The 132373-nt window shown below is 39.4% G+C and overlaps 3 protein-coding genes and 2 pseudogenes across 3 annotated transcripts; 2 read left to right on the top strand and 3 right to left on the bottom strand.

Annotated features, from left to right (window-relative positions):
* The first annotated feature begins 14688 nt into the window (after window positions 1-14688).
* On the top strand, window positions 14689-17139 carry LOC103661189 (disintegrin and metalloproteinase domain-containing protein 1a-like). Its single transcript, XM_008688896.2, has one exon. The coding sequence runs from the start codon at window positions 14689-14691 to the stop codon at window positions 17137-17139; it is 2451 nt and encodes an 816-aa protein (XP_008687118.2).
* A 17802-nt stretch (window positions 17140-34941) lies between these two features.
* LOC103661285 (disintegrin and metalloproteinase domain-containing protein 1a-like) lies at window positions 34942-37422 on the top strand. The gene has a single exon (XM_008688995.2). The coding sequence runs from the start codon at window positions 34942-34944 to the stop codon at window positions 37420-37422; it is 2481 nt and encodes an 826-aa protein (XP_008687217.2).
* A 23954-nt stretch (window positions 37423-61376) lies between these two features.
* Window positions 61377-123082, bottom strand: TMEM116 (transmembrane protein 116). The gene is made up of 10 exons (XM_008688996.2): window positions 123069-123082; window positions 122565-122628; window positions 115588-115719; window positions 68577-68681; window positions 66970-67019; window positions 66007-66090; window positions 65511-65646; window positions 63482-63626; window positions 62620-62693; window positions 61377-61625 (listed from the first exon to the last, which is right to left on the bottom strand). The coding sequence occupies exons 1-10, from the start codon at window positions 123080-123082 to the stop codon at window positions 61377-61379; spliced, it is 1053 nt and encodes a 350-aa protein (XP_008687218.1).
* On the bottom strand, window positions 84825-85617 carry LOC103661191 (annotated as a pseudogene).
* On the bottom strand, window positions 122745-122844 carry LOC121100066 (annotated as a pseudogene).
* Window positions 123083-132373: the final 9291 nt, after the last annotated feature.

Here is a 132373-nt window from a genome sequence, read left to right as displayed (position 1 = left end):
GATGCTAAGAGCATGAGAGCTGCATAAGCTTGGAGTCTTGTGTTCTCCTAGCCTAACAAAACCAACCAGAGAGGATTTTCTGAGAGTAAATAATAACCTTTCTAAAAAGAAGACAGTCACCTTTCTTCTGAGTGAGGGGGCTTTCATCTTCCCTGTCCCTAAATCCCAGGTGCTACTTTCTGGCTGATTGGTCTTACACACCGAAATTCAATTCCTTGGGCCTAGGTTTCTGCCTCAGTAAGACGGCCACACAAAGGGCACTTCTCACAGACTGGTTGAGAGATTAAGTTACGTAATGCGTGTGCCGGTATCGAGTGCACAGCTTGGCATACAGCAGGTGCTCAGATCAACACTGAGAAGATCTAAAATCAACTGTGTCGAAGGATGTAAGATTATATAAATTGTAGGCTGTTGAGCAATGGTAAGATCTGCCACTACCGAGTCACAATACCGAATTTCCTTTATACCTATGGCATTCTGATCCATCATATATATGGTCATTGCAAACACATTCTACTTCCCCTGCTAAACTGAAAATCTCTGGGGGTGAGAAGGAGTGGGATTTGGTTAATGTGGCAATCACTGCTTTAGGCCCAGTTACAGGTAAGACTGGTAAGGACTTTCTTTCTTTCCTTAGAGACCCTCTCCAGACCATGGTGGCATTAAAAGCAATCTTGCTGCTTGGATCCTAAGTCAAGGATTCTAGCTTTCTCCCTCTTCTGACTGTATCCTTAGTCCTTAATGTGCAAATGGCTCAGGACAGGCCCACTTGCATATTCAAGGCTTGCTGTCCAACGTTGGTGCTTTTTACAGAAGTCTAATTTGACTGTGAGGCTGACACATGTCACCTCTCCCCATTCATTCATTCATCCATCCATTCATTCATTCATTCATTCATTCATTCATTCATTCCACCACTGTTGAATCCTTACCTATGAACTGTTGTACTAGTACTACGGACATGGTAGAAAATAAGACGAAGCCCCCGATCCCAGGAAAATTAAAAAAAAAAACTACAAACCTGACACACAAAAAAGATAACTACGTGATGTGCCAGGATGTAATCTGTGCGATGGAACAGAACGAAGCAGTGCAAGGGGAACAAGAGTGATGTTAGGGTGGAGTGCTATTTGCAGCCAGTGGTCAGAGGAGGGAAGAGCAAACCAGGGAGAGGGAAGTCTAAGTGGGAGGGTCCTGAGATGGGAGCATGCTTGGCATGTTTGAAGTTCAGCAAGGAGGTCAGCATTATCTGGACAGAGTGGGCATCGTGGAGTAGCAGTTGAGGGCTGTGGGTGGAGACAGGTCACATGAAGACTTGGTAAGGATCGGTAAGGAATTCTGATTCTATTTCAGCGGAGACGGGAAGCACAGAAGGGTTTTAGCAAGGGAATGACCAGAGCTGAGAAGTCCTGAAGGATCACTCCACCTGCTACATGATCAAAGAACAGACAGGGGTAGGGCGATGGGCCACTGCATAAGCAGAGAATCCTTAGAGATCTTGTCATGTGCCAAGTGGAAGATGTCGGAAGCTTTTAGGAGGGTGGCTGAAGTGGAAGTGGTGAGAAGAGGCTAGAATCTGGGTATACTGTGAGGTAGAGCTCAAAGGATTTGCTGACAGAGCAAGGCAGAGAAAGGCAGCAAGGAAGGACTCCAGTGGCTCTGCCCTGAGCAACTGCAAGAACAGAGTTGCCATTCACTGAGGTGTAGATGAGTGTGGAAAGAGCAGGAGTTGGACGTGTTTAGCCTGAGACGGCTATTAAACACCCATGTGGGCATGCCAGCTAGGCAGGAAGATGACTGAGTCTGGAATTCAGGAGAGAGGTCAGCCACAGATGTCTATCTGAGAATTGCCCGTCTGGAGATGATATCCAAGCCACGGACCGGCTGCCTCTGCCTAGGGAGCAGAGCCACCAGCTAGAGAAAGGAACAGATCGAGGACTGGGTGTGAGGACTTAAGCTCCAGGGCATTCCCTGGGTAGGTGTTGATAAGATGAGGACTCAGGAAAGAAGTGGGAGAAGGAGTGGCCGGCATGGTAGGGGTACCACCAGGAGAGAGCATTGTCCTGCAAACCAAGACAGAAAGTGTTTCTAGAAGAGCCTTACACCACAAAGCCAGTCCATCTGCAAATTCGCTTGGCTCTACCTTCAACATATATTCAGAATGTGACCTCGTATCACCACTGCCCCCGACCCCCACTCTCCAGTGCACTGCAAGCCATCATTCCTCTTCTCTTCTCCAACCTCAGAAGTCTCTTCCCTGGTTTCTCTGCTTCCACCCTGGCTCTCCCAATAGCCTAATTTCCAGCCAGCGGGCAGAGCGATTATTTTCAAAGTTTAAGTCAGAACATACCGATCATCTTTTAAGTGTAGCCAGTAGGTCCAAGGTGAGGACCGAGTGATGATCATTTGGTTTGACAACGGAGAGTTAGTCATTGGTATCCTGGAGCAGAGCAGTTTGGATGGACGGGTGGGAATGACAGCTTATTCTCCTGGAGTCAAAATGTAAAGGATGAGCCAGACAAACCTCTGTGAGGGTGTTCAATGCCATCGGTATTCAGAGAAATACAGATTACATAGCCACAAAGAGATGTCGCTACACACCCACAAGACCGGCTATACGAAACTGAAAATGCCTGGCACTGCTGTGGAACAGCAGAAGCTCTCCTAAACTGCTTCAGAAACCTAAAGCGGCATGCCACTTTGAAATAGCACTTTTAATTTTCTAGTTACATTTATTTTCTCAAGTACCCCATAACTTAGCTCTTTTACTCTTAGGCAAATGCCCTAGAAATTTCTGCTTATTTGCTTCATGTTCCTGAACAATAATGGTCATAAGCAGCACTCTTCATAGTATTCCAAAAGAAAAGACCCCTGTGTTCACAGATAATGCGATGAATGTTGTGACTGATCCACACAGAGAAATACAAGTGTAGAACAACGTGGCAAGGAACGCACTATGGCAGCACCCAAACAGAGTTAAGTGGAAACTTAAATACCATGTGGAACAAAAGAGGCCACACTGCATTCGTGTGGATTCATAGGAAGTTAAGAGGTGAAATGGGAAGCACTCCCAAAATGTTAAATAAGGTCCTCCAGAAATCCCCTCCTCCATAAAAACTGTTACAACACAGGCAAAAAAAGAGTCAAAATGCACGTTTTGGAGGTGTGGGAATTAATCCAAGACACAGAACCAGTGAAGCTTGTTTGTTCAAAAATAGGAACAATGAAACGGCTGAATCTTGGTAAGAGCAGCGAGCTATGTGAGGTTTTAATTGCCCTAGTCCCATATCCCTCTCCCTCAGGTCCCCACTAGCCTCGAAAAACCGCATCATAGCAACTAGGGTAGCTGTGAAAACAGGCAGCCTAGCACCCAGTGGAATGGGCAGAACAGTCTAGAGCCTCCTCAAAAGCACCGTGGCCATAGAACTGTTACTGATTTTATGCCTGGCAGTTCCCCAGAAAACCCCCCTTCATAGGACTTGCCTTGCTATAAACTCATAGAAGAAAACATAAGGCAAATGTTTCACGGCACTGGATTTGGCAAAGATCCCTCTGATGCATGACACCAAAGGCACAGGTAACAAAAACAACAACAAAAAGACAAAATGGACTTAAAGAAACTTTAAAAATTGTATGCATCAAAAAATGCTCTGACACAGTAAAAAGGCTACCCACAGAATGGGAGAAAATATTTGCAAATCAAGTGTCTGTCTGATAAGGGATTAATATCCAGAATATACAGAGACACATCTACAACTCAACAACGACAACAACAACAACAAAAGAAACGACCGGATTAAAGACAATGGGCAGAGACATTTCTGCAAAGAAGATCAAATATGGCCTATGAGCACATAAAAAGATGCTCCACATCACTCATCATGAGGGAAATGCAAACCAAAACTACGATGAGATACCACCTCCCACCCACGAGGATGGCTACTGTCAAAAACACCCCAAAACAAAACAGAAAATAAGACATCCTGTGTTGGAGAGGACCTGGAGGAAATTGGAACCCATGTGTGCTGCCAGTGAAAACGTAAAATGCTACAGCCACTGCGGAATGTCCTGGTTCCTCCAAAGATCAAACATAGACTTCCCATATGATCCGGCAACCCCACCTCTGGGTATACACCCCAAAGAACTGAAAGCAGGGTCTTGAAGAGCCGTTTGTATGTCCATGTTCACAGCAGCACTCTTCACAATAGCTGAAACGCGGAAGCAACCTTAGTGTCCATCGATGGACGACCAATGGAGAAGCAAAATGTGGTATATACTTATAATGAAACGCTATTCACCCTCAGAAAGAAAAGAAATCCTGACATGTGCCACAACATGGATGGACCTTGAAGACGCTATGCCAAGTGAAATAAGCCAGCCCCCAAAAGACAAATCTTCTATGATTCCGTTCACAGGAGGCACCCAGAGTAGTCACAATCCTAGAGAGAGAAAGTAGAATGGTGGTTGCTAGTGGCTAGAGGCAAGCAGGCAATGGGGATTTACAGTTTAATGGCTATAGAGTTTCAGTTATAAGTTATAAGATGAAAAGGAGTCCTGGAGATCCATAGTGGTGACGGTGGCACAACATTATGAACAGATTTATTGCCACGGAAGCGTACACTTAAAAATGGTTACGATGGTAAGTTTTAGGCTATGTGTGTTTTAACTCAATAAAATGATTGGAAGGAAAAGTGAAATACTTCTCACTCTGAGAGAAACACAGCACTGAGAATGTGAAAAGACAGCCCACAGGATGGGAGAAATATTAGTGGATCATATATCTGGTGGGGACTAGTACCCAGAAAACATTAAGAACTCTTACAACCCAACCAGAAAAAGATGTCCAATTTTAAAAGGGCACAGGATGTGCACTGACATTTCTCCAAATAAGAAATAAAAGATCAGTAAGAATATGGAAGGATTGCAATATCATGAATTACCAGAAAACTACGATGAGATACCATTTTACATTCACTGGGATGGCTAGAATCAAAAAGACAGGCAGTATCGAATGGCAGTGAGGATGTGGAGAAGTTGGAATCCTCATCACTGCTGGCAGGAATGTAAAACTATGTAGCTGGTTTAGAGAACAGTTGAGCAGTTCCTCAAAAGGCTAATCATAGAGTTAACACATGACCGAGCACTTCCACTCCCAAGCACCTACCCAAGGGAAATGAAAACATAGGTCTAAGGAACAACGTACCCGAATGTCTACGGCAGTATTATTCACGATAGCCAAAAAGTGGAAACAACCAAAATGGTCATCCACTGATGGGTCAAAAAAAAATGTGGCATATTCCTTCATTCAAAAAGAATCTATTATTTGGCCCAAAGGAAACGAAGTCCTGACACGTGCTACAACATGGCTCATCCTTGAAAACACGCGAGGTGAAGTAAGTCAGTCACAGAAGACGACAACTTGTAGGAGTCCATTGCTATGAAATACCCGGAACAGACAAAGCCCTAGAGCTAGAAAGTACACTGGTGGTGGCCAGGGACTCTGGGGAGCGGGGAAATGAAGAGGGAATGCTAATGAAGAGGAGAGTTTTCTTTAGACGGTGAGGAAAATGTTCTAAAATCGAATGCCATGACGGTTGCATAATTTTCTGAACGTACCACAAACCACCGAACTGGACTCCTTATTTTTTTTTAAGATTTTATTTATTTACTTGACAGAGAGAGAGAGTACAAGCAGGGGGAGTGGCAGGGAGAGGGAGAAGCAGGCTCCCGCTAAGCAGAGAGCTGGATGCGGGGCTCGATCCCGGGACCCTGGGATCGTGACCTGAGCCAAAGGCGGGTGCTTAACCGACTGAGCCACCCAGGGGCCCCTGAACTGGACTCTTTAAACGAAGAATATCATGGCATGTGAATTGTATCTCAATAAAGGTGTTATTAAAAGACAAGTAAAATAAGATTACCCAATTACACTGGGATGCATATTTAGGAAGCAAAACAAATTTTTTAAGAAGTGAGAAAGTAGTTACCATAAGAGACAGGATCATGATTATCTCTGAGGTAGGAGGATTTCTGATTGGCAATGGCACATGGGTGACTTCTGTGGAGCTAAAACTGTTGATTACTTCACTGGGGTTGTATCTACACAATTGTTTCCCACCCTCAGTAAAATATACATAACATAAAATTAACCATCATAACCATTTTTTAAGTGTACAGTTTGGTGGCATTAAGTATATTCACACTGTTGTGCAGCCTTCACCACCATCCATTTCCAGAACTTGTCATCACCCCAAAACTGAAACTCTGTACCCACTAGACAATAACAACTCCCCGTTACTCTTTTCCCCAGCTCCTGGTCAACTCTATTCTATCTTCTCTCTCTATGAACTTGACTTTTGAGGAACCTCATCTAAATGAAATCACAGAGGAGGAGTTAGGATGGCGCGGGAGTACGGGATCCTAATTTCGTCCGGTCCCTGGAATTCAGCTAGATAGTTACCAAATCATTCTGAACACCTGCAAGATCAGTTGGCGATCTGAGAAAAGAATTGCTACAATTCTACAAATAGAAAAGTGACCACTTTTTGGAAGGTAGGAGGTGTGGAGACGTGAATCTGGGGCAATATATGGGAAGATAGGGCGGAGGGGAGGGAGCTTCGGAGCACAAAATTGGAACTTCTAGAAGTCTGCTACAGTGGGGGACGTCCCTGGCTTAAAGATGCCCAGGGGGCAAAGTGGGATGGAATCCCATGTGGGATAGTGTGGCCCCAGGATCCCCAGGGTCACAAGAAGAAGGGGTGTGTGTGTGTGCCAGAGTGTGGCAGAGTTTCCAGGCATCACAGACCGGAAGCCAGCTGAAAACAGCAAGTCTAGGAGCCAGCTTTCTGCTCCCTGTTGCCATGAACTGTGAATTGCTGCATGGTTGCACGACTGCTCTCTGGGCAGGGGCCAGCAAAACACAGAAGCACAGCGAGACAACCTCTCGCTCCCCTGGAAGGATCGGCTTGGGTCCGCACCCCAGGAGTCTGTAAAGTTTGGAGACTCGCAACCAGGTGGGGTGGCTGAGATAAAAAAAAAACTCGGTCACAAGCCCGGTCACAAAGAGGATGGTCGGAAACCAGGGAGACAAGAGTGATTGACTGCATTTCTGTGTGGGCTCCCTGAAGAGTGGGGGGCGTAGACTAGAGATTGGTGCACGGCCATATCCATACCCCTCCACCCCATCAGTGCTGAAAGCCTTCAGAGAACAAAACAGTGTGCAGCAAAGTGCAATCTGGAGCTGCCTGCACTGAGCCCCGTCCCTTGATAAGGGGAGTGCAATTCCATCTGGCAAGGCACCTGAGAATCACCGCAACAGACCCCTCTTCTGGAAGACCAGCTGGAACAACTCGCTAGCACCAAGGTTACCGATCATAGAGAACTGCAAAACTTCAGCTTTTGGGAAAAACAGTATATAGCATTCGCGTGGGTTTTTTTATTATTTTTTTAGTCGTCCAGTTTTATTTTTTTCAGGTATTTTCTTATTTTTTTAATTCTTTTTTTCTTACAAAAATTTTAATATATACATACTTTATTTTCCTTCTATTTTATTTTATTGTATTTTTGTATTATTATTATATTTATATAAAAGTTTATATATATTTATATATAAATTAGATATTATATTTATCATATGTTTATACATAGAAGTTTTTCATTCTTTCTTATTTTGAGATCTAGTTTCTTTTAACAAACAAACCAAAATACACTCAGGATCTACTTTAAAAGACAAGTAAAATAAGATTGTTTTGTTCTCTTTTACTTCTTGTTTGATTTCTTCTCATTTTTGTTTGTTTCTGTTTTCTATTTTTTTAAAGATATTTTATTTATTTATGTGACAGAGAGACAGCCAGCGAGAGACGGAACACATCAGGGGGAGTGGGAAAGGAAGAAGCAGGCTCCCAGCGGAGAAGCCCTATGTGGGACTCCATCCCGGAACGCCGGGATCGCTCCCTGAGCCGAAGGCAGAAGCTTAACAACTGTGCTACCCAGGCGCCCCTGTTTCTGTTTTCTTCTGGTTAGTTTTGTTTGTATTTTTCGGTGTTGTTGTTATTTTTGTCTTTTCTCTCTTTCTTCTATTCTTGTCTGGACATAATGATGAGACGGAGAAAGACACACCGAAAGAAAGAACAGGAGGAAGTACTACTCACTGCCAGGGATTTAATCAATATGGATATAAGTAAGATGTCACAACTAGAATTCAAAACAATTATAAAAAAATATGCTTGGAAAAAAAAGCATAGAAGATACTAGAGAAACATTACTGTAGAAACAAAAGAGCTAAAATCTAATTAGGTGAAAATTAAAAATGCGATTACAGAGATGCAGTCAAAATTGGAGGCTCAACAGCTTGGATAAATGAGGCAGAAGAGAGAGTCAGTGATACACAAGAGAAAATGATGGAAAACAGGGAAGCTGAGAAAGAGAGAATAAAACAACTACTGGATGATGAAGGGAGACATTGAGAAATCAGTGATACCATAAGGTGAAATAATATTCGAATAATAGGGGTCCCAGAAGATGAAGAGGGGTGCAGAGGTCTATTTGAACTAATTATAGCTGAGCACTCCCCTAATCTGGGGAAGGAAAGAGGCATTCAAGTCCTGGAGGCACACAGAAACCCCCTGAAAATCAATAAAAATAGGTCAACATCTCGACATATGATAGTGAAGCTTGCAAATTTCAGAGATAAAGAGAAAATCTTGAAAGCAGCTCAGGACAGAAGGTCTGTAACCTACAAGGGTAGAAACATAAGGCTGGCAGCAGACCTGTCCACAGAGACCTGGCAGGCCAGAAAGGACTGGCATGATATATTCGATGTGCTAAATGGGAAAAAGATGCAGTCAAGAATCCTTTATCCAGCAAGGCTGTCACTCAGAATAGAAGGCAAGATTAAGAGTTTCCAGGACAAACAAAATCTAAAGGAATTCCTAAATGCCACACCAGCCCTGCAAGAAATATTAAAGGGCATCCTTTGAGTGAAGAGAGAGCCTAAAAGTAACAAAGATCAGGAAGCAACAGAGACAATCTATAGAAACAGCGATTTTACAGGAAATACAATGGCACTTAATATCTTTCAATAATTACTCTGAATGTAAATGGACTGAATGCTCCAATCAAAAGACACACAGTATCAGACTGGATAAAAAAAACAAGACCCATCGATATACTGTCTACAAGAGACTCATTTTAGACCCAAAGTCACCTCCAGATTGACAGTGAGGGGGTGGAGAACCATTTTGCATGCTAATGGACATCAAAAGAAAGCTGGAGTAGCAATCTTTATGTCAGACAAACTAGATTTTAAACCAAAGGCTGTAATAAGAGACAAAGAAGGACACTATATCATAATGAAAGGGTCTATCCAACTAGAAGATCCAACAACTGTAAATATTTATTCCCCTAAGTTGGGAGCGGCCAACTATATAAACCAATTAATAACAAAATTAAGGAAACACAATGATAATAGTACAATCATAGTAGGGGACTTTAACACCCTACTCACAGCAACGGACAGATCATCTAAGCAGAAGATAAACAAGGAAACAAGGGCTTTGAATGACACACTGCACCAGATGGCCTTCACAGACCTATTCAGAGCATTTCATCCTAAAGCAACAGAATACACATTCTTCTCAAGTGCACATGGAATATTCTCCAGAATAGATCACACAATGGGTCACACAGATCAGGTCTCAAGTGGTACAAAAAGAGCGAGATCATACCATGCATGTTTTCAGACCACAATGCTTTGAAACTGGAACTCAATCACAAGAGGAGAGTGGGAAGGAACACAAATACATGGAGGTGAAAGAGCATCTTACCAAAGAATGAATGGGTCAACTGGGAAATTAAAGAAGAATTTAAAAAATACATGGAAACAAATGAAAATGAAAACATAACAGTTCAGAACCTTTGGGATGCACCAGAGGCAGTCTGAAGAGCGAAGTATATAACAATATAAACCTTTCTCAAGAAACAAGAAAAGTCTCAAATACACAACCTAACCTTACACCTAAAGGAGCTGGAAAAAGAACAGCAAATAAAGCCTAAATCCAGCAGGAGAAGAGCAATAATAAAGATTAGAGCAGAAATCAATGACATAGAAATTAAAAAAAAACCCCAAACAGTAAAGAACAGATCACAAGGAAACTAGAAGCTGGTTCTTTGAAAGAATTAATGAGATCGATAAACCCCTAGCCAGGCTTAGCATAAAGAAAAAAGAACCAAATAAACAAAATCATGAATGAAAGAGGAGAAATCACAACCAACAACGAAGAAACACAAACAATTACAAGAGAATATTATGAGCAATTATACGGCAACAAATTAGGCAATCTGGAAGAAATGGATGTATTCCTAGAAACATATAAACTACCAAAACTGAAACAAAAAGAAATAGAAAACCTGAACAGACCCATAACCAGCAAACAAACTGAAGCAGTAATCAAAAACCTCCCAATGAACAAGAGCCAGGGCCAAACGCCCTGGCCTCCCAGTGGACTTCTACCAAGCATTTAAAGAAGAATTAATTTCTATTCTTCTGAAGCTGTTTCAAAAAATCGAAATGGAAGGAAAACTTCCAAACTCATTCCGTGACGCCAGCATTACCTTGATCCCAAAGCAGACAAAGACCCCACCAAAGAGCAGAATTACAGAGCAATATCCCTGATGAACATGGATGCAAAAATTCGCTCCAAGATACTAGCTAATAGGATCTAAGAGTACATTAAAAGGATTATTCACCACAACCAAGTGGGATTTACTCCTGGGCTGCAGGGTGGTTCAACATTTATTGACTTCCAACAATAGCTTCATTGATGCATAACTCACACTGGACAGCCACATGCCGAAGAATGAAACCGGACCACATTCTTAAACCATACACAAGAATAAACTCAAAATGGATGAAAGACCTAAAAGTGAGACAGGAGTCCACCAAAATCCTAGAGGAGAACACAGGCAGCAACCTCTCGGACCTCGGCTGCAGCAACTTCTTCTTCGACACGCCTTCAAAGGCAAGGGACACAAAAGCAAAAGTGAACTATTGGGACTCGATCAAGATAGAAAAGTTTTGCACAGCAAAGGAAATGGTCAACAAAACTAAAAGGCAACCTACAGAATGGGAGAAGATATTTACAAATGACATATCAGATAAAGGGCTAGTATCCAAAATCTATAAAGAACTTCTCAAACTCAACACTTAAAAAAACAAACAATCTGCTACTAGATATTTAACCCCAATGATACAGATGCAGTAAAAAGAAGGGGTACCTGCACCCCAATGTTCATAGCAGCAATGTCCACAACAGCCAAAGTGTGGAAGGAACCGAGATGCCCTTCAACAGAAAAATAGATAAAGAAGATGTGGTCCATATATACAATGGAATATTACTCACCCATCAGAAAGGATGAATACTCACCATTTGCATCGACATGGATGGAACTGGAGGGAATTATGATAAGTGGAGTCAGTCAAGCAGAGAAAGACAATTATCATATGGTTTCACTCATATGTGGAACATAAGGAATAGAGCAGAGGACCACAGGGGAAGGGAGGGAAACTGAATGGGAAGAAATCAGAGAGGGACACAAACCATGAGAGACTATGGACTCTGGGAAACAAACTGAGGGTTACAGAAGGGAGGGGTGGAGGGATGGGGTGACCAAGTGAGGGGTATTAAGGAGGGCACGTGTTGGGGTGAGCACTGGGTATTACACGCAACTAATGAATCGTTGAACACTACAACAAAAACTTATGATGTACTGTATGTTGGCTAACTGAACATAATAAAAAAAAAAACCCAGTCAAGAAATGAGCAGAAGGCATGAATAGACATTTCTCCAAAGAAGACATGCAAATGGCTAAACGACACATGAAAAAATGCTCAACATCACTCAGCATCAGCGGAATACGCATCAAAACCACAATGAGAGACCACCTCACACCAGTCAGAATAGCTAAAGTTAATACTCAGGAAACAACAGATGTTGGCGAGGATGTGGAGAAAGGGGAACCTTCGAACACTGTTGCTGGGAATGCAAACTGGTACAGGCACTCTGGAAAATAGTACGGAGATTGTTCAGAAAGTTAAAAATAGAGATGCCCTATGGCCCAGCAATTGCACTACTAGGTATTTATCCAAAGGATACAAATGTAGTGATCTGAAGGGCACATGCACCCCAGTGTTTATAGCACTGATGTCCACAATAGCCAAAAAATGGAAAGAATCCCAGATGTCCATCAACAGATGAATGAATAAAGAAGATGAGAGACATATGTAGATATAGATATAGATAGATACAGATATAGATATATAGTGGAATATTACTCAGCCATAAGAAAAGAATGAAATCCTGATATTTGCAATGATTTGGGTGGAACTAGAAGGTATTATGCTAAGCGAAATAAGACAGAGAAAGACAAATATCATATGATTTTACTCACATGGAGTCGAAGAAACAAAACAGGTAGAGAGGAAGGGAAGGAAAAATAAAATAAGATGGAAACAGGGAGACAAACCATAAGAGACTCAACCATAGGAATCAAACTGAGGGTTGCTGGAGTGGAGGTAGGGGGAATGGGGTAACTGAGTGATGGCCACTAAGGAGGGTACTTGATGGAAAGAGCCCTGGGTGTTATATGCAACTGATGAATCCCTAAATTCTACCTCTGAAACTAATAATACACTATATGTTAATTAAATTGCACTTAAATAAAAACATTTTAAAAATAAATGAGATCATAAAATATTTGTCCTTTTGGGTCTGGCTCAGCTGTTCTCTTTTTAATAATTCACTGTAAAATACATTTCTGTTTTACGCATGTTGTGTGTTTCTGCTGTGATTCAAAGTTAAACATTTCAGAAAAGAACAAAGTAGTGATGCAGACTGGAACAAGAATGTTTATACACTCTTTCAAAGGGTTTCATTATGAAACAGAGAAGAGAAGCCGCATGCGACTGCAGAGTGATAAGGGCTGAAAAAGATGATTTCATAAAGGTGAGATATTACCATATATAATGAGACTGGATCTAACAGACAAACAGATGTTTAAGATGGAAAAGGGAAGGGACAACTGGAAAAGCAAACAAAGTCCACGAGAAACTGAAAGGGAAGGAGACATACAAGCAGAGGGACTGGCCTTAGATTGGAGCATGCACAACTTATCCACTACAGCAGGAGGAAAATCTAGATACAGGTGGGCTCACCTGGCACCTACATATGGAAGTACTCTTTGGATTGCTTCTGTTTTTCTCAGCCAAAGGTGAGGCCAGAAGAAATCAGGAGAGTGGACTGCTGGCTAAATGTAGGAAGGGGTACATATCGAGATCACAAATGTGCCATTAGTCAGCATGGTTGTGGGTTTTCCTGAAGACATTTTTAGCCTTTCAGGGCAGGCATCAAGCAAGTACAAACAAATAACATACAACAGATAAGACATCACAGCACTCATAACCTGGGAGTCATTTCTTCGCTCGATAATGATTCTTGTTCATCTACTCTTGGACAAGCACTCTTCTAGACCTGACGGTATAAAGATGAACAGACAGAAGTAGTCACCGAATACATGGAGGCCGTATTCTAACACGGAGAGACTTTTAGGATACCTAGTTTACAACGGGCATCATCTTAGCACACCAGGAGGTCAGGGCCATCCTGAGAAGAGTGTGGGCCCAGACTCACCCACCAACATGCCCATGATACTCACGCATAAGAGGAGGCCACTCTATCGGCATCCCCATACACAAGTTTGGACAGTGTTATAAACAGAACTTGAGAGACCGAACTCTGATGATGTTAAAACATAGGGGTATTGACCTTGCCCCATGAGTCACCATCCATTCGAGTCTATCTTGTGGCACAGGGCTGCCACTCCATTTGCCTTATCTAACAGACTGGCCTGTGAGATGTGCATATCACTATAATGCCATCCAGGGATAAAGAACAATCCGTGTTATGATGTCCATGTGTTACAGAGCAGGAGTTTTATTATTTTATTTTATTTTTTTAAAAGATTTTATTCATTTATGTGACAGAGAGAGACAGCCGTCAAGAGAGGGAACACAAGCAGGAGGAGCGGGAGAGGAAGAAGCAGGCTCCCAGCGGAGGAGCCTGATGTGGGGCTCGATCCTAGAACGCTAGGATCACGCCCTGAATCAAAGGCAGACGCTTAACGACTGCACCACCCAGGCGCCCCAGAGCAGGAGTTTTAAAGGAGGGGAATCAAGCAACAGAGTGTACCCTCCAAAGATGTCTAAGCCTCCTGGTCTGGAACACTTGGGAGTTAGCCAAGCAACGGACGACAGGAGGGATGGGGGTGGGGCATTCCACGTGGCACAGTTGAGAAGGCATGGAGGTTTTGTTTCCACTCTCAAGGTAGGGTCTTGCGTTTTAGCGTTTGCAGTCCTTCAAGATTACATCAGTCCATGATGTCAAAAGGACTTTAGCCAAGGAGCACTGAAGCTGATGCTGTGGAAGGAACTCACATAGAAAGGACACTATCTGAAGGATAACACATCAGAGAGACTGGAAAGGACACAGCCAGAGGCTATGACTCTCACGGGCAGGCAGTAGCCGCCCTTTATGCAGCCAGCATAGATCTGGAGCTCATGCCTGAAGGTCTGTGTGTCAGGGAGAGCTGCTGCTGATGGACACCAGCCACACACCATCAACTGATTCACAATGGCCATGTCAGTGGAGGCTGCTTTGAGACACTCTGCCTCCTCCTTGTCCTCTCTACAGAAATACCAAGTGGTTACCTATGAGGCTGGCAGAGTGCTTCAGACTTGGGCTTCACGAAGGAAGGGCTCAAGGCGGGCACTAGCAGCACCAGGACCTTCGTGTGTCAGGTTGGGGATCATGCTAGTGTTGATACTGATTTTCCTGCCAAGCTTGAACTGTGACCCTCGCTCTGTATATTACTCTTCTTATGAAACAGTCATCCCCAAGAGTCTGACGGTCAAGGGAAGGGAAGACCCAGGGGAAAAGGCATCCTATACGCTATTAATGCAGGGCCAGAAACAGGTGATTCACCTGAGGGTGAAGAGAGACTATTTTGTGAATAACTTTCCAGTCTTCAGCTACCACAATGGTGTCCTGGGGCAAGAAATGCCTTTCGTCTCCCATGACTGTCACTATGAAGGCTACATAGAAGGAGTCCCAGGTTCTTTTGTTTCTCTCAACACCTGTTCAGGCCTCAGGGGCTTCCTGATTAAGGAGGGGAAACCCTATGGCATTGAGCCCATGGACACTTCAAAACGGTTTGAACATGTGTTGTACACCATGGCACACCAAGCTCGAGTCTCCTGTAGTGTCACTTCCAAAGGCAGCCAAGCGGTGTCCACCAGCCGGCAACAAGGGAGCAGGAAGCCTCGCAGTCTACAGGCACTGTCCTCCTTTTGGTCACACACCAAGTACGTGGAGATGTTCGTCGTGGTCAACAACCAGCGGTTCCAAATGTGGGGCAGTAACGTCAATGAGACAGTCCAGAGAGTAATGGACATCACCGCTCTGGCCAACATCTTCACTAGGGGAATAAACACCGAGCTGGTGCTGGCTGGAATGGAGATTTGGACCGAGGGGGACCTCATAGAAGTCCCAGCGGACTTGCGAGTTACACTCAGGAATTTCAATAGCTGGCGACAGGAGAAGCTCTTCCATCGTGTGAAGCACGATGTTGCCCACATGATCGTGGGACATCATCCTGGAGAGGATGTGGGACAGGCGTTTCTCAATGGTGCCTGTTCAAGAGGCTTTGCAGCAGCTGTTGAATCCTTCCATCATGAAGATGTCCTCCTGTTTGCAGCGCTCATGGTCCACGAGCTTGGGCACAACTTGGGTATTCAGCACGACCACTCGGCCTGCATTTGTAAAGATAGACGCTTTTGCCTCATGCATGAGAATATCACTAAAGAAAGTGGCTTCAGCAACTGCAGCTCTGACCACTTTTACCAGTTCCTCCGGGAACACAAAGGGGCCTGCCTATTTAACAAGCCTCGGCCCAAAGGTCGCCTGCGTAGGCAAGCCACCTGTGGAAATGGCGTGTTGGAGCAGAATGAGGAGTGTGACTGTGGACCCGACTGTGGTGGTAACCCATGCTGTGACCAAACATGTAGGCTGAAGGAGCATGCCCAGTGTAGTGAAGGACTATGCTGTTTTAATTGCCGGTTGAGACATAAAGGATTCATGTGTCGCTCTGCTTCTGGAGAGTGTGACCTCCCAGAGTATTGTGATGGTACTTCTGGAGTATGCCCCAGAGACCACTATAAGCAAGATGGTACAGCGTGTGATGTAATTCACTATTGTTTTATGGGCCGGTGTAAGAACCCTGATACTCAGTGCATGGATATATATGGGTTCCCTGCAAGGTCTGCCCCAGAAGACTGTTATATTTCCATGAACACCAGAGGGGACCGGTTTGGCAACTGTGGCTTTGGGGCTTCACCTCATTCAAAATATGTTAAGTGTTCTGATGAGAATATATTTTGTGGGAAACTTGTATGTACAAATATTAGACAGATACCAGCAATCAAACGCCACCATACAGTGATCCAGGTCCCTCATGAAAAAGACTTCTGCTGGAGCATGGATGCCTATAACCTTACTGATATCCCTGATGATGGAGATGTGGACACTGGTACCCTTTGTGCCCCATACAAAGTCTGCATGAATTACTCCTGCATTGATCATGCCGTGTTTAGGTACGACTGTGAACCAAAAGAAATGTGTAATGGGAGAGGAGTTTGCAACGATTTAAGGCACTGCCACTGTGAGGAGGGCTATGCCCCCCCTGACTGCAAAGCTCCAGGAAATGGGGGTAGTGTGGACAGTGGTCCCCCCAGCAAGCCAGATGATGGAAATCCAAGTGAAGATGAAAGTAGAAGTCTTAGTTTTGATCGTGGTAATTTTGGCAGAGTAGGTGAGAATAAAGATGAAGCCAAAAGCCTTGGCAAGATAGTGTACATGTTTCCCTTATTGCTTGTAGCAATATTTTTAAGTCTGGTTATTGGTGCCAGTGTTGGGGCTGGAAAGGAAATATCACAGTGCTCACAAGAGGCTCCAGAAGAAACTGAAGAAGAAGCTGTAGAAGAAAAGGAAGTAGGCAGAGTAGAGGAAGAAGTAGAGGGAAAAAATGAGTAGTGACAGGAAGAAGTCTAATACAGCAAATACCCAAAACACTGGGTGGAATGGAGGTTCAATGAAGCAAACATGAAGTGCAAACTGATGGTACCAGTGGCCCTAATAGGGACTCTACAGTCTGTAGAAATGTACAACTCTGCAAGGAGGGCTTTTCTTCTCCAGTGTAGTCATTGATTATGTATACATACATAAAATCATTTATAAAAATATTTTAATATTTTCATTATCACATTTTATGAAACATTTAAATTAAACTTTTCTCATGAAACATTCAGCTCAGTATCTTGTGTTAGTAGGTCCAGTTTTGAGTTATCTGTTTTTTAGGGAATGTCATCTTTCATCTACTTTGTTGGATGTACAGTATTATATATCCCTATATATATTGGGGTCCAGGTTTTCACCCCACTTATAACTACACATTACATTAGGAAAGTTGTTTCTATGTTTGTTGTTCTAATTGCTCTGTGAAGTGTCTCCATGAAATGAAAAGATTTTAAATTAAAAAGTAAATAAATATCTGTTTTCAAACAAATAGCACTTTAGGCTTTATGTGGCCTATTACCTGGGTCTCCTTCCATTTTGCGGTTCTCTTGAAGGGCTCCATTTAATTCAGGGTGGTATGATCACCCTGGTTCGGGGTGAAAGGGGCAGGGGTGGGCAACCTGGCCAAGAGGTGATCTTGACTACTGCTCATTTTACTTTCTTCTATTTTCTACTTTGTTAATTCTATTTAATTTTCAATTTTTTATTAAGTTAATATACTATTGAGTGACTATCCAAAGGACCAGAGCTTTAGAGGGCAGTTCATTATAAAGACAGCACAAGTACCTATATAATCGCATGACCCATTCAGAGCAAGATGCTGTGTTAAACACTTTACATTCATTGTCTTAATTTTATCCTCCAGTCCATCCTATGAGACCTCCCATCTACATGAGGAAACAGACCCCGAAGAGTTCTGCTCTAGAGCTAGTAACCTTTGTCTTGTTCAAGGTACAACTGAATCTACATTCCCCACTGCCCCGTGAGCCCTTCCTTCAGTTAAAAAAGTGACCAGACAATCAAAATGTCCTTTACGTGTCCAGGTAGTGGCTTCTTGCTCAGTGACTCTACCAAAGCGAAAGCCTTACAGATGCATGCCTTACTGCTACCATGAACCTACCACACTGTGTAGTCATTACCGATGGAAGTGCCTTTTCCCCTATTACATTCTGACATCATGGAGTGGTAAGTTTATCTTATTTAGCTCTGAGGCCCCGGCTCATTGTGGGTGCTCAGTAAATGTTGATCAAGTGAAGGACTTAACTAGAGCCAACCTTAAAATAGGAGGGTAACTTCTATGGATGCCACTTGCTAAAACCTTGCTCGGGTGCAGTGTTGCTACAGGTTGAGTGTTCTGAATCTCGGGGAAGTTCCTGAGCATCAGTCCCTGACCATACATTTGCTGAGTCCTTCTTCTAACTGCCTGACCTACATGACAGAAAAGAACAGAAAAAAGAATGATAAGACCTGATTTCTGCCTTCAAGAAGCTTATATTAATTACTTTTGCTGGAACAAAACTAAACTTCAGAGCAAAATCCAAACTCAGGACTTCAGTTATGTAAGATTCCAGGTCATGAGATTTACTGGGAACCAAATCTCAAAGCGTTCTATGCCAGAAGGTGAAAACACACCATTAGATGGTAGTCAGCGAGAGCAGTGATAATAACGGTAGAACTGGGTAAGTGAAGGCCTCCACGTGTAAATTTTTGATTAGAGACTCTTGAAAAAGATGTGGAGGATTTCTGCTGAGAAGCACTTCAGTGGAGAACAGGAGGGGGTGACCTTCCTAACTGCATGTGATGGTGACTATGCTAAAAGCTAAAAAGCATCACACAGTTTTACTAGCTTCTCAAGTATAAGGGAATCAAGATTTAGGTAGGGGGTGATTATGCTTAGCTAATTTAATTGCATTCTTTAAAGACTAAAAGTCAGATAGATAATTGGGAATCAATCAATAAAACCTATTTAAAACTTCACAACAGGGGCACCTGGGTGGCTCAGTCAGTTAAGGGTCTGCCTTTGGCTCAGGTCACGATCTCAGGGATAGAGATATCTCTGAGATAAGGCCTCAAGTCACACTACCTGCTCAGTGGGGAATCTGCTTCTCCCTCTCCCTCTCCCCTCCCTGCCCATCCCCGCACTCATGCTCTCTCTCTTGCTCAATAAGTAAATAAAATCTTTAAAACAAAAAACGAAAACTTTATGATATTTCACAACAAAGTTTACAAAAATTTAGCAAATACACAAGTTGGAAGTTGAATAGACTTCTTTTTAATTTTTAGTTGCTGTCCTTATGATTGTAAGACAAGGTTGAAGACAGGAAACAAAAGTCAGGACAGGCTATTTGAATGAACTTCCTCTGAAAAACTGATAGAAAACTGGACATACTTATAAACTGTCAAGTAAATCTTAAAATGTGTGGAAACCCCAAATCCTAGGGATTGGTTGAAGTTCTTTAGCATCTGCTATAGAAGGGAGGGGACCAATTTTAATGTGGGCAAAAAAAGAGAGGTAGTGTAAGTCGGGTTCGAGGTTCAACCTTCTGCATTCGTGTGACTGCTTCTACAAAGCACACTTTTTTGCCTGATTCCTTCCCCCCATTATGTTTGGGGGATTCTGAGGTGTGCTTGCTTACATGTTCCATGATCTGTGTGGGTAGTCACTCATGACCCAAGCAGTTGCAGCCCCAAGAGATTCTGACAATGACTCTTTGCCAAGCTTTACTGCCCTTCCCTGGGTGGCAATGTCCTCTCTGTGGTCCCTAAGGCTGTTGGAGACTGAGGCCCTTTCCTTACTTTCCCAAATCATAGCCAAGTCTAGGCTCTAGACTTTTATCCAGAGTTAGAGGGAACAAAGAGAAACTACAATGTGGAAAAGAATGCATTTGGGTGTGTCCAATATTAATGTTTCTGGAGTCCAGAGGTCATGTCCCTCCCTGGGAGACTTGGATAGGTCCTCTCTTTCCTTGGACGTCCCCACCCTGACATCTTTTCCTATCCACGTAGGAGTACTTTGGGAATGTCCTCAAAACTTGGAGCCAGACGCCAACCTCCCCTCTGGGGTTCAGTTGAAGGAAAAAGAAAAGATTTACGTTAAACACAGGTGACATTATCAACCTCATAGGGATGCAATTCTGCACTAACTAAAGTTTTGCACTAGTCTGCAAAATTTCTTGACACTGTATTAAAAATTAAAATAAAAACTTCCAGTGTTTACAAACTTAACTTCAGAAGTCAATTTTGGTGTTTCTTTGGGCAAACATGGTTACTGAAATGTTTTCTCAAAACCAAAAGCAGACTTCCTCCAAGAATGTTTGCAAAATGCTGACTCTTTAAAATTAATATTCTGCCTCCTTCTGGACATTAAGCTGTAAAACTTTTTGGACCAGGGAAGAATAGGGGGAAAAAAGTCCAATACTGCTTTTGCTAGTTAATAAAATCATGGCAGTCTTACCTAAGGAGGTCATGATACAGTGAAATGCATGAGGATAATGAAGGTGTTGGATTAGTTTGTGAAGGACAAAGCCACGGTGACTCTTGTCACAGTTAGAAAACAATTTTCTAAATATTTACAAAGGAAACATCAGAGATGGAATCACGATTGACCAAGTATTTGCAAACCAATGCCCATTTTACTGCTGGAAACTACCTAACTGGGCTCTGTAATGACCTTCCCAAGGTTCTCCAGACACTGATCTTGTCACTCCAGTCTGGAGTTCAGGAACGTCCACTGCTCTCTCATTAGCTAGAGCAGAAGATGTAAACTTGGTGTGGCATTAAAGGACTCTGACAACTGGGTCCTCCTGTCCACTTCCAGCTATTGTCTCCTATGACTTTTGAAAACAAGCATGTCCTCATTCCTCATACCAGTATGTCTACAGGAAAGACCTGTGTCCTCACTACACGTCACGGCCACTTCCCACTCTGGGCTCTTGATTCCACTGAATGACCTTACTCTTCCCTACCCTTACTTGGTTCAACCTTCACAGCTCCAGAGAGGCTCTTGAAACTGCTCCAGAATACCTTTCTTTACTTTTTTGAAGGAAACATGGGCTCTCCTTGAGGATATTCATGGAAAGAACCTATAGAGCAGTCAGTCTGAAACAGACCATCAAGTGATTGTTTTCTACAGAACAAGGGAGTATCCATACATCCTTGTCCTTGAGTGAAATCTCCAATTAGTACTTCAAGAGCGAGAATTGTGTTTGCTCACCCAATATGTTCAGAATCTCAAATTCTGGAGCTACTCATGTATTAGTGGAGAAATGGAAAGAAAGCCTCACAAGACACAAAAGGAGTGAGGTCTGAAGCCTCAACCTTTCTCCTAGTTTTGCATTTTCAGTCACCTAATAATCATGAGTTGGGTGTGAGTGCAGACAATTTTCACCCATGAAAAGCAGAAATAAAAAAGGTACAGTGTCAGTGCAAGGGGACAGGAGAGAAGGCTCTCCCTCTTGCCATCCACTGACCACTTATACACCTGAAGCCTCCCTTTATGGTTCCACAGGTAAGTTGGGTCATCAGAAAAATACAGAAAAGTAAACAAAGATGCCAAATAAAGCAAAGGCTACATATTAGTTCTATGCCTTGTAAAAATAAGAACGGACCACAACTCTGAGGTAACTGATGTGTCATGGTTTAAGGAAAGCCTACAGACAGGACTCTCTTTATAAAACCGTTGCAACAAAATGATACCAGTACATCAGGTCCCCAAACTGTTCAGAGTCTCTATTGCAGTATTTACATTTTATGTAACAATGCACCTAAAAAAAGAAACTGTTCCTTTTATTCATGATTTTTTTCCAAAACAGATACAACTTTAATTATCTTTATTGTCACATTAGCTGTATTTATGACCCATGTCTAGTGGTGTTTTACAAAACAACTCAAGCGTAAGAGAAAACAGTAGGCTACCTTTCCTAAGAACCGTGAGAGCTCTTTTCTTCTCCTTGATGCTAAGAGCATGAGAGCTGCATAAGCTTGGAGTCTTGTGTTCTCCTAGCCTAACAAAACCAACCAGAGAGGATTTTCTGAGAGTAAATAATAACCTTTCTAAAAAGAAGACAGTCACCTTTCTTCTGAGTGAGGGGGCTTTCATCTTCCCTGTCCCTAAATCCCAGGTGCTACTTTCTGGCTGATTGGTCTTACACACCGAAATTCAATTCCTTGGGCCTAGGTTTCTGCCTCAGTAAGACGGCCACACAAAGGGCACTTCTCACAGACTGGTTGAGAGATTAAGTTACGTAATGTGTGTGCCGGTATCGAGTGCACTGCTTGGCATATAGCAGGTGCTCAGATCAACACTGAGAAGATCTAAAATCAACTGTGTCGAAGGATGTAAGATTATATAAATTGTAGGCTGTTGAGCAATGGTAAGATCTGCCACTACCGAGTCACAATACCGAATTTCCTTTATACCTATGGCATTCTGATCCATCATATATATGGTCATTGCAAACACATTCTACTTCCCCTGCTAAACTGAAAATCTCTGGGGGTGAGAAGGAGTGGGATTTGGTTAATGTGGCAATCACTGCTTTAGGCCCAGTTACAGGTAAGACTGGTAAGGACTTTCTTTCTTTCCTTAGAGACCCTCTCCAGACCATGGTGGCATTAAAAGCAATCCTGCTGCTTGGATCCTAAGTCAAGGATTCTAGCTTTCTCCCTCTTCTGACTGTATCCTTAGTCCTTAATGTGCAAATGGCTCAGGACAGGCCCACTTGCATATTCAAGGCTTGCTGTCCAACGCTGGTGCTTTTTACAGAAGTCTAATTTGACTGTGAGGCTGACACATGTCACCTCTCCCCATTCATTCATTCATCCATCCATTCACTCATTCATTCATTCCACCACTGTTGAATCCTTACCTATGAACTGTTGTACTAGTACTATGGACATGGTAGAAAATAAGACGAAGCCCCCGATCCCAGGAAAATTAAAAAAAAAAAATACTAACCTGACACACAAAAAAGATAACTACGTGATGTGCCAGGATGTAATCTGTGCGATGGAACAGAACGAAGCAGTGCAAGGGGAACAAGAGTGATGTTAGGGTGGAGTGCTATTTGCAGCCAGTGGTCAGAGGAGGGAAGAGCAAACCAGGGAGAGGGAAGTCTAAGTGGGAGGGTCCTGAGATGGGAGCATGCTTGGCATGTTTGAAGTTCAGCAAGGAGGTCAGCATTATCTGGACAGAGTGGGCATCGTGGAGTAGCAGTTGAGGGCTGTGGGTGGAGACAGGTCACATGAAGACTTGGTAAGGATCGGTAAGGAATTCTGATTCTATTTCAGCGGAGACGGGAAGCACAGAAGGGTTTTAGCAAGGGAATGACCAGAGCTGAGAAGTCCTGAAGGATCACTCCACCTGCTACATGATCAAAGAACAGACAGGGGTAGGGCGATGGGCCACTGCATAAGCAGAGAATCCTTAGAGATCTTGTCATGTGCCAAGTGGGAGATGTCGGAAGCTTTTAGGAGGGTGGCTGAAGTGGAAGTGGTGAGAAGAGGCTAGAATCTGGGTATACTGTGAGGTAGAGCTCAAAGGATTTGCTGACAGAGCAAGGCAGAGAAAGGCAGCAAGGAAGGACTCCAGTGGCTCTGCCCTGAGCAACTGCAAGAACAGAGTTGCCATTCACTGAGGTGTAGATGAGTGTGGAAAGAGCAGGAGTTGGACGTGTTTAGCCTGAGACGGCTATTAAACACCCATGTGGGCATGCCAGCTAGGCAGGAAGATGACTGAGTCTGGAATTCAGGAGAGAGGTCAGCCACAGATGTCTATCTGAGAATTGCCCGTCTGGAGATGATATCCAAGCCACGGACCGGCTGCCTCTGCCTAGGGAGCAGAGCCACCAGCTAGAGAAAGGAACAGATCGAGGACTGGGTGTGAGGACTTAAGCTCCAGGGCATTCCCTGGGTAGGTGTTGATAAGATGAGGACTCAGGAAAGAAGTGGGAGAAGGAGTGGCCGGCATGGTAGGGGTACCACCAGGGGAGAGCATTGTCCTGCAAACCAAGACAGAAAGTGTTTCTAGAAGAGCCTTACACCACAAAGCCAGTCCATCTGCAAATTCGCTTGGCTCTACCTTCAACATATATTCAGAATGTGACCTCGTATCACCACTGCCCCCGACCCCCACTCTCCAGTGCACTGCAAGCCATCATTCCTCTTCTCTTCTCCAACCTCAGAAGTCTCCTGATCTCTCTAGCCCTGAGTCACCGTAGCTAATTTCCAGCCAGCGGAGGCAAGCGATTATTTTCAAAGTTTAAGTCAGAACATACCGATCATCAAGTGTAGCCAGTAGGTCCAAGGTGAGGACAGTGATGATCATTTGGTTTGACAATGGAGAGTTAGTCATTGGTATCCTGGAGCAGAGCAGTTTGGATGGACGGTGGGAATGACAGCTTATTCTCCTGGAGTCAAAATGTAAAGGATGAGCCAGACAAACCTCTGTGAGGTGTTCAATGCATCGGTATTCAGAGAAATACAGATTACATAGCCACAAAGAGATGTCGCTACACACCAAGACCGGCTATACGAAACTGAAAATGCCTGGCACTGCTGTGGAACAGCAGAAGCTCTCCTAAACTCTTCGAAACCTAAAGCGGCATCCACTTTGAAATAGCACTTTTAACTTCCAGTTACATTTATTTTCTCAAGTACCCCATAACTTAGCTCTTTTACTCTTAGGCAAATCCCTAGAAATTTCTGCTTATTTGCTTCAAGTTCCTGACAACAATAGGTCATAAGCAGCACTCTTCATAGTATTCCAAAAGAAAAGACCCTGTGTTCACGAATGATGCGATGAATGTTGTGACTGATCCACACAGAGAAATACAAGTGTAGAACAACGTGGCAAGGAAGCACTATGGCGCACAAACAGAGTTAAGTGGAAACTTAAATACCATGTGGAACAAAAGAGGCCACACTGCATTCGTGTGGATTCTAGGAAGTTAAGAGGTAAAATGGGAAGCACTCCCAAAATGTTAAATAAGGTCCTCAGAAATCCCCTCCTCCATAAAAACTGCATTTTAGCTTTTCAAGGCAAGAGTCAAAAATGCACGTTTTGGAGGTGTGGGAATTAATCCAAGACACAGAACCAGTGAAGCTTGTTTGTTCAAAAATAGGAACAATGAAACGGCTGAATCTTGGTAAGAGCAGCGAGCTATGTGAGGTTTTAATTGCCCTAGTCCCATATCCCTCTCCCTCAGGTCCCCACTAGCCTCGAAAAACCGCATCATAGCAACTAGGGTAGCTGTGAAAACAGGCAGCCTAGCACCCAGTGGAATGGGCAGAACAGTCTAGAGCCTCCTCAAAAGCACCGTGGCCATAGAACTGTTACTGATTTTATGCCTGGCAGTTCCCCAGAAAACCCCCCTTCATAGGACTTGCCTTGCTATAAACTCATAGAAGAAAACATAAGGCAAATGTTTCACGGCACTGGATTTGGCAAAGATCCCTCTGACGCATGACACCAAAGGCACAGGTAACAAAAACAAAAACAAAAAGACAAAATGGACTTAAAGAAACTTTAAAAATTTTATGCATCAAAAAATGCTCTGACACAGTAAAAAGGCTACCCACAGAATGGGAGAAAATATTTGCAAATCAAGTGTCTGTCTGATAAGGGATTAATATCCAGAATATAGAGAGACACATCTACAACGCAACAACAACAACAACAACAACAACAAAAGAAACGACCGGATTAAAGACAATGGGCAGAGACATTTCTGCAAAGAAGATCAAATATGGCCTATGAGCACATAAAAAGATGCTCCACATCACTCATCATGAGGGAAATGCAAACCAAAACTACGATGAGATACCACCTCCCACCCACGAGGATGGCCACTGTCAAAAACACCCCAAAACAAAACAGAAAATAAGACATCCTGTGTTGGAGAGGACCTGGAGGAAATTGGAACCCATGTGTGCTGCCAGTGAAAACGTAAAATTCTACAGCCGCTGCGGAATGTCCTGGTTCCTCCAAAGATCAAACATAGACTTCCCATATGATCCGGTAACCCCACCTCTGGGTATACACCCCAAAGAACTGAAAGCAGGGTCTTGAAGAGCCGTTTGTATGTCCATGTTCACAGCAGCACTCTTCACAATAGCTGAAACGCGGAAGCAACCTTAGTGTCCATCGATGGACGACCAATGGAGAAGCAAAATGTGGTATATACTTACAATGAAATGCTATTCGCCCTCAGAAAGAAAAGAAATCCTGACATGTGCCACAACATGGATGGACCTTGAAGACGCTATGCCAAGTGAAATAAGCCAGCCCCCAAAAGACAAATCTTCTATGATTCCGTTCACAGGAGGCACCCAGAGTAGTCACAATCCTAGAGAGAGAAAGTAGAATGGTGGTTGCTAGTGGCTAGAGGCAAGCAGGCAATGGGGATTTACAGTTTAATGGCTATAGAGTTTCAGTTATAAGTTATAAGATGAAAAGGAGTCCTGGAGATCCATAGTGGTGACGGTGGCACAACATTATGAACAGATTTATTGCCACGGAAGCGTACACTTAAAAATGGTTACGATGGTAAGTTTTAGGCTATGTGTGTTTTAACTCAATAAAATGATTGGAAGGAAAAGTGAAATACTTCTCACTCTGAGAGAAACACAGCACTGAGAATGTGAAAAGACAGCCCACAGGATGGGAGAAATATTAGTGGATCATATATCTGGTGGGGACTAGTACCCAGAAAACATTAAGAACTCTTACAACTCAACCAGAAAAAGATGTCCAATTTTAAAAGGGCACAGGATGTGCACAGACATTTCTCCATTTCGACTGCAATCTGGGCAGGGGCCAGCAAAACACAGAAGCACAGCAAGACAACCTCTCGCTCCCCTGGAAGGAACGGCTTGGGTCCGCACCCCAGGAGTCTGTAAAGTTTGGAGACTTGAAACCAGGTGGGGTGGCTGAGATAAAAAAAAAACTCGGTCACAAGCCCGGTCACAAAGAGGATGGTCGGAAACCAGGGAGACAAGAGTGATTGACTGCATTTCTGTGTGGGCTCCCTGAAGAGTGGGGGGCGTAGACTAGAGATTGGTGCACGGCCATATCCATACCCCTCCACCCCATCAGTGCTGAAAGCCTTCAGAGAACAAAACAGTGTGCAGCAAAGTGCAATCTGGAGCTGCCTGCACTGAGCCCCGTCCCTTGATAAGGGGAGTGCAATTCCATCTGGCAAGGCACCTGAGAATCACCGCAACAGACCCCTCTTCTGGAAGACCAGCTGGAACAACTCGCTAGCACCAAGGTTACCGATCATAGAGAACTGCAAAACTTCAGCTTTTGGGAAAAACGGTATATAGCATTCGTGTGGGTTTTTATTATTATTTTTTTAGTCTTCCAGTTTTATTTTTTTCAGGTATTTTCTTATTTAATTCTTTTTTTTGTTATTAAAAATTTTAATATATACATACTTTATTTTCCTTCCATTGTTTTTTGTATTTTTGTATTATTATTATATTTATATAATAGTTTATATATATTTATAAATAGATATTATATTTATCATATGTTTATACATAGAAGTTTTTCATTTTTTCCTATATTTGAGATCTAGTTTCTTTTAACAAACAAACCAAAATACACTCAGGATGTACTTTATTGTTTTGTTCTCTTTTACTTCTTGTTTGATTTCTTCTTATTTTTGTTTCTGTTTTCTTTTTTTTAAGATATTTTATTTATTTATGTGACAGAGAGACAGCCAGCGAGAGAGGGAACACATCAGGGGGAGTAGGAGAGGAAGAAGCAAGCTCCTAGCGGAGAAGCCCTATGTGGAACTCCATCCCAGAACGCCGGGATCACGCCCTGAGCCGAAGGCAGACGCTTAACGACTGCGCTACCCAGGCGCCCCTGTTTCTGTTTTCTTGTGGTTAGTTTTGTTTGTATTTTTCGGTGTTGTTGTTATTTTTGTCTTTTCTCTCTTTCTTCTATTCTTGTCTGGACATAATGATGAGACGGAGAAAGACACACCAAAAGAAAGAACAGGAGGAAGTACTACTCACTGCCAGGGATTTAATCAATATGGATATAAGTAAGATGTCACAACTAGAATTCAAAACAATTATAAAAAAATATGCTTGGAAAAAAAGCATAGAAGATACTAGAGAAACATTACTGTAGAAACAAAAGAGCTAAAATCTAATTAGGTGAAAATTAAAAATGCGATTACTGAGATGCAGTCAAAAATGGAGGCTCAATAGCTTGGATAAATGAGGCAGAAGAGAGAGTCAGTGATATATAAGACAAAACGATGGAAAACAGGGAAGCTGAGAAAGAGAGAAAAACAACTACTGGATGATGAAGGGAGACAATGAGAAATCAGTGATACCATAAGGTGAAATAATATTCGAATAATAGGGGTCCCAGAAGATGAAGAGGGGTGCAGAAGGTCTATTTGAACTAATTATAGCTGAGCACTCCCCTAATCTGGGGAAGGAAAGAGGCATTCAAGTCCTGGAGGCACACAGAAACCCCCTGAAAATCAATAAAAATAGGTCAACATCTCGACATATGATAGTGAAGCTTGCAAATTTCAGAGATAAAGAGAAAATCTTGAAAGCAGCTCAGGACAGAAGGTCTGTAACCTACAAGGGTAGAAACATAAGGCTGGCAGCAGACCTGTCCACAGAGACCTGGCAGGCCAGAAAGGACTGGCATGATATATTCGATGTGCTAAATGGGAAAAAGATGCAGTCAAGAATCCTTTATCCAGCAAGGCTTTCTGTCACTCAGAATAGGAAGGCAAGGATTAAGAGTTCCAGGACAAACAAAAATCTAAAGGAATTCCTAAATGCCACACCAGCCCTGCAAGAAATAAATAGTTAAAGGGCATCCTTTGAGTGAAGAGAGAGCCTAAAAGTAACAAAGATCAGGAAGCAACAGAGACAATCTATAGAAACAGCGATTTTACAGGAAATACAATGGCACTTAATATCTTTCAATAATTACCTATGAATGACGAATGGACTGAATCAAAAACACACAGTATCAGACTGGATAAAAACAAGACCCATCGATATACTGTCTACAAGAGACTCATTTTAGACCCAAAGTCACCTCAGATTGACAGTGAGGGGTGGAGAACCATTTTGCATGCTAATGGACATCAAAAAGAAAGCTGGAGTAGCAATCTTTATGTCAGACAAACTAGATTTTAAACCAAAGGCTGTAATAAGAGACAAAGAAGAGACACTATATCATAATGAAAGGGTCTATCCAACTAGAAGATCAACAACTGTAAATATTTATTCCCCTAAGTTGGGAGCGCCAATCTATATAAACCAATTAATAACAAAATTAAGGAAACACAATATAATAGTACAATCATAGTAGGGGATTTAACACCCTACTCACAGCAACGGACAGATCATCAAGCAGAAGATAAACAAGGAAACAAGGGCTTTGAATGACAATTGCACCAGATGGCCTTCACAGACCTATCTGAGCATTTCATCCTAAAGCAACAGAATACACATTCTTCTCAGCACATGGAATATTCTCCAGAATAGATCACACAATGGGTCACATCAGATCAGGTCCCAAGTGGTGCAAAAAGAGGAGATCAACCATGCATGTTTTCAGACCACAATGCTTTGAAACTGGAACCAACAAATCCGGAAGAGGAAAGAGTAGGAAGGAACACAAATACATGGAGGGAAAGAGCATCACAAAGAATGAATGGGTCAACGGGAAATTAAAGAAGAATTTAAAAAACATGGAAACAAATGAAAATGAAATACAACAGTTCAGAACCTTTGGGATGCACCAGAGGCAGTCTGAAGAGCAAGTATATAACAATATAAACCTTTCTCAAGAAACAAGAAAAGTCTCAAATACAAACCTAACCTTACACCTAAAGGAGCTGGAAAAAGAACAGCAAAAAAGCCCTAAATCCAGCAAAAGAGCAATAATAAAGATTGAGCAGAAATCAATATCAAGAAATTAAAAAAAAAAACCCCAAACAGTAAAGAACAGATCACAAGGAAACTAGAAGCTGGTTCTTTGAAAGAATTAATGAGATGATAAACCCAGCCAGGCTTAGCATAAAGAAAAGAAACCAAATAAACAAAATTCATGAATGAAAGAGGAGAAATCACAACCAACAACGAAGAAACACAAGCAATTTATAAGAGAAATATTATGAGCAATTATAGGCAACAAATTAGGCAATCTGGAAGAAATGGATGCCTAGAAACATATAAACTACCAAAACTGAAACAAAAGAAACAGGAAAACTCAGAAACAGATCTTAAGTAGCCATACAAAACAACTGAAGCAGTAATCAAAAAGCTCACAATGAACAAGAGCCAGGGCCAAATGCCCTGCCTCCCAGTGGACTTCTACCAAACATTTAAAGAAGAATTAATTTCTATTCTTCTGAAGCTGTTTCAAAAAATCGAAATGGAAGGAAAACTTCCAAACTCATTCCGTGACGCCAGCATTACCTTGATCCCAAAGCAGACAAAGACCCCACCAAAGAGCAGAATTACAGAGCAATATCCCTGATGAACATGGATGCAAAAATTCGCTCCAAGATACTAGCTAATAGGATCTAAGAGTACATTAAAAGGATTATTCACCACAACCAAGTGGGATTTACTCCTGGGCTGCAGGGTGGTTCAACATTTATTGACTTCCAACAATAGCTTCATTGATGCATAACTCACACTGGACAGCCACATGCCGAAGAATGAAACCGGACCACGTTCTTAAACCATACACAAGAATAAACTCAAAATGGATGAAAGACCTAAAAGTGAGACAGGAGTCCACCAAAATCCTAGAGGAGAACACAGGCAGCAACCTCTCGGACCTCGGCTGCAGCAACTTCTTCTTCGACACGCCTTCAAAGGCAAGGGACACAAAAGCAAAAGTGAACTATTGGGACTCGATCAAGATAGAAAAGTTTTGCACAGCAAAGGAAATGGTCAACAAAACTAAAAGGCAACCTACAGAATGGGAGAAGATATTTACAAATGACATATCAGATAAAGGGCTAGTATCCAAAATCTATAAAGAACTTCTCAAACTCAACACTTAAAAAAACAAACAATCTGCTACTAGGTATTTAACCCCAATGATACAGATGCAGTAAAAAGAAGGGGTACCTGCACCCCAACGTTCATAGCAGCAATGTCCACAACAGCCAAAGTGTGGAAGGAACCGAGATGCCCTTCAACAGAAAAATAGATAAAGAAGATGTGGTCCGTATATACAATGGAATATTACTCACCCATCAGAAAGGATGAATACTCATCATTTGCATCGACATGGATGGAACTGGAGGGAATTATGCTAAGTAGAGTCAGTCAAGCAGAGAAAGACAATTATCATATGGTTTCACTCATATGTGGAACATAAGGAATAGAGCAGAGGACCACAGGGGAAGGGAGGGAAACTGAATGGGAAGAAATCAGAGAGGGACACAAACCATGAGAGACTATGGACTCTGGGAAACAAACTGAGGGTTACAGAAGGGAGGGGTGGAGGGATGGGGTGACCAAGTGAGGGGTATTAAGGAGGGCACGTGTTGGGGTGAGCACTGGGTATTACATGTAACTAATGAATCGTTGAACTATACAACAAAAACTTATGATGTACTATATGTTGGCTAGCTGAACATAATAAAAAAAAAAAACCCAGTCAAGAAATGAGCAGAAGGCATGAATAGACATTTCTCCAAAGAAGACATGCAAATGGCTAAACGACACATGAAAAAATGCTCAACATCACTCAGCATCGGCGGAATACGCATCAAAACCACAATGAGAGACCACCTCACACCAGTCAGAATGGCTAAAGTTAATACTCAGGAAACAACAGATGTTGGTGAGGATGCGGAGAAAGGGGAACCATCGAACACTGTTGCTGGGAATGCAAACTGGTACAGGCACTCTGGAAAACAGTATGGAGATTGCTCAGAAAGTTAAAAATAGAGCTGCCCTATGACCCAGCAATTGCACTACTAGGTATTTATCCAAAGGATACAAATTAGTTATCTGAAGGGGCACATGCACCCCAGTGTTTATAGCACTGATGTCCACAATAGCCAAAAAATGGAAAGAATCCCAGATGTCCATCAACAGATGAATGAATAAAGAAGATGAGAGATATATGTAGATATAGATATAGATAGATACAGATATAGATATATAGTGGAATATTACTCAGCCATAAGAAAAGAATGAAATCCTGATATTTGCAATGATTTGGGTGGAACTAGAGGGTATTATGCTAAGCGAAATAAGACAGAGAAAGACAAATATCATATGATTTTACTCACGTGGAGTCAAAGAAACAAAACAGATAAACAGAGAAGAAGGGAAGGAGAAATACAATAAGATGGAAACAGAGAGGGAGACAAACCATAAGAGACTCTTAACCATAGGAATCAAACTGAGGGTTGCTGGAGTGGAGGTAGGGGGAATGGGGTAACTGAGTGATGGCCACTAAGGAGGGTACTTGATGGAAAGAGCCCTGGGTGTTATATGCAACTGATGAATCCCTAAATTCTACCTCTGAAACTAATAATACACTATATGTTAATTAAATTGCACTTAAATAAAAACATTTTAAAAATAAATGAGATCATAAAATATTTGTCCTTTTGGGTCTGGCTCAGCTGTTCTCTAATAATTCACTGTAAAATACATTTCTGTTTTACGCATGTTGTGTGTTTCTGCTGTGATTCAAAGTTAAACATTTCAGAAAAGAAAAAAGTAGTGATGCGGACTGGAACAAGAATGTTTATACACTTTCAAAGGGTTTCATTATGAAACAGAGAAGAGAAACCGCATGCGACTGGAGAGTGATATGGGCTGAAAAGGATGGTTTCATAAAGGTGAGATATTACTGTATATAATGAGACTGGATCTAACAGACAAACCGATGTTTAAGATGGAAAAGGGAAGGGGCGCCTGGGTGGCACAGCGGTTAAGCGTCTGCCTTCGGCTCAGGGCGTGATCCCGGCGTTATGGGATCGAGCCCCACATCGGGCTCCTCCGCTAGGAGCCTGCTTCTTCCTCTGCCACTCCCCCTGCTTGTGTTCCCTCTCTGCTGGCTGTCTCTATCTCTGTCAAATAAATAAATAAAATCTTTAAAAAAAAAAAGATGGAAAAGGGAAGGGACAACTGGAAAAGCAAACAAAGTCCACGAGAAACTGAAAGGGAAGGAGACATACAAGCAGAGGGACTGGCCTTAGATTGGAGCATGCACAACTTATCCACTACAGCAGGAGGAAAATCTAGATACAGGTGGGCTCACCTGGCACCTACATATGGAAGTACTCTTTGGATTGCTTCTGTTTTTCTCAGCCAAAGGTGAGGCCAGAAGAAATCAGGAGAGTGGACTGCTGGCTAAATGTAGGAAGAGGTACATATCGAGATCACAAATGCGCCATTAGTCAGCATGGTTGTGGGTTTTCCTGAAGACATTTTTAGCCTTTCAGGGCAGGCATCAAGCAAGTACAAACAAATAACATACAACAGATAAGACATCACAGCACTCATAACCTGGGAGTCATTTCTTCACTCGATAATGATTCTTGTTCATCTACTCTTGGACAAGCACTCTTCTAGACCTGACGGTATAAAGATGAACAGACAGAAGTAGTCACCGAATACATGGAGGCCGTATTCTAACACGGAGAGACTTTTAGGATACCTAGTTTACAACGGGCATCATCTTAGCACACCAGGAGGTCAGGGCCATCCTGAGAAGAGTGTGGGCCCAGACTCACCCACCAACATGCCCATGATACTCACGCATAAGAGGAGGCCGCTCTATCGGCATCCCCATACACAGGTTTGGACAGTGTTATAAACAGAAATTGAGAGACCGAACTCTGATGATGTTAAAACATAGGGGTATTGACCTTGCCCCATGAGTCACCATCCATTCGAGTCTATCTTGTGGCACAGGGCTGCCACTCCATTTGCCTTATCTAACAGACTGGCCTGTGAGATGTGCATATCACTATAATGCCATCCAGGGATAAAGAACAATCCGTGTTATGATGTCCATGTGTTACAGAGCAGGAGTTTTATTATTTTATTTTATTTTTTTAAAAGATTTTATTCATTTATGTGACAGAGAGACAGCCATCAAGAGAGGGAACACAAGCAGGAGGAGCGGGAGAGGAAGAAGCAGGCTCCCAGCGGAGGAGCCTGATGTGGGGCTCGATCCTAGAACGCTAGGATCACGCCCTGAATCAAAGGCAGACGCTTAATGACTGCACCACCCAGGCGCCCCAGAGCAGGAGTTTTAAAGGAGGGGAATCAAGCAACAGAGTGTACCCTCCAAAGATGTCTAAGCCTCCTGGTCTGGAACACTTGGGAGTTAGCCAAGCAACGGACGACAGGAGGGATGGGGGTGGGGCATTCCACGTGGCACAGTTGAGAAGGCATGGAGGTTTTGTTTCCACTCTCAAGGTAGGGTCTTGCATTTTAGCGTTTGCAGTCCTTCAAGATTACATCAGTCCATGATGTCAAAAGGACTTTAGCCAAGGAGCACTGAAGCTGATGCTGTGGAAGGAACTCACATAGAAAGGACACTATCTGAAGGATAACACATCAGAGAGACTGGAAAGGACACAGCCAGAGGCTATGACTCTCACGGGCAGGCAGTAGCCGCCCTTTATGCAGCCAGCATAGATCTGGAGCTCATGCCTGAAGGTCTGTGTGTCAGGGAGAGCTGCTGCTGATGGACACCAGCCACACACCATCAACTGATTCACAATGGCCATGTCAGTGGAGGCTGCTTTGAGACACTCTGCCTCCTCCTTGTCCTCTCTACAGAAATACCAAGTGGTTACCTATGAGGCTGGCAGAGTGCTTCAGACTTGGGCTTCACGAAGGAAGGGCTCAAGGCGGGCACTAGCAGCACCAGGACCTTCGTGTGTCAGGTTGGGGATCATGCTAGTGTTGATACTGATTTTCTTGCCAATTTTGTACTGTGACCCTCGCTCTGTATATTACTCTTCTTATGAAACAGTCATCCCCAAGAGTCTGACGGTCAAGGGAAGGGAAGACCCAGGGGAAAAGGCATCCTATACGCTATTAATGCAGGGCCAGAAACAGGTGATTCACCTGAGGGTGAAGAGAGACTATTTTGTGAATAACTTTCCAGTCTTCAGCTACCACAATGGTGTCCTGGGGCAAGAAATGCCTTTCGTCTCCCATGACTGTCACTATGAAGGCTACATAGAAGGAGTCCCAGGTTCTTTTGTTTCTCTCAACACCTGTTCAGGCCTCAGGGGCTTCCTGATTAAGGAGGGGAAACCCTATGGCATTGAGCCCATGGACACTTCAAAACGGTTTGAACATGTGTTGTACACCATGGCACACCAAGCTCGAGTCTCCTGTAGTGTCACTTCCAAAGGCAGCCAAGCGGTGTCCACCAGCCGGCAACAAGGGAGCAGGAAGCCTCGCAGTCTACAGGCACTGTCCTCCTTTTGGTCACACACCAAGTACGTGGAGATGTTCGTCGTGGTCAACAACCAGCGGTTCCAAATGTGGGGCAGTAACGTCAATGAGACAGTCCAGAGAGTAATGGACATCACCGCTCTGGCCAACATCTTCACTAGGGGAATAAACACCGAGCTGGTGCTGGCTGGAATGGAGATTTGGACCGAGGGGGACCTCATAGAAGTCCCAGCGGACTTGCGAGTTACACTCAGGAATTTCAATAGCTGGCGACAGGAGAAGCTCTTCCATCGTGTGAAGCACGATGTTGCCCATATGATCGTGGGACATCATCCTGGAGAGGATGTGGGACAGGCGTTTCTCAATGGTGCCTGTTCAAGAGGCTTTGCAGCAGCTGTTGAATCCTTCCATCATGACGATGTCCTCCTGTTTGCAGCGCTCATGGTCCACGAGCTTGGGCACAACTTGGGTATTCAGCACGACCACTCGGCCTGCATTTGTAAAGATAGACGCTTTTGCCTCATGCATGAGAATATCACTAAAGAAAGTGGCTTCAGCAACTGCAGCTCTGACCACTTTTACCAGTTCCTCCGGGAACACAAAGGGGCCTGCCTATTTAACAAGCCTCGGCCCAAAGGTCGCCTGCGTAGGCAAGCCACCTGTGGAAATGGCGTGTTGGAGCAGAATGAGGAGTGTGACTGTGGACCCGACTGTGGTGGTAACCCATGCTGTGACCAAACATGTAGGCTGAAGGAAAACGCAAAGTGTAGTTCTGGATCCTGCTGTAATCAAACGTGTGAATATATGGTAAAGGGATTCATGTGTCGCTCTGCTTCTGGAGAGTGTGACCTCCCAGAATATTGTGATGGTACCTCTGAGAAATGTCCCACTGACACATACAAGCAAGATGGTACACCTTGTCAAAGAGTTTACTATTGCATTCAGGGTGTGTGCAAGACCCCTGATATTCAATGTATAAATGTTTTTGGGTACCCTGCAAGATCTGCTCCAGAAGACTGTTATATTTCCATGAACACTAGAGGGGACCGGTTTGGAAACTGTGGACTTCCCACTCGAAGTAACCAGGAATATGTTAAGTGTGCAGGTGAAAATATTTATTGTGGGAAAATTATATGCACAAATGTTAAACTGGTACCATCGGTAAAAGCCATGCAAACAATGATCCAAATTCCTCATGTGGATGACTGGTGTTGGAGCTCGGATGTCCACAACCTTACTGATATCCCTGATGATGGTTATGTGCAAACTGGCACGCTTTGTGCCCCAGAAAAAATCTGTATGAATAACTCGTGCATTGATCATGCTGTGCTTAACTACGATTGTGATCCAAAAGGAATGTGTAATGGGAGAGGAGTTTGCAACAATTTAAAGCACTGCCATTGTGAGGCTGGCTATGCCCCACCTGACTGCACAACTGTAGGAACAGGGGGTAGTGTGGACAGTGGCTCTCCTCTTGTAAAACAGGAAACTGAAAACACTGGCAATATTTTCAAACATGAAGATAGTTACTTAGACCCTTTGATCATATTGTTTTTGGTACTTTTGCCCATAATATTAATATTGATAATTATTTGTGTCATCATGTATAAACGTTCTAAGGCTCCTCCAGAGCCCACAGAAAAGGGTCCAGAAGTTGCTGCAGTAAAGCCCCCAGGAGCACAGGCTGCTCCAGAAGAGGCAGCGGATGAGGTTCCGCAAGAAGAGGAAGAGGAAGAGGAAGAAGAAGAGGAAGAAGAGGAGGAAGAGGAAGAAGAGGAAGAGGAAGAATCAGAGCCATAAGAGAAGTAGTGGGAGGAAGAAGCCAAAATATCAAACATCTCAAGCACTGAGTGGGAATGAGAAGCACAGGGAAGTAAAGGTGAAGTGGGAATTGATGGCTCCACTGGCTCTGAATAGAAATACAAAGTCTATAAAAATATACTAATGTAGGAGGAGGGATTCATCCACTTTTATTATTCATTTTAGTAATTAAGGTTTTATTTATTTAATATATTAAATATTTAACTTTTTGTTTTCCACAATTCATTTGAACTTTTCACATGCATCTGTAGACATCAGTATCTTTGTCTTGGGCCGATTTTTCCATTCACCAGAAACTTCGCTAGCACATGCCATCTTTCATCTAAGTTGTTTGACATATACTACACCACATTTACCTGCATTTAATACTTTAACTTTGTAAGTAACCACTACCTATTATGACAGTTGTTTATGTGATATTATATTATCACATAATGTACATTCATGAAATGAGTGTTTAAATCCAAAAATAAATAAAACCCTATTCAGATTATACATCTCTTCAGATTCCACTTGGCATACTTATTGAGTCCATTTTGTTCTGGGACTCTGTGGGATGTACTATACCTGGGAAGCCAGAAGACCCTGATTATCCCAAAGTCAAGGGGCAAGTGCTAAATCATTCACCTTTTCAAATCTGGCAGGTGTTTAATATGATGTATGTATATCCAATTTATTACTTCCCAGTATTTCCAAGACCCTCCTATAGCCAGACTCCCCTTCACCCAAAAGGTTTCATTTATTTTTCTTCTACAGCAGCTTTCATAGCCTTTACTCTTTACTAATCTTCATGGGATGAATTTCAGATCTCCAAATGTCTCATGTCTGATGAACATCACCTAGACTGAGAAAACTGTATTTTTGCTTATTTTATAACAATATACAGACCCCAACCTATGACAGTGCTAAGTATATGTATAAAACTAAAATTTTGTCTCTTCTATTTTTTTAATTTATTGAAATTAATAACCTGTTGACTGACATCAGAAGGAATCTCTCCAATTATAAGTAACGGAGCTTAGAGGTGGTAGATACTTCTCTGTGAAGAAGCACAAAAGAAGTATAATATTAATGTTATTCATTCTGTGGTAGGAACTATGTTAAATACTTTGCATTCATTTTCACAACTTAATCCTCCCAACTTCCCTATGAAACCTCCATCTTGCTCATGAGGAAGCAAAGCAGAACTGGTCAGTGGTGGAACCTGCATTACTCCTCAGGTATGACTCAATCTCCATTCTCCACTCCCTCATGGGCCTTTTCCTGTGGTAAAAAGTGATGGGAAAGGCACTCAGTATGTCCCTAATTGACCTCTATTATGAGTTCCCAAATTGTGTAATTACTATTGACGAAAATGTCTTTTCTCCTATTATATCCTGACATCATGGATTAGCAGGTTGTCATCCTATTCAGTGCTTTGGACTCAGCATTGTAAATGCTTAATAAATATCTATCATGTGAGTAATTAACTGGGGCTAACATTAAAATACAGGGCCAGATTCATTCCCTTGGCAGAATGTATCTTGCTACTCCTTAACACAACCAAAATCTTACTCTGATACAATATTGATACTGAACATTTTTTTAAATTTTATTCATTTTAGAGAGGGGGGAGCAGAAGAGAGGGAGGGAGAGAGAATCCTAAGCAGACTCTTCACTGAGCTTGGAGCCCGACATCTATGGAACATAAGAACTAGGATGATCGGTAGGGGAAGAAAGGGATAAAGAAAGGGGGGGTAATCAGAAGGGGGAATGAAACATGAGACACTATGGACTATGGGTAGTAAGGAGGGAAGTATACCTTTTCATCTGATTCTGATGAATGCTTGCATGTTCCAATCCTTTGTGTCAGCAGTCACCAGCCACCTGCTCCCCTAAAACCTCTGATGATGACTTACTGCTATCTTTTACCTGTCTTTCCTACGCAGCTATCGTCCTTTCTTTGCTGCCTCAGGGCAGCAGAGACCCAGGCCCTTCCCTTAATTCCTCAAAGTACAGCCGCACCCAGGCTCTACATTTTTATCCAGATTTTGGGGCAAAGGGAAATTACAATGTGGAAAAGAAAAATTTGGATGCTGCAGATATGTATTAATGCTCCTGGAGTCCAGGGGTCATGCCCTGTTGGTGGACTTGGATAGGCCATTTCTCTCCTCAGACCTGACCCAACATCCTCTCGTGTTCCTGGACTGCTTGTGATAATATCCTTGTTGCCTGGAATCAGACTCCACCACATTCTCTGGGGCAGTGAGAGGGTAAAGAAGTTTTTTAAAAAATAATTTACTAAAAACCCAGATCACATCATCATAACCTCACACGAATGTAATAATGCCCACAACAAAGACAAAGTATGAAATTAGTTTGATAAAAATTTAGCTTTTTGTATGTTCAAACTTCATTTTTTAAGCTTATTTTTATTGAAATATAATTGACATATAACATTTTCAGGTGCACAACATAATGATTCATATTTGCAAATATTGTGAAATGGTTACCACAGTAAGTCTACTTAACATCCATCACCACACAGTTATAATTTTTTTTTTACGATGAGAACTTTTAAGTTCTACTCTCTTAGCAATTTTCAAATACATAATACAGTATTAATTAGTCATCATGCTATATATTATATCCCCAGGACTTATTTATTCTAACTGAAAATCTGTACTTTTTGGCCACCTTCACCCATGTCACCAACCCTCTCATCCCCTGCCTCTGGCAACTTATTTGTTCTCTGTATCTAGGAGATATTTTTGCTTTTTGCTTGTTTTTAGATTCCACATACAGTTGAGACCATATGATATTGGTCTTTCTCTAGTGACTTATTTTACTTATCAGAATTCTTTCATGATCCATCCATGTTGTTATAAATGGCAAGATTTCCTTTTTTATTGGTTAATATTGTATATATATTATGTATAATATTCCATTATATATAATAGATATATTATTAGATTTTCTTTATCCATTTTCTTTATCCATTCATCCAATGATAAACACCTAGGTTGCTTCCATGTCTTGGCTATTGTAAATAATGCTGCATGAATATGGAGGTCCAGATATCTTTTCAATTTAGTGTTTTGGTTTCCTTTGGATAGTCAGTAGTGGAATTACTAAATCATATCATAGTTCAATTTTCAATTTTTTGAGGAAACTCCATAGTGCTTTTCATACGGCTGCGATTTACACTTCCCCCAACACTGCACAAGGGTTCCCTTCTGTCCACATCCTAGCCAACACTTGTTACTTTGTGTCTTTTTTATAATAACCATTCTAACAGGTGTAGGGTGATATTTCATTGTAGCTTTGACTTGCATTTCCCTGATGATTAGTGATACTGAGTTCCTTTCCATGGACCTGTTCACCATCTGGTATGTCTTCTTGGGAAAAATGTTTATTCATATGCTCTGCCCATTTTTTAATTGGATTGTTTTATTGCTATTTAGTTGTAGGAGTTCTTTATATATTTTGGATATTATTAAATACACGATTTGCAAATATTTTCTTCCATTCAATAGTTGCCTTTTCATTTTGTTGATGGTTTCCTTTGCTGTGGAGGCTTTTATTTTTTCTTTTAGATCTTATTTAAATTCAAGTTAGTTAACATAGAATGTAGTATTAGTTTCAGAGGTAGAATTTAGTGATTCATCACTTGCATATAACACTCAGTGCTCATTTCATCAAGTGCCCTCCTAAATGCCCATCACCAATTTTACTCAATGCCCCCACCCACCTCCCCTCCAACAACTCAGTTTGTTCCCTATTGCTTTTTTTAAAAAGATTTTATTTATTTGAGAGAGAGAGAGTGAGAGACAGCACAAGCTGAGTGGGGGAGTGGGGAGGGTCAGAGGGAGAAGCAGGGGTCAGAGGGAGAAGGAAACTCCCTGCAGAGCAGGGAGCCCGATGTGGGACTGCATCCCAGGACCCTGAAATCATGACCTGAGCTGAAGGAAGACACTTAATCAACTGAGCTACCCAGGTGTCCAATTTGTTCCCTATTGTTACGAGTCTCTTATGGTTTGCCTCCCTCTCTGTTTTTATCTTACCTTATTTTTCCTCCTCTTCCCCTATGTTCATCAGTTTTGTTCCTTAAATTCCACATGAGTGAGATCATATGATATTTGTCTTTCTCTGACTTACTTTGCTTAGCATAATACCCTCTAGTTCCATCCATGTTGTTGCAAATGGGAAGACTTCATTCTTTCTGATGGCTGAGTAGTACTCCATTGTATGTATATACCACATCTTCTGTATCCATTCATCAGCTGATGGACATGTGGGTTCTTTTCATATTTTGGCTATTGTGGATAGTGCTGGTTATAAACACTGGGGTGCATGTGCCCCTTCAGATCACTACATTTGTATCCTTTGGATAAATACCTAGTAGTGCAATTGCTGGGTCACAGGGCAGCTCTAGTTTTAACTTTTTGAGGAACCTCCATACTGTTTTCCAGAGTGCCTGTACCAGTTTGCATTCCCACCAACAGTGTTTGAGGGTTCCTCTTTCTCCACATCCTCGCCAACATCTGTTGTTTCCTGAGTTTTTAGTTTTAGCCATTCTGACTGGTGTGAGGTAGTCTCTCATTGTGGTTTTGATTTGTATTTCCCTGATGCTGAGTGATGTTGAGCACTTTTTCATGTGTCTGTTACCCATTTGGATGTCTTCTTTGGAGAAGTGTCTATTTATGTCTTCTGGCCATTTCTTGACTAGATTTTTTGCTTTTTGGGTGTTGAGTTTGAGAAGTGTTTTGTTTTTTTCTGTTTTTTGTTTTTTTAGATTTTGTATACTAGCCATTTATCTGATATGTCATTTGCAAATATCTTCTCCCATTCCGTGGGTTGCCTTTTAGTTTTGTTAACTGTTTCCTTTGCTGTGCAAAAGCTTTTTATCTTGATGAACTCCCAGTAGTTCATTTTTGCTTTTGATTCTCTTGCCTTTGGAGAAGTGTCTAGCAAAAAGTTGCTGTGGCCGAGACCAGAGAGGTTGCTGCCTGTGTTCTCCTCTAGGATTTTGATGGATTCCGGGCTTACATTTAGGTCTTTCTTCCATTTTGAGTCTATTTTTGTGTATGGTTTAAGAAAGTGGTCCAGTTTCATTCTTCTGCATGTGGCTGTCCAGTTTTCCCAATATTATTTGTTGAAAAGACTGTCTCTTTTCTGTTGGCTATTCTTTCCTGCTTTGTCGAAGATTAGTTGACCATAGAGTTGAGAGTCCACTTCTGGATTCTCTACTCTATTCCATTGATCTACGTGTCTGTTTTTGTGCCAGTACCATACTTTCCTGATGATTACAGCTTTGTGATACAGCTTGAAATCCAGAACTGTGATGCCTCCAGCTTTGGTTTTCTTTTTCAACATTCCTTTGGCTATTCAGGTTCTTTTCTGGTTCCATAAAATTTTATTTTATTTATTTATTTAAAATATTTTATCTATTTGTTTGACAGAGAGAGAGGCAGCAAGAGAGGGAACACAAGCAGGGGGAGTGGGAGAGGGAGAAGCAGGCTTCCCACTGAGCAGGGAGCCCAATGCAGGGCTCGATCCCATAACGCTGGGAGTTATGAGCCAAAGGCAGACGCTTAACGACTGAGCCACCCAGGCGCCCCATCCATACAAATTTTAGAATTGTTTGTTCTAGCTCTCTGAAAAATGTTACTGCTATTTTGATAGGGATTACATTAAATGTGTAGATTGCTTTGAGTAGCATAGATATTTTAACAACATTTATTCTTTCAATCCAAATGCATGGAATGTTTTTCCATTTCTTTGTGTCTTCCTCAATTTTTTTTCCTTAGACCAAAGTATATTCTTCTCTCTTTTCTTTTAAATTTAATTTTATTAAAATTCAATTAATTAACATATACTGTATTATTAGTTTCAGAGGTAGAGTTTAGTGATTCATCAGTTGCATATAACACCTAGTGCTAATTACATCATGTGTCCTCATTAATGCCCATCACCCAGTTACCCCATCCCCCCACCCACCCCCGTTATAGCAACCTTCAGTTTGTTTCCTATAGTTAAGAGTCTCACGGTTTGTCTCCCTCTCTGATTTCGTCTTATTTTTCCCTCCCTTCCCCATGTTCTGTTTTGTTTCTTAATTTCCACATATGAGTGAAATCATATAATTGTCTTTCTCTGTTGACTTATTTTGCCTAGCACTATTCCCTCTAGTTCCATCACGTTGTTGCCAATGGTAAGATTTCACTTTTTTTGATGTTTGAGTAATATGCTATTGTCTATATATACCACATCTTCTTTATCCATTCATCTGTCGATGGACATCTGGGCCCTTTCCATACTTTTGCTACTATGGACATTGCTGCTATAAACATCGGGGTGCAGGTGACTACCTTGGATGACGTTTTTATCCTTTGGGGTAAACAGCTAGTAGTGCAATTGCTGGACTGTAGGGTAGCTCTATTTTTAACTTTTTGAGGAACCTCCATACTGTTTTCCAAAGCCCACAGTGAATATCATTTTCAATGGGGAAAAACTGAGAGCTTTTCCCCTAAGGAACACGACAGTGATGGCCACTCTCACCACCGTTGTTTCCCAATTTTTTTATATAAGTATTCCATAGTTTTCAGAGTACAGACATTTTACCTCTTTGGTTAGGCTTATTCCTAGATATCTTATGGCTTTGGTGCAATTGTAAATAGTATCTATTCCTTGATTTCTCTTTCTTCTGTCTCATTATTAGTGTATAGAACTGCAACTGATTTGTGTGCATTGATTTTGTATCCTGCCACTTTGCTGAATTCCTATGAGTTCTAGCAATTTTTTTGGTTGGAGTCTTTTGGGTTTTCCATATAGAGTATCATGTCATCTGCAAAGAGGGAGAGTTTGACTTCTTCTTTGCCTATTTGGATACCTTTTATTTCTTTTTGTTGTCGGACTGCTATCTACTCATCTTAACTATGAGTCTGGATCACTTATTTTTATATTATAAGCATCAGTTTTTTTTTAACCATAAATTGTATAAATATGTTGCAGCATTATCAGGAAGATTACTAGTATGTAAAACTTTTAGAGTTCTGCTCAGCACAAAATATGCAATAAATATCAGTCCAGGTTACCACTGTTTTCCTTTTTTACATATCATATTAGCAAATTAGGACATTATAGGGTATTTCCTGCTCATCCCACACCCTCTCAATCTCCACAAGTTATAAACCCTAGTAATTCCTATTCAGAATCTACCTCTGATACGAGGGCCCAGTTTATGTTTTACAAAGATTCCACCTAAATTTAACTAGATTAAACTGTTTTCCTCTTTGTAATACTTATACTCTTAAATCAATATTTCCTGAAAAAAAACTTGTCAGGAAGTTATACAAGAAGAGGGAACTGGTAGAATGGGCAGAATAAGAATCATTCAGGAAATTCAAATCAAAACCACAAGATACCACCTCACACCAGTCAGAATGGCTAAAACTAAAAACTCAGGAAACAACAGATGTTAGCGAGGATGCGGAGAAAGGGGAACCCTTGAACACTGTTGGTGGGAATGCAAACTGGTACAGGCACTCTGGAAAACAGTATGGAGGTTCCTCAAAAAGTTAAAACTAGAGCTGCCCTGTGACCCAGCAATTGCACTACTAGGTATTTATCCAAAGGATACAAATGTAGTGATCTGAAGGGGCACATGCACCCCAGTGTTTATAACCAGCACTATCCACAATAGCCAAAATATGAAAAGAACCCACATGTCCATCAGCTGATGAATGGATACAGAAGATGTGGTATATACATACAATGGAGTACTACTCAGCCATCAAAAAGAATGAAATCTTCCCATTTGCAGCAACATGGATGGAACTAGAGGGTACTATGCTAAGCAAAGTAAGTCAGAGAAAGACAAATATCATATGATCTCACTCATATGTGGAATTTAAGAAACAAAACTGATGAACATAGGGAAAGGGGAGGAAAAATAAGGCAAGATAAAAACAGAGAGAGAAGCAAACCATAAGAGACTCTTAACAATAGGGAACAAACAAAGAGTTGCTGAAGGAGAGGTCGGTGGGGGCATTAAGTAAAATTGGTGATGGGCATTTAGGAGGGCACTATTGTAATGAACACTGGGTGTTATATGTAAGTGATAAACCACCAAATTCTACCCCTGAAACTAATACTTCATCATATGTTAACTAACTATGATTTAAATAAAATCTTAAAAAGAAAAAAAAAGAATCTTCAAAGAAGAAAAGTGAGGAGCTCAGTGTCAGGCAATGTGGTTTTACCTAGAGCTTTGTGGTGAATTAAAAATTACAATAGCCTTAACGATGGACCATTATTCAGCAATAAAAAGAAAAGGAAAGTAGTATTGATACATTATATACTATAGGGGAACATTGAAAACATGATGCCAAGTGAAAAAAGCCAGTCATAAAAGTTCACATATTGTATGATTTCATCTATATTAATGTCCAAAATAGGTAAATTCTAAAGAAAGTATAGAAGAAACTGAGGGGAGAGAATGGAGAGTTACTGCTACTGAGCACAGCTTTCTTTTTAGAGTGATAAAAATGTTCTAAAATTAGATTATGACTATGGCTGCACAATCTGTAAATATTCTAAGACCACTGAACTGTAAGCTTTAAATGGATGAATTTCTTTAGTATGTTAATTATACATCAATAAAGCTATTTTTAAAAGTGAAGAACATTATATAAGGCCAAATCCCTCTTCATCACTTCTGTCCAGTCCTCCCTATTGGGAACCATTATTATCAGTTTCGTCCATTTTTAGGTAGAAAATACAAGGTATTGTTTTGTGTACATAAGTGTATGTACAACATAAATAGTATCATGCTTTAAAAATTCATTATGTTTGGAGATGGGTCCATATTACATGTATAACCTCTTCAAAGGAAGTGCTCTGGTGGGATCTTGGGCATTATAAATGCTTACTATATTTGATGTACTTCAAATAAAGCAGAATGAAGATATCTGGGGAAGGCACTGTCATTTCTGCAAAGAATTTCATGCCTGGCTAATTCACTGAGCCTCTATGATGGGTCAAATATTCCTGATGATATAGTAAGAACTTTACTGTACTCTCCTTCAATTGAAAAAAAAAAACAACTTTTTGGGGCGCCTGGGTGGCACAGTGGTTAAGCGTCTGCCTTCGGCTCAGGGCGTGATTCCAGCGTTATGGGATCGAGCCCCACATCAGGCTCCTCTGCTATGAGCCTGCTTCTTCCTCTCCCGCTCCCCCTGCTTGTGTTCCCTCTCTCGCCGGCTGTCTCTTATCTCTGTCGAATAAATAAATAAAATCTTTAAAAAAAAAACTTTTTGGAAAAAAACATGCATGGGAAAGGGGAAATACTGCAAAAGTTCTCAGTCAAAAGAGAAACACTGAAGGAAGTAACAATATTTTGTATTTGCATCAAACTTTTTCCTTTGCAAAACATTTCTAGAAATGCTGTTGAACAATCAACAAATCTCATATAGATATTGTTATTTCCACTTGGCAAACAAGAAGCTGATGCTCAAAGAGATTAAATGACAAAAATAACAATTTTTCAAATAACCAAACTGGGACTTGAGTTCAGGTTTTCTAGGTTGAAAAACAAAACAAAAATAGAAACAAAAACGTTTTGAGTAAGGCTCCATATCACAGTACGATGGAGAAAATTATTTACCATAGGATGTAGCATTCTGCTTTTTAACAGTTAGGAAACAAATTTAAATATGAGAAAGGAGGGGAGATTTGCAGAAAGTGGCAGCAGCACTTTAGGTTTTCAAAATCTCCTCAAATCATTCCATAAAGTCAGACAAAGCACTAGGATGGTAAAATCAAAACCTATGAACAACAACAACAAAAAAAGCTGAGAAGGCATCTCTCAAACCCCGAAGTATGTGCAGATGAAGACAAACTACTGACAGCTCCAAGACTCAAGTGGTATTAGTATCTGTCAGAGAGAGATCAGAGAAGAGTAATGAGAAGTCAACTGGACCCCAGAACAAGAAAAACCCTAATTATCAAACAGATACTCTGGGAAGCATAGTGAACCAACTTGGGGGGGGGGGAGAGGCAGAAAGGGTTTCTGAAACTTCAATTTTGGGGAGAGGCAAGAGGTAAACTGAAAAGTGTGAAGGTGCCAGAGAATTCTAGGGACTGTGAGTTTTTAAAATTAAACTTTCAGGACAAAGTCTCACGTTGGAAAGAATCTGCTGGAAGTAATTGAAACTGACTAGGAGAATAAGACAAAGAAAATAGATTTTAAGTGTAAATACCTTCACTATTTCAGTAATTAAAACGTCATTTGCTATTAGATTTTGGTAAATGGTCTTTATTATGTTTATGTAACATTTTTGTATTCCTATGAAATTTTTAAAAATAGGAATAGCTGGTGAATTTTAACAACTTTTTGGCATGTATTCTTATGTTCATTTTTTTCTCCTTTAAGTTTTTGTGATGAATTATGATGATTTTTTTAAATTTTAACTTATTTTATTCAAATTGAGTTAGTTAGCTTATAGTGCATCATTAGTTTTAGATGTGGAATATGATGATACATTTCTTTTTTTTTTTTTTAAGATTTTATTTATTTATTTGACAGAGATAGAGACAGCCAGCGAGAGAGGGAACACAAGCAGGGGGAGTGGGAGAGGAAGAAGCAGGCTCATAGCGGAGGAGCCTGATGTGGGGCTGGATCCCATAAAGCCAGGATCACGCCCTGAGCTGAAGGCAGACGCTTAACCGCTGTGCCACCCAGGCGCCCCTGATGATACATTTCTTAATGCCAAACTCATGCTTATGTTTCTGGCATAAATTCTTCCTTCAATACACAAGATTTATAATATATCTTTTTGTTCGTTTCTCATTCGGAATAAGTGAGATTTATCCCTGACTTTAAAAAATGCCATCTTTATCAAGTTAGGGTATTATGATTATATTAACTCTGTAAAGAATCTTCCATAGTTTCCTTTAGATTTTCAAATTTAGTGACAACAGATTTGTACAAATATTTTTGTATAATTTCAAATCTCTTTCATATCCATATCATTCATTCCTAAGTTATTCATTTTTTATTGTGGTAACAACACATGAAATCTACTTTTTTGACAAAATTTTAAACTTTATTTTTTTTTAATTTTATTTATTTATTTGACAGAGAGAGCACAAGCAGGGGGAGCAGCAGGCAGAAGGAGAGGGAGAAGCAGGCTCCCCACTGGGCAGAGAGCCCAACATGGGGCTCAATCTCAGGACCCTGGGATCATGACCTGAGGCAAAAGTGGACGCTTAACCGACTGAGCCATCCAGGTGCCATTTTTAACAAAATTTTAAGTGTACTATACATTATTGTTGACTATGGGTACAATGTTGTATCCAGAACTTACCTTGCTGAAACTTGATGCCATTAATAAATCCCCATTTCCCTTTCCCCCAGCCTGTGACAACCATCATTCCACTTTTTGACTCTATGAATTTGGATTAGATACCTCATATAAGTGGAATTACGCAGTATCTTTCTGTAACTTCCCTATTTTACTTAGCATAATGTCATCAAGGCTCATCCATGTTGTCACATATTGCAAGATTTCCTTATTTTTTAAGACTGAATAGTATTCTGTGGTACATACATACACATTTTCTTTATCTGTTGGACATTTGTTTCTACATCTTGCTATTGTAAAACTTGGCTACAATGAACATAGGAATGTTAATATCTCTTTCATTCTTTATTTCAATGTTTTAAATAAGTGCCATAAATCGGATTGCTAGATTATATGATAGTTCTATTTTTAGTTGTTTTGAGGAACTTCCATATTGTTTTCCATAGTGGCCACACTGTTTTGCATTCCCACCACGAGTGTGCAAGGGATCTAATTTCAACAAATCCTAATCAATACTGCTTGGTTGATAACAGCCATCTCAACAGATGTGAGGGGATATCTCATTGTAGCTTTGATTTGCATTTCCCTGAAGATTAATGACATTAAACAGTTTTTCATACATTTATTGGCCATATGTGTATCTTCTTTGGAGAAATAAATGTCTACTCAAGTCCTTAGCCCATTTTATAATTGGGATATTAACTTTGGTATTGAGTTGTAGGAGTTCCTTATATATTTTGGAGATGAACCCCTTATCAGATATCAAGTTTGCAAATATTCTTTCCCACTCTGAAACTTGACTTTTCACTCTGTTGATTGTTTGCTGTACAGAAACCTTTTAGCTTTTGATAGTCCCACTCATTTTTGTTTTTGTTGCTTGTGCTTTTGGTAGCATATCTATGAAATTATTCCAAGACCAATGTCATGACCATGTCCTTCTTGGAGGTTTACAGTTTCAGGTCTTACATTTAAGTGTTTAATTCATTTTGAGTTGATTTTTGTGTATTGTATAAAATAAGTGTCCAATTTCTTTCTTTTGCACATAAATGTCTAGTTTTCCCAACATCATTTGTTGAAGAGACTATTCTTTCCCAATTATGTATTCTTGGCACGCCTGTTGAAGATCAGCTGGCCACATCAATGTGAATTTCTGTTTCATTTGTGTGTGTATCTGCCTTAATACCAGTACCATATTGTTTTGACTACTGCAGCTTTGTAATATATTTTGGGATCAGGAAATGTGATGCCTTCAGCTTTGTTGTTCTTTCACAATATTGATTTGGCACAATACTTCTGGAGTACTTCTTTTGCTACATCCCATAAGTTTTGATATGTTGTTTTTTGAGATTTTATTTTATTTTTTTATTTATTTGACAGAGACACAGCCAGCGAGAGAGGGAACACAAGCAGGCGGAGTGGGAGAGGAAGAAGCAGGCTCCCAGCAGAAGAGCCTGACATGGGGCTCGATCCCAGAATGCTGGGATCACACCCTGAGCCGAAGGCAAACGCTTAACGACTGAGCCACCCAGGCGCCCCTTGATATGTTGTATTTTCATTTGTCTTTAGGTATTTTCTAGTTTCATTTTTTAGAGGAGAGGGGGCAGAGGGAGAGAGAGAATCTTAAGTAGGCTCCACACCCAGAGCAGAGCCTGATGTGGGGCTTGATCTCAGAATCCTGAGATCATGACCTGAGCCAAAATCAAGAGTTGGGTGCTTAACCAACTGAGCCACCTAGTTACCCCTAATTTACATTTAAGTAATTACTGATAGGGAAGGATTTACTATTGCATTTTGCTCTTTTCTGTTTGTCTTACAGTTCTTTTGTCTCCCTTTTCTTCTGTCTTCCTTTTGTTTTTGTTCAACTTTGGTATTGGTATGTTTTTTTCCTTTCTTTTTTCTTTTGTAACTTCTTTTGGAATTTTTGCTGTTACCTTGGAGCTTACATAAAATATAATCAGAAGAGTCTATCTTAAGCTGATAACAACTTAAACTTAATCACATAAAAAACATTTTAACTTCTCCCCTCCTCCTACTTTGTTATTGTCATCACAATTAACGTCTGTTCATACTGCGTACCTTTTAATATATTTTTCGTTACTTTTAATACTTCTGTCTTTCAACTTTTATACTAGAACGAAAAATGGTTTACTCACCACCATTATAGTGATGCAGTATTTTGTATTTATCTATATATTTGCCTTTAAAAATGAGTTTCATATTTTTTATGCTATTGTGTTGCTTTATAGAATTCTTTGAACTTGAAGAACTCCCTTTATCATTTTTTTTTTAAGGCAGTTCTAGTAGTGATGAACTCCCTCAGGTTTTGTTTGGGAAATTCTTTATCTCTCTGTTTTTGATGGATAATTTTGCCAGATAAAGTAGTCTTGGTTGGCAGGGTTTTTTTCAATTTGAATATATCATGCAACTCCCTTTTGGCCTACAAAGTTTCTGCCGAAAAAAACCACTTAGAGTCATAAATGTTCCCTTGTATATGACAAGTCATTTTTCTCTTGCTTCTTTCAAAATTCTCTTTGTCTTTGACTTCTGACAATTTGATAATAACATGTTTCAGTGTGGTTATCTTTGGACTCCTCCTGTTTGGTGTTCTCTAGTCTTTGTGGATCTGTATGTTCATTTTTTTCTCCAGATTTGCAAAGTTTTCAGCCTCTATTTCTTTGAATAAGCTTTCTGCTCCGTTTTTTTTTTTTTTTTCCCCTCCTCTGTCCTCCTTCTGGGATTCCTATAATGTGTATATTGCTCTTTTATGGTATCCGTTGAGTCCCTTAAGCTTTCATTTTCTTTCTTTCTTTTTTTTTTTTTTTTTTTTTTTTTTGCTCCTTTGACTGAATTATTTCCAATGATCTGTCTTTGAGTTCACTGATCCTTTCTTTTGCTTGATCTAGTCTGATACTGAACCCTTTTAGTGATTTTTTTTTTTTTTTTTTAGTTCAGTTCCTGTGTTCTTCAGCTCCATGATTTCTGTCTGGTATTTTTTTTTTTTTAAATATCTTCTACCACTGTGTTGAAATTCTCACTTTGTTCATGCATTAGTCTCTTGACCTCAGTGAGCATCTTAATGATGGTTATTTTGAATTCTCTAATAGGTGAATCATATACCTCCATTTCATTAGAGTTCATTTCTGGAGATTTATCTTACTCCTTTATTTGAAACTTAATGGGCTGATTCTTCATTTTCCTTGATTCTTTCTGCTATCCTCCTATATAGTTATATGACCACTCTTTGCCCACCCCACTATTCCTAACCCCTGGCAAACACTAACATATTTTCCATCTTTACAATTTTGTCATTTCAAAAATGTTATACAAATGGAATTGTACAGTACGTAACCTTTTGAGATTGCTTTTTTCGCTCACCATAATGCCCTTGAGATCCAGCTAAGTTTTGTGGATCAACGGTTCATTTGTTTTTGCCGCTAATACATGATATGGACTTACCACAGTTTAACCTTTCACCCACTGAGCAACACTTCGGTTGTTTCCAGTTTTGGGCTATTACAAATAAAGCTGCTGTGATTATCTGTGTACAGTTTTTATGAAGACATACATTTTCATTTTTCTGGGATAAGTATCTAGAACCATAATTGCTAAGTCACACCATTTGCTTAGTTTTTTAAAGAAACTGCCTGTTTCCAGAGTTAATACACAATTTTATATTCCTATCAGCAATGTATGAAAGACCTAGTTTCTCTGCGTCCTCACCGACATTTGACATTGTCTATTTTTCAAATTTTACTTGTTCTAATAGGTCTGTAGTGATCTTTCATGGGGTCTTAAGTTGCATCTCTCTAATGCCTACTAATGTTAAACATCTTTTCATGTGCTTATTTGCCATCCATATATCCTGTTCCATGAAATGTCTCTTTGTCTTTTGCCTATTCTCTAATTGGATTGCTGAGTAATGAGAGTTCTTTATATATTCTAGATGAGTCCTTTATCAGATACGTGGTTTGCAAATATTTTCTCCCAGTTCTTAGCTTGTCTTTTCATACTCTTAACAGTGTCTTTTATAAATTAAGAGTTTTTACTTTTGATGCGGTCCAACTTATGGATTTCTTTTATGGATCATGCTTTTGGTATCATGTTTCAGACATCCTCACCAAGCCCTAGGTCCTAAAGATGTTCTATATTTTCTTCTAAAAAGTTTTATAGTTTTACATTTTACATTTAAATCTATGACTCATTTTGAGGTGATTTTTGGGTTTTTTAAGGATTTTATTTATTTTGATATGTAATAAATTTTATTTTGCTGTTTTACATTTTTTAGTATAACTGACACACAATATTACATTAGTTCCAGGTGTAAAACCTGTTATTGGACAAGTTTATCCATTATGCTATATTCACCACCAGTGTAACAGCTACCATCTATCCTGTTACATTGCTATTACAATATCATAGGTTTTTTTTTTTAAGATTTTATTTATTTATTCGACAGAGATAGAGACAGCCAGCGAGAGAGGGAACACAAGCAGGGGGAGTGGGAGAGGACGAAGCAGGCTCATAGCAGAGAAGCCTGATGTGGGGCTTGATCCCATAACGCCGGGATCACGCCCTGAGCCGAAGGCAGACGCTTAACCGCTGTGCCACCCAGGCGCCCCCATAGGCTTTTTTTTTTTTTAAGTGTTCCATGATTCGTTGTTTGCATATATTCACCCAGTGTTCATTGTAATATGTGTCCTCCTTAATACCCATCACTGGGCTAATCCATCCCCCCCCACCCCGCCCCTGAGGGTTTTAGTTTGTTTCCCAAAGTCCACAGTCTCTCATGTTTCCTCTTCTCCTCTGATTCCCGCCCCCTTCATTTTTCCCTTCCTTCTCCTGATGTCCTCCATGCTATTCCTTATGTTTCACATATGATGAAACCATATGATAATTGTCTTTCTCTGCTTATTTCACTTAGCATAATCCCCTTCACCCCCCACCCCTCCAGTTCCACCCATGTCGATGCAAATGGTGGGTATTTATCCTTTCTAATGGCTGAGTAATAATCCATTGTATATATGGACCACACCTTCTTTATCCATTTGTCTGTTGAAGGGCATCTCGTCTCCTTCCAGAGTTTGGCTATTGTGGACACTCCTGCTATGAACATTGGGGTACATGTGCCCCTTCAGATCACTACATTTGTATCCTTTGGATAAATACCCAGTAGTGCAATTGCTGGGTCATAGGGTAGTTCTATTTTTAACATCTTGAGGAACGTCCATACCATTTTCCAGAGTGTCTGTACCAGCTTGCATTCCCACCAACAGTGTAAGAGGGTTCCCCTTTCTCTACATCCTCTCCAACATTTATTGTTTCCTGCCTTGTTAATTTTTGCCATTCTAACCTGTGTAAAGTGGTATCTCAATGTGGTTTTGATTTGAATTTCCCTGACGGCTAATGATGTTGAACATTTTTTCATGTGTCTGTTAGCCATTTGTATGTCTTCTTTGGAGAAGTGTCTGTTCATGTCTTCTGCCCATTTTTCGACTTGATTATTTATTCCTTGGGTGTTGAGTTTGAGAAGTTCTTTATAGATCTTGGATACCAGCCCTTTATCTGTAATTTCATTTGCAAGTATCTTCTCCCATTCCATGGGTTGCTTCTTTGTTTTGTTGACTGTTTTGTTTCCCTTGCCTTTGGGGACGTGTCTTGCAAGAAGTTGCTGTGGCTGAGGTCAAAGAGGTTACTGCCTATGTTCTCCTCTAGGATTTTGATGGATTCCTGTCTCACATTGAGGTCTTTCATCCATTTAGAGTTTGTCTTTGTATATGGCGTAAGAGAATGGTTGAGTTTCATTCTTCTGTATATAGCTGTCCAATTTCCCCAGCACCATTTATTGAAGAGACTGCCTTTTTTCCATTGCCTATTCTTTCCTGCTTTGTCGAAGATTAGTTGACCATGGAGTTGAGGGTCCATATCTGGGCTCTCTGTTCTGTTCCACTGATCTATGTCTTTGTTTTTGTCCCAGTACCATGCTGTCTTGGTGATCATAGCTTTGTAATATAGCTTGAAACCAGGCTGAGGTGATTTTTGTATGTAAGGTTTGAGTTGAGGTCATATTTTTTTTTGGTCCATATATACAATTTTCCAGCACCATTTGTTGAAAAGACTGTCCTTCCTCCATGCAGTTGCCCTTGCTCCTCTGTCAAAAACTAGTTGGCCATACATGTGTGGCTTCTCTTTTCTGTCTGATTGATCTATGTACCTATCCCATCACCAATATCACACAGTCTTCAAATGGAAAAGAGGGGTTCCTCCCATGTTACTCTTCTCCAAAATTATTTTAACTGTCCTAGTTACTTTACCTTTTAGAGAATTTATATTTACATAAATATATTTAAATTTCATATGTAAATAAATATTTCACAGTACATACATATATCAAGTCAGCATGTTGTATACTTTAATATATATGCAATTTTATTCATGAATTATACCTCAATAAAGCTGGCGGGTAGTTAAAGCGAAAACAGACCAAAAGCTTGACAGAAAAAGGGGGAAAGACATGAACAGATAACTATTAAAAGATACAAAAATGACCTTGAACATATTAAAACATGTTCAAATTCATTCAAAATTAGAAAAATACAAGTTAAACAACACTGAGATGCCACTTCTCACCTATTAGTTTGATGAAAATTAAAATTTATGGCACGGTAACATACCCTATTGTTTACAGTGTGGGAAAATAGGCACTCTAATACATTGCTGGTGGGAATGGAACTGGCAAAACCCTCTGAAGGGGAATCTGATAATATCAAACAGAGATACACTTATAGTTAGTTACAGAGGCACTGCTTCCCTATTTTGTGGAGGAACTTGCCTCCACAAAAATACATATGTGCAAGATTATTTGTTGATGCACTGTGTGTACTTTCAAAACAATAGAAACCACTGAAAAGCCCCTATACAGAAGAGTGATTGAATAAACTATAGCTACAAAATGGAGTACTATGCAGCTGTAAAAAAGAGAGAGAATGAGGAAGATCTCACTGAACTGCTATGGAATGATTTACAGGATGTATCTTTAAGTTTAAAGAGGAAAATGCAAAATGGTATGCTATATTTATATAAGAAAGAAGATGACAGAGGAACCTGGATGGCTCAGTTGGTTAAGCATCTGCCTTCAGCTCAGATCATGATCCCAGGGTCCTGGGACAGAGCACCACATCAGGCTCCCTGCTGAGCTTCTCCTCTCTGCTTCTCCCTCTGCCCTTCCCCAACCACTCGTGCTCACTCTCTCGCATGAGCTCTCTCTCAAATAAATAAAATCTTTTTAAAAAGGAGAAGAGGATACAAGAAAATATACATACATCTACTAATTTGTGCAGAAAGAAACACAGGAAAAATAAACTAAATACTATTAAGACTGGTGCTTTGGAACTGGGTAGAAAGAAGTAGGACATGGAACAGATTAAAGGCTGAAGGAGGTATACTCTGCATACTTTTTTGGTATACTACTGAGTTTTAGGATCATGGTAATATTTCACATGTCCCCCAAATCATTATCATCATCCAAAATGGGGGGGACCCAAAATGAAATACAAACTGTAACATATGAACTTATTAACTGTATTCAAAATGAATAATATCACCACACTTACCACGCTTAATAGGTCTAGACAGAGAAGTACAACCTAGAAAATTTTAGAAAACATTATTTTGACCTCATACCATAAGGCTAAAGAGAAAAAAAGAACTGAACACAAATATTGTTCTCCAGTTCATATATTTGCTTTTCACAGATGCATGGGTTATTCTAATACTTTACATGCATTCTAAGAATATGCCAATAAACATATTGTGAATAACAAAGAAAGAAAGGAACTGGAGGCTTGAAAATGGCTGAATGGTTCAGAGTAGGGATGGTGCAAAATGCGACCTACCCAGAGATCTACAAACCCCTGCTCTGGAAACCCTTGGTTTCAATGACTCAAAAGAACAATGAATCACAGAAGGGGAAGACTTCCATGGGGATTGGGACTAATGGAAGAAGGTTATATCTTTTTCTTTTCTTGGGGCCTGATCCTGAGTCATAATACTGGCAGGACCTCTGAAAGTTTCCTCTCTTTGGTATACTCCTCCATGAAGACAGCAGGAGCTCAGCTAAGCAGTACTAAAACTGTTGTGCTTTTATGAAGGTTGCAAAGTAAGGGCACTCCTGAGAAGAGAGAGCACAACAGGAGTAGGAAGAGGCACAAACAACAGATGTCATCTTGTAACTCTCAGGGTGGGAGCAGCGATCCTTGCAACAGGCAGCAAAGCTTTGAGCTTTAGCCAAACTGTGTCACTGACAAAGATTTGGATCTCAGGCAAGGCAACTGAGACAGAAGTGCAGGACCATTAGTTGTTTCAATTGGACCATGACAATGACAAACCTAGTTACTTTGCCTCCCTTCTGCCCTTCCTTCTATGAAATCAAGTGCTCATGGGTAAGGTTTAGAGTGATTTTTCTTCCAGGAATTCCTGAATGGGGCATCTGAAAATAAGCCCTTCCTATATTAAGCTGCATGTCATCTTATTGCTGATAGTGACTATTCTTCAAGGGATGCATTGTAAATGGAAATCTCTTTATTATAAAATAGTCATCCCTAGCAACTTGATGATATTCAAAGGACTGGAAGAAAAAGCAGAAAAAGTGTCCTATATTCTGCTCATACAAGGAAAATGGCTTATTATTAATTCGAAGCAAAAGAAAGGATTATTTATCAAGAACTTCCCTGTTTATACACATCAAAATGGGATATTAGGCTTAGACATGCCTTTTATTCAGCACAACTGGATGTTCAGAGGGTGACCTGAACTCTCTTGTGACTATCAGCACTTGCTCAGGGCTATTACGGGAGTCCTGACTTTACATGACACGGTCTTTGGCATCAAGCCTATATATACTTCGAAGAATTTCAGGCATATGGTTTTCAGCATATCTTTAAAATCAGGTTAGTCTTGTACAGTGAGTGGAGATAAACAGGAGGCACTCTTAACCACTTCACAATTTCAGAGCAAAATAGGATCCTCCTTCTTTTCAATGTCCTGTATGTGGTCACTTCCCAAGCATGCAGAAATGTTTACTGTGGTTGACAATATGCAGTTCCAAATGTGGAATAATGATGGTACCAAGACGATAGAGATGGTAACGGATGTTCATGTTAATAGGTACAAGAAGAAACTAAATGTGAGTCAGTATTACTTACTGGGTTAAAGATGTAACAGAGAGAAACCTAGTGAAAATCTCCCTGAATTTGCAAGAAACACTTAAAATTTTTAACTGCTAGAGAGACTGGCATCTTTTGAGAAGGGTGAAACATAATGTTGCTCATATGATCAGTAGCCAAAGTCTTGGGAAGTACCAGAGCCATGCATTTCTTAGTGGTATCTGCGTTGCTAAGAATTCAACCAGTGTTGAATCTTTCTGTCATGAAAATATACCACATTTCATAGCTTTTATGTCTCATGACTTGGCCAAAACTTGGGAATGTAGCATGACCATATGTCCTGCAAGTATCATGGCCAGAACCTCTGTCTTATGCATGCATTTCTTATTGCAGATATGGGCTTCAGCAACTACAGCTTTGACTACTTCCACCAGCTGTTTCACAGACACAAAGGGTACTGTCTGTTTAAAAAATCTGAGCTCCAAATCTCCTTTGGAAAGCCATACTGGGGGGGAAAAAAAGACAGTAGATAAAGGAAAAGAATGCGATTGTGGCGGTGTCCTTGATTATTAAAAGGAACACTACTGTCTGCCCTCATGCCAGCTGAAGAAAGGTTCAGATTGCACACTTGGGATCCTTCTACAAAACCTGCAAATTTCTACACTGTGATGCCTCAGAGTAGATGAGTGTGACCTTCCAGAACAATGTAATGGCATTTCCAAGTGGTGCCAGACAGATACCTACAAGCAAGATGGCATTCCCTACAAAGAACAAGGTTACTGTTACCAGGGCTGGTGCTGAAGTGTGGAGAATCAGCGTTAAAATCTTTGGAAAGGGCAAAAAGGTTGCCTGGAAAGTTGATATCATTACATGAATACCAAAGGGGATAGGTTTGGAAACCGGCAGTGAATCTAAAGGGATGATTAAGGCCTTCAGTAAGTGTAAGGCCAGAGATGTAAAATGTGAAAGGCTGTTGACTGAATTGAAAAACATCAAACATTACTTAGTTCCCCATGTAGGACATGTGGTACTGGAGTGGAGAGTGTTTTGAAGCCACAGACAGAGCTGATGAGAGGGATGGTACCTGACATGGTTCACAGATCTCTATTAATCAAACCTGCTTAGTTACCACTGTACTCCACTATGACTACAACCTGGACAAGTGTCATGGAGGGGTATTTGCAATAATTTTATAAATGTCATTGTGTCTATATCTACACCCCTCCAACGTGTGAATCTAAGGGTTATGGGGACAGTTTGAATAGTGGCCTAGCTCCATGTGTGCCCTCTCTCAGTATGACAAAAATCTTATAATCCTAATCTGAATCTTGCCTAGCCTTTTACTATTTCTCATTCCTACTATCTTTTTGTTTACTTACATCCATAGAAGATCTAAGATCAGTGTCAATGCAAAAAATTCATCAGAGAAGCAAGATGAACAAACCTGACAAACATTTGATAATTACCTTTTCCGGTAATAAAGCCAAATATGAAGTGACACAAAAAGGACTTTTTTAAAAAGGTTTTATTTATTTATTTGCGAGAGAGAGAGAAAGAGCAGAGAGAGAGGGAGAAGCAGACTCCATAATGAGCGCAGAGCCTGATGTGGGGCTCAATCCCATGATGTGGAGATCACGAAATCAAGAGTCGGATGCCAAACCAACTGAGCTACCCAGGCACCCCACTAAAAAAACTTTTTAAGAATTGGACTCTGTAGTCTGGTGTCCCTCAAGGTCTATGGAAATAAGAATTTTTTTTTTTCCATCTGTCTCTCCAAATGTTGAATCCTTTTTTAAATTAAAAGAACTTAAAGCAGCTCCCTCTGTGAAGTAATCTTTCTTCTGTGCTATCCAGAAATCAGGATTCCAAGGCTGGGGCAATGACAGGCCTCAAGATGTGGTCTTGACATAACAAGGCAAGGTCACCCTCCATGGTAAGGGTGAATGAAGCTCATGGCCTCAAACCTAAAGAGCTGTTATCGAGCTCCCTAACATTTCTACAGAGTTCCTTCGGAATGATCTCTGGAATTTATGTTTCAGAGTATCCTAATTCACCATTGTAATATACTCTGTCAATTTTGTCTAATCTTTCCTTGGACAGACCAAAGGAGTATATTAGGTGAGAAGCATCTTATTATTAGTTCCAGGTGTTTTGGCTGATTGCCATTCCAGCCACTTTGTCCATTTGGCTTTTCTTCTTTGTTTTGGCATCATAGTATCTGATGCCCTGGCCTCAGACTGGCTTTGTTCATAACTTAACTGAAGAGACCAAACATCACTTGTTTTGTGATTAAAGAAGAAGAGGGGTGCCTAGGTGGCTCAGTCAGTTAAGTGTCCAACTCTGGGTTTCAGCTCAGGTCATGATATCAGGATCCTGGGATCGAGCCCTGTGTCGGGCTCTGTGATCAGCATAGGGTCTGCCTGTCCCTCTCCCTCTGCTCCACCCCATGATTGCACTCTCTCTCTCAAATAAATAAATAAATAAATAAAATTTTTAGGAGAAGGAGGAGGAAGAAGGGGGAGGGGAGGGGAGGGGAGGAGGAAGAAACAGATTAGACATTCCTACTAGTGAATGAGGCTCTGCAGTCTGGGAATCTTTTCTTTCCTAAAAGGTTCTTTCTAGCCATTCATTCACTTATTCATTTATTTATTCTATAAACATACATTGAACACTTACCGTTAGGTTAAACCATGTAAAATTGATGATACTAGGCCATTTTCATCTACAAAAATGCTAAGTTTGTATGGTTCAACCTAATTCTATGCCCAGGCACTATGAAACCCACTTCTGGACTTCTGCTTATAAATGGCAGTTGAGAGTTTTTGGTACCTAAAGTTTCTTTTAGTACTGATTTCTCTTAAATCTTATTATCCCCTTAACTTCATAAGATTGCCTTAATTTTCCAGAGCAGATGGTTCCTACTGTCAAGACTTAGAACAGCACTGAACAAATAAGAAAGTGGGATGTGCCTGAGGATCCCACCGTCAGTTTTTTGGTAGTTACTGTCCTTGCTTCTTCTGAGTTTCGAAAACTCTTCAAAGAACAGAAACCCAGGACTTTCTATGTCCAACTTCAGAGAGAACAAACTAGCAAAATCTGAGCAAGTTGCTGCATGCCACCCTACTTCCCCCACGACCACGGGGTAGAGAGCCTGGAAACGGCACATATAAATAATAACCTGGAACTTACCTAGAAGAGATTTAAACAAATCTAGTATTCACTGAAGTGATAGGAGTCTACCTCTTAGAAGGAAAGTGGCTTCACCTCTCTGAATAAAGACTTTAAGAATCACTAGTGAATCTGAGAATAACAGAAAGATCCCGCTGAATTCAACAAGAAAAGCTACTAACCACAGCACTACATCCTCTTTTTTTAAGGTATGGTTGGAAAAAGGCTTGAGATGTTGTTCCCCAACACTCTTCTCAATCCATTAGTGTGGAATAATTCCAGTTTCTGGGTGTTCCAGTACAGTTTCAAAGAATGGTGGAGGACTGGTAGCAAAAGCAAGGGTAGACTCCATTGTATCTAGGCCCCTGCTATAGAATCTCTTCTGTGAGCATAATAATGGTGTTTGGGTGTCTGCATCACGCCGAGCCTGTTGCTTTAGTTGGTAGAACTTGTACTGTGTCCAGCTATATACTCCACAGTTGAGCAGACCCTGGGATGATGCTGTTAGAGCCTGGAGGAGATGAAGTGATGGAACCCATCCTTCAGGTTTGCAGAGATCCAGGGACTCAACCCCATTCCCCTTATTTATAAAGCACTGTTATATTTGTTCTGTCTCAAACAGCAAGGTCTGGTGTCAGTTTTTTATAACTTTCCAGCTCTTTTTTTTTATGTTCAGTTAGACAGTATATAGTACATCATTAGTTTTTGATGTAGTGTTCAACAATTCATCAGTTGCTCATTACAGTGCTCATCACAACATGTGCCCTCCTTCATACCCATCACCTGGTTACCCCATCCCTCCATCCCTTCCATTCTGTAACCCTCAGTTTGTTTCCCGGAGTCCTGAGTCCCTCACGGTTTGTCTCCCTATCTGATTTCTTCCCATTCTAGCTCTTCCTGAACTCACTCTTCACACTGTACCTTGCTATGGATGACAGAGAGTTGGTAATACTTCTTGACATATACCTAAGGAAAACGAACTGGTTTCAATGCCCTTCCTTATTACTTCCACTTCCCAGCGCAGGCTTGAGAAAAATGCCCTATTGGTATAGTCAGATAACCCAAAAGAGGCTTCATAAGTCTGATAAAAAGAGGAAAAGAGAGAGTTGTTCTATTTCTGTATTCCTCTCTCCGCATTTACTTAGAATAGCTAATTTATCCCATTCAATTCACTCTGGGTGGGACAGAATTGTCACTGTCAGTGTTTCATAAAAACATTATCTGGTAGATCTTGTTTTTTTGCTACCCATCCCTTAAAAACACACTAATAAAAAGAAGTTAACTAGAGATACATATGTTCCGGAATGCATGGCAGCACTTTCACAAAAGTATCTACTTCATCTGTGAGGAAAACTTCACATTCTTCATTACTAAATATAAATAATACATTTTCTCTTTTGCAACACAGAAATAAATATGCTAAGGGAAAAAATCGTGCTTACTGAGTAATGTCAGTGTACGAGAACAGGATAAGAAGATGTGAAAACAGATGTTGAAGATGTTACCTGGAGAACACAGAGGGCCACGTGAAGCTTCATGTCCTGTGGTTTAGTCAACTTTATGATCATCAGAATGACAGCTGTGAAAATACAAAGTATAAATCTTTGTATTATAAAGCCAGCCCTACCTGTCTCAGCATAAAATTCCCCAGGATAGACACGCCTGGATGGCTCCATCCGTTAAGCATCTGCCTTCAGCTAAGGTCGTGATCCCAGGGTCTTGGGATTGAGCCCTGCATTGGGCTCCCTGCTCAGCAGGGAGCCTGCTTCTCCCTCTGCCTGCTGCTCCTGCTGCTCATGCTCTCTCTTGCTTGCTCTCTCTCTGATAAATAAATAGATAAAATCTTTAAAAAAATTCCCCAGTATACATGCCTACACACCATGTGAAATGAAGGTATAGGCATAATGAAGACTAGGAGTGAGATTAACCAGTTACATAAACCACTGGGCCTCCAGTCTCCAACTTCTTATCCTCACTGACTAAACTTTGCAGGTTATTAGTGTAGCAGTGATGGTAAGACACACTATGGGAAGATAAGTTACACTTCTTAGTGTCTCAGAATTTACGAGGATTTTTCATAAACATTATCCAATCTGATCCTCACTATACTTTGTGTAGTAGGAAGGGCAGGTATTAATATCTCTGAGCTCTGTCAGGATGTTCCCTCTCTTAGGCTACATTTTGTGTCTAACTACCTTAATTTCTAAAACAGAGGAAGAAAAAGAAGAAAGTGGGACAAACATAGATTTTTACAGTTGGACAGAATTTTACAAGTTGCAGTCATCCTTCTTGGTGAGACCACTTTGCTTGATCAGAACCCAATAGGTATCCTTATCATTACCCAGCTCTTCCCATTAAGATACCCACCTGGGCCCCAGCAGCAAAAGAAGGCCACTGGGTAGAAGCGTACTCGCTGCTCCACAATGTGAATCACTGCCCACTGTTCACTTCCCAGGAAGCCAGTTGATTTCACAAACTTCTTATACAGAGTCTGGGCTTGGATGAGTAAGACCTAAACATGGGTACTTCAGTGAGTAGTTTGCCTACGGCCTGGTGAAACTTTCCAGCCTCTAGCTTCCTATTGTTGTAGAGGAATCACTTCTCTCAAGATCTGACAGCAGGAAAAACTCATTCTCCTGTCTTTACCATATAAGACCGGCTTTTTCTGAAAGAAAATTATCTTCAGAGCGAACTTTTGCTTGGCCAGGGGAAAAGGACAGATATTAGCCAAATCCATGGTTACCATGGTCAATACATAAACTTTACATCAACTCTTGGGCTTTTTCTTTTTTTTCTTTCCTAACTGAGGCTAATCACAATATGTATGGGAAGTTAAAGCTAAGATCTAACCAGACCTTCTTTTAAAACGCTTTACTAGAGATTATGTTAGGAAGTACTCTGTGCTTAATAGCCTTAAAATAAACACTTCAGCACCATGGTTGAGCCTAAATTCTCAACTCTAAGCAAAAAGAAGTTTTAGGAAGTCTCTTCTTGCCCTTAGGCGGAAAATAGACTCTCTTCCCCTTCCATTTGGGGGCTATCTGCATAAGGTTAAGCTAATGAAACAAATATTAATCAGTTCAGAAGTCCAGCGTGCTTTCTGTGGGGAGTAAACTAGGTAATAATCTTGGTAACAAATCTGACAAATCTAAAATTTTCCTTAATATTGCATGGTGCACTGGGTGTTATACGCAAGTAATGAATCGTGGAACTTTACATCAAAAACTTGGGATGTACTGCATGGTGACTAACATAACATAATAAAAAAATTTTATAAAAAAAAATAAAAATTTTCCTTAATAATCCAAACCCACTCTCTAAGTTAACAAGCCTATTATTTAATTAAGTTTAGCCATGTAGTTTACTTTCCCCACAGACACAGGAGTCAAAAGGAGGCTTTTACTTATTTGGTAATATTTATGTCTAGTAGAATCAGTTCTGATTCTGAATGCCCACTGAAGCTTGCATGATTTAAAGAAGTAATCAAGAATCTCCCGGGTGCCAGGTTCTGGGATAACTGTCTCTCTTGTCAATGAGTTCTAAATACAGATCATCAAAATCATCTTAATATAAACTATTCACTTCGCCCTCTTTACAAAGTTGCTGGTGTAAGCTAGCTCTATAACTTATTTTTAAATTGTCAAAGGAAACTCTCCATAATTTTATTCGGTTCACAAGTGCCAGCTGCGCTAGCAAAACAAAACATATCTGTAGAATAAATATGGCTTGCAGGCAGACAGTTTGTAATCCTTGAACCAGCATATAAAGAGAGGAGAAAATGACACTGAAAAGTAGATATGGCAAATAAAAAGGCATATTTGCTTGTGTGCTGATTTTGTAATAGGCAGTTATGTGTAAATAACATATTATTCCATGGCTAATTGTTTTAATTGTACACCATTCTGATGATGTCAAGGGAGTATTTAGTAAATGCCTAAGCCACTTAGCACCTTAACCCCAGTTAGACACAGCATAAATGCATTTATAGCTAATAAAGGATTGAGAAAAGAAAATTCCTTCATTATTTGGAAAATTATCAAATTAAATCAAAGCACATTTCCCATGTTCTGGAGTGTTATCCTGTATAAAGGACATACTTGACATATACTAGTTTTCTGGTCTGGTCTTCCATGAGGATCCACAGGAACATATATATTAATTAGTACTAGAGTGAGCATAAATCCTACATAATGACTATAGACTCTTCCCCACTAATCATTTAATCTTGGGAAGTCCAAATACTGAGGTAGTAATTAAACTATAAATATCTCTTAGCTACTTTCTTAGTTCTAGGACTTTAAGAAATGCCTCTCCATCCCATTTTTCCCAGTCCCTGGGAGTAATGCCCCATCCCTCCCAATCCCCACTCTTTCCATAAAAGCAGGTGGCACCATACCACAATGGTGAGGAGACTGAGGAGAAAGCTGGTCAGGAAAATGGTGATCCCATAAAAATAAAGTGTGCTACAGACTGATGTGTTGGCAGAAGGCACTTCAGCCATGGCTGATGGTGGTGAGTACATCAGAATACACCTAAGAAGAGAATCAATGGACAGGACCGCTACTACAGATATGACTAGAGAGATACCCATTTGGTGCAACAAAATTTATTAAGTATGCAATTTTACTTATCATTTTGCTAACCCTTGCCCATAACACCTTATTCTTTCTCACTGATACATTACCTTCCAGTCACTTTGCATTATATTTCTACTTATGCATTTTTTGCCTTGACTATGCCTTGTTCTATAGACTACACCAAGGTCCCATAGAACCTTGTTCCAAATACAAGCAACTTGGCCAGAATTTATGTAGAAAGCCTTTTTCATCTCTATATATAGAAAAGAAAAGGTATAGTCTACCATGGAAATGATCGATTTGGTCCTTGCTTACCTGTGGCTCTGGCTGAAGTTGTGGAAACATTCACTGACATTGCCCAGACAGAATACAGGTATCATCAACAGTAAAGGTATCAGGCTGGATGGAGGAAAAAAAAAAACTTATCACCCTAATATTCAGGCATTTTTATGGCCTTTCCCCTTCACAAAATACTCTGTTCTTCTCCCGACTCCATCACCCCTCCACTCTCCACAAATATTATGTATATACAATTTCTTCAAGAAAAATGCCTCAAAAACCTTACATATACTTCTTGTCCAATTGTTGGGTAAGTGGAGCGGAGAATGCATTTCATACCTAAATTAATGAACCCTAAAAGAGTGCCAGAGAATCTTTCGGTGTGGGTCAAAGTGAAAGGAAAAAATCTAATAAGGAGTTCTGTGCTAACTTTACATGACCGCCAGGAATAACTTCATTTTCATCAGGCCCTTCCTGGGAGATTTTTCAAACCATACACTTAAATAACCAATTATTTATCCAGCTAAATACATCCAGCTCCCTATAAGAGGAAAAGATCCAGAAGTAAAAGTTACAAACTCTAACGTCAACTCTGATATGGCCACTACCTTAGGTGAGATCCAGACCCTTCTAGGGGTAAATAGTTGTAAGACTCTCAGTGTTATAAAGGTGGATGAGATCTTGAAAGCCATCTGTTACAACTCTTTATGATATAAAAAGGAATTAGAAGTCCTAAGACTTTAAGTGAAATATTTGTTGAAGGTCACATAGAGTAAATGGCAGGATTAAGGTTAAAATCCAAATCTGCTTGCCTACTCTATCTGGGAATATGGTTCCAATGATCATATGTTTGTTGCTTCCAACTCAGTAAGGCTCTGTGAGGACCTAGGAGTGACAGACTCAATGGAAATGAAGGGCAGTGTCCTCCTATTTGTTCTCACCTAGACTACAGAATAATGAGAATTTACATCTTGCTAAAAAGGAAAGCAAAAACCTTACCTTGACAAAATAATGGCTATTTGACCAACATGACAAGTATAATCTATAACCTGTGAAAAGAATAAGTATGAGTTAAGTCTCAGAATATTGTCAATCATAATATAATAAATATCAGGTCATCACTTACCACTTGAATGAAAAAAAATTCCCAAGTCACCTTGCTTCTGTCAAGCAATATTTGCTACAAAATTCAATTAAAGAAAGGGGGGTAATCAGAAGGGGGAATGAAGCATGAGAGACTATGGACTCTGAGAAACAAACTGAGGGCTTCAGAGGGGAGGGGGGGTGGGGGAATGGGATAGACTGGTGATGGGTAGTAAGGAGGGCACGTATTGCATGGTGCACTGGGTGTTATACGCAACTAATAAATCATGGAACTTTACATCAAAAACCAGGGATGTACTGTATGGTGACTAACATAATAAAAAAATATTATTATAATAAAAAAATAAATAAAAATAAAAAAGATTTTATTTATTTGAGAGAGAGCGAGAGAGAGCATGAGCAGGGGAATAGGGCAGAGGGAGAGGAAGAAGCAGGCTTCCCGCTGTGCAGGGAGGCTCAATCCCAGGACCCCGGGATTATGACCTGAGCCAAAGGCAGACGCTTAAACGAACTGAGCCACCCAGGCACCCCTAAAAATGTTTTCTACCATAATCACTTAGTGATATACTGAAAGAATCAGGAATAAGGAACTGAGTGTACTATACAATGAAATACTATTCAGCACTAAAAAAGAATGAATTACTTATATATGCTATAATGGATAAACTTCAAAAGCATTATGCTAAATGAAATCAATCAGACACAAGAGACTATATATTGGATGATTCCATCTATATGAAATGTCCAAAAAAGGAAGATCTACGAAGTCAGAAATTAAATTAGCAGTTGCCTAGCATAGGGGGTGGGTAGGAAATTAACAATAAATGGGCATGAAGAATTTGATTAGGGTAAAGAAAATATTCTGGAACTGATTTATGATATTACTTTACAAGCTAGTAAGTCTGCTTTAGAAACCATTGAATTGTAACTTAAAATAAATGAATTATGTGATATGTAAAATTTGTATACACACACAAAAAATCCAGATGTACTTAATGTTCTCTTCTCTTTTTATAAATTTAATACCAGACAGTGCCTCAAACTCTGTTTGAACCAAAGGGAAGACAACTACTCCCTGGATCCATCTTGTTTTCTGATTACCACACATGAACCCCTCTGCCCTTCTGCAAACCAGTATCTGTTACCTGCACATACTGAAGAAATACCACAGAGCAAAACAGACATTCTCCCTTTCCAATCAAGATCTCATTCTTTACTCTAGCAACAATGATGGATTAGCATGGAGCTAAGAAGGATGGAACCGGCAGTAATGACAGTACTGTAAATAATGTTTCCTATAATCAAAATCTTTTCATTTTTTTTGATGGCAAGAGAGAAGAGGAAATCTTTTCAACAGAATGGAAACTCTGTGAAAATGATTTTTCTTTTATTAACCTCCATGAATTCACCTACCCAGTGCTGAGTGCTTACACTGTTTATCAAGGACATATGGATTTGTTTTAGTGTACTGTTCTTAATAATTAGCTTTGAATAAAACTTACCAGTGGAAATGTGCTCTGCCCACTCTGGTTGTGCCTCATCCTCAGCTCTTTGTACAGATACCAGATGTAATTGACGGTGTAAAGAAATGAAGAGATGTAGAGTATCTAGGTGAGAATCAAAAAGACTCATCGTAACTGTCCCCCTCTGACTTCTTTCAATTTATTACATTATTTTCTACTACAAAGAATCCTACCTAATGGTCTATTAGTAATTTACCATCTGATATCCACAACATGCAAAACTGGGCCATGTGTGGGAATTCTATCCAGGCCTACCTATTATATGCCTTGGATTCCTTATCTTTTTGACTATTCAGAGGAACCACAGCATTAGCCACCTTCTCTCACCCAACTGTTGTACTTTTATGAAGATATCCTAGAATATTTTTTCTATTTTATTTTTTAATTGGAAAGACCATAAGGAATTCCATTTCTAATAATGATAGTCTAGGCTATTTGAACCAAATTTCCCATTTAAAAAAATTAAACATGCTGGATGAAATATTTTTAAATCCTTAAAAGCATCAAAGAACTGACAATATAGCAAGGAATCAGTAGGACAAAATCCCAGAGAAGAAAATTTCTTCTTCCATCTTTGATGAAATAATAGAAATAGAATTTGCCCTTCAACCTTGAAAACTAAAAATTGAGAAAAATATATGATACACCTGGTTTTCAAACATTAGGTAACAATCGATGCAGAACAGTAATCCCTGAAAGAAGAAAGACAAGCAAGTGTCCCAGCTCACTGGCACAAAAAAGTGAGTGCAGTGAGGAGGAATCCAAACAGATGCGCTGTCTTGGTGAGAGGCCAGAACGGCTAAATACACGAAGCAGATTATCAGAGAAGAGGTAGCCACATAGATATAGTGTTCTGGAGATTCGCAGAGGTACCCTCAAGTCCTTGATTAAGTACTGACCTAAGCATGTGAGACAGAAAACCATGAAGGCCAGGGACAGAACAACCAGAGAGGAATAGGTGAAACAGTCTCCAAAGCAATAGTTTGTGTTTCCATCAGCCAGAGTGGAAAGACTTCCTAATATATAGGCAGGAAATTAAGGTACTGCAGAATAATAAGGTAGAATCATGAGAAGAGTATCGCTTCACTAATGGGACAGAATTAGCTGTACATGAAAGACTGCCTTAATGAAAGTTTAAAAGCAAGTCTTAGAAAAATAAGCCTTGAAAGGATCAGATAGGTTCACAGTTAGCTACATCCAAGACAAAATCAAATTTAAAGGAATATTTGATTTTGTCTTGGATGTAGCTAACTCTGAACCTATCTGATCCTTTTACATATATATATAAATCTAACCACCAGCAATGTAAAATCTGCAATGTCTGGCATCTAATAAAATCTTATAAATCTGGTTGGCTTGTGAACTCCACTGAGGAGCCAGCGGTTAGGCAGCTGCTGCAACCCCAGTCACTCCTGGTCCCTGGCCCTTCAGTGGGATGACACGGGTGATGGTGAAGTGGCCATGGAGTTCGTGGTGGTGCTGCTGAACCCCGGTTCCCCAAAATGGCAGCACCTGACCCTCTGTCCAACTCCACACATGATCAGATTACGGGACAAGATGAGAATATGGGACAAGCCTGAAGCTTTCCTGAAGCCTGTCCTGAAGCTTTCTTGCATATCTGGGTACCAGGTTTTACCTGAACAGATGGCTGCCAAACACTTTTTGCAACTGGTTTGATAATCACATTTCAGCCCCAATTTTGCATCCTGAAAATGTTTAAACATTTCTACATGTCCTTTTTAAAATACAACTTGAAACACCTTAAAACTTTCTGCTTGCCACAAGCATATCTTTCTTTTCTGCTCATCAGTGAACAACTGTGACCCACTGTGAATGACTTTCCAAACAAAAATACCTGGAGCAGCAGTTTAGCAAAAGATGTCCTCAGTGCCACTCAACAAATGGGAGTTTCCCCAAGCACAGTTCTGTAAGAAGCATGTGTATTTTAAAATATTATTTGTATTGTGCAGATCTTTTTGGTCTTGGGGATTCTGGCTGTGAATTGATGTGCCACAATTATGGTTAAAAGCACTTGCTTGGTCTACAGATCATTAATGTTTTGTGACCATATAAGTAATGAAGGTAGATTGTTTTATGTGTATTATTGTTAAATACATGGACTGTTTCCAGGCACAGAGCAAGAATCTTAAGTTAGGATGACACAGATGTGATTATGGTGACATAACAAAGGTCTGTGGCCCTGGGTCTACAAATGCTTGATGAGGAATTAGGACAAACTGGAGATGGGCTGTTTAACACATGGACTCTGCCTAGCCATATTGAAAAATACGTTGACTCCAAACCTTAAAATACCCACATGGAGTCTGTGCTCACCTCATTCACACAAAGAGCTCCCTGGACATTGAACCTCTAAAAAGAAAAGGTTTCCCTTGGAGCAGGAGCATCAGGATTTGCTTGGGAACACAACACAGGTGAGCATGGGGCTGGGCCAGCCCCCAGTGGCACTGCTATGTGGAAGGAGCCATTTCACCTCTGTATCTGTTATTAAAAACAGAATTTGGATCCTTTGGTCAAGTTCCCCCAAATTCTTTTTAAGAACTGCTTGAGCTTTGTTATGGCAACCCCCTGCCCATACTTACTTACAGACTGTTCATAACCTTGTTTCCAAGGCTCAGGAACAGAAAGTAGCCTGTTTTGAGGAGGTGGAAGTATACATTTTTTACTGTTACTTGCTTAGAACCACATTTTACAAAATGCCTTTTTCCTTTATTATTGTTTCTGGAAAGAAAAGTTTTATTAAAATTGTTTTAGTTTGAATATAGAACAGTTTTATTAATTAGGGCTTATTTTGAAAAATTCTGAGTTCAATTCAAATGTATCCCTGTACCTTTCAAAGTAAGGTAATATTCAGATACAGTTGTTCTGATCAAATGGCTTAGAAAAAATTTCTGGAATGTTCATATTCTAAGATTCCTTATTAATGAATGCCTGACTTAAATCTAACCAAAAACTACAACATTATTCTTTGTAGATTTTCATTATACAGTATTAACAAGCTTACTTGTGAACAAATAAAATACTTCAGCTATTTGTTTACCTTGCCTTTTAAAAAAAATTTTTTTTTTTTTTTTTAGGGGCACCTGAGTGGCTCAGTCGGTTAAGTGTCTGCCGTTGGCTCAGGTCATGATCCCAGGGTCCTGGGATCCGGCCCTGCATCACGTTCCCTGCTCAGTGGGAAGTCTGCTTCTCTCTCTCCCTCTGCCTCTTCCCCAGCTTGTACTATCTTTCTTTTTCTGTTTCTCACTCACTATCTCTAATAAATAAATATTTTTAAAATTAAAAAAAAATTTAAAGATTTTTTAAAAAGATTTTATTCATTTATTTGAGAGAAAGAGAGAGAACAAGCAGGAGGGAGGGGCAAAGGAAGAGGGAGAAGCTAACTCCCCGCTAAGCAAGGAGCCTGATGTGGGGCTCCATCCCAGGACCCTGGGATCATGACCTGAGCCTAAGGCAGAAACTTAAGTGACTGAGCCACCCAGGCCCCCCAAGATTTTATTTATTTGAGAGAGGCAGAGCATGAGTAAAGCAAGGGGAAGAGGGAAAAGCAGGCTCCCCACTAAGCAAAGAGCCCCATGACAGCAGGGCTTGAGGCAGGGCTTGATCCCAGGACCCTGAGATCATGACCTCAGCTGAAGTCAGCTGCTCAACCAACTGAGCTACCCAGATGCCCCTCACCTTGCCTTCTAAAAAAATATATTATAAATGATACAAGGAAGCAGGAAAATATGACCCATGCCCAAGAGAAAAATTAATCAATGGAAATAGACTCAGAAATACAGATTATAAGAATCAGTAGACAGGGGCGCCTGGGTGGCACAGCAGTTAAGCGTCTGCCTTCGGCTCAGGGCGTGATCCCGGCGTTATGGGATCGAGCCCCACATCAGGCTCCTCTGCTATGAGCCTGCTTCTTCCTCTCCCACTCCCCCTGCTTGTGTTCCCTCTCTCGCTGGCTATCTCTATCTCTGTCGAATAAATAAATAAAATCTTAAAAAAAAAAAAAAGAATCAGTAGACAAAGATATTAACAAAACTATTACAAATATACTCCATATGTCCAAGAAGGTAGAGGAAAATAGACAAGTAGGGATATGGAAGATATAAAAAAGATCCAAATTGAAATTCTAGAGATGAAAATGCATGAAATTAAAATATGACAAAGTAGAAATGACAAAAGATTAATAAACTTAAAAATAAAGAAATAGAAAATATTTAAAATAAAACAGAGAAAAGAGACTTTTAAAAAATGAGCAGGGGCACCTAGATGGCACAGTAAGTTAAACATCCAACTCAGATTTCAGCTCAGGTTGTGATAAGGTTGTAGGATTGAGCCCCAGACCTGGCTCCATACTCAGAGCAGAGTCTGCTTGGGTTTTTCTCTCCCTATTCCTCTGCTCCCCTCCATCAGCTCAAATAAATAAGTAAATCTTTAAGAAAAAAATGAACAAACCCTCAGTGCACTATGAGACTATATCAAAAAGGCTAATGCCCATGGAACTGGAATTTCAGAAGGAGTAGAAAAGCAGGGAGAAACAAAATATGTTTGAAGAAATAACCAATTTTTTTCAAATTTAATGAAAATATAAAGCATAAGAAACATGGAAAAAAAACACACTAAGACACATACTACTCAAATTACTGAAAATCAGTCACAAATAGAAAACAACAAAAGCATTCAGGGTAAAAAGCCCTATTACATACACAGGAACAAATATTGGAATGACATCATACTTCTTATAAGAAATAATACAATCCAGAAAACATAGGCACAACATCTTTAAAATAACTGAAATGAGGGAAAAATTTTGTCAACCTAGGGACACCTGGGTGGCTCAGTCGATTATGTGTCTGCCTTCGGCTCAGGTAATGATCCCAAGGTCCTGGGATCAACTCCCATATCGGGCTCCTTGCTCAGCAGGGAGCCTGCTTCTCCCTCTGCCTTTGTCCCTCCCCCTGCTTGTGTTCTCTTTCTCTCTATTTGTCAAAATAAATAAATAAAATCTTTTTAAAAAATCTGTCAACCTAGAATTCTATACAAAGAAAAAATACCTTTCAAAAACAAGGACAAAAAATAAGGATAAAAATATTTTGCTGTTTCTTTTGGTAAAAACAAAACAAAACAGAAAAATGCGGATAGTTTAAGGGACCTCTGGGCAACACTGAGTGTACAAACATTCACATTATAGTAGTCTCAGAAAAGAGAAAAGGGCAGAAAAGTTAAAGAAATAATTGCTGAAAACTTCCCTCACCTAAGGAAGGAAACTAACATCCAAGTCCAGGAAGCAAAGAGAATCCCAAACAAAACAAACGCAAAAAAGTCCACACCAAAACACATAATTCAAATGTCAAAAATTAAAGAGAGAATCTTAAAAGCAGTAAAAGAAAAGCAACTAGTTATATATAAGGGGCCATCCATAAGACTATCAGCTGATTTTTCAAGCAAAAACTTTGCAGGCCAGAAGACAGCGACATGATATATTCCAAGTGCTAAAAGGAAAAAAAATCTATGACTAACAATACGCCATTTAGCAAGATTATCATTCAGAACTGAAAAAGAGAGAATTTCACAAACAAAAGTTAAAGGGGTTCATCACTATTCAACAAACCTTTCAGGAAAGTTAAAGGACCTCTTTAGAGGGGAAAGAAAAGGCCATAATTAGAAGTAAGAAAATTATGAAAGAAAAAATCTCACCAGTAACAAACATATAGTAAAAGTAGTGTGTCAACCATTTGCAAACTTACTATGTACATTAAAATACTAAAGTAGTAAAATCAACTGTATCTACAATGATTAGTTAAGGAATACACAAAATAAAATATAAAATACGACATCAAATACTTAAAATAGGGAAAGGAAGTAAAAATGTAGTGCTTCTAAAATGTGTTTGAACTTAAGTGATTATTAACTTAAACTGCTATACACATAAGATGTTTTATATGAACCTAAAGGTAACCACAAACCAAACCGCTATAATAGGTACACAGAAAATACAGAGAAAGGAATCCAAACATAACAGTAAAGAAAACAATCAAATCACAAAGGAAGAAAGCAAGAGAAGAAGAAAAAAATGAGGAACTACAAAAATATATTTAGGGGCACCTGGGTGGCTCAGTCAGTTGAGTGTCCAACTCTTGGTTTCAGTTCAGGTCATGATCTCGGGGTTGTACGATTTTTATTTATTTATTTATGTATGTATGTATGTATGTATGTATGTCAGAGAGAGAGAGAGCAAGCAAGTATGTATGTATGTATGTATGTCAGAGAGAGAGAGAGCAAGCAAGTACACAAACGGGGAAGAGCAGGCAGAGGGAAAAGCAGGCTCCCCACAGAGCAAGGAGCCTGATGCGGGACTTGATCCTAGGACCCTGGGATTATGACCTGAGCCAAAGGCAGACGCTTAACTGACTGAGCGACCCAGGTGTCCCAGGGTCATAGGATTGACGTTGGGCTCCACGATCAGCATGGCATCTGCTTAGGATTCTCTCTCTCCCTCTCCCTCTGCCCCTCCCTCCACTTAATAAATAAATAAATAAAGTTGATTAATTAATTAATTTTAAATAAATAAATAAAATCTATTTATTTATAAATAAATTAATAAATAATAAATTAAATAAATAAAATCTTTAAAATATACATATATTTAGAAATACCTAAATATATAAAGCAATTATTAACAGATCTTAAAGAAGAAATAAAGGGCAATATCAATAATAATAGGGAACTTCAATTTCCCACTTTCAACAATGGAGAGATCATCCAGAGGATCAAAAAGTAACACTGGACTTGAATTACACTTTAGACCAAATGGACCTAACAGACATATACAGAACATTCTATCCAACAGCAGCAGAATATACATCCTTTTCAAGTGTACTTGGAATATTCTCCAGAATAATTTATTAGGTCACAAAATAAGTCTTAACAAATTTAAGACTGAATCATATCAAGCATCTTTCCCAATCATAATGATAGGAAACTAGAAATCAGTAAAGAGGAAAACTGTAAAATTCCCAAATACATGGAAACTAAACAACATACTCCTGAACAACCAATTCATCAAAGAAGAAATCAAAAGAAAAATTTAAAAATATCTCAAGACAATCGCAAAAAAGAAACACAACATATCAAAACTTATGGGATTCAGCCAAAATAGTTCTGAGACAGAAATTTAGAATACATGCCTACATAAAGAAAAAGAAAGATCTCAAATAAACAACCTAAGTTTACACCTCAAGGAACTAGAAAAAGAACAAAGTAAACTCAATAGTAGTAGAAGGAAGGAAACAAGATCAGAGCAAAAATAAATGAAATAGAGGATGAAAAACAAAAAGAACAACAAAATTGAGTTTTTCATAAATATAAACAAAACTGACAAACTTTTGGCTAGCCTGACTAAGAAAAAGAAGAAAAGATTCAAATAAATAAAATCTGAAATGAAAGGGGAGGCATGACACGGGAATAAAAGGCACAGCATAAGAAATGAAGTCAGTAATACTGTAACAGCATTGTATGGTGACATATGATAGCTACACTTGTGGAGAGCAAAGCATAATTATAGAGATATTGAGTCACTATGATGTACACATGAAACCAATATAATGTTGTGCATCAACTATAGCAAAATAAAATTTTTTTTTCAATGAGTTTGATCAGCTTTATTGGAAAATTACACGCAAATAATGAATCATGGAACATTACATCAAAAACTAAGGATGTACCGTATGGTGACTAACATAACATAATAAAAAATTATTTTTAAAAAAGGAAAATAATATGGAAGTTTTAGTAACTGTATATTATTTGATAAAATTGTTACTAACAGAATTGGGTACTAGAACAAAAGGATCATTGATCCAATAAAATTTAATTATCATTTTTTATTGTCAAAAAAAAGAAGGAAAGCCATTACAACCAATACCACAGAAATACAAAAGATAAGAGACTATGATGAACAATTATACACTTACAAATTGAATTACACAGAAGAAATGGATAAATTCCTAGAAACATACAAATTATCATGACTGAATCATGAAGAAACAGTAACTCTAAACAGACCAATAATGAGTAAGAAGATAGAATCAGTAATTGCTTTAACTTTCCAACAAAGATAATTTTAGGACCATTTCATTTCACTGGTGAATTCTATCAAATATTTGTTTTTTTAAATTTATAAATGGATTTTATTTTTTATTATGTTAAATTAGCCAACATATATTACATCATTAGTTTTTGATGTAGTGTTCCATGCTTCATTGTTTGTGTATAACACCTAGGGCTCATTGCAATATGTGCCCTCCTTAATACCCATCACTGGGCTAATCCTCCCACGCCCTCCCCTCTGAAACCCTCAGTTTGTTTCCCGGAGTCCATAGTGTCTCATAGTTCATCTCCCCCTCTGGCTTTCCCCCTTCATTTTTCCCTTCCTTCTCCTGATGTCATCCACACTAGTCCTTACGTTCCACATATAAGTGAAACCATATGTAATTGTCTTTCTCTGCTTGACTTATTTCACTTAGCATAATCCCCTCCAGTTCCATTCATATTGATGCAAATGGTGGGTATTCATCCTTTCTGATGGCTGAGTAATATTCCATTGTATATATGGACCACATCTTCTTTATCCATTCGTCTGTTGAAGGGCATCTCGGCCCCTTCCACAGTTTGGCTATTGTGGACACTGCTGCTGTGAACACTGGGGTGCATGTGCCCCTTCTTTTCACTACATCTGTATCTTTGGGGTAAATACCTAGTAGTGCAATTGCTGGGTTATAGGGTAGCTCTATTTTTAACTTTTTGAGGAACCTCCATACTGTTTTCCAGAGTGCCTGCACCAGCTTACATTCCCACCAACAGTGTAAGAGGGTTCCCCTTTCTCCACAATCCTCTTCAACATTTATTGTTTCCTGCCTTATTAATTTTAGCCATTCTAATTGGTGTAAGGTGGTGTGGTATCTTATTGTGGTTTTGATTTGTATTTCCCAGATGGCTAGTGATGTGGAGCATTGTTTCATGTGTTTGTTAGCCATTTGTATGTCTTCTTTGGAGAAGTGTTTGTTCATGTCCTCTGCACATTTGACTGGATTATTTGTCTTTTGGGTATTGAGTTCGAGAAGTTCTTTATAGATCTTAGATACCAGCCCTTTGCAAATATCCTCTCCCATTCCATGGGTTGCCTTTTAGTTTTGTTGATTGTTTCCTTCACTGTGCAGAGCTTTTTATCTTGATGAAGTCCCAATAGTTCATTTTTGCTTTTGTTTCCCTTTTCTTTAGAGACATGTCTTGCAAGAAGTTGCTGTGGCCAATGTCAAAGAGGTTACTGTGTTCTCCTGTGTTCTCCTCTAAGAGAAAAATTAACACCTGACCTTTTCAAAATCTTCCCCCCAAAATTACAGAAGATAGAATACTTCCAAACTCATTTAATGAGGTCTGTACTATCCTGTTCAAAGCTAAACAAAAATGCCAAGAAAAAAAATTACAGGCCAATATCCCTGAAAAACAGAAGTGCAAAACTCATCAACAAAATGCTAGCAAACAAAATTCAACAGAACATTAAAAGGATGAAATACCATTACCCAATGGGATTTATCTCTTGAAGGCAAGGATGATTCAACATATGCAAAACAATAAATGTGATACACCACTGTTGCGAGTTTACCTAAGCTACTCCATGGCAACTGTATCTTGGCATCCATTTTGTTAAGCCAAGTGGCCTGCAGGGTCCTTAAACAGACACTAGCCCCCTCAGGCACGTGCATGCCCTTGATGGCAGTTCAGAGTCATAGTAAATATAAGTTCCTGATATGACTTCCCCAACAGCCCTTGTGATCAACATATCCCTTGCCTCCCAGCACCAGTATGCTTTATGTGCCTCTTGGATAAGACCCCCATGGGCTTGTGAAAATTCTGCTTCTTTGGTTGAATTGGCTGATCTGGGACCCCAAAGCATTCCACCCACAGACTGTAACAAAAGCGTGTGCCCCAAATTCTGCCCCCTCTCTGCACTCTGCCCTTGACCTCCCCACGTTGCCCCCTGAAGCTGTATACTTACCCTAGGACCTGTCCTGTGCTCCTCTTAACAAATTTAATTTAACAAAGTCATAACAAGCAAATAAGCAGAATGAAGTATAAAAATCACATGATCATCTGAACCGGTGCATTAAAAGCATTTAAGAAAAATTCAACATCCTATCATATATAAAAAATCTCAACAAATTAGATATTAAAAAAATGTACCACAGTACAATAAAGGCCATATATGACAAGCTAACACCATACTCAGTGGTGAAATCTGAAAGCTTTTCCTCTAAAATCAGCAACAAGACAAGGATGCTCACTCTTTATCACTTCTATGGGAGTCCTAGCCACAGCAGTTAGTCAAGAAAAAGAATAAAAGGTATCCAAATTGTAAAGGAAGAAGTAAAATAATCTCTGTTTGCAGATGACATGATCTTATACATAGAAAACCCTAAGGACTCCATAAAAAAGTAGGGGCGCCTGGGTGGCACAGCGGTTAAGCATCTGCCTTCGGCTCAGGGCGTGATCCCGGCGTTGTGGGATCGAGCCCCACATCAGGCTCCTCTGCTAGGAGCCTGCTTCTTCCTCTCCCACTCCCCCTGCTTGTGTTCCCTCTCTCGCTGGCTGTCTCTATCTCTGTCGAATAAGTAAATAAAATTAAAAAAAAAAAACTTACAGAAGTAAACAAATTCAGTAAAGCTGCAGGATACAAAATCAACCTACAAAAATCATCTGTGTTTCTAAACACTAACAACAAACTATACGAAAAAGAAATTAAGAAAACAATCTAACTTACAATAGCATCAAAAATAATAAAAAACTTAAGAAAAAATTTAGCCAAGGAGATGAAAGATCTGTACATTTAAAATTCTAAAACACTGATAAAAGAAACTCACCCAGGCGCTCCCCAACCAACCATTTTTTTATTTTTATTTTTTTTTCATTTCTCATTAAATTTATTTCTGTGTTTTAAAAGATTTCTTGCTTTTGTGACTAGATAATTTTCCCCATTATTATTTTCTCACAAGATACTGCTGATATAAAGGAAAGTTCTTAGTTTTGATTTTACCTGGTATATGGCCACCTTACTATTATTACTTGTAATAAGGTTCACTGACTTGCCTGGTTTCTCTATGTAGACAATCACATCATCTGCAAATAAAGACTATACATCTACTGTTCCAATAGGGTTTTTCATTTCCTTTTCCTATGTTGTTGTGTTATCTAGAATATCCAGAATAGTTTTCTCTTTTTCCTTGGTCAGTATCATTTTTAGTTTGTTAATTCTGTCGATCTTTTTCAAAGAATCAACTTTTGTTTACTGATACTTAAATTCTGTCTCTTCAATAAATGGTGCTGGGAAAATTGGACAGCTACATGCAAAAGAATGAAACTTGACCACTCTCTCACACCATACACAAAGATAAACTCCAAATGAATGAAAGACCTCAATGTGAGACAGGAATCCATCAAAATCCTAGAGGAGACAGCAACCTCTATGACATCGGCCACAGCAACCTTTTTCATGACACATCTCCAAAGGCAAGAGAAACAAAAGATAAAATGAACTTGTGGGACTTTATCAAGATAAAAAGCTTCTGCACAGCCAAGGAAACAGTCAAAAAAACTAAGAGGCAGCCCACGGAATGGGAGAATATATTTGCAAATGATACTACAGATAAAAGACTGGTATCCAAGATCTACAAAGAACTTCTCAAACTCAATACACGAGAAACAAACAAATCATAAAATGGGCAGAAGATATGAACACTTTTCCAATGAAGACATACAAATGGCTAACAAACACACGAAAAAATGTTCAACATCATTAGCCATCAGGGAAATTCAAATCAAAACCACATTGAGATACCACCTTACACAGGTTAGAATGGCAAAAATTAACAAGGCAGGAAACAACAAATGTTGGAGAGGATGTGGAGAAAGGGGAACCCTCTTACACTGTTGGTGGGAATGCAAGTTGGTACAGCCACTTTGGAAAACAGTGTGGAGGTCCCTCAAAAAGTTGAAAATAGAGATACCCTATAACCCAGCAATTGCACTACCGGGCATTTACCCCAAAGATACAGATGTAGTGAAAAGAAGGGGCATATGTACCCCAATGTTCATAGCAGGAGTGTCCACAATAGCCAAACCATGGAAGGAGACAGTGCTGAAGATGCCCTTCAACACACGAATGGATAGAAGATGTGGTCCATATGTACAATGAAATATTACTCAGCCATCAGAAAGGATGAATACCCACCATTTGCATCAACGTGAATGGAACTGGAGGGGGTTATGCTAAGTGAAATAAGTCAAGCAGAGAAAGACAATTATCATATGGTTTCACTTATATGTGGAACATAAGGAATAGCGTGGATGACATCAGGAGAAGGAAGGGAAAAATGAAGGGGGGTAAAATCAGAGAGGGAGATGAATCATGAGACACTATGGACTCTGGGAAACAAACTGAGGGTTTCAGAGGGGAAGGGAGTGGGAGGATGGGTTAGCGCAGTGATGGGTATTAAGGAGGGCACATATTGCAATAAGCCCTAGGTGTTACACAAATAATAAAGTACGGAACACTACATCAAAAACTAATGAAGTACGGGGCGCCTGGGTGGCACAGCGGTTAAGCGTCTGCCTTTGGCTCAGGGCGTGATCCCGGCGTTCTGGGATCGAGCCCCACATCAGGCTCCTCCGCTATGAGCCTGCTTCTTCCTCTCCCACTCGTCCTGTTTGTGTTCCCTCTCTCGCTGGCTGTCTCTATCTCTGTCGAATAAATAAATAAAATCTTAAAAAAAAAAAAATTTTTTTTTAAAATTAAAAAAAAACAAACTAATGAAGTACTATATGGTTACTAACAAAATAAAATAAAATAAAATAAAATAAAATAAAAAAATGAAATCTTACCATTTGCAATGACGTAGATGGAACTAGAGGGATAGCATAATGCTAAGGGAAATAAGTCAATCAGAAAAGACAATTATCATATGATTTTACTCATGTAGAAATTAAGAAACAAAACAAAAGATCAGAGGGGAAGGGAGGGAAAAATAAAACAAGACGAAATCACAGAGAGAGACAAACCATAAGAGACTCTTAACTATAGGAAACAAACTGAAGGTTGCCGGAAGGGAGGTGGGTGAGGGGATGGGGTAACTGAGTGATGAGAACTAAGGAAGGCACCTGATGAAATGAGCACTGGGCATTATTCGCAACTGATGAATCACTAAACTCTACCTCTGAAACTAGTAATACACTATATATTAATTCAATTTAAATTAAATTTAAAAAATGAATACAATGGGATTCTGTATGCTACAACTGGTCATGATATTGCAATAACTAAATAGTTGTTGGATTAGTTTTATCCCTATATAGCTTGCTTACTATTTTTTATGTCAATTGCTGACACCATTATGCACTCCGTGAAACTGATTTTTAAACTCCTATGTTTTTCTAAATTTCATTGTTTCAGCTCTTACATTTTAGGCATCTAATCCACTGTGAGTTAATATTTGTGTGTGGTGTAAGGTAAATTCAGTCTTTTGAATGTAGATATCCAGTTGACCAAACACAATTTATTGAAAAGACTATGCTTTCCCCCGTTGAATTGTTTTAGCCACTATGTCATAAGTCGATTGTTAAAAAAAGTTAGGGTTTATTTCTGGACTCTCAGCTCTATTCCATTGACATATGTCAATCTTTATACCAGTACCACACTGTCTTGATTAATGAAACTTTGTAGTAAGTTTTGAAATCAGGAAATGTGAGTAGTCCAACGCTGTCCTTTTTCAAGATTACTTTGGCCACTCTGGGTCCTTTGCATTTCCACATAAATTTTGGATCAACTCACCAATTTCTGCAAAAAAAAGGCAGGTGGAACTTTCATAGGAATTGTCATAAAAGTGTAGATCATCTTGTTGTCATCTTAAAAATATTTCTTGTATGGGGTGCCTGGGTTGCTCAGTTGGTTAGACATTTAACTCTTGATTTCAGCTCAGGTCATGATCTCAGGATCCTGGGATCAAGCGACATATCAGGCTCCACACTCAGTGTGGAGTCTACTTGTTTCCCTCTGCCCCTACCCTACTTGTGCTTTCTCTCTCTCTCTAAAATAAATAAATCTTTTTTTAAAAAAACTGCCTTGTGAGGCATGCCTGGCTGGCTCAGATAGAACATGCAACCCTTGATCTAGGGGATGTGAGTTCAAGCCCCATGTTGGCCATAGAACTTACTTTGAAAAAAGAAAGAAAGAAAAAATATTGCCTTGTGATCCATCAACATAGAATCCCTTTCCATTTAGATTTTATTTAATTTGTCAACAATATTTTATAGTTTCTAGTATACTATTCTTATACTTGTTACATCTTTTCCTCAGTGTTGTTCTTTTTGATGCTATTGTAAATGAATTGTTTTCTTAATTTCATTTTTGGATTGTTTATTTCTAGTGTATAGAAATGTAATGGATTTTTTGTATTGATCTTATATTCTGCAACTGCAGTGAACTCATTTCTAGTATTTTAGTGGATTATGTGGGGATTTAGACATACAAAATGTTATCTGCAAAAAGAGATCATTTTATTTCCTCCTTCCCAATCTAGATGGCCTTTCTTTCTTTCTTTTTACTAACTTCCCTGGCTAAAACCTTCAGTACAGTGTTGACTAGAAGTGGTAGAAGCAGACATCTTTGTCTTATTCCTAAGCTAAGGGGGAAAGCATTCAGTCTTTTTATCATGTAGTATGATGCTAGCTGTAGGCTTTTTTTTTTTTTTCTCAAATTTAATTTTATTGTAGTACGCCTGGTAACCCAGTGATAATTCATAAGCTTAGTAGTTCACAACAGTTTTAGAAAGCACGTCATATTAACATTCAAATAAGGCATTACAGAAAGTTGTAAAGAATTAAATGTCCATTCTGAAAGATCAACATTAAAATTTTAAAACACATTAAACATTAAATTTTTAAAAAACAAAAGCTTTCCCCCACAAAATACTTAAAGAACCACTTGCTGGCATTTGTATTTTAAGTGCCCGGGATAACATGGGCCAGACGTTCAAAGGCAGTTATCAACAGCTTATACGAGGACTTGTTGCACTGGATTTATCACCAAGTAAAGGAAGAGTAAATATGCCAGTGAAGATGTAGTCAGGTTTCTTCTCCGCCTCTCCTCACCCCATTCTTCCTACCAGGCCACAGCCCAGAAGCGTGTATCCGTGTTGCCCCACTAAGAAAGCACATCATCTTCACTTTTAAATGGCTACTCAGCGTACACACACAGACAGACGTCTCTCCCTGACGGATGGTGGGGTGGCGGGGAAGGAGAGCAGGTGCCCACTGCTTTGATTAGGAATAAAGAACTCCTTCAGCAAACTCAATTACTTTACTGGTCCTTTTTAACCTTTCACGTAAATCCTTTTAACTACTAATTTGATTAGTTTGCTAATTTTGATTGTTTACTAATTAGGATTGTTTATGTGTGTCAAGGGAATTCTCCCCAGGCATATCTGATCTGTTTCTACGTCCTGAGGACCAAGTATGCTTACTTTACTTAGGGACATGGGTTTTCTTTTCTTTTTGTACTTTGTTACTCGTCACAGGAGACCATACATAGATCAAAAACAGAAACTGGCAAGTGGATCCTAAAGCACACGATTCTTAACCTGAGTTTTTTCCTATATGCTGATTTAGTAACAGTTTTATAGCAGACTGAAAATTCTGAGTAAACTGAAGGTTTAACACCACAATAAGTACAGTATATATGACGAAGCTTATTAGTTTCTTAGTGTAAAGGCAGCAGTGAATTTCATCCTGAAACTAATCTGCATATCTAGTTGCTTGTTTTCTAGAACTTGATAGACACAGTGTCTCACAAAACCACGTACCACAGTGCTAACAATGCCAGTTTTTTGGGATCAGTCTACACACATTTCTCTAATGAGATACTTTACCAAGAGACATGGAATACTTTTTAGCTTTTCCAGAAAAACAAAATTTTTATCAACCAGTTTTCTGAACAAAAATTACATTACTACCAATTGCTCTTTTAATTATGCTTTAGAAGGTTTTTCAAAAGTTAAGACATACGATGTTTTTTAATGGCACACCCATAGAAGATACCTGGGTAAAACACACTAAATGAAAAGATGAATCTTAGTATCGGGCTCATTTGACACAGCCTCAGTTTCCAGAATAAAACTGTCAGAGAATTCATACATGCCAGTCTCAGAACAAGGAGCTTCTAAATGCACAGGCGAGGAGTCTCTGCTCCTCTTACTGGTGAGATGCACTTTTCCTCATGGAGTACCTGATGCTTTCCTGCTTATCTGTGGAACTTTTGTTTGTAGGAAATCATAGACATGGGGCCAGATCTTGTCGGTTTCTGTTCCGGAGAAGGTTTCCAACACCCCCTTTCTCTGGTAATATTCCAGGACCGGCTGTGTTTGGACTTCATAAGCCTTCAGTCTCTTGACCACTGTCTCTGGCTTATCATCATCACGCTGAATGAGAGGCTCCCCAGTCAGGTCGTCAATGCCCACAGCTTTGGGAGGGTTGAATTCGATGTTGTAGACTCGGCCGCTGGCTGGATGAATCCAGCGAGCAGTGAGACGCTGCTTAATGACCTCAAAGGGCACGTTCAGATTAATCAACTGTGTCTATCTGATAAGCTCTATCCAGGGCTTCAGCCTGTGGAAGTGTCCTTGGAAAACTATCCAATAGCCAGCTATGTTGGGTGAGGTTTTTCAGCTCATGAAGGGCTAGCCGAGGTCATGACATCATCCGGGATGAGCTTCCCTTGGTCAATGAAAGTCTTGGCTAACACACCAATTTCTGTGCCCCGAAGCATGTTGTCTCGGAGCAGGTCCCCGCTGGAGAGGTGCTTCAGCGCGAAGTGTTTGGTGATGCGCGACGACACGGTGCCCTTGCCCGAGCCCGGCGCCCCCATGATCACCGCGCGCAGCAGACGCGCGGACGCCCCCATGGCCGGAGGGAGCGGCCCGGGCCGCGGGCGCTGGGGACTCTGGCCTGGCTGCGCGCTCGCCCGGCTGGCTGTAGGCTTTTTATAGACGCCCTGGTGTGCCTGGGTGGCTGTCAGGTAAGCCTCTGACTCTCGATTTCAGCTCAGGTCATGATCTCAGGGTCATGAGACTGAGCCCCACAATGGGCTCCACGCTCAGTGTGGAGTCTGCTTGAGATTCTCTCTCTCCCCCTCCATCTGCCCCTCTCCCTGCTCACACACATGCACACTCTATCAACTCTCTAAATAAAATCTTTTAAAAATATATATAGATGCCTTTTGTGAAGGTGACAAAGTTGCCTTCTGTTGCTAGTTTGTTGAGTGTTTTTATTTTGAAAAGGTTTTGGATTTTGTCAAATATTTTTTCTATATTGAGATGACCATGTGTTTTTTTTTATTTTATTAATATGGTATAGTAATTAATGCATTAAAGCCCTAATCCCCAATGTGACTGTATTTGGAGATAGTGGCTTTAATGATTAATGTTAAATGAGGTCATAAGGATGGGGCCCTAATACAAAAGGACTGGTGCCCTTGTAAGAGACACAGGAGATTTTTGTACACAGAGAAAATACCATGTGAGACCACAGAGCAAAGACTGCTGTCCACAAGCCAAGGAAAGAGTCCTCAGGAGAAAACAATACTGTCAGCACCTTGATCTTGAACTTTTTGACTTCAGAAGTGTGAGAAAATAAATTTGTTTAAACCAGCCAGTCTGTGGTATTTTGTTTTGACAGCTCTGGCTGACTAATAGAGGTATAATTCCAGTCATTGCTTTTTCTGTGTGAAATCAATCTAGCATTTTTTAAAAGATTTTATTTATTTATTTGACAGAGAGAGAGAGCCAGTGAGAGAGGGAACACAAGCAGGGGGAGTGGGAGAGGAAGAAGCAGGCTCTTAGCGGAGGAGCCTGATGTGGGGCTCGATCCCAGAACGCTGGGATCACGCCCTGAGCCGAAGGCAGATGCTTAACGACTGCGCTACCCAGGCACCCCAATCTAGCATTCTTGGCTACAGCCCTCTTGGCCATGATGTAAAATCCTTTTATATGTTGCTGGATTAGGTTTGCTTGTATTTTATGGAAGATTTCCTCATCTATATTCATAAGAGATATTGGTCTGTAGCTTTTTGTTTCTTGTGATGTCTTTGATTGTTGTATTGGAGTCATACTGACATGAAAGTGAAAACACAACATACCAAAACTAATGGAATGCAGCTTTTCACTTTCATTCATCTCAAAGTATTTTCTAATTTCCTTTGTGATTTCTTGTTTGACTTATTATCTTTTTAGGAGTGTAATAATTACTTTCCACATAGTTATGAATTTCCCACATTTCTTTCTCTTGTTGATTTCTAATTTAATTCCCTTGGGTCTAAGAAGATACTTTGTATAATTTCAGTCCTTTTAAATCTATTAAAGGCTTATGTCATGACATATCATATGATCTATTCTGAAGAATGTTCCACGTGAACTTAAGAAAACTATGTATTCTGCTATTGTAGGGTAGACTATTTTATAGATGTCTGTTGGGCCAAGTTGGTTGATGGTGTTGTTCAAGTCCTCCATGTCCTTGCTGATTTTCTGCGTAGTTATTCTACCCATTATTGAAAGTGAGGTATTTAAATACCCAACTATTATTGTTGGGTTATCTGCATCTCTTTTCAATTCTATCAGTTTTTGCTTTATATATTGTGGGGCATACATATTTACAACTGTCATATCTTCCTGATATTTTGGCAATTTTATCATTATAAAAATATCCCTCTTCAGTAACATTTTTAGTCTTAACGTCTATTTGTCTGATATTAGTATAACCATACAGCTCCTTTTTTGGTTACTGTGTGCATAGTTTATCTTTTTCCATCCTTTTACTTTCAGCCTATTGGTACCATTGAATCTGAAGTGAATCTCTTATAAAGAGTAAATAGTTTGATCTCTGCCTTTTGAGTCAATTGTTTAATCCATTCACATTTAATACTATTATTGATATGGTTATATTTGTACCAGCCATTTGCTTTTTATTTTCTATATAGCTCATGACTACTTTTTTCTGTTTCTCCTTTATTATCTCATTTTCACTTAAGTGGATATTTCTAGTGTGGCATTTTGACTCCTTTGATTACTTTAAACTATATTTTTGGAGCTATTTTCTTAGTGGTTGCTCTAGGGCTTACAATGTATATCTTAATTTCTCAAATAAAAATTTTTTTAAACATTTACTCATTTGAGAGAGAGAGAGAGCGAGCAAGTGAGCATGAGCAGGAGAGCCAGAGGGAACAGACTCCCTGCTGAGCAAGGAGCCTGATGTGGGACTCAATTCCAGAACCCAGGATCATGACTCAAGCCGAATGACCTGAGCCAAAGACAGCTGATCAACTAACTGAGCCACCCAGGTGCCCCTTAATTTATCAGAATAGACTTCTGGGGCAGCTGGGTGGCTCAATCGGGTAAGTGTCTGCCTTCAGCTCAGGTCGTGATCCTGGCCAGAGTCCCAGGATCAAGCCTCATGTCAGGCTATCTGTTCAGCAGGGAGTCTGCTTCTTCCTCTCCCCATGCTCCTCCCCCTGCTCGGGCGCTCACTCTTGGCTCTCACTCACTCTCTCTCTCTCAAATAAATAAATAAAAAAAGATTTTATTTATTTATTGGACAGAGAGAGACACAGAGAGAGAGGGAAAACCAGCAGGGGGAGTGGGAGAGGGAGAAGCAGGCTTCCCGCTGAGCAGGGAGCCTGATTTGGGGCTCGATCTCAGGACCCTGGGATCATGACCTGAGCCGAAGGCAGACACTTAATGACTGAGCCACCCAGGCGCCCCAATAAAATATTTTTTAAAAACAAACAAAATTGACTTGTGATTTATACTGTTGATTCCAGTAAGACATACTCCTATATATTTTAAGATATATATATATACACACACACACATATACATATATATACACACACACACACACACATTTATACTAATTTAATTCCAGTGAGATTAGTCCTATAAAACTCCACCCTCCCTTTTTGTGCTATTTTTTATACATCTTACATCTCTATATATTAGAACCCAACAATGCATCATTACAATTAATGTTTTCTATGTCTTTTTTTAAATTTTTAAAATTATGTTCAATTAGCCAACATATAACACCTCATTAGTTTTTGACGTAGTGTTCAACGATTCATCAGTTGTGTATAACACAATGTCTTCATGAAGCTAAGAGGAGAAAGGGGAGAACAAACATATTTCTAGACTTACATTAACCTTCTAATTTACCATTTATGGTTCTTTTTGCTTATTCATATGATTTGAGTTACCATCTATTAAATTTTTCTTACTGCAATATAGCTTTATTCCCATCCTATCATTTGTACTGTCAAATATATTACATTTATACATGTTATAAGCCCAACAATATAATAGAGTTTTATAGATATTGTTTTATGTGATTGCTTTATAAATCAATTGAGAAGAAAAAAAAGAAATATGTAATTATACTGTTTTTCAGTATTACCTACATAATCACCTTTAATGGAACTATTTATTTTTTCATGTGTATTCAAATTACTATATTGTGTCACTTCCTTTTAGCGTAAGGAACTTCTTTTAATATTTCTTGTAAGACAGGTCTCTCCATTTTTATTTATTTGGGACTGCATTTATTTCATCTTCATTTGTAAGAGATAGTTTTGCTGGGCATAACACTCTTAGTTGACAATTCTTCCTTCAGTACTCTATGTTGTCTTGTTACCTTCAGGTATCCATTGTTTCTGATGGGAATTCAGCTGTTATTTCTCTTTGAGGATTCCCTGTAGGTGAAAAGTTACTTCTCTCCTGTTACTTTCAAGATATTTTCTTTATCTTTGGCTTTCAGTATATTATGATGTATCTGAATACAAATATCTTTGTATTTATCCTTCTTGGTGTTCTTCAGCTTCTTGGATGTGTAGATTAGAGTTCACATCAAATTTGGAAAGCTTTTAGTCATTATTATTTCAAATATTTTTCTTTCTTCCTCCCTCTCCTCTCCTTCTTGTGTTCCCATAATTTATAAGTTGGAGTTTAACATCATACCACTTGCCTAAGTCTCTGTTCATTTTCTTAATTATTTTTTCTGTTTTTCACATTACATAATCTCTACTGATCTATCTTGAAGTTCACCAATTCTTTCTTCTGTCAACTCAAATTTATTCAGCTCCACTACTGAATTTTTCACTTCAGTTATAATTTTAACTCCAGAATTTTCCCTTGGTTCTTTTAAAAAATAATTTGCATATTTTCATTGATATGCTCTTCTTGATGTATCAGTGTTATCACACCTCCCTTTAATTCTTTAAACATTTTTTTTAGTTCATTCAACATATTTAGAATAGATGTAACATCTTTGTCGTCTTTGTCTATTAAATTTAAATCTAGGCCTCCTCAAAAGCAGTTTCTATTGACTCCTTTTTTCTTGTGTGTGAGTCACATTTTTCTGTTTCTCTGCATGTCTTATAATTTTTTGTTGAAAATTAGACATTTTAGATAATATATCTTGTAACTCTGCATAGTAATACCTCCTCTTCGGGGCATACAATTGTTGCTGTCGTTTGGTCATTTGTTCATTTTTCTAGTGACTTGGCTGGAGTAATACTCTGAATTCTCTTTTGCCCACAGTGTGCAGACTCTGTTGTCCCTACTTGGATTCCCCCCCCCCTTTATTTTTTAGCCTGGTTTTAGCCCTGGGTGTGCAAAAACCACTTATCAGTCACAGTTTGGGCTTAAATCCCCTTAGCCGGCAAGATTTTTCACCCTTTACAACTGTGTGTGGTTTGGAGTCTGCTTTCACAGGTCAGGGAGTTTGATTTTTCACTATGTTCAGCTAGTGAGAAGCAACTCAGAGGTCCTCCTGCCACAGTACAGTCTTAGGCATTCACATAGTCTTCCAGATCACCAGCAATGTGTGTGACTTTAAGTCTGGCTTCCAAGAACTCACCCCTTGGTCAGAGAAGCTTCTTATTCAATCGGTATTTGGTCAAAGATTGTGCTTAAGCCCCTTGAGCCACTAAGGCTCAAGGTCCTTTCCTGATGGATCTGTGTGTGGCTTAGGAGATGCTTTTGAATCTGCCCCATGTCCTGCTCTGATTGCTCCTGAGTGGGTCAGCTGAGAACATGTGTACAGCCTTCAAATCCCCACCCCCAGATTAATATGACCCCAGGAGGGCTGTCCTTGGTCTTCTCCTTCTTTGGACAGCAGCTTGATTTTCCTATAATGACATCTCTGCTCTAAGAGCTGGGACTAGAGGAGAGGGGAATGGAAGACCCTGGTTCTTTTTGGCTTATCTCTATCAGCATGGAGCCTCCAACATATAAGCAAGTTGGCACAAGTGTCATCAGGCCCCGGTATTCTCTGTCTGTTGCATATGAGCCCTTGCTCTATGAATAGTGAGTGAATAGGAGTAAGAAGTCTCTATTCTCTTAGCTGCACCTGGCTGAAACAGAGCATAGGACTGGGAAGGATGAAAGATGCTGGCAGTCTTCCCCTGCCCCTCCTGGAGTGAAACTGCAGCCCCAGACCAGGACCTGGGTGGGGAGGGAATTTCCATCTCCTTGGCCACACCCACTCACAGTAAAGTACTTGCAGTAGAGCTTTCATCACACATGTCTGACAGGAAGAGGATGGAAACAAGTCATGTCTCAAATGCCATAGATTCTCACTGTTCTTATTAAGATTAATAAAGTTTCTTGAATAAATGTTTGTCTATTTGTTTTATATCCATAGGACAATTTTCAGGGACTTTACATGGGTGTTTTCTTATAAATTTCACAGCTAAGTGGCTGTTTCACCGGGCAGTGGGTCTTCCAAGCTCTTCACACCACCTTTTCAGAAGTCTGCCTCTGTAATATTCTTATAATTTTCACAGCTAAGTGGCTGTTTCACCGGGCAGGTCTTCCAAGCTCTTCACACCACCTTTTCAGAAGTCTGCCTCTGTAATATGTATATTTTTAAATCTCTTCTAATCATCAGTTTCCCCTTCCATCTTTTGTGTGTTTTTCTTATTATTTATTGATTTATTGAAGAAATCGATTTTTGTTAAAGAATTACTTATTTATTTTGGGGGCACAGAGGGAGAGAGAGCCTCAAGCAGACTCCACACAGAGCATGAAGCCTGACGCAGAGCTCAATTCCATGTGCCTGAGATCACAACTTGAGAGCAAAGACCAAGAGTTGGAAACTTAACCAACTGTACCACCTAGGTGCCCCCAAATCAGTTTTTTAACTGTTAATTTTCCACAGATTTTTCTGTATTTTTCTGATTGCACCTCTATGGTATAGTTTATCATATTTTTTTGTCTCAGTATTTCCTGTTTATTGATGGTTAGATATATACCACCACCTCAAATGGTCAAACTCAGGAGGTTTTTTGACCAGTAATACTTCATATGTTGTGGTGTGTTCTTCCTTCAAGGACACATAACATCAAATAGCCTCTCTTTTTATAATATAAACAGCTGTCAGTGTTCAATACTTGTATCTATTAGTTCACTTAGGGATCATTATATTACTTTTATTTATTTTTTTGAAGATTGATTGATTTGAGAGAGAGAAGCAGATAGTGACAGCAATAGCGAGAGAGAGCACAAGTGGGGAGGAGAAGAAGGAAGCTCCCGATGAGCAGGGAGCATGACACGGGGCTTGATCACAGGACCCTGGGATCATGACCTGAGCCACCCAGGCATCATGGGATCATTACTTTTAAAGCTTGGATACTTTTCCACTATTTGCATGCACCATTATTTATTTAGTCATTCTTTAATTGATAGATATTTGAGTTCCAACCCTCTGCTGTTACAAAAAATAATGTATGAATATCATTTTTTGCCCAGTTGTGGAAATATTTCCAAAGAATAAATTCCTGAAAGTAAAACCACTACAAGATATTAAAAGTTATTATTTTGAGAGATATCACAAAATTGCCTATAAAAATATTTTACCAATCCCTATTACCAGCAAATATGCCTGTTTTCTTCATATTCTCACCAGTTTGTATTATCTTTTAAATTTTTGCCATCTTACTATTATTTTAATTTATACTCTAAGTATTGGAGGAATTGAGCACATTTTCACTTATTGGACTTTGTCTTTCTTCTGGGAACTTTCCATTTACATATTTTGTGGGTCAAATTACTTAATCTCTTGCAAAGCCCACCAAGCCCACCAAACAATCAAATGCACATGATTATTATAAGCCATGTTTTGCATTCAAGAGGGTACAGACTAGGAGACAGTATATCAGCAGGGCAGCATCAGGCATTTCTCTTCACTAAAAGTTTCTGTAGACTTCAGGAATTAGTTACTGACCTCTCAAAAGTGACAGCTTAAGTATGAGGGAACATAATCACACTGTCATTATCAAAGTGTAACCGCCACTTTGGCTTATGTCCCAAATAGGAACCAATATCTCTTGCTATAGTCCATGAATTTAGCTTCCAGGATCTCTGTAAGGAACATGCCTAATATCAAGATTCATTGTAACCAGAGAAGCATAAAGGTATCACTTCCAAACAGGTATTTATACTTTATTTACAAGCTTCCTAGTTTGGGTATATTTCATCTATCAGGGGTCATTTTTACTGTAAACAATGTTGCCTGGTAACACAACTGATGTTCCAATTTGGCAGATTTCCAGAAGAATGGTAGGCATACCTTGTTCTATTGTGCTTAACTTTACTGCTCTTCACAGATACTACTTTTAAAAATTGAAGGTTTGTGGAAACCTGGTATCAAGCAAGTCTACTGGCACCATCTTTCCAACAGCATTTGTGTACTTCATGTCTCTCTGTTACATTCCGATAATTCTCACACTATTTCAAACCTTTTCACTATTACTATATTTGTTATGGTGATCTGTGACCAGTGATCTTTGATGTTACTACTCTAATGGTTTGGGACCCCCAAAACCATACCCATACAAGACAATGAACTTAATTGATAAACACAGTGTGTGTCCTAACTGCTGCAGCAACTGGCCATTCACCCATCTCTCCCTTTTCTCAGTCCTCCTTATTCTCTGAAACAGAACAATATTGAAATTAGGCCTCCTAATAATCCACAATGGCCTCTTTAAGTGTTTAACCAAAAGGAAGAGTAGCATGTTTCTCACTTTATTTTTTTAAAAGACTTTATTTATTTTAGAGAGAGATAGCAAGAGAGAGAGCACAAGTGGGAAGGAGAAGGAGAAGGAGACCCCCAGCTGAGCAGGGAGACCAATGCAAGGCTCAGTCCCAGGACCCTGGGATCATGACCTGAGCCAAAGGCAGACGCTTGAACGACTGAGCCACCCAGGCACCCCTGTTTCTCACTTTAAACCAAAAGCTAGAAATGGTTAAGCTTAGTGAGGAAGGCATGTCAAAAGCCAAGACAGGCCAAAAGCTAGCTAGACCTCTTGTACCAGTTAGCCAAGTTGTGAATGCAAAGGAATAGTTCTCGAAGGAAATTAGAAATGCTACTCCAGTGAACACACAAATAAGTGAAACAACCTTATTGCTGATACAGAGAAAGCTTCAGTGATCTAAACGGAAGATTAAACCAACCACAACAATGTCTTAAACCAAAACCTAATCCAGAGCAAGGCCCTAACTCTCTTCAATTCTATGAAGACTGAGAGAAGTGAGGATGCTATAGCAGAAAACTTTGAAGCTAGCAGAAGTTGGTTCATGAGGTTTAAGAAAAGAAGTCATTTCCATAACATAAAAGTGCAAGGTAAAGCAGTAAGTGCTGATGTAGAAACTGCAGCAAGTTAACCGTAAGATCTAGCTATGATAATAAATGAAGGTGGCTACACTAAACAAGAGATTTTCAATATAGATGAAGCAGCCTTATATTGAAAGAAGATGCCATCTAAGACTTTTGTACTTAGGAGAAGTCAATGCCTGGCTTTAAAGTTTCAAAGGACAGGCTAACTTTCAGGGGTGCCTGGGTGCCTTAGTTGGTTAAGCATCTGCCTCCAGCTCAGGTCATGATCCCAGGGTCCAGGGACTGAGCCCCATGTTGGGCTCCCTGCTCCTTGGGCAGCCTGCTCCTACCTCTCCCTCTGCCCCTCTTCCCAAGACTTGTGCTCTCTCTCTCTCTCTCTCAAATAAATAAATGAATAAAATATTTAATTAAAAAGAAAAAAGGAAAGGGCGCCTGGGTGGCTCAGTCGTTAAGCATCTGCCTTCGGCTCAGGGAGTGATCCCAGGGTCTTGGGATCAAGTCCCACATCAGGCTCCCTGCTCTGTTGGGAGCCTGCTTCTTCCTCTCCCACTCCCCCTGCTTGTGTTCCCTCTCTTGCTGGCTGTCTCTCTCTCTCTCTGTAAAATAAATAAATAAAATCTTTAAGAAAAAAAAAAAAGGACAGGCTAACTTTCTTCTTAGGGGCCAATGCAGTTGTTGACTTTAAGTTGAAGCCAATGCTCCTTTACCCGCAGAAAAAAATCCTAGGACCCTTAAGAATCATGCTAAATCTACTCTGCTTGTGCTCTGGAAATGAAAAAAAAAAAAAAAAAAAAAAAAAAAAAAAAAAACAAAGCCTGGATGACAGCACATCTGTTTACAACATGGTTTACTGAATATTTTAAGCCCACTGTTGAGACCTGCTGCTCAGAAAAAAAGATTCCTTTCAAAATATTACTGCTCATTGACTATGTACTGGGTCACCCAAGAGCTCTGATAGAAACATACAATGAAGGGTGCCTGGGTGGCTCAGTCATTAAGCGTCTGCCTTTGGTTCAGGGCATGATCCCAGCGTTCTGGGATCGAGCCCCACATCAGGCTTCTCTGCTAGGAGACTGCTTCTTCCTCTCCCACTCCCCCTGCTTGTGTTCCCTCTCTCACTGGCTGTCTCTCTGTCAAATAAATAAATAAAATCTTTAAAGAAAAAAAAAGAAATATACAATGAGATTAATATTGTTTTCCTGCCTGCTAACACAAAATCCATTACGCAGCCCACAGATCAAGGAGTAATTTGGACTTTCGAGTTTTATTATTTAATAAATACATTTCATAAGGCTATAACTGTCACAGATAGTGATTTCTCTGATGGATCTGGGTAAAGTAAATTGAAAACCTCTGGAAAAGATTCATCATTCTAGATAACATTAAGAGCATTTGTGATTCTTTGGAAGAGGTCAAATATCAACATTAACAGGAGTTTGGAAGAAGCTGATTCCAACCCTCATGTATGACTTTGAGGTGTTTAAGACTTCAGTGGAGAAGTACTTCAGATGTGGTGGAAACTGTGAGAGAACTAGAAGTGGAGCCTGAAAATGTGACTGAATTTCTGCCATCTCATGACCAAACTTTAAAGGATGTATGCTCCAAAGTATAGTATAATGACTGGCACACCATAAACAATGAATTTTCATCTAATAACTCTGAGTTCCTTTATCCAAGGCCATAGGCAGATGAAAATTTAGTTTTTAGAAAAAATCTGTAGAGAGAGATCCCTAAAACTTTCCCACCATTACTAAGGCAAACATGTGAGAGAAGTGATTGTCTATCATAGGGAGTGGTATCCTCTAAATTACACGGCTCTTCAACATTGGCAGTAAAATTTGAACCATGATCTGACTCCCTTGTCTTCCGCTCTCCTCTTGTTGCCACTTGGAGAGACTGATGATTTTATGCCAAGGAAACAAGTTTTAAGAAGCAATAGGTATCCATTATTTACAATGGACTATTATTCACCCATAAAAAGGAATGAAATCTTCCATTTGCAACAACATAGATGGATCTAGAGTATTATGCTAAGTGTAATAAGTTAGTCAGAGAAAGACAAATACCATGATTTCACTCATATGTGGCATTTAAGAAACAAAACAAAAGAGCAAAGGGAAAGAGAGAAAGAGACACACCAAGAAACAGACTTTTAATTAGAGAACTGATGGTTACCAGAGGGGAAGAAGTTGGGGGCATGAGTAAAATAAGTGATGGGGATTAAGGAGTACACCTGTCATGATGAGCACCAAGTGATGTATGGAAGTGTTGAATCACTATATTGTATACCTGAAACTACTATAACACTGTATGCTAACTGGAATTAAAATTAAAACTTAAAAAAAAAAAAAAAAATGTAATTTCATTTAAGCCCAGTAGAGGGAACCAGGATGTCATTATATCTAACGGATTTCTCCACCCTCCCACTAGATACATAAACATTCTTTTTTGTTGTTGTTCTTTTTTCTTTTTTTTAGTATTCCATGATTCATTGTTTGCATATAACACCCAGTGCTCCATGCAATACGTGCCCTCCTTAATACCCATCACTGGGCTAACCCATCCCCCCAGCCCCCTCCCCTCTGAGACCCTCAGTTTGTTTCCCGGAGTCCACAGTCTCTTGTGGTTCATTCCCCCACCTGTTTACCCCCCCTTCATTCTTCCCTTCCTTCTCTTACCGATCTTACTGCTATTCCTTATGTTCCACAAATGAGTGAAACCATATGATAATTGTCTTTCTCTGCTTGACTTATTTCACTTCGCATAACCTCCTCCAGTCCCATCCATGTTGCTGCAAATATTGGGTAATCATTCTTTCTGATGGCTAAGTAATATTCCATTGTATATATGGACCACATCTTCTTAATCCAGTCATCTGTTGAAGGGCATCTTGGCTCCTTCCAAGTTTAGCCATTGTGGACAATGTTGCTATGAACATTGGGGTGCATATGGCCCTTCTCTTCACTATATCTGTATTTGGGGTAAATACCCAGTAGTGCAATTGCTGGATCATAGGGTAGCTCTATTTTTAACTTTTTGAGGGACCTCCACGCTGTTTTCCAAAGTGGCTGTACCAACTTGCATTCCCACCAACAGTGTAAAAGTGTTCCCCTTTCTCCACATCCTCTCCAACATTTGTTGTTTCCTGCCTTGTTAATTTTTGCCATTCTAACTGGTGTAAGGTGGTATCTCAATGTGGTTTTGATTTGAACTACCCTGATGGCTAATGATGTTGAACATTTTTTCATGTGTTTGTTAGCCATTTATATTGTCTTCATTGGAAAAGTGTCTGTTCATATCTTCTGCCCATTTTTTTAATTTGTTTATTTGTTTCTTGTGTATAGAGTTTGAGAAGTTCTTTATAGATCTTGGATACCAGCCTTTTATCTGTAGTGTCATTTGCAAATATCTTCTCCCATTCTGTGGGTTGCCTCTTTGTTTTGATGACTGTTTCCTTTGCTGTGCAGAAACTTTTTATCTTGATGAATCCCAAAAGTTCATTTTTTCTTTTGTTTTCCTTGCCTTTAGAGACGTGTCAGGAAAGAAGTTGCTGTGGCTGATGTTGAAGAGGTTACAGCCTATGTTCTCCTCCAGGATTTTGATGGATTCCTGTCTTACACTGAGGTCTTTCATCCATTTGGAGTTTATCTTTGTGTATGGTGTGAGAGAGTGGTCAAGTTTCATTCTTCTATATACAGCTGTCCAATTTTCCCAGCACCATTTATTGAAGAGACTTTTTTCCACCGGATGCTTTTTCCTGCTTTGACAAAGATTAGCTGACCATAAAGTCGAGGGTCCATTTCTGGAGTCTCTATTCTGTTCCATTGGTCTGTGTGTCTGTTTTTGTGCCAGTACCATGCTGCCTTGGTGATCACAGCTTTGCAATATAGCTTGAAATCAGGCAATGTGATGCCCTCAGCTTTTTCTTTTTCAGCATTTCCTTGGCGATTCAGGGTATTTTCTGGTTCCATATAAATTTTAGGATTCTTTGTTCCAGCTCTTTGAAAAATGTAATTGGTATTTTGATCGGGATGGTATTGAAAAGTGTAGGTTGCTCTGGGTAGCACAGACATTTTAACTACCTTTATTCTTCCAATCCATGAGCATGGAATGTTTTTGCATCTTTTTTTGTCTTCTTCAGTCTTTCATCAGTGTTCTATAGTTTCTAGAGTATAGATCCTTTACCTCTCTGGTTAAGTTTATTCTGAGATATCTTATGGGTTTTGGTGCTATTGTAAATGGAATCGATTCCCTAATTTCTCTTTCTTCAGTCTCATTATTCATGTATAGAAATGCAACTGATTTCTGAGCACTGATTTTGTATCCTGCCACATTACTGAATTGTTGAATGAGTTCTAGTAATTTGGGGGTGGAGTCTTTTGGGCTTTCCATATAAAGTATCATGTTATCTGCGAAGAGAGAGAGTTTGACTTCTTCTTTGCCAATTTGAATAACTTTTCTTCTTTTTGTTGTCTGATTGCTGTTGCTAGGACTTCTAGTACTATGTTGAACAATAATGGCATGAGTGGGCATCCTTGTCATGTTCCTGATTTTAAGGGAAAGGCTCTCAGCTTTTCCCCATTGAGAATGATATATGCTGTAGGGTTTTCATGAAATTGAGGAATGTATCCTCTATCCCTATACTCTGAAGGGTTTTACTCAGGAAAGGATGCCGTATTTTGTCAAATGCTTTTTCTGCATCGAGAGGATCATATGGTTCTTGTCTCTTCTCTTATTAATGTGATCTATCACACTGATCAATTTGCGAATGTTGAACCACCCTTGCATCACTTGGTCCTGATGGGTAATTCTTTTAAGGTATTGTTGGATCCTGTTAGCTAGGATCTTGTTGAGAATTTTGGCATCCACATTCATCAGGGATATCAGTCTGTAATTCTTTTTGATGGGGTCTTTGCCTGGTTTGGGGATCAAGGTAATATTGGCTTCATAGGATGAGTTTGGTAACTTTCCTTCTGTTTCTATTTTTTGAAACAGTTTCAGGAGAATAGGTATTATTTCTTCTTCGAATGTTTGGTAGAATTCCCCAGGGAAGCCACCAGGCTCTGGACTCTTGTTTTTTGGGAGGTTTTTGATCACTAACTCAATCTTTTCATGATTAATCGGTCTGTTTACATAATCAATTTCTTCCTGTTTCAGTCTTGGTAGTTTATAGGTTTCCAAGAAGGCATCCATTTCTTCCAGGTTGTTTAATTTATTGGCATATAGTTGTTGATAATAGTTTCTAATTATTGTTTCTATTTCCTTAGTGTTGGTTGTAATCTCTCCCCTTTCATTCATAATTTTATTAATTTGGGTCCTTTCTCTATTCTTTTGAATAAGTCTGGCCAGTGGCTTATTGGTCTTATTAATTCTTTCAAAGAACCAGCTTCTAGCTTTGTTGATCTGCTCTACTGTACTCCTGGTTTCTAAGTCATTGATCTCTGCTCTAATCTTAATTGTCTTCTCGTATGTGGGTTAGGCCTGTTCTTCTGTTCCAACTCCAGCTTCTGAAAGTGAGAATATAAGGACTGCATTTTAGATTGTTCTGTTCTTTTGAGTGAGGCTTGGATGGCTATGTGTTTTCCCCTTAGGACTGCCTCTGCAGTGTCCCATAGGTTTTGGACCCATGTGTTTTCGTTCTCATTGGTTTCCATAAATTGCTTACGTTCCTCTTTAATTTCCTAATTTACCCAATCATTCTTAAGCAGGATGGTTCTTAGTTTCCAAGTGTTTGAGATTCTTCCAAATTTTTCCTTGTGATTGAGTTCCCGTTTCAAAGCATTGTGGTCTGAGAATATGCAGGGAATAATCTGTCTTTTGATATCGGTTGAGACCTGTTTTGTGACCCAGTATATGGTCTATTCTGGAGAAAGTTCCATGTGCATTCAAAAAGAATAAGTATTTTGTTGTTCTAGGGTGTAGTGTTCTGTATATATCTATGAGGTCCATCTGGTCCAGTATATCATTCAAAGCTCTTGTTTCTTTGTTGATGTTCTGCTTAGATGACCTGTCTATTGCTGAGACCAGAGTGTTGAGGTCCCCTACTATTAATCTATTATTATCTATATGTCTCTTTATTCTGGTTAAAAGTTGGCTTGTGTATCTAGCTGCTCCCCTGTTGGAGGCATAGATATTTATAATTGTTAGATCATCTTGTTGGATACACCCTTTAAGAATAATATAGTGTGAACTCCAGAACAATGGGAGAGAAGCAGGTTAGGGAGTGTCCACTTTGGACATGTTGCCTTTGAGGTGACCGTGGCACACACAAGTGGACAGGTCTAATGGACAAATGCACCTTAAGGGCCTGGAGTTCAGGAGATGGAAGCTGGGGTTCAGACTGGGGACTTGTCCGCATATAGCTCTTTAAACCTTTTCTCAACTGAAATACTGAGAAAGGCCATGCCATAGAGACCCCATCAAACCTCAACCACTCCATAAAGCTGCTTTCTTATCACCAGTTCCTATTTTGGACTCCTTTCCTGAACTCAATACCCTGTACAGTTTCCCTGAGGTACTGGGGGGAAAAATCAGACAGGTGTACAGACAGACAGACATTGTCATTAGTCACATATTAATTATTCCATGCATACATATTTTCCTGTCTCACCCACCTTTAAGCTGGTTAAAGACAAAGAGGTATCTGATATATACTCTGGTTTTTCAAGGCATCTCCTCAAACAGTAATTGAACATATCCAGTCAGCAAACTTTGTAATTACACATATGTCATGAAAGACTGAGACCCACAAAAGACACACAGAACCACAGGATGAGAAAAACATCAGAATTTCTCACTAAATCACATGAGTAGCAGCTAAAACTGATAATTTTCTGACTGAAGTGCCCAGGTGAGAGGCAGGCTCTGGGGTCACACAAACCTGGGTTGGCATTCCAGTTCCAACACAGATAGAGATGAACCTCGGGCAAGTTACTTAACCTTTCTGTGCCTCAAAAGTCTCCTTTGTGAGGGGAGGATAGACATACATGAGGATGGACATACATAACTAAGTCCATGCATGGCGAGTGCTGGGTACAGAGTGACGGCAATAAGACTACACCTTCACATAGCTTACTGTCAGATAATGACAAATAATTAATTATAGTTGCTCTGAAGAAGTGGAGGATAAAGGGCATATAAAGAAGGGAAGCCTTCTGTCCCCAGGAAGGTCAGGGACTGCTTCAGTAGCAGGGATCTTTTCGGATGAGACTTCTCAGGAGTTAAGGAGTAGCCGATGAATGTGTGAAATGTCTGAGGCCAGATTTAACTTTATTTTATTAGAAAAACTGAGAATGACCACTCTGACCAGAAGAAGAACAGAAGGGGAGTAGTCTAGAGGGAAGTGGTGGGGAGTGACAGCTTTTGCTATATTTGGGTTATTCATTATTGTTATTATTATTATTACACTATTATTATAATGGTTTTTTCTTTAGTTGTAAAGTCCAAGAACACCGCCCTTTCATAAAAATAAAATCTGTGACATCAAGGCAAAGCCATGAGAAAGTTTTAACAGGTAAAAAAAAAAAAAAGAATAATATCGTGTCCTTCTATATCTCTAACTACAGTCTTTAGCTTAAAATCTAATCTGTCTGATATGAGAATTGCTACCCCAGCTTTCTTTTGAGGTCTGATATGAGAATTGCTACCCAGTTGGCATGAAAAATGGTTCTCCATCCCTTCACTTCCAGTCTGGATGTATCTTTAGGTTTGAGGTGAGTCTCTTGTAGACAGCATATGGATGGGTCATGTCTTTTTATCCAACCTGCAACTCGTGGCGTTTATGGGAGCATTTAGGCTGTTCACATTGAGAGTGATTATTGAGAGATAGGATTTTAATGAGGTCATGCTGCCTGTGACGTCTTTGTTTCTATAATTGTAAATTTCTGTTCCGTATCACTCGTGGGGTCTTTTTACTTTTATAGAACCCACCTCAATATTTCTTGTAGGGCTTGGTGGTCACATATTCTTTCAGTTTCTGCTGGTCTTGGAAGCTCCTTGTCTCTCCATCCATTCTGAATGACAGCCTTGCCGGATAAAGAATCCTTGGCTGCATGTTCTTTTCACTTAGTGCTCTGAATATGTCTTGCCAGCTTTTTCTGGCTTGCCAGGTCTCTGCAGACAGGTCTGACCTTATTCTGATGTTCCTCCCTCTTCCCCCTGGCCACTTTCAAGATTGTTTTCTTGGATCTAAGATTTGCGAATTGTGCTATTATGTGACGTGGTGTCGGTCTGTTCTTGTTGATCTTGGGAGGGGTCCTTTCTCCCTCTTGCACATGAATGCTTGTTTCGTTCGCTGGATTAGGGAAGGTCTCAGCTACAATTTGTTCAAATATCTCTTCTAGACCTCTATCTTTCTCCAGCCCCTCGGGGATGCCGATGATTCTGACATTGGAACATTTCACTGAGTCAGTAATCTCCCGTAGTTTTATCTTTTGAAAGTGGAGTTTCTTAACCCATGTTACCTCTTTTTCCTTCTTTTCTATCATCTCATCCTCCAACTCACTAATTCGTTCTTCTGCCTCATTTACCCTGGCAGTCAGAGCATCCAGTTTAGACTGCATTTGATTTATAGCATTCTTAATTTCCACCAGATTCGCTCTCATTTCCACTCTTAGAGATTCTATGTTCTCGTTAATATTTTCGCTAATATTTTTTTCTAGCCTACACATCATCTTGACCATTGTTACTCTGAAATCCATTTCTGAAAATTTGGTTATATCCATATCCATTTGTTCTGTGGCAGAGGCCACAGTCTCTGTTTCTTTGCTTTGTCGGGGGTTCCTCCTCCTTGTCATTCTGATGAGGTGTGGTTGCGGGGACGTACAGAGCCCAAATTATTGACCAGGACCCAAGCAAGATGCACTTATTTTATAGGGACCTTAGGGATGTGGGCTTCTTGTTTTTTCAGCCTGGCTTCTGGAAGAGGGGTCTGCCGTGCTGATACTCAGGCAACCCTTTTTGGGTAGAGTTGCCCTGTCCCCTGGCGGGGGGGGGGGGGGGGATGGGCACAGTGAGAACCAGTTTTTCTGGGCTTTTGTTCTCTGGCTGCTTTCCCTGGCAGCTTTCTGTGACTCTTCAGAGGGTCAGAGCAGCAGTGACCGTATCTGAGCCTCTGAGCCTCTGTCTCAGAACAGAGAAATCGCAGTCTGCTCTTCACTGAGCTCTCCTGCCCACTCTAACTCTCCGTTTCTGTCGGTGCTGCTAAAGACCTGCAGCAACCCGGGTTGTGCGTCCCATAGCCTCTCTCCCAGTCCTTGCTCCCAGGGCCGGCACATCTCTGCCCTTCATGCTTCTAACATCTCCAGCCACCCCGGTTCCCGAGCTCCCAGTTTCAGTGTGCTTCGCACACGCACTCCATAGCTCCGGTTTTCAGTCTGGTCAAGGGCGCGCTCCAGAGCTCCTAGTTTCAGTCTGGTTCACGCACTCCCAAGCTCCTGGTTTTGGTCTGGTTTGCATGCGCGCTCCCGAACTCCTGGTTTCAGTCTGGTTTCCCCCAGGGCTACCAGTCTGTGAGTCCGGTCCGCTCCCCAGCACAGGAGGCTACCACTTCCCGGCGCCCGAGTGCGGCGGCTCTCTTCCCCTCTGTTTATCTTCCAATATCTATGTGTAGATTCATGGCTCCCTGCTTGTACCTCGATACCCAGTGCCAGAGATGTTTGTTTGGGAGATCCAGATGTACCTTCTTGCGTCTCAGGCTGATTTCGTGAGTGTTCAGGATGGTCTAGATATCCAGCTTGATTCAGGGGACCAGCTGAAAAAGGGTTCCCTACTCTTCCGCCATCTTTTTTCCTCCCCAATACATAAACATTCTAAATTGGACATTTCTTGCAGCTTTCAGATTTAAAAATTTGTTAAAGCCTGAGAGTACTGTTGTTAATAACCTTGATGACTATGACTAATGTTAACATTCTTCAATATCAAACAGAGGTGACTAATTATAAATTTATTATCCTTTGGGGCACCTGGGTGGCTCAGATGGTTAAGCCTCTGCCTTGGGCTCAGGTCATGATCTCCAGGTCTTGGGATTAAGCCCCATGTCAGGCTCCCAGCCTGGTGGGGAGTCTTTTTCTCCCTCTCCCTCTTCTTCTCCCCCTACTTGTGCTCTCTCTGTCTGTCTCTCCCAAATGAATAAATAAAATCTTTTAAAAAATAAAATAAATTTATCAACCTAACTACTTTGTATTCTTTTGAGACAATCACAACTCATCAAATTCATCATCTTTATCCTCCTAAGATCCCAGTGAGACAAACAGTTACTGAATGACTACCATGCATAAAGAAGAATTTATAATAGGGAAGATGAATAAGAAACTTTTATTCAACCTTATATTTGTATAATGTTTTATAACTTAAAAGTACTTTTACATATATACTGACATTTCATCCTATTTTTGTGATGAGAAAACCAAAACTAGTATTTTACCGTGACTTATTTAAGGTCTGTTAAGTGGCAGAAACAAGTTTACTTCTATTATTAAATTAGTAAAAAATTAATGTAAGAATTTATGTGCCCCAAATATCCCCTACACCAGTCTAAAACAGATCCAAAAGATAACTCCAGAGTCTCGGTTTTCAACCAGACCTTTTTTTTTTTTTTTTTTTGAATCCTGAGAATAAACAAGATCTCAATAGCTTATTTAGTTCACTCTTTAAAAAATGAAGATACCTAAATTTCAAATGTGGTTTTCTACTTGTAAAATTGTCTTGAAAAGACGGCAGCTCAAGCTTATCACAGAAAATAGAAATTGAGAACAATCTAGTATAAAAATACTGTCAGATGACATTTTGAACAAAGAAAATGGGTTCTCGTCTACAAAGAAAATGGGTTCTTGTCTCTTTTCTTTTGCAACAGAAAAGAAGGTGAGAGAATGCCACTCTAAAGTAGACTCCAGATGTCCCAAAATACTTAACAGTTCAGGTAAAGCTACTGTTACATGGACTTAGGGCACAAGGGATTTTTGCTGTTGTTGTTAGGAGTACTTACCCTTAACAAAGGGGATTGATTATGACACAAATCTGTTCTGTCACAGATCAGACATGGTGCCATGGCATTAATCAGATGTTGGTTAGTATACCATGGCTAAAAGAGATAAAAGCTAGCTGAAGTGGGCTAGCATCAGAAATCTACCCATACAGAAGGGCTTAGTGACTTTAAGCATGAAATTAAATCCAGAGAGGTCAACTATCAATTAGTAAAAGTTTATTTGAGCTCCTATTTTATTTAAACCAATAAAAGACCCTAAAAATCACAATAATAATGTCATACAAACCCCCAGCCACTGTAAAATTTAGGCCTTGGAGTTAGGCAGGCTAAGTCCAAAAGGTCAGAGAGGCAGTGAGAATATATTAACAAGAAAATATCGTCAAGTCAAATCCTAGATAAGAGGATATTTTTAATAGACTGCTTTCTACCAGACAGATTTAGAAAGTAAGGTGAGTTCTGTTCTTAAGGAGATCAGCAGACATCCTATTTTACCTCCAAAAATAACAAGAACAACAATAGTTCACACTAAGGGCAAGCTCTTTACATTTTTACCAAATTTAATATTCATGACAGTCCTAAGAATCCTATCATCATTCATATCTTACACAGGGAAACTAAGACTTAGTAAAATTAACTTGCTTAAAAATCACACAGCTAATAGGTACCAGAGCTGGGATTTAAACCCAGATCTCTTTGACTCCAAACTCTATGTTTTAACTCCAAGCCACAAACTTCATGTCATCTGCAATCCAAACGGGTGCCTCTAAAGTATGTGACTAGCATATTCTTCTAGGAAATGAAACCTGGTTCATGCACTAAGAAAAGGTGACTGCTGACACTTCAACCTATGTCAAAATAAACATTAGAATAGTCAAAAGTAAATAGGGAAGCAGACAGGGACAGTGTCTGGCACTGTCATTTTCCTTTATTTCTCCATAGCAGTTACCTCTGATAAACAGAAATATTAGCATAGCAATACTCCTAGGCCCCTCTGAAAAAAGCATGGAATTTGTTCCTGATCCCGAGATTGATCTGGGGGACAATCATATACAATCAAATTAATCTTCTTGGTGTAGATCTAATCATCTAACAGAATTAAAAATTCTCAGCATCTTAGATTATGGATCAGATTCCATCTTTCAGAGCCAAATGCTATAGGCCAGACAAAGCCTTCTGATTTGAACGTTATGGTGGCACGGTAACATCTATTGAATGGTTGGCTGAGTTCACAAAAAAAATAGCACTTGGAAAATCCCACATCTCCATTAATTAATCAAAGAATGAAATTATTTCTGATGGCCTAGTTCTAAAACTCACTTTGCTTCTCAGGTAAGTTCCAGAACGAATGACTAGCTCTTGGTAAATGATTGATTTCTTCTGTTCCAGTTCATTGAAGACACATAAAAGCACCAGAGCTGTAGTGAGCCAGTGTTCACCCCTGACCAGCTCTGGGTCTCCTACAAAATTCTGTTCATGATCTAAATCAGGCAAGAACTCAGAAACTCCAGGCACATAATAAAGTAATATCATAAGAGAGGAATAAGCCTGATTCTAAGTTGCATCCCACATCCACCCCAGTAGAGAAGGAAAAGCTCAAAACAAAATAAAAAAGCCACACGTCCTGAAGCTTTAACATCTGAAACCTGGAAAGAGCTGTGAAAGCCCATATAGTGCAATAATGTCCAAATGCCAGTTTGAAAATTAGTGGTGATCCCTGATAAAATAGGCATTGGTCTCAGAAATATTGAGAAAAACACAGGTGATGTAATTAAATTTTTCATATAGTTAAATCTACTAATTTAAAGAGTCCATGCTCTAGTCTGAGATTATATTTTGCCTAGTTTTTTAGTATGAATTTTATTCCTTTTATGAAATTAGGTAGTAGTTGTTTAAAAGTATTCTTAATTAAGCAAAATAGCAACAGTATGACAACTCACATTTTTTTTCTTTAGTTTCACTCATTTGTAAAACCCTGAAGTCTAGGAACCAGTGATCCCCTTATCCGTTGCATCACCTGGCAAATCCATTTTACATGGACGAAAATTACAAACACATTTAACAGGGAAACACCAAACTGACCCTAATGATTTATTCCTGCATAACAATCCTCAAGGTTTCTACCCAAACTAAATATTTTCCTACTACTGCTTAAGCCCATTTTCTTTCACCCTGCTTCAGTGGGAATAATTAATAACTATTAACTATGTTCTAAAAATCTTGGCACTTGTTTTCAAAAATTTTTTTTCTAAAGGGGTTTCCCTGTTCAAAGAATGAAACTGGAAATCTAAATTAAGGAACTTGGATATCTTGTTTGTTTAGATCAGGTGACTAGCCCTTTCGTTACTATGACTCTTGGAAAATCTAGGACCTCTTCATCTGCTTGTGCAAACAGAGTGCCCGGCCTCCACCCACTCCCAATTTTTTTCTCAAGAGCCAGTTACAGGGGAATTTTGAAAACCAGAGACATTTAATCTTAACTGGTTGAACTGTGAAAGTCAGGGGTAGAAAAAGGAGGTGAACTTTTACTTTTCATTTGGAAACCCCAGGTATGCAAAAATGTGTTTCAATTTTTATCAAGAACATGTGTTCATTTTATAAAGTATAAAAAATCTTAATGTAGAAAAGCTAGCAAATGAAATTGTTCCTTGTTTAGGGAAATAGTGTATTTTTTAGTCTCCAGGTCTCTAAAGAGTATTTAACTAAGTACCAGGATTCTCCAGTAACATGGAGAGAAAGAGACAGAAGAACCAAGTTTGGGTTTGCTCTTGTGACATAATAAATATATGTCTGGTATCTGCCCCCCTAGTTCCTGACACAGCACTCCTAAAACCCTTGGAATTTCCTGAGTGATGAGAATGATAGGAGCATCTTACACAGAGCTCCTAAATCCCTTGACATTTCCTGGGTGATAAGAGTACCTTTTGTTCTAATGAGATGATACTTGGTGGGCTCCTGGATAGCTTTAGGATAGAGGCTGATTACCAGAAAGATCAAACCATGACTTGAGACTTAGAATTTTCAGCCCTACATCCCATCCCCCAGGGTGAGGAGAAAGGCTAGAGATTGAATTAAAAATTGATCATGCCTATGGACTCTGAGAAACAAACTGAGGGCTTCAGAGGGGAGGGGATGGGGGAATGGGATAGGGTGGTGATGGGTAGTAAGGAGGGCACGTATTGCATAGTGCACTGGGTGTTCTACGCAACTAATGAATCATCGAACTTTACATAAAAAACCAGGGATGTACTGTATGGTGACTAACATAATATAATAAAAAAATATTATTATAATAAAAAAGGACTAGAATTTGGTAGATCAATGTACCAAATTTATTGGATATAAAGTAAAAATAAAGTCATATGTTGCTAAAAAAAATTGATCATGCCTACAAGATGAAGCCTCCATAAAAAACTCTAAACTGCAGGGTTCAGAAAGCTTCTGGCCTGATAAACACATCCAGCTCCACAGGGACAGAAGCTCCTGCATTCAGGACCCTTTTGAACTTATGTATCTCTTTATCTGGCTATTCATCTATATCCTTAATTATATTCAACTAGCAATAATGATTGTCATAAAAATCAAATGACTTCCTCAAAATCATACGGATTCTCAACAGCAAAACAATGCAGTAATGATTGCCATTTCTGATACCCTTGCTAATGGAAATATCTTCTACTGGATGTACAAAATAAATTGAGATAAAGCACAGATGCTCACATATACAGTTCAAAGTTATGGCAGCTTGATGTTGAGTGTATTCCTGGGGAAAGAGCTTGGTGGTGCCATTCGCTGGTTGGGGAACATATTGCCTCTATAATGGCTTGCTGCAAAATAGCACTGAATGCTATTTTTGCTTTTCGCCTTTTTCCACAAAGGCCAAAATCCTCTTTGGATTTCTTTTGGTTAGCAAGAACAGGTACTCTGCACGTCTTTCATAAAAGCAAAGAGGTATAACACAAACTTTTGAAAAGTCAGGGATACCTATATCTCATTCTCTCCCAAAGTTGAATAAATGGACCAATTGACCATTCAAATGAATTGTGTGTCTTAATATTAAGAAAAGACCCAAGTTAAATAGTATTTTTTTCCCTCCAAGCTGGAAAAGTTTATCAGGAGGGAAGACAATAGGGAAAATGAAACATTAAAGTGAAACACTCTAGACATTTTTCTGTTCTAAAGAATAACTTAGATTTTTATTGAGAATTATTTAAATAATATATTCCCCTAAAACCTCCAAGTTAACCCTGAAAATACAAACGCTGAAGTTTTTTGAGCATATTCTCAGTCCCAAACTTTACTTATGCACTTCTACTTCTGGCCAAGATGGAATAACAAGAACTCGATTTATCTTCTTGGAAAACAAACAAAAAAGACAGACAAAACATTTCAAACAACAGCTTCAAGACACTAGACATCAGATAACAAAGTCAGTGATCTCTGAAACATGGGAAACATGAGATGAGCCATAGAACTACCTCAGCTTACTTACTTTTTTTTTTTTTAAGATTTATTTATTTGAGATACAGAGAAAGTGTGCATCCCCGTGAGGCGGGGCAGGGCAGAAGGAGAGGGAGAGAATCTCAAGCAGACGCCACTCTGAGCACAGAGCCAGATGGGGGGCTTGCTCTCACAACCACGAGATCATGACCTGAGCCAAAATCAAAAGCTGGCCACTTAACCAACAGAGCCACCCAGGCACCCCTACCTCAGATTACTTTCTAAAGAGAGTTTCCATGCTGTAGTACAGGAAGAAAAAACTGAGGCTGAGCTTGGCAAACTCTGAGTTGAGGAGTTAGAGATGAGAATCAAAGAAAACTGAGGCTGCTAGAGTTCATAGAACAGAGTGCTGGAGAGGAAAGAGCTGCTCAGGGCACCCTGGATATTTGCAGAGGATTTTCCTGGAGTATTCAGCCAAGTACTAATTGCTGCATGTGTATAAGGGAACTATCCAAAGCTGAAAGAACTATCTAAAAGTATTACAGAACAGTATCTAGAGTTCACATAGGGCCAAAAATAGTTCCTACCACTAAGATTCAAAAAACTGATAATTCAACAGGACATAAGGTAGCGTACTCTGGAAGGCCTTGGCTCAGTTGTAAGAAATAATTAGCCTGAGACTAAGCATCACTCCAGAACTAACTAAAAAATCATAAAAGCAAGATCTGAGAGATTCAAACTATCTCTAAGTAACTTATCTGCATCCAAGGATAAAATTCAAGAATGGTTATAGGTATACAGAAATATCTAGTACACACCAAAAATAAAATTCACAGTGTCTTACATCCAATAAAAGATTAGATGCAAAGAGGGAGGAAAACATGACCCATCCAGCGGAGAAAAATCAATCAACTGAAACCTACCCAAAACTGAAACGGATATTAGAATTAGCAGAAAAAAGGGGCGCCTGGGTGGCTCAGCCATTAAGCGTCTGCCTTTGGCTCAGGTCATGATCCCAGGGTCCTAGGATCGAGCCCCGCATTGGGCTCCCTGCTCGGCGGGAAGCCTGCTTCTCCCTCTCACATTCCCCTTGCTTGTGTTCCCTCTCTCACTGTCTCTCACTGTCAAATAAATAAATAAAATCTTAAAACAAAAAAAGAATTAGCAGTAAAAGATAATAAAACAGTTATTATATCCTATTCCATATTTTTAATAAGTAGAAACATGGAAGATATTTTTAAAGACCCTATTTGAGCTGATAAACATAAAAACCACAATGGATGAAGTAAAAATATATACAGATTAGACACTGAAGAAATGACTAATGAAAGCATAACAATACAAAATATCTAAAATGAAAAACAAAGCAAAAAAAAAAAAGAATCCAAAAACTGAAAAAGCATCAATGAACTGTGGGAAAGCTTCAAGCAGCATTATATATATAGGTAACAGGATGCCTGAAAGGAGTGCAAGTGGTGAGGAAAAGGGAAATAGAAAACATATTTGAAGAAATTATGGGCAAAAGCTTTCCAAATTTGATGAAGACTATAAACTCATAAATCCGAAAGCTCAATTAATCCCAAGGAAAAGATATGAAGAAAATGACAGCAAGGGCCATCATAATCAAATTATTCATTTTTTAAAAGATTTTATTTATTTATTTGTCAGAGAGAAAGAGCACGCGCACGCACAAGCAGGGGGAACAGCAGGCAGGGGGAGGAGGCTCCTTGCTGACCAAGGAGCCTGATGTAGGACTGGATCCCAGGACTCTGGGATCATGACTTGAGCTGAAGGCAGATGCTTAACCAGCTGAGCCATCTAGGTATCCCAAATTATTCATTTTTAATAGAATATCTTAAAAGCATCCAGAGAAAAAAAAGATGCAGAAAGGAACAAAGATATAGTATCAGACTTCTTAAAGGAAACAGCTCAAGCAAAAAGACAGTGAAGCAATATGTTAAAGTACTAAAATTTTCTCAATCTAGAAGTCTATACCCAGCAAATATACTCCCAAACACAAAGGCAAAACAGACATTTTCAAACATACAAAAGCAGATCCACAACATAAGAAATGTTAAAGAGTATGCTTCAGGCAGAAGAAAAATGGTATCACTAAAAAAATCTGAGTCTACACAAAAGAATGAAGAACATTGGAAACAGTAAGTATAAAAGATTTTTTTATTATTTAAATCTCTGTAATGATAATTAACTGAGCAAATATAAAAATATATTGTGAGCTTAATAGTATACATATAAAAAACATGAAAATAGCATAAAGGCCAGTAGAGGAGAAACTAAAGTATTCCATTGGAAGATTCTCACCCTATACATGAAGAGATATATCACTTCAACTATGATAAGTTAAAATGTATACTATGAACCCTGTAACATAACCACTAAAGTAACGCAAGAAAGGGTTTTAGCAAACAAGCCAACAACAGAGATAAAAGGTAGTAATAAAAATAGTATATTAATCCAAAGAAGACAGAAAAAGGAAGAAAAGGGAACAAAAAAAAAAACAGAACTGAAAACAAAGAACAAAATGATAGATTCAAATAAAACAGTACAATCAAATTAAGTGTCAGTGGCCTAAAAACCACAATTTAAAGGCAGAGATTGTTGGACTGGATAAAATACTAAGACCTAAATATATGTTGCCTACCAGAAGTGCATTTTAAATAAAAATACAAAAATAATTTAAATTTATAAGGGTAAGAAGATATGCCATGCTATATAAGTTATGATTATACACTTTACCACAATTTAAAAAATAAAGCTAGGGTGCCTGGATGGCTCAGTTGGTTAAGTATCGACTCTTAATTTCACCTCAGGTCATGATCTCAGGGTCATGAGATCAAGCCCCGCATCAGACTCTGAGGTGAGCATGGAGCCTGCTTAAGATTCTCTCTCTGGGGCGCCTCCCCCATTCATGTGCTCTTTCTCTCTAAATAAATAAATAAATAAATAAAACAAAATAAGCTAGTGTGTTTTAGCTCTCTACAGCCCATCCCTCTTATTGATTACAAAAAAAAAACAAAAAAAAAAAACCTCTGGGAAAAATATAAAAGTTAACTACTCAAAGACTGAAAAGTAAAAATCAAACAAAGGAATCAAATATGGAGAAGCAAACTGCACAACAGTGAGTTTCCCAAACTTTTCTCTCTTGCTTTCTTACAGCTTTTCCTCAAGTGTGCATCCCAATCATAGTGCTTCTCAATGAAGGCACCTAAAACTCCAATAGAAACCTATGTTTTAGACCACATAAACCAGAGAATGTCCTCCTTCAGGCAGGAAGTTTGGGCAGAATCCCAAAAGTGACAGAGCCAGGAAAGCAGATGTCCTGATTCTATGTATGATGCCATATAAGTCTCAACCTAACCACTGCATGCATGCAAATGACAGCCCAAAACCAGCATAGCTAAGGCTTAGAGAACTAGGCTTAGAGAACTTGAACCTAAAAATGATGAAAAGAAATTCACATTCTAGGGCACCTGGGTGGCTCAATTGGTTAAGTGACTGGCTTTGGGTCGGTCATGATCCTGGAGTCCCAGGATTGAGTCCTACATCAGGCTCCCTGCTCAGCAGGGATATGATGATCTCCCTCCAGTGCTCCCACGCCCTCGTGCTCTCTCTCTCTCGAATAAATAAATAAAATCTTAAAAAAAAAAAAAAAAGAAATTCACATTCTAAACCTAATCAGGTTGACTGTCTGCTAAACAAAAACATTAGCATTCTTCAGAGAATTATAAAAGAACCCAGAGTCTATGCTACATAGCATTCACAATGTCCAAGATGAAATCCTAAATTACTTGACACACAAAGAACAGAAATTTGTCACCCATTATCATGGGAGAAGACATGAAATAGCAGATACTGGAAATATCCAACAAAAAATTTTAAAAGCAACTATTATAATTCATATGCTCCATGAGGTAAAGGAATATAAACTTGAAATGATTTTGGGAGGTGATGGAAATAGAAATGTTTGTTATCTTAATTGTGGTAATGATTTGATAGGGGTATACATATATTAAAAATGATAAAATTGTACACTTTAAATATTGTTGTGTAGGGGCAGCCAGGAGGCTCAGTCAGTAAAGTATCTGCCTTTGGCTTGGGTCATGATCTTGGGGTCCTGGGATTGAGCCTCACGTTGGGCTCCTGCTCAGTGAAGGTGTCTGCTTCTCCCTCTTTCTCTGCCTTCCCTCCCTCCGCTCCTGCTTTCTCCCTCTCTCTCAAATAAATAAATAAAATATTTCAAAAATTAAATAAATAAATAAGTCGTTTATTGCATGTATAGCCAAATAAAGTTGTAAAAAAAAGAAAGTAACATTAATCATACCTATGCCAAGCACAAGGTAAATATTATTCATGCCCATTTTACAGACTAGGAGACTTAAGTTCAGAAATTATTAAGTATTTGCCTAAGGTTACAAAGTTAACTGGGTCCAGAATTCTATGCAGATTTTTTTTTACTTCCAAAACTATATTATTTCCTTAGCTGATAAAACAATAGAGTGTTACTCAATTTATAAGATATTAGGAGGGTTAAATAAACTATGTTTCTATGACACTAAAATTCATATGAGATAGTTAACATATATTGGTATATGGATTTCATACCACCAATTACATGTTATTATTTTTAGCATATGGATTTCATACCACCATTTACATGTTATTATTTTCCTACTAAATTGAAAGAAATAGGGGCGCCTGACTGGCTCAGATGTTAAGTGTCTGCCTTCGGCTCAGGGCGTGACCCCGGGATCCTGGGATCGAGCCCCACATTGGGATCCCTGCTCCGCTGGGAAGCCTGCTTCTTCCTCTCCCACTCCCCCTGCTTATGGTCCCTCTCTTGCTGGCTGTCTCTTTCTCTGTCAAATAAATAAATAAAATCTAAATAAATAAATAAATTGAAAGAAATATTCCCTCTAGTAACAAATCTCAAAGGAAACATGTAGCAGTGAGTACAGATGGCATTTTAACCTCTACTTTTTCGCATAGCAAGTCTGAGAAATATAAGAAACATTATATACAGATGGTACTGTGTGGGTTAATCCACTGACAAAATCTGTGAAAGATCTACAATCCATACGTGATGATCTGTAGTATTTCCCAATTTAAGCCAATGCTTATTATATTCTTTTAATAAAAAACCATGCATTAATCTCAAAAGATGTTTGGGGGTTTTCTTGTTTTTGTTTTCAAGATTTTATTTATTTATTTGACAGAGAGAGACAGCGAGAGAGGGAATACAAGCAAGGGAAGTGTGAGAAGGAGAAGCAGGCTTCCCGCCAAACAGGGAGCCCAATGCGGGGCTCTATCCCGGGACCCCATGACCTGAGCCGAAGGCAGACACATAATGGATGAGCCACCCAGGAGCCCCTCAAAAGATGTTGTTAAAGAATGTTTCATTACATGGAAATATACTCACAATATGTTGAAAAATAAAAGCAAATTACAAAAAGTATTAATGTGTTATTTTATTTGTTTTAAAATGCATATTCCTACAGAGAAAAAGGCTGGAAAGATATATAATACATATAAAATATTATGTGGGTGATTATGGGTGATTTTAAGTATCATTTTTCTTCTCTGAATTTTCTACACTTTCTATAATAAACAAGTAGTGTTCTTTAAAATGGTAAAACATTAAGAGCTATTGTTTCAAAGTGTAACAATAAACAAAAGGGTCCAACTTACCAAGATGGAGTATCTTTGTTTTCTATTTAGGTCTGAGTATACCTGTCTTACAAGATACAGTCACAATCTAGTACCACTCACCTGTCCAACTGCTTGCAAGTTATAGCAGACAACATCCTTATTGGCTGCTGAAGTTCCATAAAGAAGTGCTTCAATGAGCCAGCATATCCCCAGGAGAAGGTCAGAGAAGCTCAGATAAAAGAGTGGCCTTATCTGTCAAAGCAACAAAAGCCTCATTTCATAAATGATGTAGCTAGGAGAATATAACAATCAATTATTTTTGTGTTATACTTTTCTAGTAGAAACCTGGGCATCATTATTCTGGGGTCTCTGTCATTGGTGGACTGGGGGGAATGCAAAGGAATACTCCAGGTAGGAAAGACCCTATAATTGCAACTATCCCAACTCTCCCGGAATCAGACTACTCATGGAGAGATTAGCACTGGACTTCTTCCTCATAGACATATTCCTTCCTCAGATTAGGGACAAAGAATGGACAGATAAGAAATTCTGTGATGGGAGACACACCACAAATAGAAAATTAAAAGTGCTCTAGATGCACAGCCAACATCTTCTAACAATAGGAAATGAGATCATCAGCTGAGTGTTTAGGGATATGGTTAAGGACTCAAAGAAAATAAAAATGGGTTTTTAAAATCTTAATATAGTTTAACTTGCATTTTTCTATTCTTTTTCTCTACTGAAAAAATTGTAAGATATTTAAAGTGTGCAATGTGATGATTTGATATATATTGTACATCGTTAAAGAACTTCCCCAAGTTAACACCTCTATCGCCACACATGCATTTACTTTTTTTTTTGATTACAACATTTAAGTTCTACTCTCTTAGCAAATTTCGATTATACAATACAGTGTTATCAACTATAGTCACCACATTATACATTAGATCCTCAGACCTTATTCATCTTATTTCATCAATGAAAACTCAGAGTAGGAAAAAATATCAGTATGAATTGTATATGCTGCCTTTTCAATTTCTGACCCTATCAGTGAAGTTTGTCCTTCTTTGTCACTTTCGAGTATTCTTCCCCTTTTGTCCTCCCTACTCCCACTTTTCTAAAAATAGTATTGGTTAGCCTACAGAGAAAATTATAAAATGTTTATTGAGAGACACCAAAGAAGATCTGCAGTGAAGAAATATACTATGCTCATGGACTGTAAGACCAAGATTACAGAAATGTTGGTTCTCCCTAAATTGATATATAGATTAAATGCAATCTCAAATGTATCTCGACACATTTTTTTGTGGAAGTTGACAAGCCGGCTCTACATCTGATACAGAAATACAAAATATCAAGATAACCAAGACATTCTTGGTTATCTTGATGAAAAAGGATAAAGACGACTTGTCCTACACATAGCAAAACTTAATATAAAGCTAGAGTGCAGACACTGTGGTACTAGCACAGAGATACACATAGCAAAACTTAATATAAAGCTAGAGTGCAGACACTGTGGTACTAGCACAGAGATAAGCAAATAGACAAATGAAATGGAATACAGAGCTCAAACAAACCTAAGCATATATAAAAACTTCTCATACATGATAGAAGTGGCTTTTTAAAAAGATTTTATTTATTTATTTGACAGAGAGAAAGAGTGTGAGAGCATGAGAGAGCACAACCAGGAGGAACAGCAGAGGAAGAAGGAGAAGCAGAGCCCCACTGAGCAGGGAACCTGACTTGGGGTTTGATCCCAGGACCCTGAGATCATGACCCGAGCCAAAGGCAGACACTTAACCATCTGAGCCACCTAGGTTCCCCTAGAAATGCCTTTTTTTTAACATTTTCATTTTGTTATTTTTGTTATTATTATTATTATTATAATAATCTCTACTCCCAATGTGGAGCTCAAACTCACAAACCTGAGATCAAGAGTTGCAGGCTCTCCTGACTAAGCCAGCCAGACACCCCATAAGGTGGCTTTTTGGATCAAGAGAGAAACGATAGCCTTTTCAAAATATGATGTTGCAACAACTGGGGGTCTATATGGATAAAAATAAAAGTGGACCCCTACTTCCTATCTCACACACTCAAAAATGAGTTCCAACTGGTTTAAATAACTAAATATGAAGGCAAAAACCGTAAAACATTTTTTTAGATAACAGAGGAAAATGTCTTCAACTTCTGGCCAAGGAAACTTTTCCTAAACAAACAAAAAAAAGCTTTCTAAAAGGAAGTAAGTGAAAAATTCAACTAGTGAAAAAGAAAAATGTGTCAAAAGACACCACAAAGGAAATGAAAAGATATGCCACAAAATGGGAGAAGATTATTTGCAACACATAAAACTGAAAAAGGACTGGTATCAAAAAAATATTAAAAACAGAAACTCTCAGAAATCAGTTGCATTTCTATACACGAATAATGAGACTGAAGAAAGAGAAATTAGGGAATCCATCCCATTTACACTAGCACCAAAAACCATACGTTACCTTGGAATTAACTTAACCAGAGACGTAAAGGATCTATATTCTAGAAACTATAAATCACTCTTGAAAGACATTGAAGAAGACACAAAAAGATGGAAAAATATTCCATGCTCATGGATCGGAATAATTAACATAGTTAAAATGTCCATGCTACCCAGAGCAATCTACACTTTCAATGCCATCCCGATCAAAATACCGATGACATTTTTCAAAGAACTGGAACAAATAGTCCTTAAATTTGTATGGAACCAGAAAAGGCCCCGAATTGCCAAGGAACTGCTGAAAAGGAAAAACAAAATGGGGGCATCACATTGCCGGATTTCAAGCTGTACTACAAAGCTGTGATCACAAAGACAGCATGGTACTGGCACAAAAACAGACACATAGACCAATGGAACAGAATAGAGAACCCAGAAATGGACCCTCAGCTCTATGGGCAACTAATCTTTGATAAAGCCGGAAAAAACATACATTGGAAAAAAGACAGTGTCTTCAATAAATGGTGCTGGGAAAATTGGACAGCTACATGCAAAAGAATGAAACTTGACCACTCTCTCACACCATACACAAAAATAAACTCCAAATGGATGAAAGACCTCGATGTGAGACAGGAATCCATCAAAATTCTAGAGGAGAACATAGGCAGCAACCTCTACGACATCGGCCAAAGCAACCTTTTTCATGACACATCTCAAATGGCAAGAGAAACAAAAGATAAAATGAACATGTGGGATTACATCAAGATAAAAAGCTTCTGCACAGGTGACTAACATAATATAATAAAAAAACATTAAAAAGAAAACAAAAAACAAAAAACAAAAACTCTTACAAAGCAATAAAAAAAAACCCAGTAGAGGGGCACCTGGTTGGCTCAGTCATTAAGTGTCTGCCTTCGGCTCAGGGCGTGATCCCAGCGTTGTGGGATCGAGCCCCACATCAGGCTCCTCTGCTGTGAGCCTGCTTCTTCCTCTCCCACTCCCCCTGCTTGTGTTCCCTCTCTCACTATCTGTCTCTCTCTGTCAAATAAATAAATAAAATCTTTAAAAAAATTTTTTTAAAGTTACTATAATATACTACCTAATATAAAAACTAATCTCACCTGCACAAAAGGGAATTTTTCTCATACCCTTCTTCCAAATGAGAGGAAAGCTAAGATGCTATATCTTGCAAACAGTGGTAAATGGTCAAGTTGTTTTGGCTAACAGAAACAAAAACAAGTGAAATAACATTTTAAACTATATTTAATAAATATCAGATATTATTATTATTATTTTTACTATATATAGCCTTTGCTCTGGGTAAGCCTACTAAAATTCCAGCCAAATGACACATTCACAGATTCTACTGGCCCATGACCTCCCACAAGTTTATAACTGTTAATGTTTAAAAACATCTGGAGGAGAAAGACAGCCAAGTGGCTTTTGTGAGCAAGAATGTAATTTTATTTATGGTCATTGATTCAATAAATAACCTTATAGAGAGAGAGCTGTCTGCCACTAAAACATACCTAAAGTCTTTGGCAGGGAAATGGAGGATAAAAGAGGCTTATATACTTTCACTCATGATTGGAAAACAATGAGTTCTAGTAACAGGAGATAAAGTCAATCAAGTAAACAAGAAAAATTAACTGACCACCTACTGTTGAAATCAGGAAAAATTTCACCCTGCCTATGTTTACAAGATACTATGTTGAAGGTAATACAAGGAAGGTACAGTATAGCCCATGGTTTAAGGAAAGTACAATCAAGCACAGTGTGTGATAATTAGGAAGACATATAAAAGCATAAGACATAGTCCTAAATATGAAAGCAAAAACTCTTTTTAAAAAAATGCCTAATTTGTTAAGTCAAGCAGAGAAAGACAACTATCATATGATTTCTCTCATCTATGGAACATAAGAACTAGAATGATCAGTAGGGGAAGAAAGGGATAAAGAAAGGGGGGGTAATCAGAAGGGGGAATGAAACATGAGAGACTATGGACTATGAGAAACAAACTGAGGGCTACAGAGGGGAGGGGGGTGGGGGAATGGGATAGACCGGTGATGGGTAGTAAGGAGGGCACATATTGCATGGTGCACTGGGTGTTATACACAACTAATGAATCATCGAGCCTTACATCGAAAACCGGGGATGTACTGTATGGTGACTAACATAATATAATAAAAAATCATTATAAAAAAAATGCCTAATTTGTACCTAGTTTAAATCAAGAGCAGGATAAGAGGGTAGGGAAGAGAGGACATGGATTGTGTGAAAGGTTTTTCCCTGGAGACATTCTGGGTCCTTCTGTTCTGGTGAGGTGAAAGACCTAAAACAGTTCATATGAATACTCTTCTAAACCCTGCTTCCCAGTATTTCTGTTCAAGTGAAATCAGGTTACAAAGAATGTCAAAAGTGTTCTTTATGGGGAAATGAAGTCACATAAGTATAGTGAAGTATATCTGCCTTGAGTGTTATTTAACACTGGCTAGTCTTGCCACTTTCTTCTCTCTTCAGTTTGCCTCTCTGAGTCACTGTTTCATCAGCTAGTCCCCTCAAAGATTCCCTATGGATTTCTCCAATTTACTATATTTATTTTTAATCTAATAGACTATTTTGGTCTTTTTCAGGTTTCATATTTGTATGACTTCCATATGTTTTTGCTGTTTAAAACATTCTTTGATGGAGAAAAAAGGAAAACTGGAGGATGGCTGACATTTGTAACCTGGAAAAACTGGAATTTTTCCTACCCCAAGAAAACAGAATGTGTGGGAACCAGTGAACTAGTGATTGCTAAGGTCCTTTAGGCTCTGGTTATATGAAAGGTATCACAGCTGAAGCCAGAGGAAATAAAGGTCACATCCTAGGCCAAACTAGATCCCACATCTTTATAAAGCTCTAACCCACTGTCATGCCAGAGGTCACCTTAGAGCGGTGGTTCTCAGCCAGGAGCAATTTTGCCTCCCCCAGGAGACATCTGGCAATATTCAAAGATATTTTAGTTTTTACAACCTCAGAGGTAGGGGGAGGTGGTATGCTTCTAGCATCTAGTGGGTGGAGTCTGCTAAACATCCGAATGTGCAGACAGCCCCCTACAACAAATAATCATCCAGCCCAGCAGATTAATAATGCAGAGACTGGGAATCTCTGCTTACCGCTCTCTACTATGTAACTTTATTAACTTAATCACATATGAATTCAAATTTCAGCAAAGGAGACAAACATTAGGGAAATCTGAATCACAGAAGATTACTTTGCTAGGCAATGACAATATGGGACCAAGACTTCTACTTTCTGGTTTTACTTACATAGTCACAGTCTATGTGTGAAATTCAAAATCCTATCTTCATTAGGTATCATATTTCAGTGTCTTAAAAAGCATATATGGAGAGAGGCTTTGGAACAAGACAATCCTGTACTCAAATTCTAGCTCTAACAACTAACTGGCTATATATAAGACCTTAGGAAAGTCCCTCAGCCTTACCAGGATTCCATTTCTTCACTATAATATCAGATTAATAACACCTACCTCACAGAGTTGTTTTAAGGATTAAATGAAAAATGTATTTAAAACACTGAGCATATCTGTCTAGAATATAATAAATACTAAATACTGTGTTTAATTTCAAGGGGGACTGTAGTTAAGAGTTGGACTTTTGAAAATCTCTGTTCTGCTACTTACTATATAACTTTTGAACAAGTTATTTCATGACTTTGAGCCTCAATTTCCTCATCTGTGAAATACAGCTAATATCATCCTTCTCATGGGAGAGTGATGAGAGCCAAAAAGATAAAGTTTGTAAAGCACCCAGTATACTTGGAACTCAGAAAATGTTCAACATACAGAACTATTTTGATTACTAAAGTGGGCCCAATAAAACCCAATCACATTTTCCACATACTAAAGCTCTCCCATATATGTCCTGAACTATATTTTGTCTAATTTTGTGCCATTTGGCCTGGTTAGAGAAATAGTTATTACATTTCTCTTAAAATCTTTTCATAGCTAGGAAATACATAGCTCTTCCTAGTCCTCTCTCAGTCAGGAAGGTTTTTTGTTTGTTTGTTTACACCTTAAATATATATAATTTTTATTTGTCAATTATACCTCAATAAAAGGAAATTTTTTTTACTTGATCTTTTTGGCATGAATAATTTTACTTAGGATGTATTTTTGCTCTGTTTTCACCATTAAATTGTAATTGCCTAGAAGGCTTGAACAGCAAACCTAATATTTTTTGGACAACAAAATCTCTGAGCTCTTTCCTAGCCCCACTAGCAATGTTACCAAGATACCAATGTCAGAAAACTCACCTCTTGGCAGGATCGTACTGTGCTTAGAGTGACTAGAGGCTTCAAAGAACTCTGTCTCTTAACTTTAATAATCAATGCATACCAAAAAAAATGTACTTTTAGTAAGCAATCTCTCAGTATTCAAAGTCATAGTTAAAATAATTACTTAGAAGAAAAGGGAAACCTATTGACAGAAAATATCTCAATGTATCATAATGACAAATTTACAAGTAATTCATAGAATTATTCCATTATTTATAGGTGACACTTTTCTTATTTATTTCAAAGTCTAAGTACTAAAAGTTCAAATCCAACACAAAAAAAGTTTGCTCACCTCTGGTGATTTCTGTACATTCTGAAATACAGCATAGGCTATAAGTGAACTTGAACCTATAACACTGACAAAGATAAAAGATAATCATTAAAAGAGGACTACTGGGGCTCCTTCATTTTTGCTAACAATTTTTTACAGCTTTACTGATATATAATAGATGTAAAATAAACTGCACATTTTTCTAAAATATAATGCTTCATGAATTTTTGTGTCATCCTTGCATAGGGGCCATGCTAATCTTTTATGTATCGTTCCTACTGATTTTGCAAACCAATGCTGCTGACTAAGTCCTTTGATTTTCAGATGTTACTCCTCAATCTGTTTTTTTGTTATTGTTAATGTTACATTTTATTAATCAGAAAATATCAACATGGTAAAGAACAGCATTTCTCCCTAAAGAGTAAAAGCAAATATCCAGGGGAAAAAGGCAGAAAACTTTAGAATTCTACAGTTTTGCTTATACTAGTTTAAACAATCATAGTACATGAGATTAAATAAATTTACCTCAGAGTAGCCATAACAAATTGTATCCACTGTATTGCAGAAAAAACCTAAATAAAACAAGAAAGAGAATAAAATTAAAACTTTTACATTTAATATTCAACCTGACTCCAATTTCACTGTTTATTAACTATCTGTGCAGAGCACAAACTCTTCAGTGCCTAATCAAAATATCCTACAAGTCTGAGTAGGAGCAGAAAGGCCTCTGGAAAGACAGGGTGGCTCCTTGTTTCCTCTCTTATTGCTCTATCTCTGGGAAACAGTAAGATAATAAGAATAGACAGGTAGACAGAAAATGACTAAATGGAAAGGCAGTTGGATGGGAAGATTCAAAAAGGAAAGAATAAAATGAGAAGAAGTAGGAAAAGTTAAATTTTGAGAGAGAATAGACAGATGTGTGAAAAGAATGGGTAATAGGAAAGGTAAACAAATACTAAATAAAGTTGACGGACAGCTGGGCAGAAAAAAATAGAATAGTAAGCAATAAAGAAATAGGAAGAAGTAGTAAAGAGATACTGTGAGTGAAAAATACAGAACAAGGACGAAGAAAGGGGGAGCAAAAAGAAAGGGACAACTTATAATCTCACCAAGTCCCAATTGTCCTCCAGAATGCTAGCCTCCAGCAGGAAGGCCATAGGGACTTCAGCCCCAGCTACGCTTACGCAGCCCAATCCTTCTCAGTTTCTGAATCCTGAAGCACTGAACAGGTGGCTCCACCCCTAGCCCAGCTGGGCTCCTCCCTACCCAATCCTGCCCTGTTATCTTGAGGACAAGGAAAGAAGGTGGTGACAAGTGGAGGAGAAAGCCAAGCAGAAAGAACAAAAATAGAGCAGGTGACAAGGAAACAAAGTTCTAAAAAGCATTAGGAATTGTAAGAAGAGGAAGAGACAGGAATAATAAAAAATAGAATGGTTAAAAGATAAATAGAGCTGCAAGAGAGAAATGGAACAGAAAAAAGGGAGAGAAAAATAAGGAAGAGAGGACGTCTGCTTAAAACTTGCCCCATTTAGGGACAAAAGCCTGTGATGGAAAAGAGAGACTGCATTTTAGAGCAATCAATAAATTTTTAGTAATACCAAGAAAAGTTGTGAAGAGAAGGGGTTATTAGTATCTCACATTTAATAGTAACATCTGAAATAATTCTGTACCAAAAATTCCCACCAGAAATATATTAAATTACATGGTTCTTTTAATATACTTATGTTTATATATCAACTCTGTGTAAAGCATTGTGCTACAAAAGATACAAAGACAAATAAGACACAGACCCAGACTTCCAGGAGCTTATAATATAGTAGGAAAAATGGGGCGCCTGGGTGGCTCAGTCGTTAAGCGTCTGCCTTTGGCTCAGGGTGTGATCTGGGATCGAGCCCCACATCAGGCTCCCTGCTCTGGGAGGGGAAGCCTGCTTCTTCCTCTCCTACTCCCCCTGCTTGTGTTCCCTCTCTCGCTGGCTGTCTCTCTCTCTCTGTCAAAGAAATAAATAAAATATTTAAAAAATATATATAGTAGGAAAAATGGCCTGAATACTAGAGTCTCAAATTATCTGCATACAAAAAGATATACACTGCCTGTCATTTGAACAATATTCAGAAGAACTGGTGAAATTTGGACAAAGACTATGGTAAGGAGAAAGCAGAAGGAAGAACATTTCATTTATGTAACCATTTATCTTTCATCTAACCATACTCTCACACACTCTACAAATATTTATTTGTAACATAAACTGGATCATTTGCATAGGTTCAGTGATTTAAATATGTGATTTATTTATTGATATGAGGTTAATATATGATTCATTTATTCGCCATAGTGTGGAGTAGAAGAAGAGACATCATTAAATAGAGGTAGGTTCTGGTGGGAAACTGTGAAATTAGAGGTAGGCTCTAACCACTTTTCTTAAATCATTAAATAAAAAACATGAGTAGATTTCTGGTTCAGAAATACCTACCATAAGGTCTCAGGGAGTGTTCTGAGGCCTCTAATCATATATCCATCTAATAAGAGTGAAGGGACTAATGACAGTCTCAACAAGTGATAAGAGAACGCTTTTGGACAAAGGACTTTTGTCTCAGTCAAGAACAAATCGCAAATTGTTCAAGGAACAGCCATGCCAAATCAGTCTGCTGCTCTTGACATGAGAACTTTTCTCTCTTGGCACGTCTTCTAAAATGTCTTATGCCACTGACCAAATTCCCATTTGGGGATTTATCTTTTCATTTTTCTCTCTATATTAGTACCTGCTTTTTGTATATTTAGCACCATTCCCCCTTGAAATGTCTTTTGAAACATAATCTTCCCATCTTCCTTTTCTGCAAGGGCTAACCCAAGCTCAAATGAAATGGGTGATACTTATTTTTAGTTTTCTCTTCTCTTTTTACTTAGCTCCTTAGTAAGCTCAAATATATCACAGCTCACTTAATGTAATGGGCTACTATATTTCATATTATCAACTAAATTAACATATTCATTAAACTACTACCATGAGCAAGTTACCATTGTGGATACAAAGTCAAGAAAAACACCTTCCTAGTTAAATATTTTTATTTAAGCAAAAATTATACTTAACTCAAATAAGATTTCTAGTAATAACATCTACCAATTATCAAGTGCTATCTATGTGTAAGGCTCTATGCTAAGCATTTTAATTGTCAATACCTTTGAGGTAAGAAGTAATATTCCCATAAAGAAAAAACATTTAGGGGGCGCCTGGGTGGCACAGCGGTTAAGCGTCTGCCTTCGGCTCAGGGCTTGATCCCGGCGTTCTGGGATCGAGCCCCACATCAGGCTCCTCTGCTATGAGCCTGCTTCTTCCTCTCCCACTCCCCCTGCTTGTGTTCCCTCTCTCGCTGGCTGTCTCTATCTCTGTCAAATAAATAATTAAATCTTAAAAAAAAAAAGAAAAATAAAAAACATTTAGTAGACTCTACACCCAATGTGGGGCTTGAACTCACGACCCTAAGATCAAGAGTCCCATGCTCTACCAAACTAACCAGGCACCCCAGTAATGTTCCCATTCTTCAGATGAAGAAACTGAAGCTTAAAGAAGTCACTTCTAATGGTTACAGAGTTATCAAGTGGTAATACCAAAATTCAAATCCAGTCATTCTGACTTCATAGTTCTCACTCTTAACACACACAATATTCTAATGGAGAACCAGTTAATAGGAAGACAGGGAAAGATAATTTTAAAAATTAATATAACATCTGGGATGCCTGGGTAGCTCAGTTGTTTAAGTGTCTGCCTTTGACTCAGGTCATGATCCCAGGGTCCTGGGATCGACTCCCACATCAGGCTCCTTGTTCAGTGGGGAGCCTGCTTCTCCCTCTGCCTGCAGCTCCCCCAGCCTGCTGCTTGTGCTCTCTCTTCTGACAAATAAATAAAGTCTTTAAAAAAAAAAACTACTAATGTAACATCAAGGTAGCTTTTTTACTAGGCAATTGCTTCTTAGATATGACAACAAATGCATAAGCAACAAAAGAAAAAAACAGATAAATTGATCTTCTTCAAAATTAAAAACTTTTCTGCTTCAAAGGATACCATCAAGAAAGTGAAGACAAGCCACAGAATGGAAAAAAATATTTATAAACCATATATCTGAAAATGGACTTATATAGAGAATACATAAATAACTCCTATAGGGACACCTGGGTTGCTCATTCAGTTAAGCTTCTGACTTGATTTTGGCTTAGGTCATGATCTCAGTATCATGGGATGGAAGGCCACGATAGGCTCCATGCTCAGCAGGGAGTCTGCTTCAGATTCTCTCTCCCTCTCCCTTTGCCCCTCCCCCACCCACGTGCACAGTCTCTAAATAAATAAGTAAATAAATAAAATCTTTAAAAAAAAACCTCCTACAATTCAATAATAAAAATACAACCCAATTTAAAACTGGGCAAAAGTTTTAAATAGAAATTTCTACCCCCCTTGGAGCGCCTGGGTGGCACAGCGGTTAAGCGTCTGCCTTGGGCTCAGGGCGTGATCCCGGCGTTCTGGGATCGAGCCCCACATCAGGCTCCTCTGCTATGAGCCTGCTTCTTCCTCTCCCACTCTCCCTGCTTGTGTTCCCTCTCTTGCTGGCTGTCTCTCTCTGTTGAATAAATAAATAAAATCTTAAAAAAAAAAAAAAAGAAAGAAAGAAATTTCTACCCCCAAATAAACAAATGACTAATAACCACAGGAAAAGATGATTAACATCATAAGCCAGCAGGGAAATACAAATTTAAATCACAATGAGATAAGATTTCATACCTACCAGGATAGCTATAATAAAAAAAGATGGACAACAGCAAATGTTGATGAAAATGTGGAGGAATAGAAACCTTATACCTTGCTGGTGAGAATGAAAAACACTGCATTCACTTTGGCAGTTCCTCAAAAGATTAAACATACACTATATGACTCAGCTTCGAGATATAAAGTCAGTTATACTTCTAGGTATATACTCAAGAGAAATTAAACATATGTCCACACAAAAACTTGAACACAAATGTTTATAACATCATTATTCACAAGAGATAAAAGGTAGAAACACAAGCATCCATCAACTGGTGAATGAATAAATAAAATGTAGTACATCCAAGAGGAGGAGTTAAGATGGCGGAGGAGTAGGGGACCCCTTTTTCAGCTGGTCCCCTGAGTCGAGCTAAATATGTACCAGACCATCCTGAAAACCCATGGAATCAGCCTGAGACGCAGGAATATACATCTGGATCTCTACAAACGAACATCTCCAGCACTGAGTATTGAGGTACGAAGCGGGGAGCTGTGAATCTGCGCACAGATATCAGAAGATAAACGGAAGGGGGAGGGAGCCTCCGCACTTGGGTACCGGGGATCAGTAGCCACCTGTACTGGGGGTGGGCCGGACTCGCAGGACCGGCACCCGTGAGAGAGCAGACTGAGAGTGTGAGCCTGGGAACGCATGTGCAACCAGACTGAAAACCGGAGCTCCGGAGTGCGGGTGAACCACACTGAAACAGAGAGCTCTGGAGCGCGCGCAGGAACCGGGGGTGGCTGGCGGTGTTAGAAACAAAAAGGACAGAGACATGACGGCCCTGGAAGTGAGGGCTGGAACACCGGCTGTGGGATGCACAACCCGGGACACTGCAGGGTTTTTAGCAGCACCAAAAGAAACAGAGTTAAAGAGGCCAGGAGAGCTCAATGGAGAGTGGACTGCGATCTCTCTGTTCTGAGTCAGAGGCTAGGATTCGGCCACTGCTGCTCTGACTCTCAAAAGAGCCACAGAAAACTGCCAGGGAAAGCTGCCAGAGAACAAAAGCCCAGAAATACCAGCTCACATTGTGCCCATCTGCAACCCCCCTTGCAGGGACTGGGCGACTCTACCCAAACAGGGTTGTCTGAATATCAGCATGACAGGCCCCTCCCCCAGAAGGCAGGCTGAAAAATCGAGAAGCCCACATCCCTAAGGTCCCTAGAAAACAAGTGCACACTGCCTGGTCCTGGTCAATAATTTGGGCTCTGGTTGGGGTGCCTGGGTGGCACAGCGGTTAAGCATCTGCCTTCGGCTCAGGGCCTGATCCCGGCGTTATGGGATTGAGCCCCACATCAGGCTCCTCTGCCATGAGCCTGCTTCTTCCTCTCCCACTTCCCCTGCTTGTGTTCCCTCTCTCGCTGGCTGTCTCTATCTCTGTCGAATAAATAAATAAAATCTTTAAAAAATAATAATAATATTTTGGGCTCTGGGCAATCCTGCAACCTCTCCTCATCTGAATGACAAGAAGGAGAAATCCCCCCAGCAAAGAAAAGATAATGAGTCTGTGGCCTCTGCCACAGAACTGAGGGATAGGGATATAACCAAATTATCAGAAATGGAGTTCAGAGTAACAATGGTCAAGATGATGTGTAGGCTTGAAAAAAATATTAACGAAAATATTAACAAGAATATAGAATCTCTAAGGGCGGAAATGAGAGCAAATCTGGCAGAAATTAAAAATGCTATGAATCAAACGCAGTCAAAACTAGATGCTCTGACGGCCAGGGTAAATGAGGCAGAAGAACAAATTAGTGAATTGGAGGATGGGATGTTAGAAGAGAAAACTAAAACAGAAACTTGGCTCAAAAAAATCCAATCTCAAGAATGTAGGTTACGGGAGATTACTGACTCAATGAAACGTTCCAATGTCAGAATCATCGGCATCCCCGAGGGGGTGGAGAAAAACAGAGGTCTAGAAGAGATATCTGAACAAATTGTAGCTGAAAACTTCCCTAATCTAGCAAAGGAAACAAGCATTCGTGTCCAAGAGGCAGAGAGGACCCCTCCTAAATTCAACCACGACAAACCTACACCACGTCACATCATAGTGCAATTTGCAAGTATTAGATCCAAGGATACAGTATTGAAAGTGGCCAGGGCAAAGAAATTTCTCACGTACAAAGGCAAAAATATTAGAATTATGTCAGACCTGTCTACACAGACCTGGAATGAGAGAAAGGGCTGGGAGGGCATTTTTAAAGCTCTTTCAGAGAAAAACATGCAGCCAAGGATCCTTTATCCAGCAAGGCTGTCATTCAGAATTGATGGAGAGATAAGGACCTTCCAGAATTGCCAGACCCGGACCAATTTCGTAACCAGGAAACCAGCCCTACAGGAGATATTAAGGGGGGTTCTATAAAAGTAAAAAGGCCCCAAGAGTGATACAGAACAGAAATTTACAATCTATAGAAGCAAAGACTTTACAGGCAACATGACTTCATTAAAATCCTATCTCTCAATAATCACTCTCAATGTGAATGGCCTAAATGCTCCCATAAAATGACACAGGGTTGCAGATTGGATAAAAAGACATGACCCATCCATTTGCTGTCTACAAGAGACTCATCTTGAACCTAAAGATACATCCAAACTGAAAGTGAAGGGATGGAAAACTATTTTTCATGCCAATGGACCTCAAAAGAAAGCTGGGGTAGCAATTCTCATATCAGACAGATTGGATTTTAAACTAAAGACTGTAGTTAGAGATACAGAAGGACACTATATTATTCTTAAAGGATGTATCCAACAAGTCATTATGACAATTATAAATATCTATGCCCCCAACAGGGGAACAACAAGATACACAGGCCAACTCTTAACCAGAATAAAGAGACAATATAGACAAAAATATGTTAATAGGAGGGGACCTCAACACTCCACTCTCAGCAATAGACAGATCACCTAAGCAGAAAATCAACAAAGAAACAAGAGCTTTGAATGACATACTAGACCAGATAGACCTCATAGATATATATAGAACACTACACCCAACAACAACAGAATACTCATTATTTTCAAATGCACATGGAACATTCTCCAGAATAGATCATATACTGGGTCACAAAACAGGTCTCAACCGATACAAAAAGACTGAAATTATTCCCTGCATATTCTCAGACCACGATGCTTTGAAATTGGAACTCAATCACAAGGAAAAATTTGGAAGAAACTCAAACACTTGGAAACTAAGAACCATCCTGCTCAAGAATGATTGGATAAACCAGGAAATCAAAAATCAATTTAAACAATTTATGGAGACCAATGAGAATGAAAACACAGCGGTCCAAAACCTATGGGACACTGCAAAGGCAGTCCTAAGGGGAAAATACATAGCCATCCAAGCCTCACTCAAAAGAATAGAAAAATCTAAAATGCAGTTTTTATATTCTCACTTCAAGAAGCTGGAGCAGGAACAGAAGAACAGGCCTAACACACACACGAGAAAGCAGTTGATCAAGATTAGAGCAGAGATCAATGAATTAGAAACCAGGAGCACAGTAGAGCAGATCAACAGAACTAGAAGCTGGTTCTTTGAAAGAATAAATAAGATTGATAAGCCACTGGCAAGACATATTCAAAAGAATAGAGAAAGGACCCAAATTAATAAAATTATGAATGAAAAGGGAGAGGTCACAACCAACACCAATGAAATAGGAAGGACCATTAGAAACTTTTATCAACAGCTTTACGCCAATAAATTAAACAACCTGGAAGAAATGGATGCCTTCCTAGAAACCTATAAACTACCAAGACTGAAACAGGAAGAAATTGATTTTTTAAACAGACCGATTAATTATGAAAAGATTGCAGCAGTTATCAAAAACCTCCCAAAAACCAAGAGTTCAGGGCCTGATGGATTCCCCGGGGAATTCTACCAAACATTCGAAGAAGAAATAATACCTATTCTCCTGAAGCTGTTTCAAAAAATAGAAGGAAAACTACCAAACTCATTCTATGAGGCCAGTATTACCTTGATCCCCAAACCAGGCAAAGACCCCATCAAAAAGTAGAATTACAGACCGATATCGCTGATGAATATGGATGCCAAAATTCTCAACAAGATCCTAGCTAATAGGATCCAACAGTATTATAAAAGGATTATCCATCATGACCAAGTGGGATTCATCCCTGGATGTAAGGGTGGTTCAACATTCTCAAATCTATCAGCGTGATACATCATATCAACAAGAAAAGAGTCAAGAACCATATGATCCTCTCAATAGATGCAGAAAAAGCATTTGACAAAATACAGCATCCTTTCCTGATTAAAACACTTCAGAGTGTAGGGATAGAGGGCACATTCCTCAATTTCATAAAAAACCATCTGTGAAAAGCCTACAGCAAATATCATTCTCAATGGGGAAAAGCTGGAAGCCTTTCCCTTAAGATCAGGAACATGACAAGGATGCCCACTCTCGCCATTATTATTCAACATAGTACTAAGAAGCCCTTGCAACAGGAATCAGACAACAAAAAGGGATAAAAGGTATCCAAATCGGCAAAGAAGAAGTCAAACTGTCTCTCTTTGCGGATGACATGATACTGTATATGGAAAACCCAAAAGAAGCCAGCCCCAAACTACTAGAAGTTAGAGAGCAATTCAGTAATGTGGCAGGATACAAAATCAATGCTCAGAAATCAATTGCACTTCTACACACGAACAATGAGACTGAAGAAAGAGAAATTAGAGAATCCATTCCATTTACAATAGCACCAAAAATCATACGTTATCTCGGAATTAACTTAAACAGAGACGTAAAGGATCTATATTCTAGAAACTATAAATCACTCTTGAAAGACATTGAAGAAGACACAAAAAGATGGAAAAATATTCCATGCTCATGGATCGGAATAATTAACATAGTTAAAATGTCCATGCTACCCAGAGCAATCTACACTTTCAATGCCATCCTGATCAAAATACCAATGACATTTTTCAAAGAACTGGAACAAACAGCCCTTAAATTTCTGTGGAACCAGAAAAGGCCCCAATCGCCAAGGAACTGCTGAAAAGGAAAAACAAAATGGGGG

Source organism: Ursus maritimus, unplaced genomic scaffold, assembly GCF_017311325.1.
Source record: "Ursus maritimus isolate PB19 unplaced genomic scaffold, ASM1731132v1 scaffold_33, whole genome shotgun sequence".
In the NCBI taxonomy this organism is placed as follows: domain Eukaryota; kingdom Metazoa; phylum Chordata; class Mammalia; order Carnivora; family Ursidae; genus Ursus; species Ursus maritimus.
Note: the sequence above shows the minus strand (reverse complement) of the source record. Positions and strands in the feature narration are given on the sequence as shown.

Coding starts and splice junctions, on each gene's coding strand:
- LOC103661189 (XM_008688896.2), top strand. CDS start 14,689: ATGTCAGTGGAGGCTGCTTTGAGACACTCTGCCTCCTCCTTGTCCTCT.
- LOC103661285 (XM_008688995.2), top strand. CDS start 34,942: ATGTCAGTGGAGGCTGCTTTGAGACACTCTGCCTCCTCCTTGTCCTCT.
- TMEM116 (XM_008688996.2), bottom strand. Junction 115,720..122,564: donor ATGTACAGAAATCACCAGAG/GTGAGCAAACTT, acceptor TTGCTTTGACAG/ATAAGGCCACTCTTTTATCT. Junction 62,694..63,481: donor CTTTTGCTGCTGGGGCCCAG/GTGGGTATCTTA, acceptor GTATTTTCACAG/CTGTCATTCTGATGATCATA.